The following is a 144,179-nucleotide window of genomic DNA, read 5'->3' as shown; positions in this document are numbered from 1 at the left end:
TGTGGGTGCTGTTTTCCACTGAAAGTTTGAAATAGTCATAATTCTGGATCTACTAATAGGCATTTTGTTATTTTAGTGTCAAATAATTTATTAAATTTTACTCTATTTTTATAAATTGGTGTGGGATTTTTCTTGTGTTGTATTTTCACTTTATTACTGTATAAATGCTGCATGAATACTTTGCACATTGCCTCTAAGTTAAACATGACTGCTTTGTAGAAAAGCTACCAGATGGTTAAGCACAAGTTAATTTAGTGACTTTTTGTTCACCATGATAAGGAATTTGGCTGTTGCTTGAGTAGGGTTTCACCCCCTTTAACCAACAACCCAGTTTCTCACATTCCCTCTTCCAGCTTCTTGATAAGATTGAAAGAACGACTCTAAGAAACTGGGACAGTGCTGGGGATCCTGCCCCACTGCTCTGAGTAGCTTTTCAGTGGCTTCAGGGATGCACTGATGTGCGCCCTGACAAGCACATTTTAGCAGATATGCTGTGCTTCCTGAGGCCTGCTAAATATTTCTGTTAAATAAAATGGATTGTGCCTGTGTGAGAGGCTCTGCAGCTGGATCATGCTTCAGCTTCCTACTACTCCTCCTGTCATCAGGAGCCTGGAGAGGTGGCCGAGAGGGCTGAACTACATACTGGCAGTGTTCATATTATTTATGAACACTGCATAATTGAAAACAAGAGACAGGGAAGCTATCCGTTCCCAATAGCCCCTGATAAGGAGTCGCTGATGCACTATGGCCTTAGCTAGGCAGCATACGATAATATTCTCAGAGCAAAATATATATATCCTTGCTGATGAAGTGGTGAGGAAAGAACTATGCCTCTTGGGTAATTAAAAAACAAATTGCTAAACTGCTTGCCAGGCTTTTGCAAACCATCTCGCCAAGATATGCTTTATCTCTTTTCGGTGCTGGGGTAGCTGAGTGCTTCATAAATCGTTACTCACTCATCACTGACTAAGTGAATGCAGTTTCTAAAACACTCAGGACCATTAAGTCTCCTCTTTACTCTTCATGCATACCATACTTGTGCCTGTCCACAGCGCGTTCACCTGTGGAAGTCCCAGGAAGCCTCTGCTGTTTGTTGTAGCTGCTATGCAGTCAGGCTCCACGTTGGAAATGCCACAACCTAACTCCTTCCTCTGGGGCTGAGGACAGGAGCATGGCACAGCATCTGGGCAGGCTGTGCTTTATAATTGGTGTATGTGGACCCATGGCAGGATAGGGGAAAGCGATCAGAGTTAATCATCAGAAGCAGAGGAGCAATTATTACTGTAAGAAGAAATCCAACGGCCTAAAGAGGGTGAAGGACACTATGTCCATCTTTATGTATGAGAGCCTTGCCAGTAAAGGTGGACCTGCCTTAGAATTTGAAGTTGGAACCCTGGGAGGAGAGGTTCAGTGCTATAATGAACATGCGCCGGAGGGCAACCTGACACCGATGAACACCATAGACCCCATTCCTGTCATGTTCACATTGATATTATGAATGCTTATGCGAACCAAATGCAGCAAGCATATGGAAACGTATGCCAACAAAGCACAGAAAATATGTGCTTCTAAGATGTATTCCTGTTGTAAAACCTGCAGAAATGTGTGCTTGAACAATCAACTATAATGTGCAATGTGAATGTGGGAATCAGTGCAGAAATATCCGTCCCTGCCCTTGCATGGGTCCCAGTATGTAGATCAATGTGACTTTGTCTCAGGAAAATCACCAAAGCCTGTAGAATCCTCATTTGTGGGTTGCAACATTCCTCGCTGGTGTTCCCAAAATACTCCTAGAGAAGCTGAGTGGGAATTCAGTATTAAAGCCAAGTTTAGCAGCATGTACATTTTGCAATTAACATGAACACCAAGCAGAAGTACTAGGACTAGATTACCTCTGGATTGGAGGTATTGTAATGAATGTATCCTGCACCCATAGGTTCAGATAAACTTGCTGGGGCAACCTCCTGTTTTCTTTCAAATCCTTACAACAAAAAACAGGAAACACCTCCACATACAATATCCTTCAGGTAGTGGGCGCCAGAAATCATGCCTCCAATATCATATGGCTCAGAACTGCTCAAAGGGAAAGAGATAGTGACCTTTAACACCTTACAATAGAGCCTCTTCAAACAACTCTTTGTGATTTCACAGCACGTCTTGCAAGCGCAAATCAGGCTCAAGTTCAGCCTGCACCACCAGCGCCCAGTAAGGAATGGGGCCTTAATTAAGTTTGAGACTGAGGTCAGCCGAAGTAAACTCGCTCTCCCATCAGTGCAGGTTTGAAATAGAAAAGCAGGCCCACAAAAATTTGTCACTATTCCCCTTTATACAGCAGTCATTGAACGCGCTGGAACTAGAGGAAGCTTGGCACACCCCCATTCAATATTCTGTCTTTGAACGATCACCAATAGAGCAGCCAAGTTCCTACCACATATCAGGGATAAGGTTTTACTGGCGAGCAAACAGCTGCGTGGGCACTCATGCCATCACACGCTGTCAGGGTCCCCTAACTATACCTGTCCTTTCACTTCTCTGAGGCTAGGAAACGCAACCTGATGCTTATCCTCCTTGGCGTTTTTCCACCCAAGGACCTCGTGCCTGCCTGGAAGCAGACTTAGCCCACCAATCATTGCCCTCCTTGCAGGTACACCAACGAAACACTGCTTCATCTACTATGCATGTGTCCGGCCATGTTACATCACAGGCAAAAAACGTACATCCATCTTTATTTTCATTGCGAGTCAGGTCATATCGTCCAGCTATAATAGCCTTACTAAGAAGGGACCTGGTGCAATTATCATGCAAGGCTGTGAAGCACCTTAATATTGCCTCTAAGAAGGTGGTAGAGCATAGTACCCGATCCATAGTACCCGATCCGACATGTTCACCTAACTTGATGTGCCATCAGAGGGCACCAACCAAACTTTGAGATGGCATTGCCAAATTTCCAGATTGGATGGTGCCATCACATGAATGCATCATCACTATGTACTTCATTCCCCTGGCCTGGTTTCTAAATCCGGGTTTTAAGCCTTTATTGCGGAAGAACTGAGGTCCTCCTTTTTTAATCAATGTTAGCCTATATATGTGAATTGATCTCATTATCTAGTATGGTATTCACATGTCCCATGGAGTTGCTCTGATCTGCCCCCTGCATTTAATTCCTCATACACGTTATTTTGTTTTTTGTTGATTATGTGTATTGAAAAGATTTGAATGAATCTATTGATAAATAATTACTGCTCTTATTACAAATGCTACATTATCCCCAATCTGGCTTGTGACAAAAGTTACTGGTCACATCGAGGTTACAGTTAACATTGGAACACCCGGCATTCTGGATTTTTCATCAGTGCTCCTCTCCTCCTTAAAGAAAGTAAAAAGTCCGGGGGGAAATCCATATGGAAAACGTGGACAATGGCACAGAAACACAGACTTTTGCATAGCATTGCCCTTAAGCTTTAGCAAGAAGTAATTGCTCTGCCCTGGAATTGCCTATGTCTGTGTTATGGGAATCCGGGGTGAATCCTAACACCTTAGTTGCCCGTGGCTGCTGCATTACACTAAAAGTGACGCCTGTTAGGGCAGGCGTCACACAGAAAGGTAGCAATGACGAATGTAAGTCCACCAGCCATGCACCACCGTCCACCACAGAACCTAGGAGAATGTCATGTGATTTTGAGCTCACCTAATTCAGCGCCTATGCTGAGGAACTTCTTACTTGGATATCCGATTCTTGTTGCTGAAGCCTTCACCTTAGGTGCCCCTGCAATTTCTACCACTATTACTCCTCCATAACCACATGTGTTGTTGTGCCATCCATTTTATGACAAGACCGGAGGCTCCTATTATGTAAGTGGACCTATGACGTCCAATAGTTTGTCCTGACAGGACGACCATAATAAAGCAAGAAGAGAACACATAATACTCGCCTCCGTGTCTTTAATAAAATTAAGACTTTCCGTCATGAACTAGGAAAATCTACACTATTGGACGTCATAGGTCCACTTACATAATAGGAGCCTCCGTGTCTTTAATAAAATTAAGACTTTCCGTCATGTACTAGGAAAATCTACATTTCCAGCACCACTGCTTCAGCTGACACCCACCGTCAGCACTCTTGATTCTGATTTTGTGACCTGCGCCTCCACCACAAGTGCCACTGCCACAATCACTGTTACTTCTGACTGCTGCCACAACGTCTTCTCTGCCTCAGGAACCCCGATTTCTACAGACCATGCTGTTGATGCAGCTGGTATGACCCTGTCAGAAACGAGCAAGGTATTGTAGAACGCGGAGCCCTAAAGATTAGGAAAAAATTATCTTCTACCATTTCCACAAGATTGTATGAAAGCAAGTCACCTGCAGATGGAAGCCAGGAGTACCCAAAGGTGAGAGCAGGCATGAGAATCTCCGATGCTCGACCACTAACACCCGAAGAGTAGTAACAGATAACTTTTGGTTGGGCAGAGCCCGCAAGGTTATTGATTAGAATAAACATTGATTTTTAAGACTATGCATTTTGTAAAGTAAAAATATTGATTGCACTGCATCCTTCATTTTTAAAACATAAAATGGAACGCTAATCTTAAGTGATGAAGCCCTCATTAGGGAACACTTGATTTATGCAAAGACAGATGGGAAGCAAAATGCATGAAGTGTGGAAATTAAATAACATCAATTCATCAGTCATTTGCTAAATTAATTATGGCAGCATGCAGGCACAGATAAAAACGTGAGCAGTGTAGATCAGAGGTAGATATTTTCATTCCCGAAAATCGTTTGCATTTCTCTGGTAACTTAGACTCACCTTAACAATAACTAAAATTGCAGAACACTGTGCCAACGTTTATGTTTTTTCCAGCTGAAAATGTTGCATCCCTTTAGTTTTTTTGAAACAAACATTCATTGGGAAAGTTAAATCAATAGAACATATTTCCTTACACTCAAATGACAACATTTCAATACAAAGATCAAAATAAGTTGACTTGCACCAATAACACGTTTGAAGAACACTGCCTTGTTTCAAGTTGTTACAAGTTGCAAGTAATTGAGCTACTCAATTTCTGGTGGCCAGCCTGGGAAAATTACACCTTTGTAGGAGTGATGAACATCAGTAAAAGTAAAAACACTGAAAAGAGTAAGCAAATAAAATAATGTCAAACCACATTTCTCTTCTCCTGACCGGGCTCCACCAGCGCTAGTGAAGAAGGACAGTAACCTCTCCATAATTTTTATAATAACCTTCTCTTCACAGTATATGACACACAAAGAATGCTTCTTCCATTTTCGCTAGCTATGTGAGTTACTACATCTATTACAGCTTCATCACAACAATGACTTAATGTTTACGGTTGTGATATTCGGGATGGAATATAAAAATACATGCAAACAATGGAGAGAGAGAGGACACTAGAGAGGTGTTTCCGCAACCTCCCTATACATATTACTCTTTTCTGATACCACTTTTCACCACAGCCTCTTCTAGTTTTTACCATCCATAAGATAGGATTCAATTGCAATAAAACAAAAATGTGTGTCCGTCCGTTAATACAATTTAACCTCACCAACCCATCTCACATTAAAAAAACCCTGCTCAAAGTAAGAGCTCTGGATAAGCCCCTCTAGCATCATTCGGTGCTGAAGAAAGAGCACCCATATGACAAAGCATACCACCAAGTGTGAGGGAGGAGTTTGCGTCTGTTTTTCCCAAAAATGCATGAGAGTTAAATATGAAGTTCTTTCCGTAAGGAATAGTGTTTGTTTACTCTAAAAGACATCTAGGCAGGGGCAAAGAGTAAGGTTTTTAAGCTCTGTATGATAACAGCTTAGGAAAGGCTACTTCTCAAACCAAGAGGAAGAGCATTCCACAACTTTGAGGCAAGGTAAACAAATGATCTACCTCCTCTTCTTGCCTTGTGAATGTGGGGGAGTTGGAAGATTTTAAGTTTACTGGATCTCAACGATCTTTCTTGGATGCAAGGCTTAAAACAGCACCTGAGCTACAGTGGGCCATTGTAGGAGTAAGCCCTGAAGACAAAGATGAGTGCTTTAAACTGGATCCATTTATTCACTAGAAACCAGTGAAGATGACGTAAATGTCCTGACACTGCTGCCAGGAGAGAATCTTAAGAAGTAGCCTGGTAGCAGCGTTCTGAATGATTTGAAGATGCCGAATAAGAAAGGCAGGCAGCCACAGATACAACCAGTTGAAGTATTCCAGCCTGGAGGTAATCAAGACATAAACTATCGCCTTATGAAACTCCACAGGGATGAGATGCAACATCCTTCTTAGGGACCTAAGAATGAAGAAGCAGGTGGCGATAATGCCTTGATGTCAGGCTCAAAGGTAAGGTCGAAGTCAAATTTACCCCAAGATTACTTACCACAGGTGAATGGAAGGGGGGGAACCCATTTCCGAATGCCACCAAAAGTTAGGTTTGGGGAAGGTCTTAATGCCAAAAAAACAAGCTTAGACTTATCATAGTTAAGCTTTAGACAGTTTGTATCCATTCAGGGAACAGCTGATTTGAGACAGAGGCCATTATGAACATGTCGGTCTGGGCCGCCATGCCGGCGTGGCAGTAATTACCGTCACCGGCATGGCGGTCCAGACCGCCACATAATATATGTGGCAGAACCGCCACTTTTGTAACTCCACCACTGCCAGGCTTCCGCCACCAGGCAGCATGGCGGTGGCGGAGTTACATATCCGACAGGGCAGCCCTGCAAGCAGCGCTGCCCGCCAGATAATATGTCAGGTTCTACCAGCCTTTCCCTGGAGGTTCACCCCGCCAGGGAAAGGCTGGTGGAATGGGTGTCTCGGGGTCCCCCTGGGCACCCCTGCACTGCTCATGCACTTGGGATGGGCATTGCAGGGGCCTGCATGCACAGCCTCATTACGCATTTCACTGCCTGATTTACGGGCAGTAAAATGCGCGATGGGTGCTGCTGCACCCGCCGCACTACTACATTGCCGCCGGCTCCATTTGGAGTCAGCATCTATGTTCAGGCCCTGTATTCAGCTGGGCTGGCGGGTGAAAACACTGTTTCCGCCCGCTGGCCCAGCTGAATGTTCCTTATGTGGCCGGTGGGGGGTTCTGCCGCTGGCAGTCTTTTGTTGACCGTCAGCACCAACCTCTGTGTGTTTTCCCGCCGAGTTCATAATGAGGGCCAGAGTTTGGAGGAGCCCAACATAGTAAGCACTTTTGTATCATCCGGTAGGATACAACTCCCCAAGACTCAACTGGGATAGATAGATAGATAGATAGATAGATAGATAGATAGATAGATAGATAGATAGATAGATAGATAGATAGATAGATAGATAGATAGATAGATAGATAGATAGATAGGGACTAAGAGGCACTCCACACTCTTAACAGATTTGAAGCAGAGGTGAAAGGTGGAAAAGAATACCTGAAGTGCATTAATTGATGAAGGATTTCAAACATTGCAGGGCTCGGTCTCTAATCCCGATCCCTTCAAGTCTCTCAAACAAAATAGTGTGGGAGACTGTATTGAATGCAGAGGAAAGATCAAGAAGCATTACCATAACTGGAGTGCTTGAATCTAAATTTTCTTTAATATATTTTGTGACTTCAAGCAGGGCAGTCTCCATTCTGCAGCCCGCACGATTGGAAGACTAGAAGCAAAAGATTAAACTCAAGAAAATGTGATATCTGCCTGTTTACAATTGTCTGTAAGTAAGCAATGTGAGTGGCAGTGAAATTGGTCAGAGGCTTAGGGTCAGCCAATGGCTTCTTAAGTAAGGGGAGCAGCAGAACTTTTTTCCTGCTGAGAGGAACCAGCGCCATGTCTAGGGAGTCATTTAGTAATTCGGATTCACCACAGGGGCAGCAAGTTTTAAGATGGCAGGGGGGAAGGATCTGGGGTGAGCCAGACTTGCAACTTGTGAGTATAGCTGCGGATTCCTCTAAGGTTTTGGGGACAGATCTGGAAAAGTGACTGACCAGAATAGGAGTTGAACTCATCTCCTTGAGAAATGGGACTCTGAGCTGGAAATTGATCATAGATGGTTTGAATTCTTGTATAAAAGAAGTCAGAGAGGCCCTCATATAACTCAATAGGAGAGTGGGTGTTTCTTATTGCACTGGGAGGTAGAAAAGAGTTGACAGTTTTAAACAATTCTAGGGGTTTATTTGCTGAGTATAAGATAGACAATTTAATAAAGAATTGTTTTGGCCCAACTGAACAGCGATATGGTATTTCTTCAGAGTGGCCTGGTAAATTTCTTTTGCACCCTTATCATACTTAGATCTCCATTGCCTTTCTAGCTTAAAACATGGTGAGTCCTGCTCTAAGTTCCCTGGCTCAAGGCAGAAAATAGACTGAAGTGACTCAAAACATTGGGAGTCTTTTTTATGCCAATGTTTAGACGATGTCTTAGACATTCCTTGCGTGCCACTTAGAACTGAGGTGACTACATTAAAAGAGACCAGAACGTTGTCAGACCAAATACGTTTCAGAAAAGGTTTTACCATGACTGTCGATGGAATTGCTAAGATAAGGTTCAGTGTATGACCTGCTATGTGAGTAGGCACCTTAGTTGCTCAAGGTTGAATTCTTCCAATGAGGCACACATTCCTGTGCTGGTTTATTGTTAAAGTCTTCCATATGAAGGTTAAAGTCACCCAATACCAGATAGTTGGTAAAGGGGATAGTTGACCTAGTGAATCAATAAGAAGCTGTAAGGAAGCAGCTGAAGCATCAGAAGGATCATGCGAAAGTAGGGGCTAGAATAAGGAGAACCCCTCAATATTATTAATGTTAGCTAATTCTTATACAGAGCAAGAGTATGCAGATCAGCGCATAATAGCCTCACCATCACCATTTTTATTAGCTCTATCAAAATGCTTTATATAGAAGTCAGGAAGAATTGCCAGAGCAATATTGGTGGCTGAACTGCTTTTTAGGAGGTTTTGGAAAGAAATATCAAGAATCCAGTGGTTCTCAGTTAACAAATTGAAGATGTCAAGTGCAGGTCTCGGTAAAGAGCAGCAATTTAAAAGGGAGGCTGGAAAGGAGACTTCTGGTGTGGGTGAAGCAGAATCATCAGGCACAATTGAGTGACAAAAATCCATAATCCTAGTCTCGTAAGGAGCTACTTAGTTTAGTAGCTTCAGAGGAGAAACTGCACCCAGGGCAATTAAACCCCACTTCTGGGTAATCAGGGGTAAACTCACAGCAAGCAAAATCACAGGAAGAATACTTAAAGCTAACAATTCAGCCCTTGAGTAAGTTTGATGGGGTGAATTACAGCAGGGTTTACCGGCAGCATGACTTGTGCTGACCAGGGTCTGAGCACAGACGGATGCAGAAGGGGTTGCCATTGGCCCATCTTCGGCATGCCAGTGGTATACCCATTGGGCATGTCCCCTGTGCATCTGCAGCCCTAGCTCAGCAGCAACTCAAAAGGATTGCGGAAGTAGAGTGAGATTGATGTGCACAGTGCCCAAAAAGCATAGCACAAGTCTCAATGTGCAAGTAACTAGCAAGCCATTTTACTGACAATGCACTATTCTCTCCCCAACTGTGCAAATACTGCAAATGTGTTCAATCAAACAAGGCATTGGATTTTGTGTTGAAGCAATGTCCCCAAATACCGCCAGCAGTAAAACAGTGCAATTTCTTTTTTTTTTATTAAACACAGAATGAAGTGCAATTTTTTTTTTTTTTTAATAGAATGATTTTTTTTTTTTTTTTTTTTTTAAAGAATACAGGTGAACTAACCACTGCACATCCGCTGCATCCGTCGTCCTATTTATTGATGTCATGATGGACATTTTGCAGGTGACGTGGTTCTTGTCCTCATATAATGATTGTGGGGCAGATTAGGTGTTTGGCGGACGGAAACACCCATTACTGTTCAGTATGGCAGAATGTAGTATGGTCAACATCTTTCAAGCCCTTGTTTAGGACAACGGTTGTTAGGTTGCTTTCAAATACTCCGAAGTCGATGACATTTCTGTCCTTGTTGCCAAGCAGAGTTCTTTAGTAGGAAATAATTATACTTATTGAATAATCACCATTCCCATCTCTAAACAATGCCACAGGTTTTCTGGGTTGCAGTTAATAATGTCATGTTTTTGAGCAGAGAGGTTTTCAGCCGAAATAGTTGCTGATTTATACCCCATTTCCCCGGAGTAAAATCTGCTACTGCCACGAGATGTACCTTTACAACATTGAAATAAATCAATCAAATTAATATCACAGTTTCAGTGGTTAAAGGTGTGTGGTTAAAGCATGAATAGTGTTTAAAATCATTAAGTACCATCCACACGTGAAGGCAGAATACACACGCATTTTCAATGCAACGGGGCTCGCATTTGCTCGAGTTGGAGCTATTTGCGTTGTAAACTCCTAACCTAACTTTTCTTGCTACACAAATTAAAATAAAAAAAAAACACAGCGCAATCGCGGTATGTAAAATGCAGCACGATCGTGCTGAAACTGAAAACAAAAAAATGGAGCGCGATCGTGTTATGTAAACCGCAGAGCGATCGTGCTGCGGGGAAAATTAACAGATAAAGTAGTCCAGAAACCAGGCTCAAAACATCGAGCCTCGTATGTTTCTAGTAGTTTACCGGTGCTGTGTAGGCGGGCTAAACACCGGAAAAGGCATGACATAAGCATGCCTTTCAGAAATGAAAGCAAGAAGATTTTAAAGAGCAAGCCCAGGAGCCAATGAAAGAGACTGACGTGACCTGGGCGTGGTTTGAAGCCCAAAGAAGTATTACTTTATGGAGGAGCGGTTTGCGCTCGCCCATAAAAATGAACAAGGGCCTTATTCACTAAGGTCAACGTAAACTTTTTTTGGGTACGCGTACACTTTTTTTCTACTCACAACTCTGAAAGTAGTCTTATGTGTAGTAGCTTTATGACTGCTGCAGATACAATCCTTTTATGTGCAAGTTCTCTGCAATCATAAAGATACTACACATAAAACAAAACTCGTAGTTTGTGAATAGCAAAAAAATTGCAAACTTACACCAAAAGTGTAAGCTTACCTAAGTGAATAAGGCCTTCAGAGTGATATTGTATTTAAATAACTTCTGTGGTGATGTCATGCTAATATCCTACAACAAAAGGGCTAGCATAACCTAATTGTACTTTGAGGACACCTAGTAAAATGTATAGTAAGTGAACTGTATCTTGACATAGAGTTATGACCACTTCTGCGCAAAAATAGATAACAGATGGCTGTTTCCTTGGCGTGGATAAAAAAAAGGGAAGTCACAATTATAATTGCCCTAAAGTATTCCTAGGAGAAATCATTCAGCGAACTTGTACTAACTCTTTCTACCTCATTTCAAGCAACCACATAACACGGTTTCAGGGTAACAGTTTTACTTGTTATAGTCAGTCTTTATCACAATATGTTTGGGATATCAACGAGGTCTCAAATTGAGAGAAAGAAAAGGAAAACACTGGAGATTTCACTGCTCATTCTGATTCAATAGGTGATTAAGGATTCACTGAGAAAGTTGGTTTGCTATGAAAAAGTACTGCATTTCTTGAAAGTGCAAAATTGTATGATGCCGTCACTAGAATTCTTCAGTAATTGCTTTGGTGTACTATGGGAGTCAGTTTGGAACAAGGCGTTGCAATTTACTAGAGATGAAGCAGAAAATGAAGGTTTTGATTTATTAACGCTTAAACGTAGTGCTGAAATAATCATGTGTGACTTTAACCGAACTAATAAAGATTGTACGGGGACAAAATGTGCCCTCAGAGTAGTTTGCCAACATTTATAAGCGTGCTTTATATAACGTGGTGTATTAGAATTGCACTAATCCGACATAATCGTAAACGTGTGCTATGATCTGCTCGTTTGAAATGCTTTAGCTTAGCATTACTTTAGTGCAGGCTTCAGCCTAGTGGCCTGGTCTCACGGTTTAGATGCTCGTATTTTTCCAATGTGCTATTAAACGTGTATTTTTGCTTGAAGCTGTACTTTTCCACAGAAACCGTTCACATGCTTATCTTAAAGTTTCGTGCCAGCCTGGCATATTTTCTCTTTACTCCAAGGTCGATTTGCAGGTGCGGACAATGGAGGCTCTGAAAGTGAGCTAATTGGTAGACAATGTTGCAACTTGCGTACCCATCTCCAAGGATAATGTATGCTTAAGTAAAAGCTTGAGAACTGTCGTTTTTGATTGGACAATTTGAAGCTAACGTATGAACCCTCCAATGGAAGACCCTACTGGATTCGAACTGTTGTCTATAAAACCCAGGTGCACGAGAAGAAGGTAGCCATTGCTGCTATTATAGGCCATTACCCGGACACTACGCCCATTGTGTTACTTCGTAGCTATTATGGCCCACTTTGCTGCGACGCCATTTTGAGAGACTTTGATGCTTTCTCTAATCGAGAGAAAGAGACTTTAAATGATTCTGGCCCTAGAGACTTTAACTTTGATTTGATCCTTTGCATGAAGTAGTAGTTTTACCTTGCCGCCGTGAGGCAATTGCCCCGTCCACCCCTGCCCCTTTGCCCCGTCCCATGCTGATCGAAACGGTACCCATGCTGACCGAAGAAACGGTACCTGTGAGACGAAGACTTCCTTGATTGCTGATCGTAATTGGTAAATATGAAAAGAAATTGTAAAATTGCATTGTGTTTCCTTTAGGTAACCAACTGCTGATTTTGATAAGAGCCCTAGTTAGGAGTTTTTCTAAATTAATGATGTTAAATTGTTTTTGCATGAAGTCCCACATGCCGATGCTAATTTGAGGTTAGACGAGGATTCCATCTGTCGCACGATGCAATTTGAGATCTTGTTATGCTGACTAAATGTATTCGATTAGCTCATTACAGATTATCGTATTAGTGATTTGCATTGCTATTATTGAATGCCTTGTGATTCAAATGCTTCATAGATTGCACCTGTTTCGCCGCTATGGACAGCTATTAATGTTCATTTACGTTTATCATTTGGTGTTGAGACACATTTATATTGTGCTAGCTTTGTTAATATAGGGAAATAAAATTCACTAACTTTGAATAAACTGGTGTGGTAATTCCTGACTGAAAGGTCAGGGTTCGCCGAAATGTATTCTGGATTAATTGTTAAGTGTTATGTTGATCAGGGTATTGCTTATGTTCGTTATTGATTATTGATTTGATGAAATTGATCGATATAAGAGTACAGAGAGTTCCCACTTAGTCAAAAGATTCATCGGCCTAAAGAGCGTCCGAACACAGGTAAATTATTACTACGGACCGCTCTATCAGTAGATGGTAGCAGAGGATGGTTTCGTCTTTTGGGACCCTGTACTCTTAGAGTACATGGTGTTGAATTAACGGTTACGCATTTTGAGACCCCACTCGAGAAGTTGAATTAGATTTTTTTGGTAAAATAGATTGACAGAATGATGATGGGCTAGGTCCACCGCGACTTTCCCGGGATCTCGGAGCTTGCGAATGGAGAGAATGGAGGTGTGGGTTCAGCGTTGGCGGTACTAGTGATGGTATGAGTGAAGTTAGGGTTTTGCGCTTGCACAGCTTATTGCCGCAGGGTGTGTGTGAAAAGGTTGCGAGGATTTTTTTCTTTTTAGAGGATAGCGGAGGTGCGACTCCGAGTGTAGAAGTAGTGAAGTCGTCGAACTTCATAGAGATAGCGGAGGTGCGGCTCCGAGTGTGAGAGTAGGGAAGTCGTCGAACTTCATGTGCATGTGGCGCTTTGTGCATAAAAAGGTCCACGTGGTTGTTGTTGTTGAGACGGGCCCTGCGAGGTCAAGAGACTCCGGAGTATGTTGATCCATGTTGTGGTCTGGGCGGTTTAGTAGGTTGATCGGGCGTGGTCAACAAGTCGGTACGTGTGTTAGGGAGTGAAAGGAACTTCGACTTCGGGCTTTGACAAGATTCTAAGTGCACTAGAACAGATCATTGACAAGTTGAGAGTAGGTCTGCGGGTCAGATTTGCTTGCGAACGTGGGGACCGAGAAAGACGGAATAGCGGCCGAGGCTAGTGAAAGGTCCCTAAGGTCCTGAAGCGACTGTGTTACCCTTCCTGTAGTAAACCGACAGATCTGTTTTATTTTTGGTAGCTCGCGATACATGCAAGAAGTTGATACGAGAGGAGCTGAGTGAAGGAAGACTAGCCGCAAGGCTTTGTCAGCCGCAGTGTGTGTGAGTGTGACGTCACTAGGAGCCGCGCTGGGATAGGTTGGTTGCAGGGAAGGGTCGCGCACGGATTGGACGCAGTCCGTGGGGCTCGATTGGAAGGGGAAAGGCAAGCGAAGAGTATTCCAGGAATTAAAGTCACCTATTGATTACAAACTTTGTGAAATAAAAGACGAGAAAATGAAATTCTTTAAAGCATTTAGGAGCGCGATGAAGGGGGAGTCTTACATTAAAGCGAGCGTAGGAGAGGAGACGCCACCCGAGGGTACACCAGCTTACATTGTAATGGAAGAGAAGGGGGTAGCTCCGTGTCTTTGGCTAAAGCAATGGCACAAACTGACAGAGAAACATGGGAGCGTAGCGTTCCCGATCCATGGGACATTCAATATAAGGATTCTAGAGAATTTGAGGTTCACAATGTACGATATGAAGGTACCTCCAAGGCCAGCACAGTTCGAGGCTTTAGCGATTTGGGAACTAATGGCCAGACAGCAACAGCAGAAGAAGTTTGAGACTAGGATGAGAAAGGTAGAAAAGACACTAGCGGATGCTAGGTGGGATAATGCACAGAAGGTGTGGAGGTCAGATGTATTGCAGGGGATAAAATTGTTCCCCGCAATTACTAAGGAAGAAGAGGAGACAGGTAAGAAAGCTACCTGTAAGACAGACAGGAAGTGTTCCAAGGATAGAGAGGACGAGGAAAAGTTGAGAAGAGAAGAGGAGTTAGAGGATGAGGAGTTAATAATGCAATTGCTGAACGACCGTCCACCACCTTATGCAGAGAATGGACAAGGTCCAAGTACTAGTTCTGCCCCTCCGGCACCGGTACAGAATAGTGAAACCCAGAGTTCAGGAGCAGCATCGGGATCTAAGGACCCGAGTTTACTGCTCACCCCGCAGATACCGCAGGTGAGGAGAATATATCCAGATGTGCCCATGTTGAAACCAGCAGAAAATTATCAGCCGCAGATGCCAGGGTACTACAGCAGTGGCAACAGTGCAGGAATGATTCTAGATCAAACCATAAGGGAAGTACAGAATGGTCTCAACCAGACGTTGGAACAAGCTGAATCAACTCAGTTTTTGATGCCTCAGAAGCAGATGCAGGGGGGAAACGCACATGCTCAAATGACGGGGAGTCAGATGGGCATTCCGGCAATGATGACCCATGGTGTGGGAATGAACATGCCTCAGAACATGGAAAATGGACAAAACCCAGATGCGATATCACTACCCATTACTGTAGGTCCACCGGTACCTTTGTATAGTCAGCCTAACTTAGGTATGAGCGGTCAGGGATCAATGCTGCAGAATGGGACCGAAAGGAGGTGCATAGAAAACACTCCAGGGATAACTCCGATAGCGGCTCAGCCAACTGGACCCGGATCCTTGATGGAGTTTAGTCCCATGTGTGCTCAGTCAACACTGGTGAGGTAGAGCCCCCCACTGATAATACCTCTGACATCGAACACTGAAAAGTTGCCGCAACCATCAATGGCAGTCGATGTGAATGCTATGCTGATGGGGGTGAATGCGCAACAGCTGACACAGTGGTTCAACAGTTTAAATTCCACACAAAGTTCAGCCAGTGGGAAAGGAGAAGACTATATGAATAGGGTCAGGTTGAACATGGAAGCACAAGAATTGGTGGAAGGGACTATGGGTGTGAATAGGTTAGAGTCCTACACGGAAGAAGAGCTGAGATACCTATGTCCAAAGATTACGAAAGAAGTGAACAAGGTACATAAAAGCTTGCAGGAGGTAGCTGACAAAAACGGGGTTGACATAGATAAGATGAAACACTTGAGCAGAAGCTACAGGTTGGATTTTGGGACCACAGATTTTGAACACATGAGGTCAGCAGGCATGAAGGCGCACCTTAGAGAATTGCTGCAGAGTGCAAAAGTGTGGAGGTGTCTAGACAAGTGGGAAAGCAGGTGGGTAAAGAGAAAGGAAAAGAGGAGGGACAGTGCTACAGAGCATAATGAGAAAAGACCACAAAGCAGCGAGACAGTAACCATGTTGCCAATGAGGGAGACAGCAGGGGGAAAATTAATACATGTACCATGGCACAGAAGCGACATTCAGTCTTTTACGGACGATTTTCCCAAACTGAGAGAAAAGCCGATCGAATGGTATCAACAGACTGATAGGTTTGTGAAGCTTGCGAAATGCCTTTGGGAAGACCTGAACACTCTCTTTGAGATTGTGGTTCCAGCAGATTTGTGGGAGGATTGCAAAAGAGCTGTAGGTTGGCCGACAAGTGAACCAGAGAGAGACAGGGAGACGGGTGCACCATCACCTATGGTGATGAGCTTGTACTATAAGGTGATCGAGCATTTGAAGACGAAGGTACCCGCGAAAAATGTGGATTGGCAGAAGATTGATCGAACTGCCCAAGAGGCTAAAGAATCGATTCATAGTTACTATGAGAGGTTGTTGAAAGCGTTCAAGAACTACAGTGGCACGGAAACAATAGAGGCGAAGGACATGCTTCATTTTGTGTTCAGATTTGTGGAAGGGCTGAGACCGGAGATAAGTCAGATGATAAAGTCGCATTTGATTTGTTGGCAGTCGAAACCGATTGATGAGGTGTTGAATTATGCGAAATACTGTAGCGACGAAATTGAAGTGAAACAGAAAAGGTTGAAAGAGAAGGTGATGATGATGCAACTTAAAGCAGCTCAGATAGGTCTGCAAGGTTTGCAAGGGATGCAAGGGTTCCAACAGCAGGTATCGCAACCGCAGCCGCAGTTGCAGGGAAACATGGCGTTTCAGTCACAGGCCAGAGGCAGAGGCAGAGGAGGTTTTGTGAATAATGGTCCGGATTTGAACACTGTTGTGACGGGTGTGCAGGCAATGAAGAAGGTGATGCCGTGTCACGTGTGCGGAATTGTAGGTCATTGGAAACGCGAGTGCCCGATGGTGGTGCAGGAAGGTGCAGGTGCAGGTGTTGGTCAGCAAAACAATGATGTCAATGCATTTCAGACAATGAGGGGACCGAAAATGAGAGGTCCAAGCCCAAATTTTCAGACCGTAAATCAATTGCAGGGATTGCAACCTATGCAGCCGCAGCAGATGCAGATGCCCCGTATGCAGATGACGCAAATGCAGCCACTGCAACAGCAGTTACCTATGGTACCTAATCAGCAAATGCAAATACCCTTGGCACCAATGAGTCAGCAGCAAGTGATGGTTCCTCCACAGGTCTCGGGTCAGGTAATGAGTACAAATGGCACCGTACAACAGTTCCCATTACACAGTGAGAGTGGAATAAACAATGTTTGGGAGAGTGAAAGTTCAGAAGAAGAAGGAGATTGTGTGCTTGCAGCATCCTTGGAAGTTGATCAAAAGGGTCCGTACGTAGAGGGAAGAGTAATGGGTCATCGTGTTTCATTCTTGGTTGACACAGGAGCAACACGTTCAACTGTTAAGAGCAGTGAAGTACCAAATTTGCCACTCTCAGGGAGGACAGTTCAAGTGGTGGGAGTAGCAAATAGGCACCTGACGAACCCAATAACAGATCCGGTACCAGTCAGCATCGGTAACTATCAAGGGGTACATCAGTTTGTGGTATGTGACTCAAGCCCGATAGCACTGTTAGGGAGAGACCTATTGTGCAAATTGGGTTGTTCGATCATGTTTTCGAACGAAGGAATAACAATCCAGACGAACAGTGATGGGGAAGAAGAGGACAGTGTAGAGGGGGATGAGATGGAAACTGTAGATGAAGAGTATCCTCTGATTTGTCTTTTCCCGATGATAACTGAAGAAGATATTCCAGCTGAATTACGGGAAACAGTCGGAAAGGAAGTGTGTGACATGACAGGGAAAGAGGTGGGATTGATGAAAGGAGTGGAACCAGTGAAAGTGACTGTAAAGCCCAATGCAATCTTTCCCCAGACCCCACAATACCACATGCCACAAGATACCCTCATGAAAGTTGCCCAACTTATTGACGAATTTGTAAAACAGGAAGTACTGAAAGAGGTGTTAAGCAGTCCATGTAATTCACCAATAATGGGACTAATAAAGCCAAGTGGAAAGGTCCGACTCGTGCAGGACTTGAGGAAAATAAATGACATCATAGTCAAATGTTGCCCAGTAGTACCGAATCCAGCTGTGATAATGTTTCAAATTCCTTGCGATGCCGAGTGGTTCTCAGTCATCGATTTGTCACAAGCATTCTTTTCTGTGCCTCTTCATGAGGACAGCCAATTCCTATTTTGTTTCAAATTCCTAGACAGAGTGTACAGCTGGTGTCGAATTCCTCAAGGGTTTTCTGAGTCACCGTCAATCTTCAATCAGATTCTAAAGAAAGATTTGGAAGAATTAGAATTGCCATTCGAGTCAACCCTAGTACAGTACATTGACGACTTACTGGTTGCATCAAAGACAGAAAGTGGCTGCACAGCCGATACCATTGCTCTGTTAAACCATTTGGGAAGGAATGGACATAAGGTGTCTCCTTCCAAATTGCAGTTCTGTCAGAAGAAAGTGAAATACTTGGGTCACCAAATAGAGAAAGGGTCATGGAAAATAATGAAGGAAAGAATAACAAGCGTACTTCAAATGAGTCCACCAAAGACAAGGAGGGAGGTGAGGAAGTTTTTGGGAATGGTGGGCTACTGTCGCCAGTGGATTCCCAACTTCTCGACTCTAGCGAAGCCTCTACTGAAACTGACCCAGAAGGATGCTTTGGATCAAATTGAGCTGAAAGGAGATGAGATGGATGCTTTTGTTGAATTGAAAGAGTGCATGTGCAGGGCTCCAGCTTTAGGTATGCCTGACTACACAAAGCCTTTCACATTGTTTTGTCATGAACGTGATGCATGTTCCTTGTCTGTCTTGACCCAAGCCCATGGTGGCGTGAACAGACCAGTAGCGTATTTTTCAGCTACTTTGGATCCGGTCGCAGCAGCACTCCCAGGGTGTTTGCGCGCCGTAGCAGCAGTTGGTATCAGCCTCACTCAGAGTGAAGGAATAGTGATGGGACACCCAGTAACAGTCATGGTCCCTCACTCAGTTGAAATACTTTTGACCCGCTCCCGAACGCAGCACATGACCGGAGCAAGACTCACAAGGTATGAAACAATAATTCTGGGCTCACCGAATGTGCAGCTGAAAAGGTGCACTACTTTGAATCCAGCAACCTTGCTTCCTGGAGAAAATGCTGAAATTGAGAATGCTGAAGACGTCGAGCATGACTGCCTTCAGGTGACTGAATTTTGCACAAAACCCCGACCGGACATTAAGGATACTAAGCTTGATGAAAATGACCAAATTCTTTTTGTTGATGGTTCATGTCTAAGAGACGGGATGGGGATTTTGAAAGCAGGATACGCTGTATGTACTGTAACAGGTGTCTTGGAAGCGGGATGGCTTCAAGGAGTCTATTCTGCACAAGTAGCAGAACTTGTAGCCCTTACCAGAGCATGTCAACTGTCTGCATTGATGAAAGTCACCATTTACACTGATAGTCAATATGGGTTTGGGATTGTGCATGACTTTGGACAACTATGGTCACAGAGAGGTTTTCTGACTTCTTCAGGATCCCCAGTGAAGAACGGGGAAAGGATAAGGGAATTGTTACACGCCATTCAAGTGCCAGCTGAAGTTGCAGTGGTAAAGTGCAGTGCTCATACGAAAGGACAGGACTATGTTTCTCTGGGAAATGCATATGCGGATCAAGTCGCAAGATTTTGTGCCTTGAACTGTATATTACTCAGGGATGAATGGAATTCGATAAGTGAACCAGAACTCGAACCAGCTGAAGCATTTGCCTTAAAGGTTGTAGATACAATAGATGAACTAAAAGCATTGCAGAATAACGTCAGGGAGGATGAGAGAGATTCCTGGATTAAATCACAATGTATAAAGAGACAAGACGAGTTATGGGTTTCACATGAGGGAAAATTCGTTTTGCCAAACAGTCTCTTATCACAGCTTGCGCGGTTCTATCATGGGCAAGCTCACCTAGGGAGAGATGCCATGATAAGATTGTTCAAAACTGATTGGTTTAACCCCAGATTTCGTCAAGCTGCAGAAGCAGTTTGCCATCGATGTGTCACTTGCCAGCAGATGAACCCAGGAAAGGGAACAGTTGTGAACGCGAGCCACATTGGTAGGGCAAGCGGGCCTTTTAGCCGAATGCAGATGGACTTCATTGAGATGCCCGTGCATGGAGGTCTGAAATATGTGTTGGTGATTGTGTGCATTTTTAGTCACTGGATTGAGGCATACCCCACACGTAGAAATGACAGCCTTACAGTTGCAAAGCTATTGCTGAGAGAGTTAATACCACGTTTCGGATTCCCGATCTCTTTAGAATCAGATAGGGGAAGTCACTTCAATAACGAGGTGATAAAGTTACTCTGCGAAGCGCTGAACATTGAGCAAAAACTGCATTGTAGCTATCGCCCTGAAGCATCAGGATTGGTGGAGCAGATGAATGGTACACTGAAATCAAGAATGGCGAAAATATGTGCATCGACAAATTTGAAATGGCCTGACGCATTGCCCTTAGTGCTAATGTCAATGAGAAACACCCCTGATAGAAAGACTGGATTGTCTCCGCACGAAATTCTCATGGGCAGGGCTATGAGACTTCCTGCAGTTCCTGCAAACGCGCTTTTGAATATTACAGATGATATGGTGTTAGACTACTGCACGGGTCTGGCTGACGTGGTTCGCTCTTTCTCTCACCAGGTGGAAGCGACCACCTTGCCACCGATCCAAGGTCCAGGACACGCACTGAAAGCAGGTGACTGGGTCGTGGTAAAGAAGCACGTGAGAAAGTCGTGTCTGGAACCCCGTTGGAAAGGCCCTTTCCAAGTGATCCTGACGACAACTACCGCTGTGAAGTGTGCGGGGGTTCCCAACTGGATTCACGCCAGTCACACAAAGAAGGTGTTATGTCCCACAGATGAGGAAGTTGAAGCACTAAAACTGCCAGTGCCTGACAAAACAGTGCTGAGTGCTGAGACAGAGCAAAACCGAACTGAAAGCGGACAGGCAGAAGCAGGAGAGAGAGAGATATTATTGGAGGACGAAGAGACCGACTCGCTTGGGGAAGACCAAGGAGAAAGTTCAGACAGCGACGAAGAAGCTGAAGGTGACAAAGAACCTGAAGCAGCTGAGAGTGATAAAGAGCCTGACGAAAGTAACGGTGACGAAGGGCTCGAGGAAGGTGAAAAAGCAGGAGAGTCTGATCAGAGGAGGGCTTTCCCAGAAGCAGACAATAGAGAAAGAGAAAAGGAGAACGTGATTGATTCCCCAGAAGGAGGGGACAAGGCAGAACAGAACGAAAAGGTTCAAGCCTCCACAGAAAAGGTCGCAGGTCCATCAAATGGACACGGTGCGAAGAGAAGACTAAGTATATCACCAGTAAAACAAAGGACTGGAGAAGGTTTGGACGACGGAGAAAGGCCAAAAGTGAAAGAGAAAAGAAAGGAAGTGTCTGTTGTGGTACCAACCTCGAGTGAAGAAAAAGACTTGACAAAAGAGGAAAGTACCAGTGAGGCAGAATTGAAAAGAGAAGCAAAATTGAAAACGAAAAGGATACCAAACAGGAGATATTCCGGTCCTGAATGGGCATATGTAGTCAATGATGATTGGACTGACGAGTTTGTATCTCTAAGCATCGAGAACGAAGAAGAGGAAGAGATACCAATAGAAAAGAAAAGTTTTATGGACAGTGTTGATTGAAAGGGTAATAAATGATATTGCTTGCTACAATTTAATATGAAACAAAGACCAGCTGAGACATTGCTAAACCGGATGAGACTTGCTGAACTGATAAAGACTGAGTTATTGCCGAATTGAGACAAATGCTGCTAACCGATAAGTGACTGGCCTTTTGAAGAAGACGGTGTGAACATTGTGCTCGCTCAGCTTTGTAACTGAATTGCTAAATAGTTTCTTTTACAGGTGCTTCCAGCTCTCTGATTCTATACAGATCATGACGCAAAACAATAGAAAGAAATATTGTAAATATGTGTGTATAGGCTTGATAATTGCATGTGTACTAATAATAATGGCAATTGTACTCGGAATGCATGGTAAGGGTGAGAATGAGAGGATTGATGCTTCTACTTTTGCTCCTGTTACTGTCACTGAACTAACCGCATTAAAAAGACTAGAATTAGATGAGAGGCTCTTGCATGATAAGAAAGAGCTTTCGTATAACGTTTTCTATCGCTTGCTAACAGAATATGTTGAGACTATGGATGCAAAAGATTGTTATGTGTGTACACAGATACCGACATCAGTGAAGGAAGGGGTGACATATCACCACATGCCTCTTACATACGGGATTACATGTAGTATAGTAATGTCTAGATTTTATGGTCAAACTAACATACAGTATTTTTACTCAAATTATGATGTTACTTTTGCATATGTTCCTATAATAGCACAGCTAAGCCAGATTGCTAAAGATTGGGATGCTAAAATAATAAGAGAATTTTTCGAGCCAATGCAACCTTTTGAAACGGCTCACGCTCATAGGGAAAATCTTACCTGCTCACTCTCTGCAGTAGAAATAAGCTTTTTAGATCGCACAGATGATAGAAGGGCACAAATGAAGGCGAAATTAGAAAAGGAGCTACATAAGAGGACTTCAGTAGATAATTATGATTTTGCTGCAATAAAAACACAAGGGAAAATAGCTTTAGATGCTTGGCATGTAGGGAAATTTTGTATATATCGAGGTGAATCTTATTATGACAACATTTTTGTAGGAGCGAGTGAGTGTAAACATACGTTTATTTTTAAGGCCAAATGGACATTCATGATGAACGGACTTGACCCTGTCATTCCAGGTGTATATTACATTTGTGGGTATAATGCCTATTATCGTCTTCCAAAGGGATGGTGGGGGAGATGTTATTTGGGTATAGTGTTCCCAAAGGTTTATCAACTGGATGACCTATCGATGATTCAAAAGACATCTGGATCCCATCGTATCCAGAAAAGAGAGACCGCAGCTGCTGTGGTAGGAGATATATTTGGAGCCATGATTCCTTCATTGGGAGTTGTGTTGAATTCCATCAAAATAAGAAAGTTGTCTACTATAGTGGATAACATGCTGACGAAGTTTTCAGGTGCTATAATCCTGATAGATGCTGAACTTGCAGCGGAAAGAGCTATGACTCTTCAAAATAGGCTTGCTTTAGACATTCTTTTAGCAAAGGATGGTGGCGTTTGCAAAATGCTTGGTGCGCGCCACTGTTGTACTTATATTCCAGACAATAGTGTGAAAATTAAAACAATGCTTGCTAATCTAACAAAAGAAAGTGTAGATTTGAAGGAATTGAAAGAACCAGGAGTGTGGGAGAAGGTTGGAAAAGGACTTGCTTCAGTGGGACATTGGATTGGGGGAATTTGGAATGGAATATTGCTGAAAATAATAGAGGGGATATTAATAGTAATAATTTGCATATTTGGAATTTGGGGAATAAAAAGGGGAATAATAATGATTATGGAAAGAATTAAAAGAAGAAAGGAAGAGAAAATTATGAAAAGAATGGCAGAAGAATACAAAGCGAAAACTAGGGGAATTAAAAGGAAAAGGGAACTGACAGAATTTTAATGGAATAAAATTTGTGGGCATGGTTTGGTGTGATGACTAGTAGTCATCAGAGGAGGGATTGATGAAGCAGAAAATGAAGGTTTTGATTTATTAACGCTTAAACGTAGTGCTGAAATAATCATGTGTGACTTTAACCGAACTAATAAAGATTGTACAGGGACAAAATGTGCCCTCAGAGTAGTTTGCCAACATTTATAAGCGTGCTTTATATAACGTGGTGTATTAGAATTGCACTAATCCGACATAATCGTAAACGTGTGCTATGATCTGCTCGTTTGAAATGCTTTAGCTTAGCATTACTTTAGTGCAGGCTTCGGCCTAGTGGCCTGGTCTCACGGTTTAGATGCTCGTATTTTTCCAATGTGCTATTAAACGTGTATTTTTGCTTGAAGCTGTACTTTTCCACAGAAACCGTTCACATGCTTATCTTAAAGTTTCGTGCCAGCCTGGCATATTTTCTCTTTACTCCAAGGTCGATTTGCAGGTGCGGACATTGGAGGCTCTGAAAGTGAGCTAATTGGTAGACAATGTTGCAACTTGCGTACCCATCTCCAAGGATAATGTATGCTTAAGTAAAAGCTTGAGAACTGTCGTTTTTGATTGGACAATTTGAAGCTAACCTATGAACCCTCCAATGGAAGACCCTACTGGATTCGAACTGTTGTCTATAAAACCCAGGTGCACGAGAAGAAGGTAGCCATTGCTGCTATTATAGGCCATTACCCGGACACTACGCCCATTGTGTTACTTCGTAGCTATTATGGCCCACTTTGCTGCGACGCCATTTTGAGAGACTTTGATGCTTTCTCTAATCGAGAGAAAGAGACTTTAAATGATTCTGGCCCTAGAGACTTTAACTTTGATTTGATCCTTTGCATGAAGTAGTAGTTTTACCTTGCCGCCGTGAGGCAATTGCCCCGTCCACCCCTGCCCCTTTGCCCCGTCCCATGCTGATCAAAACGGTACCCATGCTGACCGAAGAAACGGTACCTGTGAGACGAAGACTTCCTTGATTGCTGATCGTAATTGGTAAATATGAAAAGAAATTGTAAAATTGCATTGTGTTTCCTTTAGGTAACCAACTGCTGATTTTGATAAGAGCCCTAGTTAGGAGTTTTTCTAAATTAATGATGTTAAATTGTTTTTGCATGAAGTCCCACATGCCGATGCTAATTTGAGGTTAGACGAGGATTCAATCTGTCGCACGATGCAATTTGAGATCTTGTTATGCTGACTAAATGTATGCGATTAGCTCATTACAGATTATCGTATTAGTGATTTGCATTGCTATTATCGAATGCCTTGTGATTCAAATGCTTCATAGATTGCACCTGTTTCGCCGCTATGGACAGCTATTAATGTTCATTTACGTTTATCATTTGGTGTTGAGACACATTTATATTGTGCTAGCTTTGTTAATATAGGGAAATAAAATTCACTAACTTTGAATAAACTGGTGTGGTTATTCCTGACTGAAAGGTCAGGGTTCGCCGAAATGTATTCTGGATTAATTGTTAAGTGTTATGTTGATCAGGGTATTGCTTATGTTCGTTATTGATTATTGATTTGATGAAATTGATCGATATAAGAGTACAGAGAGTTCCCACTTAGTCAAAAGATTCATCGGCCTAAAGAGCGTCCGAACACAGGTAAATTATTACTACGGACCGCTCTATCACTAGCAGAATTTTAATACTTAATTCAACGTCCTAAGGAAAGGTAAGTGGAAAGAGGAAGGCTTGCCTCATGAAAGGGGTTAGCAACATGTGGCTCCAGGAGCAGATCAGGCATGGACACTGGAAATAGAAGAAATACCTTGTAGTCAGGATAGGATAGACTGAGAGATGGAAAAAAGAGAAAGCAGAGGTAAAAAGGAAGGAAGGCCTAAAGAAAGAGGGGGAGGGGAAGTTGGAAGTGGATGAAAGGCAGACCCAGGAAAAGCAAGGAAACCAACGAGGGTCCAGACAAGTGGTCAGAGGAGTGGTGATTTCCTCTAGACTGGCCAAAGCAGAAGGGTCTGCCACAGTCCTGTATGATTGTGGCCAACCCAAGTGAGTGACTGTTGAGGAGGAGAAAGGAGACAGGGTAGGGAAGGGGGGTGAGGATACAAGAGACTAAGCAATTCCTCCACCTGATGGAGCACAAAAGGTCTCCCTCACTTAACCAGGAGATTGAAATTCAACATATAAAATATTGTGCCTGTAGTGGGCACTGTCACCCATGGGGGTATCTGGATGCTGGGGTGCAATATCACAGTTGAAAAGCTAGGTCTTGAGTTTCTTTATTTAGTCCATAAGGGAAGATACTGTTTGTAGGTGGAGGAGCAGGTTATTCTAGGTTTTGGTAGTGATGTAGGAAAAGGAACAACCATCCCTGCAGCTGCAACAGATGTGGGTTTTGTGTATGACGGCTAGGGAAGTGGAGTGCAGGTGTCTGGAGGATTGATGGGAGTTCAGCCAGTGGTTGATGTAAGCGGCCCTTGATCATGTGAGGCTGTGAAGGCGTGTGTGAGGATCTTGAACTGGCATCTTTTCGGGATGAGGAGCCAGTGGAGGTTTCTGAGGTGGGGGTGATGTGGGTGATGTGAGTTTGTTTGGGAAGGCCTAGGATGAGTCTGGCTGCAATGTTCTGTATGATCTTGAGTCTCTTGAGGAGTTGGGTGGAGATGCTGGAGTAGAGTACATTGCTGTAGTCGAGGAACTGGTAGATGACAGTCTTTCTGGTATTGACTGGAATCTATCTGAAGATTCTGCAAAGCATGCGGAGGGTGTGGAAGCAGGAGGAGGCAACTCTGTTGACTTGTTGCTTCAATGTATGTTTGCTGTTGAGGATGATGCTGAAGTTGCATGTGTGGTCTGTTGGAGCGGGTGTGGGTGAGAGCTGGAATGGCCACCAGCTGTCGTCTCAAATGGATGTGTTTCTCCTGAAAATCAGTAATTCTGTCTTGTTAGAGTTGAGTTTGAGGCAGTTAGCTTTCATCCAGTTGGAGACACTGGTCATGGCATCACAGACATTTGTTCTGGTGTTGGTGGGGGGGCTTCGGTGAGCAAGAAGATGGGTTGCGTGTCATCTGGATAGGATATGATGTTGAAACTGTGGGATCTGATGATGTCCACGAGGGGGGTCATGTAAGTGTTTAACAGGGTGGAGCTGAGGGAAGATCCTTTGTGTACACTGTAGATGATGTTTTTGAGTTTGGAGGTAAAGGGAGGTAGTCAGATGCTCTGCGTATGTCCTGTAAGGAAGGAGGCACTTGAGAGTATTCCCCCTGAATGCCGATGTTACAGTCTGCTGATGAGATGAATGAAAAAAAAATATATATTTTTTTAAATTACACAGTCATACTTATTTGATACCATTTGTTTTCCTTCGGGGACACTGTCTGGACGTCTGGAGGAAATAGTCAACATTTATTCCATGGGAGGAACAAAGAAAACGAAAGTGCATCTGTGAAGGTCAAACTTTTCTATTTTCCCCTAACACTATGCATCTGGACTAAACCTAAGTCAATAAAACTAAAAAAGCATGAGAACCACTGTAATGTCTGCCACTTCATCACAATCTTCCACAATGATGTGCAGACAAAAAATTGAATAAAAAATATCCTAATACCAAAATACTGTGTCAAGAATATTGGGATGTTGAAAATATTGTGGACAGTACTATCAAGGGTAAGAATATAATTGTAAGTGTTGTTTTTATTATCATTGTAAAAAAAAAGCAACAGAAAAGATATTGGCCCTCATTACAACCCTGGCAGATGGTGTTAAAGCGGCGTTAATAGCAACAACAGGCTGGAGGTAAAAAAAAAGGCATCACGACCACGGCGGAAACCACCATCACAGACAGCCACTTTAACACTCCGACCACAACGGCGGTAGCAACAAACACCGCTGTGGTCACCGCCAACAGACAGGCAGAAGACAATGCACCGCCCACACTATTATGACACACCAATCCACCAGCTTTTCTGAGGCAGTACCAATGCCATCAAAAGCACTGCAGAAACAGTATTTGGAAAGGAAACCACTCACCACTCGGCACTCAACGAAGAACCAGGACGCCATGGAGCCTGAGTTGCAGGTCCTGCCGATGCTGGTGTATCTGCTCATTTACCAGGAACATCAAAGACGGTGGCGGTGACGACCACGGTGAGTACTGTACCTAGTACACAGGGGAGGGGGGAGGAAAAAGAGAGTGACACACACACGCAACACACAACACCCCCACCCTCACCCACAACACCATACACACAAACAGATCCAACAACATCACAGATACACCCCGTAACCCTCAGGATTAACGCAAGGACAAAAGGAATTGAGTGAAATCAGTGATATTTTAGAAATAGGCAGATATACGTAACAAATAGAAAAACAGCATATACAAATATTTACAATATGTACAGAAGGCCGTACATTGTCCTTTGCAAATGTCCGTGGCCCACTGGGCCAAAGATCATGGCCCAAGCCCACACTTGACTCCTACCTCAATACAGAGTGAACACTTCAGGGGCTTCAGGACGAAAACACACAGGCACCTCAGGGGGACATGGAAGGGGGTGCACCTCAGCCGGAAGATGGTACAATGAAACTGTTCCTCGAGGGGGCTCCATGCCCACCGCTAGGTCCTGGGGAGTGCAAAAGCCACAGTCTCTCAAGTGGGTGGGTTTCCCACTGCTTGGTCCTGGGGAGTGCAAAGCTACAGGCTCGCTAGTGGGTGGTTTGCCCACTGCTTGATCCTGCGGAGTGCAAGGCCACAGTCTCTCTAGTGGGTGGTTTGCCCACTTCTTGGTCCTGGGGATTGCAAGGCCACAGTCTCTCAAGTCTCTCAAGTAGGTGGATTGCCCACTGCTTGTTCCTGGGGATTACAAGGCCAAAGCTTCTCTACTGGGTGGTTTGCCCACTGCTTGTTCCTGGGGAGTGCGAGGCCACAGTCTCTCTAGTGGGTGGTTTGCCCACTGCTTGTTCCTGGGGAGTGCAAGGCTACAGTCTCTCAAGTCTCTCAAGTGGGTGGGTTGCCCACTGCTTGTTCCTGGGGAGTGCAAGGTCACAGTCTCTCTAGTGGTTGGTTTGCCCACTGCTTGTTCCTGGGGAGTGCAAAGCCACAGTCTCTCTAGTGGGTGGTTTGCCCACTGCTTGTCCTGGGGAGTGCAAGGCCACAGTTTCTCTAGTGGGTGGTTTGCCCACTGCTTGTTCCTGGGGAGTGCAAAGCCACAGTCTCACAAGTGGATGCCTTCTCCACTGGTTCTGGAGGGGGCTCTGTGTCCAGAGTGCTACATTCTGCCAAGGATAGGGTGAGTGGATGCTCTTCTCCACTGGTTTTGGAGGGGGCTTGGTGCTCAGTGATGCAGTACTTAGGGTGTGCCAGTACACATTCCCTCACCTGGGTGTCTGAGGCACAAGATTAGCAGGGAACATGTAGCATGATAGTACATGGAGGCAGGGCTAGACTCCATCCTGCGGCGCCTGGTGGCAGTGCCAGAGATGGTGGGGGTGGTACCAGTGGTGGTGGTTGGCTCCAGCTCATCTCCTGCAGCCTCAGGCGGCCACCCACTGGGGCTGCTGGTGCTGGTAGTGGTGTTACTGTCAGCAGTGCAGGTGGTGGTGCTTGTGGCGGTGCTTGCAGCTGTGCTTGCGGCGGGGATGCTGGAGGTGCTGGCTGTGGTGCAGGTGCTGGTACTGCCAGTGGTAGAGGGAGGCTCCAGCCCTTCTGCTGCAGCCTCAGACGGCTGCCCACTGGGGATGCTGCTGCTGACAGAAGTGGTGGCAGCGGCGGTGCAGGTGGCGGTGTTTGCGGCGGGGCTGGTGGTGGTGCTGCACATGGTGCAGGTGGCGGGGCTAGCACTTCTGCTGGTGGGCACCAGGGTTTCACCTGCATCCTGCGTCAACTGAAGTGCCTTGCCATCGATTTTCCTCCCCTTCCTCATTTTGGCAGATGCTGTTGTGTACTTGGCTCTGTCAGCTGGAGGATTGGAGGAGGCCTTGCTGGGTGGGTTGTGCTCCTTGACCTTGCTGCATGCTGGCCCCTTCTTCACCTTGGCAGGTGGCGGAATGATCTGATCCTTTGCAGGGGTTGGTGGTACACTGGTTTCCTGACGGGTACCCCCTTTGAGGCTCTGGGAGTTGCAGGTTCCACATTGGATGGCGACTTGGTGGTCGAGGTGCTGAGCTGGGTTCTGGACACCCTGGCCCAAGGTGAAGGACAGTGGGGGGGAGTGGGGGAGGGAACAGGTCAATGTTTGCCAGGAAATGTGTTTTTAACACACTGGGGCGGGAAGATGGAGAGGGGTTGGGAGTGGAGGAAGAGGGAGTGGTTGTAGGAGGTGTCTTTCTGCTGAGTTTGGGTGAGTGTGCATGAGCTGGATGCTGTTGTGAGGTAGATGGCTGTTGGGTGGGTGGGTGCTTGCGTTCGTGTACTTTGGGAGGAGGGGTCACAGACACACTGGGAGAGGACACAGGGGACGTGTGCATGGTTGTGGGGGTGGTGACTGCCAGTGAGGGGTGTGTTGTGATGGGAGTGCTGGTGATGGAGGTAGTGGATGAGGATGTAGTGCATGCAGGTGTGAGTGGAGACGAAACTGGGAGGGAGGTGGACAAAGAGGAGGGGGGACACAGTGGAGGCAGTGGATGTTGGTGTGTCTGCATGGGTATGGTGTTTGTGTGAGTGCCTGTGAGATGAATGACGGTGCTTATGTTTGCCTGAGCCACCTTTGTGTGGTGATTTGGGTGAATGCTGGTCTGAAGGTGTGCCTGGGATAGGCTGGAGTTGAGGGTATTGGGTCTAGGTAGAGGAAGTTGGAGGGGGAGGCTAGACACAGGGACAATGGCTGCCATCAGTGCTGAGGCCAGAGCCTGAAATTCTATCTGTTGTGGCCATCACGCCAGAGTGAATGTCCTCCAGGTATGCATTTGTTTGATGCAAATGCCTCTCGACACCCTGGATGGTATTCAGAATGGTTGACTGCCCAACAGTGAGGGATCTCAGGAGGTCAATAGCCTCCTCACTGAGGGCAGCAGGGCTGACTGGGGCAGGGCCTGAGGGGCCTGGGGCGAAGTAGATGCACACCCTCCTGGGTGAGGGGCACGGGAAACACACTGAGGGGCTGCTGGAAGGGCGGTGCTGGAAGGGAGGGTAGCAGGTGTACCTGTTGTTGGGGTGGGCACAGAGGTGTCCGCCACCGCCAGGGAGCTTCCATCGGAGAAGGAGTCGCTGTCTGTGGTCTCCCCTTCTGTCCCCGTCTTGGTGCTCCCCTCGCCATCCGTCCCACTGGTGCCCTCACCCTTGGTGGATTCGGCCTCCAGGCCCATGTGGGACGCAGCTCCCTCCTTCGCCGGTGCCTCTGCTTCTCCCCCAGAAGATGCTAATGCACACAAGGACAGGGTGACTAAACAAAACGTGAGGGGAGAGACAGTGGAGAGACTTGATCAATGCCAGCAACAACACTACCGATGGCGTACAAAACACACAGGGAGCAGTACTATGCACTAGGCCATGCAGTACCAGTTACTAAGACAGTCACCAGCCCATGGGGTTCAATTCCTATTGCCATTAGCTGTACACCTGAAACCCATAGGACCCTGCCCAGGAGTAGATGGAGTAGGAGGCTGGCCTGGCTTATAGTGGGTACCTAATGGTACTTACACCTTGTGTCAGGTCCAGTTATCCCTTATTAGTAGATTAGTAGTGCTATAGCAGCTTAGGCAGATAGAGGTAGCTATATCAAAGCAGCTTAGGCTGAACTAGGAGACATGCAAAGGTCCTACTATACCACTCATATCATATAGCACTATAAAAGAAACACAATACTCAGAGTTACTAAAAATAAAGTTACTTTATTTTAGTGACAATATGCCAAAAGTATCTCAGAGGATATACTATGTTAGGAGGTAAGTAAAATACACAACATGTACACACAAAGCAAACTCAGGTAAGTAAACAGTTAGAAAAATAGTGCAAACACCGTAGAACACAATAGAATACAATAGGACACAATAGGCCTAGGGGCAACACAAACCATACACTCCAAAAGTGGAATACGAACCACGAATGGACCCCAGGCCTAGTGTAGTGTGTAGAGGGTCGCTGGGAGTGTAAGAAAACACTAAGGGTGTCCAAGATACCCCACCCCAAGACCCTGAAAAGTAGGAGCAAAGTTACCCTACTACCCCAGAAATACAGTAAAGTCGAGATAGGGGATTCTGCAAAGACAACAACTGACTGTAAAGCACTAAAGACGGATTCCTGGACCTGAGGACCTGTAAAGTAAGGGGACCAAGTCCAAGAGTCACGCAAGTGTCTAGGGGGTCAGGAGCCCACTAAACCCCAGATGAAGGTGCAAAAGGGCTGCTCCGGGTGGAAGAAGCTGAAGATTCTGCAACAACGGAAGGTGCCAGGAACCTCTCCTTTGGTCAGAAGATGTCCCACGGTGTGCTGGAGGAAGCAGAGTTGTTTCCACGCAGAAAGACCACAAACAAGCCTTGCTACCTGCAAGAGTCACAGATAAAGATAATGGGTGCTGCCAGGGCCCAGGAAGGACCAGGATGTCGCCCCTTGGAGGAGGAGACAGAGGGGGCGCTCAGCAATAGAGAGAGTCCACGCAGAAGCAGGCAGCACCCGCAGAAGCATTTGAACAGGCGTTCAAGAAATCTGGGCATAGCGGTCCTCTCAGCACAACAAAAGAGGGTCCCACGAAATTGGTGGTCAACTCAGCGAATTGAGCAATGCAGGACGGAGTGCTGGGGACCTGGGCTAGGCTGTGCACAAAGGAATCCTTGCAAGAGTGCACAGAAGCCCTAGCAGCTGCAGATCATGAAAAATGCAGGAATACTGTCTGGTGTGGGGAGGTGTAGGAGGCAGGCCTGGCTTATAGTGGGTACCTTGTGGTACTTACACCTTGTACCAGGGCCAGTTATCCCTTATTAGTAGACTAGAGGTGTTCCATCAGCTTAGGCTGATAGAGGTAGCTATAGCAGAGCAGCTTAGGCTGAACTAGGAGACATGCAAAGCTCCTACTATACCACTTATATCACTCAGCACTATATCAGAAGAAAACACAATACTCAGAGTTAGTAAAAATAAAAGTACTTTATTTTAGTGACAATATGCCAAAAGTATCTCAGAGGATATACTCCCTTAGGAGGTAAGTAATATACACAACAAATACACACACAAACCAAATCAGGTAAGTAAACAGTTAGAAAAGTAGTGCAAACATTGTCAAACACAATGGAATGCAATAGGAGACAATAGGCATAGGGGTAACACAAAACATATACTCCAAAAGTGGAATGCGAACCACAAATGGACCCCAGGCCTAGTGTAGTGTGTAGAAGGTCGCTGGGAGTGTAAGAAAACACTAAGGGTGTCCAAGATACCCCACCCCAGGACCCTGAAAAGTAGGAGTAATGTTACCCTACTACCCCAGAAAGACAGTAAAGTCGAGCTAGGGGATTCTGTAAGGACAACAACTGACTGCAAAGCACTGAAGATGGATTCCTGGACCTGAGGACCTGTAAAGGAAGGCGACCAAGTCCAAGAGTCACGCAAGTGTCCGGGGTGAGCAGGAGCCCACTAAACCCCGGATGAAGGTGCAAAAGGGCTGTCTCCGGGTGGAAGAAGCCGAAGATTTTGCAACAACGGAAGGTGCCAGGAACCTCTCCTTTGGTCAGAACATGTCCCACAACCTGCTGGAGGATGCAGAGTTATTTCCACGCAGAAAGACAGCAAACAAGCCTTGCTAGCTGCAAGAGTCGCAGTTGAGGATTTTGGGTGCTGCCAGGGCCCAGGAAGGACCAGGAGGTCGCCCCTTGGAGGAGGAGACAGAGGGGGCACTCAGCAACACAGAGAGCCCATGCAGAAGCAGGCAACATCTGCAGAAACACCTGAACAGGCACTTAGAAAATCTGAGGACGGCGGTCGACTCAGAGCAACAAAGGAGGGTCCCACGAAGTCAGAGTCCAACTCAGCAAATTGGGCAATGCAGGACGGAGTGCTGGGGACCTGGGCTAGGCTGTGCACAAAGGAAGTTTGGCAAAAGTGCACAAAAGCCCAAGCAGCTGCAGTTCACGCAGTGGCGTGGGGAGGCAAGGACTTACCTCTACCAACTTTGGACAGAAGAGCCACTGGACTGTCGAAGACACTTGGACCTAGCTCCTGTGTTCCAGGTACCAAACTCATCAGGATGAGAGGGGACCCAGAGGACCGGTGATGCAGAAGTTTGGTGCCTGCATTGGCAGGGGGAAGATTCCGTCGACCCACACGAGATTTCTTCTTGGCTTCCAGAAGCAGGGTGAAGGCAGACAGCCCTCAGAGCATGCACCACCAGGAAACAGTTGAGAAAGCCGGCAGGATGAGGCGCTACAATGTTGCTGGTAGTCTTCTTGCTACTTTGTTGTGGTTATGCAGGTGTCCTGGAGCAGTCAGCGGTCGATCCTTGGCAGAAGTCGAAGAGGGAAGTGCAGAGGAACTCTGGGGAGCTCTTGCATTCGTTATCTGATGAGATACCCACAGGAGAGACAAAAGGAGGTGGCAAAAGAAATGCTGCAGCCCATAGGGATCTCCTGGAACCCCAATACCCTGGGTACCTAGGTACCATATACAAGGGAATTATAAGGGTGTTCCAGTGTGCCAATCAGAATTGGTAAAATTAGTCACTAGCCTGCAGTGACAATTTTAAAAGCAGAGAGAGCATAAACACTGACGTTCTGGTTAGCAAAGCCTCAGTGATACAGTTAGGCACCACACAGGGAACACATATAGGCCACAAACTTATGAGCACTGGGGTCCTGGCTAGCAGGATCCCAGTGACACATATCAAACATACTGACAACATAGGGTCTTCACTATGAGCACTGAACCCTGGCTAGCAGGATCCCAGTGAGACAGTAAAAACACCCTGACATATACTCACAAACAGTCCAAAAGTGGGGGTAACAAGGCTAGAAAGAGGCTACCTTCCTACAGGAGGTAAGGACGTACCTCCACCAAATTTGTACAGAAGGACTACTGGAGAGACCCTTTCCAAAGGAAGAGGGTGTAACACCCTCTCTCAGAGGAAATCCTTTGTTCTGCCTTCCTGGGACTGGGCTGCCCAGATCCCAGGAGGGCAGAAACCTGTCTGACGGTTGGCAGCAGCAACAGCTGCAGAGAAAACCCCAGAGAGCTAGTTTGGCAGTACCCGGGGTCCATGCTGGAGCCCCGGAGATGCATGGGATTGGCACCCCAATACCAGATTTGGCTTGGGGGGACAATTCCATAATCTTAGACATGTTACATGGCCATGTTCGGAGTTACCATTGTGAAGATACACATAGGTATTGTGTAATGGTGTCTCCGCACTCACAAAGTCCGGGGAAATTGCCCTGAACAATGTGGGGGCACCTTGGCTAGTACCAGGGTGCCCTCACACTTAGTAACTTTGCACCTAACCTTCACTAAGTGAGGGTTAGACATATAGGTGACTTATAAGTTACTAAAGTGCAGTGTAAAATGGCTGTGAAATAACATGGACGTTATTTCACTCAGGCTGCAGTGGCAGTCCTGTGTAAGAATTGTCTGAGCTCCCTATGGGTGGCAGAAGAAATGCTGCAGCCCATAGGGATCTCCTGGAACCCCAATACCCTGGATATGTAGATACCATATACTAGGGAATTATAAGGGTGTTCCAGTGTGCAAATCAGAATTGGTGAAAATAGTCACTAGCCTGCAGTGATAATTTTAAAAGCAGAGAGAGCATAAACACTGAGGTTCTGGTTAGCAGAGCCTCAGTGATGCAGGCAAAAACAGACACACAAGTAAAAATGGGGGTAACATGCCAGGCAAGATGGTACTTTCCTACAGATGGCTGCCAACACTATTGGGTTAGGAGTGATTCTGAGCCTGCCCAACAAGAGACCTATCCTGTCATGTTCGCCCTGGCCTTTGGGCACCCACAGCCCACATCCCCCACCCTGGTTCCTCCTAACGCACGCAAAGTCAGGGTTCAGATTATGTACTCATCCCCTCGTGGCTGCTGTGAGGCCTTCAAGCACTCATCCAACTCCGGATAGGCCACCGCCAGGATGCAGAACATCAGGGGGGGCATGGTGCGACGGGCACCCCTTCCTCGTTGGGAGGCCAGCCCCAGCTGGGCCTCCACCGTGTTCTTTGCCCAGCGGCGCAGGTCCTCCCACCTCTTGTGGAAGGGTGCTCTGCCTGTCAAAGACCCCCCAGGGTCCACACCTCCTTGGCGATGGTACTGTTGGAAAATGGGTTATTGGTAAGGGCAGGTAGGTACCTACACTTAGCAATAGGCCACTAACCTCCACTAAGGTCCAGTTAGGTCTCAGTAAATTAAACCCAGCTCAACCCTTGGTAGCTTGGCAACGAGTGTCAAGGCTTAACTTAGGAGACAGAGTGTAAAGCATTCAAATATCACAAAACAGTAATTAAATAAAACACAGGAAACAGTTTAAAAATCCAAAACCAATTTATAAAAATAGATTATATTTTTATCTTTAAAATGACACCAAAACAAATAAAATCGGATAAGAGGAACCGGAGATATGAATTTTTTTAAGATTTTATTTTTTTTTGCGCCTAGAAACAAAAAGCGCCAATCGGGTCTTCTGGTTGCGCCTCGACCGGGGCAAAGTCAAAGTTTAAGGCTGACCGCGATGGAGCCCTGCTCAGCTACAGGCCGTGGGAGGCCTCGGTTAAAAGTTTACCTTTACACTTAGTCTTTTTTTTCGAAGATTTTCTTCAGCGGGACGAACCTGCCAGTCCAATCCGACCTCCTGGAGGTGAAAATCCTTCGACCGGGGTGAACCTGGATCTTGATCCGACGTCCATGGAGCCCTCCTCGGATACGCTGGCTGGGAGGTCCCGGTCAACTTTTTACCTTCGGACTTAGTCTCTTTTTCTGAGATTTTTCTTTACCGGGACGAACCAGCAAATCAGGCCAGGTCGCGGTTGAGGCAAGCCGGCTAGAGTTGCCGCGGCGGGTCGGTCCCTCTATGGAGCTTTTTTACAAAAGTTGTCCAAACTTCTCCAAACTTCTGGGGCCTCTCCCAGATGTCCTTTAAAGGTTCTTTTGGGGTCCACAGCTCACCCCAAGGGTCCAGAAGTTCTAAGATGGTCCTTGGGGGGTGCGGACTACAACTCCCAGAATGCACCTGGCGCAAACTCCTTTTTGGCCACTGGACAGTGGTCAGCTGGTCGCTTTCTTCAGGAGTTGGTGCAGGGGACTCTGGATAGCAATTTTTCACCTGTAGCAAACAGGGAGTCCCTCCTTGAACCAGTTGAAGCCAGGCAAAGTCCTTCTTGTGGTGAAGCCCAAGTGTGCAGCTGGTGCAGTCCTTCTGAGTGCAGGTTCCAGGTGCAGGCCAGGGGTCCAGCAGGGCAGTCCTTCTTCTTCTGTTGTTCTTCCTTGTTGGATGTGGTAGGGAACTGAGGTGTGGGTGCAGGTCTGCCAGTTTTATCCTTGCTCCTGGGTGAAAAGCAGGGGGGTCCTAGTTCTCCAATCAGGTGCAGGGTCCTTCCCCCTGTGATGACCACTTCCTGGGAAGTGTGGCAAAAATCAATCCCAGGAGACAACATTCTCTAAAAATCCATCATGGCTGAATCTGATTTTTGGAGGTTACATCTGGCTGAGCCCATCCACTGGTGTGGCTAAAAATCATAAACACACCCCTCTCCTGCCCTCTCCTAATCTAATCAAGGGGGCACCTAGTTGTCTGGGGTTGCAGGATGTGGGGGTGTTGCTGGTTGCTCCAAATGTCCTTCTCTGCCTTTGAAGACCAGTTTGGCAGCCCTCCCCCTTCCTGCCTCACCATCTGCTGAGGGGAGATTCCTTCCCACAGGCACATTCCTTTGTGTGAAGCCAGGCCACTTCACACCTCATCAAGGCATCTAGGCCAAGCTGCTAAAGGTTGGCCAATCAGAGCACAGCGGCAAAGAAAATGCAGGGCTGAAATTGGCAACTTTTTAGGTAAAGTTTAAAACTCTTTACCTGAACAAGTTATATTAAACCCAACAACTGGAAGTTGTGGGATTTATTACAACAATTAGTTTGATACCAAATTCTTGGTATGCATCATTTAAGGAGACTTTAAAAATTAAAATAAAGTCCCCCCATTCTAGCCTATGAAGGCCATTTACTACAATGAGGGAAAAACGACTTTGGCTGTTTTTACCTCACCAGGGCTTATAAAACTATTTTTATAAAGTCCCTGCTTATAGTTACATGGCACCCAGCCCTAGGGGCACATAGGGCACACCTTAGGGGTGACTTATATGTAAAAATAAGGTAGTTTAAGACTTTGGAACTACTTTTAATTCCAAAGTCGAATTTGCATATAACTTTAATTTAAAAGCAGCCAGCAAGGCAGGCCTGCCTTTAAAATGACACTGGGCACCTCAGCAGTGCACCTATGGGTGCACCACCTGTGCTGTGGTCCCTAAACCTTCATGCCCTACCATATACTAGGGACTTATAGGTAGGTTAACTTAGCCAATTATAATTAGCCTAATTTGCATATCCATTTTACACAGAGCACAGGCCCTGGGACTGGTTAGCAGTACCCAGGGCACCATCAGAGTCAGGAAAACACCAGCAAAAAGTGGAAAATGGGGGCAAAAAGTTAGGGGGCCTCTGCAATCAGCCCTGTTTTCTCACACACGCCAAATACCCTTTTTCTGGGGGGCGCTGACCTACATGGACAAGACAGCAGAAAAGGGAATTAGTCACCCGTCTGGACCGTCCTACACATTGCCCACCAGATCCCTCCCATCCCCTGATGCAGATACATTAACCACCTTGCATGCTGCACTCTGGCCAGGACCCCTCTCCCCCCCCCACATGTGGCTTACACACACAGCACTCCATACATTCATGGCCCACGCATCATGCTCACAGTGTACTCACCTGTTTGTCTGGAGGACCGTAGAGTAACGTGTACTGGGGTAGGACCCCATCCACCACTTTCTCCAATTCCTCCAAAGTGAAGGCAGAGGCCCTTTCCCCAGACACATGAGACATTGTTGTTTCCAGACACAGGTAACAGCAGCACTTGCGGTGGAGGTCCTCTCCTGTTGAAGGCCAGGTACCAAGTGAGTGAATAGATAGAAAATGGCAGTGATGTCCGCGGCGGTGCGTACCTGTCACCGCCGGCGTACATCGCCATTGGCTCCAGGAACCCATAGGGCCCAATGATAACCAATGCAAAGTTGCGCGGCAGTCATCGACCACCTACCGTGACGGCGCACAACGCCAGCGCAATTACCTCATTTCCACTTGTCCCTTCTCACAGGTCAGGCAGCCGCCATTTCAGGAGGGCACACGGCATGGCACCTAACTGCGTCACAGCAGACATTGACACATCCACGGACTCTCGAGTTCACATAATGTTTCTGTAAAGTAAACAAATCATCATTAGTGTTAAATAAATGTGAATATGACCCTCTGCTCACCCTTCTCTTACATAGGCTTCAACCACTAATGCAGAATATGAGATGGCAGCATCCTCCGGTGTACAGACCCCTAGTGGACCTAGCGACAATGGAGGACAGACTCATACAGACTTGATCGTGCCACAATCCAAGAACTGTGTGCCCAATTGGAGCCAGACCTGATGTCTGCTAGCCTCCAACCCACAGGTATCCCCCCTCTAGTGCAGATCCTGTCAGTGCTCCATTTCCTGGCAAATGGTTCCTTCCAAACAACAGTGGCCATGGCATCAGGGATGTCACAGCCAATGTTCTCCAACATGTTGACTAGAGTGTTGTCTGTCCTGCTGAAACATACGCACAGCCACATCGTGTTCCCCCAGGTGGAGGATTTGGCCACAGTGAAGGCTGAATTTTATGCCCTGGGACATATCCCCAACATCATTGGTGCCATTGACGGGACACATGTGGCATTTGCCCCCCACCCCCTCCTGAGGACTGAACAAGTTTACAGGAATAGAAAAAGCTATCACTCAATGAATGTGCAGATGGTGTGTTTGGCGGACCAGTCCATCTGCCATGTGAATGCCAAATATCCTGGCTCTGTGCATGATGCCTATATCTTGAGGAATAGCAGCATTCCATATGTGATGGGCCAACTCCAGAGGCACCGTGTGTGGCTAATAGGTGAGCCAAAGATCCCCACACAGTATGAGTAGGTATTTGTGTATGGGGTTGTCCCTAATGGTTAGTGTGGATCTAACAGTTGTCTCTCGATGTTTTCAGGTGACTCTGGTTACCCCAACCTCTCATGGCTACTGACTCCAGTAAGGAATGCCAGGTCAAGGGCAGAGGAACGTTACAATGAGGCACATGGGCGTACAAGGAGGATTATAGAAAGAACATTCGGCCTCCTGATGGTGTCTCCATCTGACAGGTTACTACTCACCCAAGAAGGTGTGCCAGATCATCGTTGCATGTTGCACAACCTGGCCTTAAGACGCCAGGTGCCTTTTCTGCAGGAGGATGTGCCTAGAGATGGTCCTGTGGCAGTGGTGGAGCCTGTGGACAGTGTGTAAGAGGAGGTAGGGGAAGAAGGTGTTGACAACAGAACCAATGTTATTCAGCAGTACTTCCAGTAACACTCAGGTAAGACACTAACTTCACTTAACCTTTCACTTATCTGTTGGACATTGCACAAGGCAGCCTGTTTCCCTATGTCTATGGCCACTGACTGTACCCTTTGGCATCACCATTTTCAGGTCTCTGTGCCCCACTCTGGCTCCTGCTATGTGTGCTGCTGCCCACCAGTAGTCATCCTAATGTATTATTCACTCTACGTTTGAGTTGCAATGCTTTGATTATGTTGTACTAATACATATTTGACAGACTCAAGATTGGCATTTGTTCCAAGGGTGTTTATTTAAGTGCTCATAAGTAGAGGAGTGGTGCAAGGGGCTGGGATAATGGCGGATGAAAGTCCAGGGTAGAGTCCAGTCTCTTAGTATCACAGGTGCATTGTTCAATGGGCATAGGAAGGGGAGTAATGGCAGTTCAAGGTGGACAGGATGACAGAGTGGGACAGAAGGGTGACAATAAGGAGAGTCCTATCTCCTGGAGGGGGTCTTGGCAATGTTCTCTGGCTTCTGCCTGGATCGCAGGGACCGTTTGCGGGGTGGTTCTCCTTCTGCAGGGGGTGGGGTGCTGATGGCCTGTTGGTCCTGTGGTGGTGCCTCCAGTCCACTAGCACCGGCGGAGATGGAAGGCTGTTCCTCAGTGTGGTTAGTGTCAGGGGCCCGTTGTTGTGCCACTGCCTCCCTCATGGTGTTGGCCATGTCAACCAGCCCTCCTGCAATGGTGACCAGGATGGTGTATATTTTTGTTAGGTCATCCCTGATCCCCAGGTACAATCCCCCCTGCAGCCGCTGGGTCTCCTGCAGCTTGGCCAGTATCTGGCCCATGGTCTCCTGGGAATGCTGGTATGCTCCCAGGATGTTGGAGAGTGCCTCGTGGAGAGTGGGTTCCCAGGGCCTGTCCTCCTCCTGTCACACAGCAGTCCTTCCAGCTTCCCTGTTGTCCTGTGTCTCTGTTCCCTGAACCGTGTGCCTACTGCCACTGACCCCAGATCCCTGATCGACCTGTGTTTGTAGGGTTGCCTGGGGACCCTGTAGCAGTGGACACACTGCTGACTGACTTGTCCTGGGGACAGTGGCATGGGCCCGCTGGGTGGGTGCTGTGGTGGTGTTTCCTGAGGGGGGAGGCTCTGTGGTGGGTTGGGACTGTGGCAGGGGAACTGACTGTCCAGAGGTCCCTGATGGGCCAGGTTGGTCATTGTGATCCAGGCTTGCAGAGCTCCAGTCGTCACTGTGTGCTTCTTCTGCGGGGGACTGGATGTAGCTGGCACCTCCTCTCTGGTGACGTTGAGTAGGGGTCCTGTGGGGATGCAAATGCAGTGTTATTGTATCTGCGTGGGCCATATTGTGCATGGGTGTGTTTCTCTCTATGATTGTGATTTCCCTGTCAGCTTGGCCTTATGTGAGTGGTGATTTACAGGGCATGCTGTGGTGATGGTTGTCCATTCATTGGTGTTGCATGCAGGGCTTGGTATTGGGATGGGTGGGGTGTGATGGTGGGGTATATGTGAGGTGATGGAGTGATGGGAGTGTGGGTAAGGATGGGGTATGTGATGGCTTGCAGGTAGGGTGGGGGATATAATAGTAAAGATTTAACTTACCAGAGTCCAGCCCTCCTGCTACTCCTGCGAGGCCCTCAGGATGCATGATCACCAAGACTTGCTCCTCCAATGTTGTTAGTTGTGGGGGAGGAGGTGGGGGTCCACCGCCAGTCCTCTGTATGGCTACCTGGTGTCTTGCAACCACGGAACACGCCTTTCCCGTAGGTCGTTCCACCTCCTCCTGATGTCATCCTTTGTTCTTGGGGGCTGTCCCACGGCATTGACTGTGTCCACGATCCTCTCCATTGCTCCATCTTCCTTGCAATGGATGTCTGCTGCATCTGTGATCCAAAAAGCTGTGGCCCTACCCGGATGATTTCCTCCACCATTACCCTTAGCTCCTCCTCAGAAAACCTGGGGTGTCTTTGGGGTGTTATTGCTGTGGTGCGAGTGATATGTGTGAGGATGTGTGGGGTGATGTGTGGGGTGACGTGTTGTGGTGTATGCTATGATGTGTGTGAATGGTGTATGGGTGATGGTGTTCTGTGCCTCTGATAGAGTGGGTGTTCCTGCCTTGTCTGTCTCTGTCTGCTATCTTTTTTTTCGTTGAAAGGGTTGTGGGTAATGTGGGTCTGTGTTTTATAGTGGTGTGAATGTGTGGGTGTGGTGTGTGTATATGTGTCAGGTGTGTGTATTTTGATTTGTCCAGTGTGGTGTAGTTTTGTAAAAGTGTGTGTATTTTGAGCACGGCGGTGTGTACTGCCAATGGTTTACTGCGGTTGAATGTCCGCGGCGGTGATTCGTGGGTCATGATACTGTTTGTGTATTCCTGTTTGCGTAACGGTGTGAGTTTGGATATCGCCAGTTTATCACTGACCTTTGTTGTGGCGGACTTGTGAGTGTGTCTGTATAGAGGCAGATTTCTCAGTGTGGGTCATAATACCCATAGCGGAATACCGCCGCGGTCACAGTATGTTGGCGGCCTTCAGCACAGCGGTAGGCGGCATCTACCGCCAAGGTTGTAATCTGGGCCATTGTATAAAAACAATGTCCCTTATTGGTGTGTTGGAGGGGCTGGCGGGATGGCCGCGGCTATTGCGCCATGGTCATAATAGCTGGCAGAAAACTGCCAGCCTGTTGGAGGTGTTACCGCCAGCTTACCACCGGCCACCAGGGTCGTAATGAGGCCCATTGTTTTTAGGTGTTTCTTTATATGTATTTGATTGTACTTTATTTTATTTTAGTTGTTTTTAATTGTTCAGATTATTGTGTTTTTTATTATAGCTTTATTATGTAAACTGTGATTTTTTTATTTTTTTTATTAATGTGTATAATGAATCTTCAAGTTACAGAGGAGCCAAGATGGCGACCGAGTCGGACGCTTGAGCAAGGGGCTCCGACTCGGGCCTGGCTGACAGATCCTGGTGGGCACCCCCGGGCAGGGCGCATCAACGAGGACGGGATGCGCCAGTCCCTGGAGCGGCCCTAGATCCGATGAGCAGACAAATCGGCGCCGGAGCATTGTTGGAGCCACGTCGACTCGGTCGCGGGAATCCAGTGACACAAAGGAAGCGCCCGGTGAAGCGGCGCTCAAGATCATCTGCGAGACCAGGGGAGGAGGGGGCTGAGGCGGCTGGAAGTGTCGGAACCCCGGGACATTGGCGATACGGAGGGGACCAGGCACTGGTCCGGCCCTCTCAGGCCCTTGGCTGCCGGGGGCAGCACTCCGCTCCCCCCCCTCTCCCACCCTCCCTATCAAGCAACAGACGGAGCCGGAGCTCCACGCCTCAGCACGGGCCGATCCTGCTGTGAGCAGGATCGGCGAAATCAAACGGAAGAGAGGGGACTTCCTCCCCCCCCCCTCTTTGGGCGGCGTCCGCGACAGAGCCCCCGCCGCCGAAGCGTGGCCCTTCACTGGCGCGGACTTCCTCGGCCTCCTCCTGCCGGCCGCCGCATACCGCTCCCCCTCCCTACCTACAGAACGAAGCGTGGAGTTGAAACTGGCTATGGCGTTGTGGGCCGGCCCACAGCGCTCGGTCTGGAGACTGCGGGCTGGCGAGAGGGAGCCGCCCCGGTACCAGAAGAACACGGCATAAGGAGCGCTCACCTGCGATCAGGGTGAAGCGCGATACGCCTGCCACAGGAGGGCGGCTTTCTCCCTTTCCGCCCCCCCCTATACGCGGGGATTGTGAGAGACGGCACCCGACCCCAGCGGGGAGCGGCTTGGGGTGCTCAGCACGGGGACGGACCTCTCTTCACCTTTCCCCTCCCACGCAGGGGTGCCCCCGGAGACTTGTCCTTGACTTGGGAGTAGACGGAGGCTGTCCCACGCAGACAGTGCGGACCCCCTGGATTTCCCCCTCCCACCGGGGGACATTGCGAGGGGCATCCAACAAGGGGCGAGGAGCTCACACACTCAACATCTTGTGCCCCGCCAGACCCGCAGGCCTGGGGCGTCTCCGAGAGTGTAGGCTGATTTTTCCCCCCCACTCCCCCCTCCATAACTGCCGCAGGAGTCACAGCGACATCCCACATCACTCTTTGGGCCTGCCTCGCACAGTCAACGAAGAAGCCCCCCAAAAAGACGCTGCATTCTGGTAGAAGCATAGTCGCACTCGAAAACACACTGCCACTGAAACTCATATCTAATCAGCGCCCCCCCCCCATCCCCGGTCGTGTGTGACATCCGTAAGGGGAAGAAATGGCTGGGAAATCTAGGACGTTAAAGAACCAGGAGCGAAATACGCCGGGCCTGGCGCACACTGAACAACCGCAAAATACAACCCTGCAATCACTCGAAAACACACTCCAAACGCATTCGGTGCAATTCGAAAAAGTACTACAGGCTATCATGGACACTAAGAGGGTCATTCTGACCCTGCGGCCACCGACCACGGGAGCACCGCCAACAGGCTGGCGGTGCTCCAATGAGCATTCTGACCGCGGCGGTTCAGCCGCGGTCAGAAGCGGAAAGTCAGCGGTCTCCCGCTGACTTTCCGCTGCTCTTTGGAATCCTCCATGGCTGCGGAGCGCGCTCCGCAGCCATGAGGATTCTGACCCCCCCTACCGCCATCCAGTTCATGGCGGGAAAGCCGCCATGAACAGGATGGCTGTAGGGGGGGTCGCGGGGCCCCTGGGGGCCCCTGCCGTGCCCATGCCAATGGCATGGGCACGGCAGGGGCCCCCGTAAGAGGGCCCCGAAAAGTATTTCGGTGTCTGCCTGGCAGACACTGAAATACGCGACGGGTGCTACTGCACCCGTCGCACCTTCCCACTCCGCCGGCTCGATTACGAGCCGGCATCCTCGTGGGAAGGTCGTTTTCCCCTGGGCTGGCGGGCGGTTTTACTGGAACCGCCCGCCAGCCCAGGGGAAAACTCGTAATACCCGCCGCGGTCTTTTGACCGCGGCGCGGTAATTTGGAGGGCGGGATCCTGGCGGGCGGCCTCCGCCGCCCGCCAGGGTCATAATGAGGCCCTAAATCTTCATTAGAATATAAGATAGACGCAGTAACGCAAGACTTAAATTTACTTAGAGTGGACCACCGGAAATTGTCAGAGAGGGTGAAAACAACGGAGGATACCGTAACAGCGACAGGTCCAACAGTAACAGACAATCAGAAATAAATACAACAATTGGACGCAGAGGTAAAGATCCTTTGGAGATGAGCCGAAGAAGCAGAAAGCAGATCCAGACGTAACAACATTCGCCAAGTGGGGATACCGGAATTCCCCCCTGAACAAAACTCGGAACTAACAGCAGAGCAATGGCTAATCAAAGAGGTACTCAATGGCTCCCCCTCTAAGTTCTTCTCGGTAGAACGAGCAAATAGAATCCCGGGCAGACCTCCACTCCCGGGTCAGCCTCCTAGATCTCTAATAGTGAGACTCCTGAACTACCGGGATCGCGACCTGCTACTACAACGTTTCCACAATAAAGGTCCATTTCAATTCGAGGACGCAGTGATCCACGCATACCCGGACTTCACTCAAGAAGTACAGAACAGGCGGAACTCTTTCGTGAAAGTCAAACAACGACTCCGGGAGCATAACATTAAGTACGCTCTCCTTTTCCCAGCTAAACTGAGGGTGAGCTTAGAGGACCGCACGCATATGTTCGCTTCTCCAGAAGATGCGTGGACATGGATGCATGCCAAAGGCATCGCGCAATCAAACGAGGGTGCACCTGAAGAGGAGGAATGGACCACCCCCGCAACAAGGAAACGCAGCAAGAGACGCCCAAGGGGCCAGCCCACTGAGAAACAGGCGGCAGAAGAAAGAGCGAAGGAAAATACTAAAAGAAACTCCGATACTCATGCAAAACCCCTTTGAGACACTCAGGACGACCCCTCCATCTGTATCAGACTCGGAATCGACCAACTCAATCTCAACAATCACGGAAGCATTCAGGGGCCCAGATGTCACTCCAAGAAGAGCGGATGAACTGTGAATTGGACAATGCAGTAAAAGCGAGACTGTCAGAAACCGGACAGGGCATTAGGAGTCCAGAATCCCAAAGCGGCTGAAGCAAGAATCGCAATACAAGCCGCACTGGCTCCAAAAAGTATCTTTTTAAACTGTTCACCAGTGATCATAGTGGTTTAAGCGCAATAGGCAACAATAGGGGGGACGGGGGACAGATAAACGTGAGGACCCTTCCAGGGGTGCCCACGCCAATGCACGTGCACATTCACAGACCAGGTCTGAGAAAGGGTGTGTGCTCCGTACAGGTGACACACCCGACCCGAATGAATGCCCCCCCCCCACGAGTATCCGAACGGATACTGACCCCACCAAGCAACAAAGATGGGGTTCTTTTCTTACTCTTTTTCTTTTTTTCTTTAAGTTTGAGCGGTAGCAATCAGTTAGAGGGAATAGTAAACAGGACGGGTGGGATAGCGGGAGTTAAAGGGGTTAGACGAGGTCAACACTGCCAGCAGGGTACACTAACGCGCTCGCCAGCTCTAGATAAAGACCTAGTAAAATGCACAGACAGCTGGAAGAATGTCTTCACCGAGCAAGAGAGCGCAAGTGCATGCACGCCTCAAGCGCCTAAAGGCCCACATAGCTATCCTACAAGAAACACACTTAATGGAAGATGAATTACAAGAGATTCAGACTAAATGGGGCGGGCAGGTCACAGGCACAACACACTCAGAGTATGCCAGGGGGGTGTTGATTTGGATAGCAAGAGGCGTCCCGTTTGCCCGAACCTCACACAAGATCGATACAGGGGGCAGGTATGTAATAGTGGAAGGTCACCTAGATGGAAGACAATTAGCGCTCATAGGGATATACGCACCCAACAATGCATAGGCAAGATTTTTGGAGTCGCTCACCCCGGCATTATTAGACAACCCAGCAGCGTCCACCATATGGGGGGGTGACTTTAATTGTCTTCCTAACGTAGAGTTGGACAGATCAGCTCCTCCTAAAACAGCAGTAATATTCAGAAGCACCAAGAACCCACTACAGAAATGGGCGGACGACATGAGTCTCCATGATCTTTGGCGAATGCAACACCCCAGACAGAGAGAATACTCATTTTATTCAGTGCCACACAAAGTGCACACAAGAATAGATATACTCTGGGGCACTACTGACATATGCGCGCTGACGAAGGTGTCAGAATATTTAGCCACGACACTGTCGGACCACTCCCCGCTCAAAATAACCCTGGGTTGGGGCGGGACTCGGCAGGTAATTTCCGCATGGCGGCTGCAACCAGAAGCGCTCCAAGACCAGGCCTACGCAGAGGGACTAGGCACAGCACTAAAGCAATACTGGGAAGTCAGTTCGGACTCCGCAAACACAAGAGCAGCAGAATGGGAGGCACACAAGGCGGTGGTAAGAGGGTTCTGCATGACATCCACTTGGGGTGTCAGGCGCGCCCTACATTCGGAGATCAGCAAATTGGAGAAGGAACTGAGAACACTCGAAGTGGCGATAGCCGGTAATGAAGCACCATACGCCGCACTAAAAGAAACACGCATAAAATACAAAAAAGCGGACTCCCGCCTCCGCAAGCATGATTATAAGTATCATCTAATGTGTCAACAATCTGAGGGGGACAGGTCGGGCAGACTGTTGGCTTGGCTCCTAAAGAGAGCTCAGCAACAGACTCCAATAGGGACTATAAAACTAGACAATAATGAGTGGGTCTCCACGCAGGCAGATATAAATAGGGTGTTCAGGGATTACTACACAAACGTATACACTAAACGCACGGATTTTACACCTGGACAGCTCGCAACTTTCCTATCTGGCGCTCATTTAAAACAATCATCTCAGGAACACACCGAAGAACTAGAAGCCCCACTGAATGCAGCAGAACTAGAAGCCGCATTAACACAAATGCCAAGAAACAAGGCACCTGGTATGGATGGCCTTCAACTGGAATACTGTGCGAAATATTCGGTCCTCCTGAAGTCTCATTTATTAAAAGTATACGAAGAGGCCTGGAGACACAAGGTACTGCCCCCCACACAGAGAGAAGCAGTGATAGTGGTCCTGCCCAAGCAGGGACGGGACCCCACAGATGTCAAATCATACAGACCACTATCACTATTAAACACCGACTGTAAAATTCTGGGCAAAATATTGGCCAACAGGCTGGCCCCTGTCATTCACACACTGATACACGAAGATCAAAATGGCTTCATTCCCAAATGCAATACATTCCTAAACACTCGCCGACTACTGGGAGTGATGGGAAGCACCCCCCCAGGGGCATATGACAAAATGGTACTATCATTGGACAAAAAAGGCTTTTGATACGTTGGGGTGGGATTTCCTATTCGATACCATGCGGGAAATGGGAATCGGCCCAAAATGTATACAATGGGTGCAGACACTGTACTCCGGGCCACAAGCACGGGTTAGAACAGGTGGAACGGTATCCGAAAGTTTCCCGATTGCAAGAGGCACTAGGCAGGGATGCCCAATATCCCCCCTGCTATTTGCTATCGCCGTGGAACCTCTGGCCACCCGCCTGAGATCGATGGAGGAGGAATGGGGCATACTAAGGAACAGGACGAAGCACATAATATCTCTGTACGCAGACGATGCCTTAATATATCTCCGTAATGGTAGTGAGACAATACCATCAGTAATGTCACTCCTGGCCGGGTTCGGCACAATGTCCGGACTGGTAGTAAACTGGGAAAAATCGTGCGTATTTCCCCTTGCCGCACGGACACTGTCAAACCGAGCTACAACCCTGTCCGGGCGCTTGAGATGGTGATTCGACTCATTTAAATACCTGGGGGTCCAAATATACCAAAAACCGGAGGACCTCAGAGACGGTAACCTGGGGAGAGCACTTGCCTCCATTAAGGGATCACTTCGCTTCTGGGGCAAGCTGCAATTGTCACCAATGCGCAGAGTCGCAATAGCAAATATGCTGATACTCTCCCGGCTCCTATATTATTTCTCTGCGGTGCCACTCCTAGTCCCCAAGAGCTTTTTCCGTGAACTAAACGGTGCACTGCTGCAACTCATCTGGTCAGGAGGCAGAGCGCGCGTCGCCCTCACCACACTACAGCGCCCAGTTGCCGAGGGCGGCATGGGAGCCCCAAACTTCGAGCACTATTATGCCGCTGCCCAGCTCCAGTGGGTACTAGACTGGATACATAGACCCACACTAGTGGAGTCGGTAGGGGCATTAGCCAACCTGAGAGGCACGCCATTGGTCGCATGGATGGCAGCCGGAGCCCCGAAGGGAATAGCCGGCAAACCACAATTGCAGGTGGCGCATGCATGCTGGAAGAGGTATATTCAGGGTGGCCGCCGCACGCTTCCCTACTCCCCCCTAGTGCAGCTAGGGGCCCTCCCGGGCTGGGCTGGGGGGGACAGAGGATGGTCCTTGGCGGTGTGGGCAGAGGCGGGCATCGAGAAGGTTGGCGACTGCTTCGAAGAAGGGAAATTAATGACCTTCGAAGAAATATGTGACCTCACAGCAGTAAACCCAGGGCAATTTATGACATATCATGCCTTATGCCACAACATAAAGAAGATGTGGGGGTCGGGAGAACAGGAACCCACGACCTCCACAGCAGTACACCATATGTTGCAATACGACGGCCAACTACAAATAGTGTCAAACCTGTACAAAGCATTGAATAAAGAATCGGTACCCGTCTTGGGGAAGGCACTAACTAAGTGGAATGAGGTGCTCCCACTCCCGATCACACAGGAGGAATGGCCTCGCGTCCTACTACACACCAAGGGAGTATCGAGAAACCCTAGGTTTAGATATACGCAACTAAATTATCTACACCAAACGTACCTCTCTCCAGGATTAAAGGTATGTTCCCCATCTCGGACCCAGCCTGCCCAAGGTGCCGAGCCCCGCTGGCACATTTCTACCACATGGTATGGGACTGCCCCCTAGTGCGTGTAAAGTGGAGCGCAATAGGGGAGAAGGTATCTGAATTGACGGGCCTGGCACTCACAGTAGAACCTAAATCCTGTTTACTAGGCCTGAGAAATAGAGATAAAAAACACAAACACCTACATAAGTTTATTGACCTAGCTTTCGTAATGTACAAAAGATCAATAGCAATGAACTGGAAGTCGGCCTCCGCCCCGGACCTGACGTCCTGGCACAACACGACATTAAGATGGGCCAGCGCAGAGTTGATGGTGCTAAGGAACACAAAAATGGGGCCCCGGCAGACGGGCAGTGTGGCGTGGGAGATCCAGATAGATAGACTAGACACCAAAAGCGACGAGAAACCGCCTTGAACTAATACACGCGAACAACTGCAAATAGTAGCCAGCCCCGTCGGCCTGCTACCCTGCCCAACTAGGGACTCTTTAAATGTGAATCATTGGAATGATTGGCACCCCCCCTGCGCCTGAACGTCTGCCAAGGGTGATCCACAACGATCGCCCACAGAGGAGCTGTGTTCCCACATCGAAACGCAAGACATATACCCCACACCCAATACGCACACCCCCTCCGCTCTAGATCTTCTCCCACGCAGCGCATAAGCACCAGTTCCACAAGAGTATATACCTGATGTAGTGAAAAAGTGTCCATATTTACATCTTGGCGAGCGACTGTTCAGGAACCATTTCTGTACTCCTTATTGAATGTGCGATAATGACCTCAGTTAAGTTGTCAAAGTTAAAGTGTTAAACCGTGTATCAGCAACGTTATTGATTTAATATACCTGTATAATGTGACTAGTAAATGCTGGAAACAGAATTAAAACAAAAATGTAATACAAATATTTAAAAAATAAAAATAAAAAATAAAAAATGAATCTTCAAGTTACTCTGGTATAGTTTTGGGATGTTGGGTTTTTAGAGGATAAGGTTGGTGACATTTGTAAAATGTGTACATTTAAATGAATTTAATATTATGTGTAATTTTTATGAGTATGCAAATTCATCACTTAGCATTTTGAAAATGAATGTCCTTACTTTTAAAATAAGCTAATAATTAAAAATAATGTAGTTTTTTAAAATTTAAATGTAATGATAAATAAATAAAAAAACTGAAAGAAATTGTATATTTAATGTAAATGTTTCAATAATGTTTACTGCATTAAAAATATTTGGAAAATTTTAATTGTACAATGTAAATATTTATGTAAACATTATGTAATCATTCAATTCATCAATCGGTATTTGCATAGTGTGGCACTTTCACCCATAGTGGGAGGGTGAAGTTTGAAGATGGAGTGGTAGGTCGTTCCAGGTTTTGGCAGCAAAGGAGGAGAAGAAGCAACCCCTGCTGTTGTTTCAATGGATGCGGGGAGGGTGCACGGGCTAGTGAGGCAGAGCACAGGTGTTTTGTGGGTAGGTGGAAGTTCAGTAGATGATTGATATAGGTCGGTCCTTGATCATGCAGAGCTTTTTAGGCATGTGTGAGGATCTTGAACTGGCAGTTTCTGGATGGGGAGCCGGTAAAGGTTTCTGAGGTGGGGGTCTTATAGTCTGAAGTCTTTTGAAAAGCTGGGTAGAGATGTCATTTAAAGAGCTTTGCCATAGTTGAGGTGGCTAATGACAAGGGCCTGAGTGACGGTCTTTCTGGAGTTAACCGGGATCCATCTGAAGATTCTGTGGAGCATGTGAACGGTGTGGAAGCAGGAGGAGGCGACTGAGTAGATTTTCCATTTTATGGTCAGTTCACTGTCTAGAATGATGCCTAGTTTGCATTCATGGACTTCGGGTGTTTGTCTGAGTTCTGCTGGCCACCAGCTGTGGTCCAACATGGAGTTGTTTTTTTCTGAAGATCAGAACTTCTGTCTGGTCAGAGTTGAGATTAAGGTAGTTGCCTCTCATCCAGTTGGCTACGTTGTCATGGCGCTGAGGAAGTTGATTCTGGTGGGGGAGGGGTCTTCGGTGAGCGAGAGGATGAGTTGAGTGTCATTTGTGTAAGAAATGTTGCTGAAGCCATTGGATCTGATGATGTCTGTGAAGGGGGACATATAGGTAATGAACAAAGTGGGAGTAAGGAGTGATCCTTTGGGTATGCTGCATACCATGTCCTTGGGTTTGGAGGTGAAGGGAGGAAGCTGGATGCTCTATGTGCATCCTGTGAGGAAGGAGGCAAAGCACTTCAGGGTATTTTGCTGAATGCCAATGTTGTAGAGTCTGTTGATGAGGGTGTGGTGGGAAAGGGCGTTGAAAGCAGCAGAGAGATTGAGGAGGATCAGGGCCACCATCTCCCCATGGTCAAGGAAGGTTATGATGTCGTTTGTGGCAGTGATCAGGGAGGTCTCAGTGCAGTGCTATGGTTGGCACAGAATCATAATTGGGAGGCAGCAAGTAGGTAATTTTGTTCTAGGTGTTTGATAAGCTGTTTGTTGATGACCTTCTCAAGTACTTTGGCTGGGTTGGGAAGCAGTGAGAGCGGTCGGATATTTTTGAGTTTGCTGGGGCCGGCGGAGGTTTTCTTAAAGAGGGGTCTGACCTGTACATGTTTCCAGCTGTCCAGGAATGCTGCTATGGTGTTGGAGATGTTGATGTTGCTGGTGATTATTTATTTTAATTTATTTTAATACCTAAAATTGATAATTATATTTTAAATGAAAATTTTAAAAATAATGGTTAATATGTAAATGTGGAACAATCAATATACTCAATGTGTGTTATATATATTTATGTTTATATCTATTATATTTTCCAAAACATGGTTTGTATTGGAGTAGGTATAGTAAATATGACTCCTTTAGTGTTCAATACCTTCTCTAAAATGGTTTACTTCGGAGTGGTAATAGTAAATGTGACCCCTTTAGTGTCCAACACGTTCCCCAAATGGCTTAGATTAGAGTAGGAATAGTAAATGTGATTCCTTTAGTATCCGACACCTTGCCCAATATAGGTAGGTTGGACTTGGAATTGGTAATGTGATCCCTTTAGTCTTTTATGCCTTCCCCAAAATGGTATAGATTGGAGTGGAAATAGTAAATAGGACCCCTTTAGTGCACAACACATTTCACAAAATGGTTTAGATTGGAGTGGGGATAGTACATGTGAACCCTTTAATGTCCAACACTTTACCCAAATGATTTAGATTGAAGTGGGAATAGTAAATGTGACCTTTTGATCTTTTGGTGTCCATCACTTTCCCCAAAATGGTTTTGATTGGAGTTGGAATAGTAAATGTAACTCTTTTTGTGTCCAATATGTCTGTTAAAATGGTTTGTATGCAGTAGGAATAGTTAATTTAATTTAAGTAATTTACTAAGATTTTTAGAAAAATAATTCGTATAGGGGTTGGTTCTGCATTTGTAATATATCAAACCTATATTTCCTTACTATAATAAAAGTATATAAAAGAGTTTGTATTTTTTATTTTTATTCATAGTTATTTAGGTGGTCATTACAACCCTGGCGGTCGGTGGTAAAGGCCAGCGGTAAAAAAAATTGAATCACGACCGTGGTGGAAACTGCCAACATAGACAGCCACTTTAACACTCTGACCACCACGGCGGTACAAACAAACACCGCAGCAGTAACGCCAACAGACAGGCGGAACACAATGTACCGCCCACAGTATTACAACAGGACAATCCGCCACCTTTTCACCACGAACAAAAACACAGCGGAAACAGGACTTGGAAGGGAAAACGCTCACCTCCACATACCTCATGAGGAACCAGGACGCCATGGAACCGGAACTCCAGATTCTCCCTGCCTTTGTCTTCCTGCTCCTCTACCAGGAGCACGAACGCCGGCGGCGAGGAACATGGTGAGTACTGCACCTACGACACAGGGGAGGGGGGAGGGAAAAAAGAGTGACACACACACGCAACACCCCACCCACACCCCCACCCTCACCCACTACAACACACACACCAATACATATTGATACATTACATTTACACCTCTCAACCCCCCCGGCAGAATGCAAAGAAAAAAGTAAATGATTTGAATGTTTGTAATCTATTGAAATCCAGTACTCAAAAATATATATACACTATAAACAAATATATACACCAATATTACAAGTCCAGGTATTGCACCATTAAAGTCCGTAGACCACTGGGCCCAAAATGCATTGGCGAGGCCAATACTCAATACCCGATCAAAACAGAGAGAGCACTGCAGGGGCATCAGATAGAAATACAACAGGCACCTCAGGGGGAAGGTAAGGGGGGCACCTCAGCCGGATGAGTGCACGACGCCAGATCCACGAGGTGGCTCCATGCCCATTGCTGTATCCTGGGGAGTGCAAAGCCACAGTCTCACAAGTCTCTCCAGTGGGTGGGTTGCTCACTGCTTTATCCTGGGGAGTGGAAAGCCACAGTCTCTCAAGTCTTTTCAGTGGGTGGGTTGCCCACTGCTTTATCCTGGGGAGTGCAAAGCCACAGTCTCACAAGTCTTTCCAGTGGTGGGTTGCCTACTGCTTTATCCTGGGGAGTGCAAAGCCACAGTCTCACAAGTCTCTCCAGTGGGTGGGATGCCCACTGCTTTATCCTGGGGATTGCAAAGCCACAGTCTCACAAGTCTCTCAAGTGGGTGGGTTGCCCACTGCTTTATCCTGGGGAGTGCAAAGCCACAGTCTCTCAAGTGGATAACAGTCTACACTGGTTCTGGAGGGGGCTTTGTGCCCAGAGTGCTTCATCCTGCCAAGGACTGAGGTAGTGGATGTCTTTTTCCACTGGTTCTGGAGGGGGCTTTGTGCCCAGAGTGCTTCATCCTGCCAAGGACTGAGGTAGTGGATGCCTTTCTCCACTGGTTCTGGAGGGGGCTTTGTGCCCAGAGTGCTTCATCCTGCCAAGGACAGATGTAGTGGATGCCTTTCTCCACTGGTTCTGGAGGGGGCTTTGTGCCCAGAGTGCTTCATCCTGCCAAGGACAGAGGTAGTGGATGCCTTTCTCCAATGGTTCTGGAGGGGGCTTTGTGCCCAGAGTGCTACAACCTGATTGTGGCAGACTCAGTAGCGTCGGAGCTTTCTGCGCTCATTGGCCTGCGGTGCTGGTGGTGGCGGTGTCCTGTGAAGTGGTGCTGGTGGCGGTGACAGCGGCAGTGTCCTGTGAAGTGATGCTGGTGGCGGCGGTGTCCTGTGAAGCGGTGCTGGTGGCGGTGGTGTCCTTGGCAGCGGTGCTGGTGGCAGCGGTGTCCTTGGCAGTGGTGCTGGTGGCGGCGGTGTCCTTGGCAGCGGTGCTGGTGGCGGTGGTGTCCTTGGCAGCGGTGCTGATGGCAGCGGTGTCCTGTGAAGCGGTGCTGTCCTGTGAAGCGGTGCTGGTGGCGGCGGTGTCCTGTGAAGCGGTGCTGGTGGCAGCGGTGTCCTTGGCAGCGGTGCTGGTGGCGGTCTTGTCCGCCGTGCAGGTTTGCAGCACCTTGCCTTTCTTTCTGTGCCCCTTCCCAACCTTAGATGGTGGGGCAGCTGTCTTCCCACTCCCAACTGTACTCGTGGGAGAGCCTTTGGTGCCAGATGTGTAGCCTTTCTCCTGGCGGACAGGGCCCACTTTTTATGCTTCTGAGGTGGGGGACTGTCCGTGGTCTGGCTCCTTGGCACACTGGCTGCCCTGCTGCTTGGCACACTCCAGAAGCTGGTTACTGCTGGCACCACTGTTCCCGGTGATGTGGTGGCTGAGGTGCTGGGTTAAGACCTGGAAAGGCAAGCCATAGGGCACTGAAGGGGTGGGGGAGGTGAGGGGAAGAGGTCAAGGTTGGACAGGAAAAGTTTTTTGGACACACTGGGACAGGTAGATGGAGGGGGTTTGGGAGTGGAGGAAGAGTTAGTGGTTGTAGGAGGTGTACGTTTGCTGACTTTGGGTGAAGGTGCGTGGGCTGGAGGCTGTTGTGAGGTGGATGGCTGTTGGGTGGGTGTGTGCCTGCGTTTGTGCAGTTTGGAAGGTGGGCTCACAGACACACTGGGATTGGACACAGGGGATGTGTGAATGGTAGTGGGGGTGGTGAGTGCACATGAGCGGGGTGTGGTGATGGGTGTGCTGGTGATGGACGTATTGGCTGAAGATGTAGTGCATGCAGGTGTGAGTGGAGACGAGACAGGGAGGGAGGAGGGAGACGAGGAGGAGGGGGACACAGTGGAGGCAGTGGATGTTGGAATGTGTGCATGGGTATGATGCTTGTGTGAGTGCCTGTGGGATGTGTGGTGCTTATGTTTGCCAGAGCTTCCCTTGTGTGTTGAGATGTGTGCATGCTGGTCTGATGGTGCGCTTGGGATAGGCTGAGGTACAGGGGATTGGGGCTGGGTGGAGGAAGTTGGAGGGGGAGGCTGGACACAGAGACAATGGCAGCCATCAGTGCTGAGGCCAGAGTCTGAAAAGCTCGCTGTTGGGCTGCCTGACCAGAATGAATGCCCTCCAGGTCTGCATTTGTCTGTTGCAACTGCCTCTCTACACCCTGGATGGCATTCAAAATGGTAGATTGCCCAACAGTGAGGGATCTGAGGAGGTCAATGGCCTCCTCACTGAGGGCAGCAGGGCTGACAGGGGCAGGGGCAGGGGCTGAGGTGCCTGGGGCGAAGGAGATGCCCACCCTCCTGGGTGAGCGGCCACGGGGCACACACTGAGGGGCTGCTGGGAGGGCGGTGCTGGTAGGGAGGGTGGCGGCTGTACCTGTAGATGTGGGGGGCACAGAGGGGCTCACCACCGCAAGGGAGCTCCCATCAGAGGAGGAGTCCGTGTCACTGGTCTCAGCTCCCGTCCCCGCCGTGGAGCTCCCCTCACCCTCCATCCCACTAGTGACTTCAGACTCCGTTGTCTCGCCCTCAAGGGCCATGTGGGATGCGGCTCCCTCCTGCTCTGGTGGCACAGCTCCTCGGCCTGATGATGCTAATGCACACAAGAACAGGGAGACCACAAAAAGGGGGGGGACAGAAGAAAGACATGTTCAGTTCATGCAATATCGCTACCGTCAGCGGACACTACAGACACAGAAGCCCCCTGCACTACGCCGTGCACTTTGAGTACCCTAATTAATCACAGGGACATGGGTTACAAGGCCTATGCCCGATTGTTGCACACATAGAAGTCACAGGAGCCTGAGTAGGTGTAGTTGCCTCTGAACACAGGTGGGGGGGTGGCACATGGCCTACCTTACGAAGGGACCTTGCCAACTAAACTCGCCCTGGCCTAGGGGAACCCACAGACCACCTCCCCACCCAGACACCTCCAATGCGTGCTGAATCAGCTGAATGAGAGTGTACTCACCCCCTTGTGGCTGCTGCGATGCCCTCAAGCGCCCATCCAACTCCGGATACGCCACCGCCAGGAACTAGAACATCAGGGGGGTCATGGTGCGACGGGCACCCTCCCCACGTTGGGAGGCCATCCCCAGCTGGGCCTCCGCCATCTTCTTGCTCCAGCGGCGAAAGTCCTCCCATCTTTTCTGGCACTGGGTGCTCTGTCTGTGGTGGACCCCCAGGGTGATGGCACGCCAAATATCCTTCTTCTGGTGGGCACTGACCCACAGGAATAGTGCAGGGGAAAAGGAGAAGATATAACCGTCTGCACCGTCACAGTCATTGGCCTGCATCCCTACCCTTGCAATGACGCACATCCACTCACAGTTGTTTCATGCACGTCTCATTCTCCCCCCCATCTTACATCCACTCCACTCCACACAGGCATTGCCCATACATCATGCTCACAGTGTACTTACCTGTTTGTCTGGAGGACCGTAGAGTAGTGTGTACTGGGGTAGGACCCCATCCACTAGTTTCTCAAACCCCTCCGTGCTGAAGGCAGGGGCCCTTTCCCCAGACACATGAGCCATTGTCTCTTCCAGACTGAGGTCACAGCTGCACTTGCAGTGTAGATCCTCTCCTGTCGAAGAACAGGTATCAAGTGACTGAACAGAGAGAAAATGGCGGTCACGTCCGCGGCGGTGCATACCGTCACCGCCGGTGTACATCGTCATTGGCTCCTGGGACCCATAGGGTCCAATGTTAACAAATGCAGGATTGCGCCGTGGTCTTCGACCGCCTACCGCGACGGTGTACAACACCAGCACAGTTACCTCATATCCCCTTGTCCCACATTACAGGTCAGGCAGCCGCCATTTCAGGGGGCCACATGGCATTAATTTTAAATGTGTCACACAAATCTAGGCCTTGCATACACACTAAGACAGGCACATAGCGGATTTAAATATTTTTGGAATAAAGTTGTGTTTTCGTACCTCAGTGTTGGCTGACTCTCTGCTCGCTGTTCTCCTCCATAGAGCACGTCTGCTGGGGCAGGTGATAAGATGGTGGCATCCTCTGGTGTACAGACTGCTGGTGGACCTGTCGACAATGGAAGACCGACATGTAATTGTCACCTACAGACTGGACCGTGCCACAATCCAGGATCTTTGTGCCCAGTTGGAGCCAGACCTGATGTCATCTATCCGCCATCCCACAGGGATACCCCCTCTAGTGCAGGTCCTGTCAGTACTCCATTTCATGGCAAGTGGGTCTTTTCAAACAACAGTGGCCATAGCATCAGGGATGTCCCAGCCTATGTTCTCCAACGTGTTGTCCAGACTGTTGTCTGCCCTGCTGAAACACATGCGCAGCTATATCGTGTTCCCTCAGGTGGAGGATTTGCCTACAGTGAAAGGTGACTTCTATGCCCTGGGACATATCCCCAACATCATTGGTGCCATTGATGGGACACATGTGGCCTTGGTCCCCCTGCGCAGGAGTGAACAGGTGTACAGAAACCGTTACCATTCGATGAATGTGCTGATGGTGTATTTGGCCGATCAGTACATCTCCCATGTGAATGCCAAGTTTCCTGGCTCAGTGCATGACGCTTACATTCTGAGGAATAGCAGCATCCCTTATGTGATGGGGCAACTCCAGAGGCACTGTGTGTGGCTATTAGGTGAGGACATGGACCCTATACAGTGTGACTAGGTGCCTGGGTCTGGGGATAGCCCTAAGAGTTAGTGTGTGTCTAACATATTTCCCTTGACATTTGCAGGTGACTCTGGTTACCCCAACCTGTCATGGCTACTGACCCCAGTGTGGAATCCCAGGACAAGGGCAGAGGAATGCTACAATGAGGCCCCTGGGCAAACTCGGAGGGTTATAGAGAGGACCTTCGGCCTCCTGAAGGCCAGGTTCAGGTGCTTCCATCTGACAGGTGGTTCCCTATTCTACTCACCAGGTGTGCCAGATCATCATGGCCTGCTGTATGCTTCAAAACTTGGCTTTGCGACAGGTGCCTTTTCTGCAGGAAGATGGTCCAGATGGAGGTCTTGTGGCAGCTGTGGAGCCTGTGGACAGTGAAGACGAGGAAGCAGAAGAAGAGGATATCAACACAGAAACACTGTGATTCATCAATACTTCCAGTGAGACACAGGTAAGAAGACATCACTGCCTGCTACATCTGATACCCTTGTTCTACCTCTCATCTGTCTGTCACTTTCACCCAGTGTATGGACCCTGAGTTGTTACTTTCCCTTTCAATTTCAAAGATGTGAGTCCCACTGTGTGACTTCTGCTTTGTTTCCTCATGGACTAGAGCTGTGTGACATAGGTATGTTGACAATACAATGGATATAGCAGTTTTCCACAGTTATTGAAAATACACATTTTCGTAAGCACAGACTGACTCCAGATAATTTTGTGATTTAAGGGTGTTTATTTAAGTGCTAAATAGTGGAGGGGGTTGTAAAATGGTCAGGGGTGATGGTGGAGGAATGTTCATGGCAGAGTCCAGTCTATTAGTCTCACAGGTGCATTGTCCAAAGGGGCATAGGAAGTGGAGCTGGGGCAGTTTAAGGATGGACAGGGTGACAACGTGGGACAGAAGGATGACAATCAGGGTGGTCTCATTTTTTAGCGGGGGTCTTGGCATTGTTCTCTGTCTTTGTGCTGGATCTCAGGGACCGCTTGCGGGGTGGTTCTCCACTGCAGGGGATGGGGTGCTAGTGTCATGGTCCTGTGGCGGTGCCTCCTGTCCACTGGCGCCGGCGGAGGTGGTGGGCAGTTCATCATTCAGGCTAGTGTCAGGGGCCCCTTGTTGTGCCACAGTGTCCCTCCTGGTGTTGACGAGGTCCTTCAGCACACCTACAATGGTGACCAGGGTGATATTGATGGATTTGAGTTCCTCCCTGAACCTCAAATACTGTTCCTCCTGCAGCCGCTGGGTCTCCTGAAACTTGGCCAGTACTGTTGCCATTGTCTCCTGGGAATGGTGGTAGGCTCCCATGATGTTGAAGAGGGCCTCGTGGAGAGTGGGTTCCCTGGGCCTCTCCTCCCCCTGTCGCACAGCAGCCCTCCCAGTTCCCCTGTATTCTTGGGCATCTGTCACCTGAACCGTGTGCCTACAGCCACTGCCCCCAGGTCCCTGGTGTTGTTGGGGTGGTAGGTCAGCCTGGGTTCCCTGTAGTGGTGGACACACTGCTGCTTGACGTGTCCTGGGGACAGAGGTATGGAACTGCTGGGTGGGTGCTGTGCTGGTGTTTCCAGAGGGGGGAGGCTCTGTTGTGGCTTGTGCCAGTGTGAGGGGAACCGACTGTCCCGAGGTCCCAGATGGGCTGGGCTGGTCATCTAGATCCAGTTGGACAGAGCTGCTGTCATTACTCTGGGCCTCTTCTGAGGGTGGAGTGGACATGTCTGGAACCTCCTGTCCGCTGACATTGGGTAGGGGTCCTGCAGGGGTGTAAAGGCATGATTATTGCAGCTGTGTGTGCCATGGTGTGCAATGGATGGGTGACCCTGTACCCCAGTGCTTGCATTCTTGTGTAGGACCTTGTGTGCTAAATGTTTAGGATTGTGTGTGGATTTGTGCAATGGCCATGCATTGGTGATGGGTGTCCATGCTTTGTTGTCGCATGCAGGGCTTGGTGTTGGGATGTGTTGTTTGTGATAGTGGAACATGTGTGAGGAGTTGGAGTGATGGGGGTGAGGGCGAGGGTGGGGGTATGTGATAGCATGCAGCTAGAGTGGGGGATGAAGTATTTAAAGATTTGCCTTACCAGAGTCCATTCCTCCAGCTACTCCTGCGAGGCCCTCAGGATGCAGTATAGCCAAGACCTGCTTCTCCCATGTTGTTAGTTGTGGGGGAGGAGGAGAGGGTCTGCCGCCAGTCCTCTGAACTGCAATCTGGTGTCTTGAGACCACAGAACGTACCTTCCCCCCGTAGGTAGTTCCACCTCTTCCTGAAGTCATCCTGTGTTCTTGGGTGCTGTCCCACTGCGTAGACCCTGTCCACGATTCTGCGCCATAGCTCCATCTTCCTACCTATTGTGGTGTGCTGCACCTGTGATCCGAATAGCTGTGGCTGTACCCGGATGATTTCCTCCACCATGACCCTGAGCTCCTCCTCAGAAAACCTGGGGTGTCTTTGCGGTACCATGGGGTGGTGTGGGTGATGTGTAGGGTGGTGTGTGTTATGATGTGTGGGGTGATGTTTAGGGGTGTGTGGTGTTTTGTGCGTGGATGTTGTGTGAGTGATGGTGTTGAGTGCCTGTGGATGCTAGTTTGTAGATGGTGGTGTCTCTCTCTGGCCTTCAGTCGCAATTCTGGTCGTAAGGGTTTGTGGGTGATGTGGGTGTGTGTTTTATATTGTATTGGGTGTGTGGGCGTGGTGTGTGTATGTGTATCAGGTGTGTGTATTTCGAATTGTCCAGTGTGGTAGTGTTTTGTAAAAGTGTGTATATTTTGAGCGCAGCGGTGTGTACCACCAATGAAATACCACGGTTGAAGGTCCGCCGCGTGGATTCGTGGGTCGTGATAGTGTGGGCGTATTCTTGTTGGCGTGACGGTGGAGGTTTTGCTATCGCCAGTTTATCACTGACCTTTGGTGTGGCGGACTTGTGTGGGTGTCTGGATTTTGGCGGATTCCGGGCTGTGGGTCGTAATAGCTGTGGCTGTACCGCCAATGTTGTAATGAGCCCCTTAATGTATATGTTCACATTTTTTATATATATAATTGTATTCATAACAAAACATTTTCACATTGATATATTAATAATACTTGAATACATGTTTGGTGTTAAACATCAATACAGTTATTTAAAGTATATTTTTACACATATTTTACATATTTTAAGGGTCATTATGACCCCGGCGGTGAGTGGAAATGTGGTGGTAGTACCTCCGACAGGCTGGCGGTACATTCCGCCACATTATGAGAATGGTGGGTTGGCTGCAGCCAACCTGCCAATTGTCCAGTAATTCCGACATGGCGGTATCAGCCGGCAGGCCAGATATGTCTGTCTCCAGCCTAGCGGCTGGCATAGTACCACCGGCGGCATTATGAGCCTGCCTACCACCATGGTTTTTGTGCTGTTCGCAATGACACAAAAATCATGGTGGTAGGCCCTACTGATGACACGGAATTCCTTCCCTGTCACCGTTAGGCAGCTCCCCCACTCCCCAACACTTACCAGATGGCCCCCACCCCCTTACCTCCAAACTCCCCCACCCCCTACGATCCTCCCACTCCTCCCACCCCCTCTGATCCTCACACACCCCCCGCTCTCCCCATCCACGCACACACCCACGGACATGCACCACGCATACACCCAATCACTCACACTGGTATACACGCATTCATACATGCATAATTCCAGACATGCTCGTACACATTCTTACACACAATCACACTGACATGCAGAAACCCACTCACTTCACCATTCTTACAAGCATTCACTCACACGTATACAACCACGCAAACAACACAACACCCCAGACACATTCACACACACACTCACACATTCATGCACACAACCAGAGACAAACACACACACAACACCCTCCACCACCCTTCCCCTCCCCTATCGGAAGCCTGACTTATCTTTGTGGAGGAGGTCTTCTGGCAGGGAACTGGAACTAATTCCAGCAGCGCCCCGCCAGCAGAACAGTACCAGGACGTATCACAGGTCATGATACGGCTGGCGGGGTTCTACTGGCGTGGCGCTGAGGGTGATAGCAGCACCAGCTTACCGCCATCTGCCAGTATGATCACTGCTGGATTTACACCCTTCTTGTGGCGGAAGTCCGGCAGTGATCGTAATATGGTGGACAGATGGTAGCCGCGGTGACGGTATGTTGGCGGCCATCACCGCGGTGGTAGGTGGTTTTTACCGCCATTGTTATAATGAGGGCCTTTGTTTTGTATATATTGTTAGCCCTTTCAGCCTTAGGGTGGTCTCACCTGAAAACTTTTGCCTCATCTCCTCCTTTTTTGCTGCACTTACTTTTGTTGGTCTTAGGAGTACTTGTGCCCCTTCCCCTAAAACATGATTACTTTGGCTTATACCCAATTGGCATATCTAATTTACTTGTAAGACCTTTGTACAGTGGTATACCGTATACCCAGGACCTGTAAATTAAATGTTACTAGTAAGCCTCCAACACTCACTGTGCCACCAACTTATGTAGCTCACTGAAACATATCCCAGGTCTGCCACTGCAGCCTCAATACAGTTTTAACCTGCCATGTCAACTTAGCATTTAAACACCCCACCCAAGCCTTAATCACTCCTTTTATCATACATGTCACCTCTAAGGTAGGCACCAACCAGCTCATAGGTCATTGGGCAGTATGATTGAACAGTTGGTCATTTACTTTTAGGTTTTTCATTTCCTAATAGTGGAATACTCCTAAATTTGTTTTTCATTACTGTGAGGCCTATCCCTCCCACAGGATAACATGTGGGATTCCTTGTTAAATTTAATAGGCTGTGATTTCCAATTGGGAGCTGGACAATATGTCATGTTTTCTGTCTTTGGAATTATTGTGTACTTTATAAATTGCCTCTGCGTTAAGCCTGACTGTTGTTTTTCCGCTAATCTATCCAGGGTTAAGCATAGGTTAATTGGGTGACTTTTTGTGGTTCACCCCACAAGGGATTGGGCTATTGCTTGACCAGAAATTAACAATAGGGGTAACAGTCAGAGACTCCCTTCTTGAAGCAGTAGAAGACAGGCAAAGTCCTTTTAACGTGAAGCCCAAGATTGCAGCTGGTGCAGTTCTTCAGAGTGCAGTGTCCAGGTGCAGGCCAGGGGTCCAGCAGGGGAGTCCTTCTCCTTCTTTGTCTTGTTCCTTGTAGGGATATGAGGTGTGGGTGTATCTCTTCCATTTATCCTTGCTCCTGGGGTAGAAAGCAGGGGGGCCTGACTGTCCAATCACAAGCAGGCCCCTTCCCCCTTTGATGACCACTTCCTGGCAAAAATCAATCCCAGGGAGCAACATTCTCCAAAAATCCAACGTAGCTGAAACTGATTTTTAGATGTTGGATCTGGCTGAGCCCACCCACTGGTGTGGCTAAATATTCTAAACACACCCCTCTCACGCCCTCTCCTAATCTAATCAAGAGGGCACCTAATTATCTGGAGTTGCAGGAAATGGGGGAGGTCCTGAGCTGCTCCAAATGTCCTTACCTGCCTTTGAAGACCAGTTTTGGCTGCTCACCGACCATCCTGATTCACCATCTGCTGCGGCAGATCTCCTCCCCCTGCACATCCTTTGTGTTTAGCCCAGGCCACTTCACACCTCATCAAGGCAACTTGGCCAGGCTGTCAGAGGCTAGCCAATCAAAGAAGGGCACTACAGAGCTTACGTTGGCAACTTTCAGATAGAGTTTTAAAACTCTTTACCTGAACTAGTTATATTAAATCCACCAATGGCAAATTGTGGGATTTATTATAACAATTAATCTGATATCAAACACAAGGTATCTGTCTCTCATGGGGACTTTGCTAATCAAAATAAAGTCTCCCCATTTCAACCTCTGGAGGCCATTCACTACAGTGAGTGAAAATTAATTTAGCTATTTTACCTCAGCAGGGCTTATAAAACCATTTTGTAAGGTCCCTGCTAATTATTACATGGCACCCAACCCTAGGAAAACATAGGGCACACCTTAGGGGTGACATATGTAAAAATAAGGTAGTTTAAGACTTTGGAAGTACTTTTAAGTCCAAAGTCGAATTTGCTTATAACTTTAGTTTAAAAGCAGCCAGCAAGACAGGCCTGCCTTTAAAATGACACTGGGCACCTCATCAGTGCACCTATGGGTGCACTACCTATGCTGGGGTCCCTAAACCTACATGCCCTACCATATATTGGGGACTTATAGGTAGGTTGATGCTGTCAATTATAATTAGAATAATTTGCATATTCACTTTAAACAGAACACTTGCCCTGGGACCTGTAAGCAGTACCCAGGGCACAGCCAAGAGTCAGTAACCACCAATATCTGTCCAAAATGTTTGGGGGTTACCATGCAAAAAGGAAGACTTTCCTACAGTCTTGTTTCAGGTTGCTTTTGTATATTCAATCTTCTTATATCAAAATTGCATGAACACACAAAGAAGAGCTGCCTTTAAGTGACGGAAAAAAGTGCTCATGCAGTGCAATTAGTGAAGTCAAGTGACTTAACGAATAATGATAGAAACAGAATGATCTCTCAAGAATTTGTTATGGCAAATACAGTTCTATAAACACCAAGCCCACATTCTACAGAAAGTCTCCAAAGATCCGACTGTGCAAGTTTATCTTTTATGCTTATTGCCTGACTTGAAATTTAGTACAGACAGGATATGTAAATCATGAAAATTCTGACCCTTATTTGTCATGTTATATAGAAACACCAGTGCTTGTCTTCATCAGGATTAAAATATAATGCAGCCTGTGTAATGGAATAAAATATTCCATTAGACTGCATGTGTGGATGTAGCATATGTTTCCATCTGAAAGATTTCACATTGGTCATGACTCACCTGGAGTCAAACAGAAATGTATGGGTTCTGGTAATCTCCTGGATCTAGTGCGCACAATCAAGGAGGTAGTTAGGGTAAGTTCTCTTTGATGGGTAACTCCTACGTGGAAAGATGCATCAGTCAATGACTCTATTGAGTGAAAATTGGGTCATTTATCACCAGTAAATATTGGATCTACTCAGCTCCCAAAGTTGTTTTAATGCTAATGTGGTTAACCCCTTCGCTACCAGGCCTTTTCCACCTCAGGTGGCAGGCCTTTTTTTGGCTATTTGGGGCAGGGCAAGCCTAGGCCCTCATACGTTTTTGTCCACATAACCTACCCATGCCAAATTTCCGTCCTTTTTTTCCAACATCCGATGGATTCTAGAGGTACCCAGACTTTGTGGGTTCTCCTGAAGGAGGCCAAGAAATTTGCCAAAATACAGTGAAAATTTCATTTTTTTCAAAATAATTTGAAAAAAGGGCTGCAGAAGAAGGCTTGTGCTTTTTTCGCTGAAAATGGCATCAACAAAGGGTTTGCGGTACTAAAATCACCAGCTTCCCAGCTTTCAGGAACAGGCAGACTTGAATCAAAAACCCAATTTTTCAACACAATTTTAGCATTTCACTGGGATATACCCCATTTTTACGATTTTTTGTGCTTCAGCCTCCTTCCAGTCAGTGACAGAAATGGGTGTGAAACCAATACTGGATCCCAGATACCTAAACATTTATGAAAAGTTGAAAAATTCTGAATTTGGCAATGGGTAATTTGTGTAGATCCTACAATGGTTTCCTACAGAAAATAACAATTGAAATAAAAAATAAAATAAAATTGAGGTGAGAACAACAGCCATTTTTCTCTACGTTTTACTCTGTAACTTTTTCCTGCGATGTCAGATTTTTTAAAGCAATATACCATTACGTCTGCTGTACTCTTCTGGTTGTGGGGATATTTAGGGCTTGTAGTTTCATCAAGAACCCTAGGTCCCCATATCCAATAAATGAGCTGCACCTTGCAGTGGGTTTTCATTCTATACTGTGTATACAGCAATTCATTTGCTGAAATATAAAGAGTGAAAAATAGGTATCAAGAAAACCTTTGTATTTCCAAAATGGGAACAAGATAAAATGTTGAGGAGCAGTGGTTATTTGCACATCTCTGAATTCCGGGGTGCCCATACTAGCACGTGAATTACAGGGCATTTCTCAAATAGACATCTTTTTACACACTCTCTTATATTTGGAAGGAAAAAATGTAGAGAAAGACAAGGGGCAATAACACTTGTTTTGCTATTCTATGTTCCCCCAAGTCTCCTGATAAAAATGATACCTCACTTGTGTGGGTAGGCCTAGTGCCTGCAACAGGAAATGCCCCAAAACACAACCTGCACACATCACATTTTCACAAAGAAAACAGAGGTGTTTTTTGCAAAGTGCCTACCTGTGGATTTTGGACTCTAGCTCAGCCTAAGGGAAACCTACCAAACCTGTGCATTTTGTAAAATTAGAGACCAAGTGGAATCCAAGATGGGGTGACTTGTGGGGCTCTCACCAGGTTCTGTTACCCAGAATCCTTTGCAAACCTCTAACTTTGGCTAAAAAACACTTTTTCCTCACATTTCGGTGACAGAAAGTTCGGGAATCTGAGAGGAGCCACAAATTTCCTTCCACCCAGCATTCCCCCAAGTATCCCGATAACAATGATACCTCACTTATGTGGGTAGGCCTAGTGCCCGCATCAGGAAATGCACCAAAACACAACGTGGACACATCACATTTTTTCACAGAAAACAGAGGTGTTTTCTGCAAAGTGCCTACCTGTGGATTTAGGCCTCTAGCTCAGCCGGAACCTATGGAAACCTACCACACCTGTGCATTTTTTAAACTAGAGACCTAGGGGAATCCAAGATGGGGTGACTTGTGGGGCTCTCACCAGGTTCTGTTACGCAGAATCCTTTGCAAACCTCTAACTTTGGCTAAAAAAACACCTTTTCCTCATATTTCAGTGACAGAAAGTTATGGTAATCTGAGAGAAGCCACAAATTTCCTACCACCTAGCGTTACCCCAAGTCTTCCGATAAAAATTATACCTCACTTCTGTTGGTAGACCTAGTGCCCGCAACAGTAAATGCCCCAAAACACAATGTGGACACATCACATTTTTCCAGAGAAAACAGAGGTGTTTTTTGCAAAGTGACTCTAGCTCAGCCGGCACCTAGGGAAACCTACAAAACCTGTGCATTGTTTAAAACTAGAGACCTAGGGGAATCAATGAAGGGTTGACTTGTGGGGCTCTCACCAGGTTCTGTTACCCAGAATCCTTTGCAAACCTCTAAATTTGGCTAAAAAAACACTTTTTTCTCACATTTTGGTGACAGAATGTTCAGGAATCTGAGAGGAGACGCAAATTTCCTTCCTACATAGAAAAGTCAGGAAAATATGTTTTTTTAAGCAAATTTTGAGGTTTGCAATGGAGTATGGGTAAAGAAATGTTGGGGGATCCACGCAAGCCACACCTCCCTGGACTCCTTGGGGTCTCTAGTTTTAACAAATTTCAGGGATTGGTAGGTTTCTGTAGATGAAGGCCTCAACCAGGACCAAAAACATAGGTGTCCCCTCCCCACCAAACAGAGGTAGTTTTGTAATATATCATTTTGATGTGTCCACGTATGTCTGTGATGTGCCAAACACTAAAATTGTGAAAAGAAACACACTTAGTGTATGTGAAAAAGACCCCTCACCCACCAACCAAGTTGGTGGGAGGCTTCATCATCGGGGTCCCACCTGAGACACCTAGCGTGTCACAAGTGTGCTGCAACGCCTGATTATAGCGGAGCAGGTTTTGTCATTTTTACCACACATACTGGTTGGATTTGGCACGAGGGTGAGTGATCGTTCAGTAGATAAAATTTTATTAACAAGAGATTTCACAAATGTGAAATGCACTGTTAATAACTGAAAGGCCAACAAACTGAACCAATGACTCACTGAAAAGTGGTGATCTTTCAATCTAGCCACAATCATCCACCACTGCTACTCTAAGAACTCTTGCCTGTTCCACCACAATAAGGCTCTTTATCACTGACTCCTGAAATGTAACAAATGTTATCCTTGACTCAGGTGAACAATCCTTGAACACAATAAAAGCATTAAAAGTTGCCAAATGAAATAAATGTAGGGCCAACTTTTTATACCACACGTAAGACTTACAAATGAGCAGTGTAAGGTTCCAACCTCTGATCTACTCTATCAACACCACCCATGTGCCTATTGTAGTCCAAAATGAATGCAGGTTTGTGCACTTCGGCTACCTGACTCCCAACAGTCACGGGGAAGTATTCTCATCATGGATGGTAGATAGCATGTACACATCCCTCCTGTCTGAAAATTTCAGAGCTAGCAGCTCATTATTCCGCAGGGCACTGCACTGTCCCCTCTTAAGTTTTTTCAGACAAGCTCCCTTGGGTAGCCTTTCCGGTTAGAACGGTTTGTGCCACAAGCAAGAGTGTCCACTCTAAACAACTCTTTGAACAACTGCACTCCAGTGTAGAAATTATCTACGTACAAATGGTGACCTTTGTTAAACAGTCGTCTACCAAGTTCCCACACAATTTTCTCGCTGACTCCAAAAGTGGGAGGACAACCGGGGGGTCAATACTGGAATCCCTACAAGGTAGACACGGAAACTATACACATATCCTGTACTACTTTCAGACAGAATATACAATTTAATTCCATATCTTGCCCTCTTGCTAGGAATGTACTGCCTAAAAACCAAACGACCCTTGAAGAGGACCAAAGATTTGTCCACAGCTATTTCTTTGCCTGATACATAGACCTCTGAAAACCGTTCTACAAAATGATCAAGGACAGGCCTAATCTTAAAAAGACGGTCAAAATCAGGGTGATCTTGTGGCAAAGCTAATGCATTGTCAACAAAATGCAGCATCCTAAGAAGAAGCAAATACCAATTACGACTCATGGTTGCAGAAAACATAGCTGTTGCCATCAAGGGACTAGTAGACCAATAAGAAGCCAGTGACGTCTTCCTTATCAACCCCACCTAAAGAGTCAAGCCCCAAAACCTTTTCATCTCGTCCAAATTTGTGAGAATCCACTGGGTAGTTCTAGAGTGTGGCCTAAGTCTAGCAGCGTTGTCCCTCAAATACTGCTCCGCATACAAATTAGTCTGCTCAATAACCTCTTCCAAAAACAAATCATCCACAAATAACTCAAAGAAATTGGCAGGCAAAAAGTTTTCTGTATTGACTCAACATCCCGGGAGACAATTAAAGGCAGGCAACTCTGGCTGCTCCATGTTTGGGGCAACCCAGAGTTCAGGTCTTCTAACGGGAAACTTTTCAGCCCCAGGTTGCTGCACTAATGGCACATCAGTGTCCTCCTCTAAAACAGGCCCTTCATTTGCACTGAGTGTGGCTTCCTCATCAGAAGATTCCTCTCCAACAGAAACGTCACTGCCAGAATCTCTCACTTCCTCCTCTGCCTCAGATGCAGAGTCAGTCTCATAATCATGGTCTGAAGATGACTCAAAAAGCATGCCAACAACCTGCTGAGCGGTCACTCCGTGGCTAGCCATGAGCCTTTCTAACAACAAATGGATTGCAACAACAACCAGCGCTAAAATAAGTAATTAAAAAAGTGTAGCTTTATCACTAAGAGTTATGTACTAAAAAACTACACCACTCACTTGCCTGAAAAAGCTACTCACCAGCAACTACTCTGCACAGAAAAGAAAAAAGCAAATTAGACATATGATAACACAAATATCATTGTGCTCAAATCTAGGAACAATTTCACACACAATCCTGCATTTAGTACAGCACCTACACCTCATGCATGTCAACAATACTCCTTTGGGGGCAGAAATGGCCAACAGCTCTGTACCCTGTTTGGGGGGGGGGGTGACCCTTGCCAAGGGGGCAAAAGGGGGCACCCCCAGCAAAAAGAATTAAGGGGAACAAAAAATAAAAATCCCTCATGTCTTGGTGGCTTATTTCCCCTTGGGGGCAGATAGGCCTACAAAAAATAGCCCGATCTGCCCCCAAGGGGAGCAGAAATGGCTATCAGTAATGTGCCCCCTTTGGGAGCGACGCTTGCCAAAGGGGCTGCCCCCTCACACAAAACACACACACACAAGATCCCTGGTGCCTAAGTGGATTCTGTCCCCCCTGGGGGTAGATGGGCCTAAAAAAAATAGGCCAATCTGCTCACAAGGGGGGGGGGCAAAAATGGCCAGCAGCTCTGTGCCCCCTTCAGGGGGTGACCCTTGTCAAAGGGGGCGCCCCAGCACACAAAAAAATAAAGAGAACCAAAAAAAGAATCTCTGACATCTTGGTGCCTTCTGGCCCCCTTGGGGACAGATGGGCCCAAAGAAATAGGCCGATCTGCCTCCAAGGTGGTCAGAAATGGCCACCAGTAAGTTGCCCCTTTGGGGGGGCGACCCTTGCCAGAGGTGGCGCCTCCCCCACACAAAAAACACACACAGGATCCCTGGTGCATAAGTGGATTCTGCCAACATTGGGGGCAAATGGCCGGAAAAGAAATTGCCCGATCTGCCCCCAAGGGGGGTAGAAATGGCCAACAGCTCTATTCCCACTTTAGGGGGCGACCCTTGCTAAAGGGGGAACCCCCAGCACAAAACAAAAAAAGGGGAACAAAAAAAATTCCATGGCGTATTTGTGGTTTCTGCCCACCTTTGGGGCAGATGGTATAGGAAAGAACCATCTTACCTTCCATGTTACCCCCATTTTTTACTTGTATGTATGTTTGTTTTTGCCTGTGTCACTGGGATCCTGCTAGCCAGGACCCCAGTGCTCATACGTTGTGCCCTGTATGTGTTCCCTGTGTGGTGCCTAACTGTATCACTGAGGCTCTGCTAACCAGAACCTCAGTGTTTATGCTCTCTCTGCTTTTTAAATTGTCACTGCAGGCTAGTGACTAGTTTTACCAATTCTGATTGGCACACTGGAACACCCTTATAATTCCCTAGTATATGGTACCTAGGTAACCAGGGTATTGGGGTTCCAGGAGATCCCTATGGGCTGCAGCATTTCTTTTGCCACCCTTAGGGAGCTCAGACAATTTTTACACAGGACTGCCACTGCAGCCTGAGTGAAATAACGTCCATGTTATTTCACAGCCATTTTACACTGCACTTAAGTAACTTATAAGTCACCTATATATCTAACCCTCGCTTGGTGAAGGTTAGGTGCAAAGTTACTAAGTGTGAGGGCACCCTGGCACTAGCCAAGGTGCCCTCACAGTCTTCAGGGCAATTTCCCCAGACTTTGTGAGTGCGGGGACACCATTACACGTGTGAACTACATATAGGTCAATACCTATGTGTAGTTTCACAATGGTAACTCCGAACATGGCCATGTAAAATGTCTAAGATAATGGAATTGTCCCCCCAATCCAAATCTGGTATTGGGGTGCCAATCCCATGCATCCCCGGGGCTCCAGCATGGACCCTGAGTACTGCCAAACTAGCTCTCTGGGGTTTTCTCTGCAGCTACCGCTGCTGCCAACCCTCAGACAGGTTTCTGCTCCCCTGTGACCTGGGCAGCCCAGTCCCAGGAATGCAGAACAAAGGATTTCCTCTGAGAGAGGATGTTACACCCTCTCCCTTTGGAAATAGGTGTTAAGGGCCTGAGAGGAGTAGCCTCCCCTGGCCTCTGAAAATGCTTTGAAGGGCACAGATGGTGCCCTCCTTGCATAAACCAGTCTACACCAGTTCAGAGATCCCCCAGCCCCTGCTCTAGCGCAAAACTGGACAAAGGAAACGGGAGTGACCACTCCCCTGTCCATCACCACCCTAGGGGTGGTGCCCAGAGCTCCTCCAGAGTGTCCCAGACCTCTGCCATCTTGAATGCAGAGGTGCGAGGGCACAATGGAGTCCTCTGAGTATCCAGTGCCAGCAGGTGACGTCAGAGACCCCTCCTGATAGGCTCTTAACTGGTTAGGTAGCCAATCCTCCTCTGAGGGCTATTTAGGGTCTCTCCTGTGGGTTTTTCTTCAGATAACGAATGCAAGAGCTCACCAGAGTTCCTCTGCACTTCTCTCTTCGACTTCTGCTAAGAATCGACCGCTGACTGCTCCAGGATGCCTGCAAAACTGCAACAAAGTAGCAAGAAGACTACCAGCAACAATGTAGCACCTAATCCTGCCGGCTTTCTTGACTATTTCCTGGTGGTGCATACTCTTAGGGCTGTCTGCCTTCACCCTTCACTGGAAGCCAAGAAGAAATCTCCCGTGGGTCGACGGAAACTTCCCCCTGCCAACGCAGGCACCAAACCTCTGCATCACCTGTCCTCCGGGTCCCCTCTCATCTTGATGAGCATGGTCCCTGGAACACAGGAGCTGGACCCAAGTGACCCCGATAGTCCAGTGGTCCTTCTGTCCAAATTTGGTGGCGGTAAGTCCTTGCCTCCCCATTCCAGACAGTAATCCTGTGCACTGCGTGATCTGCAGCTGCTAGGGCTTCTAAGCACTTTTGCAAGACTTCCTTCGTGCACAGCACAGCCCAGATCCCTAGCACTCCATCCTGCATTGCCCAACTCGCTGAGTTGACCTCTGACTTCGTGGGACCCTCTTTTGTTGTGCTGCGACAACTGCCGTGCTCAGATTTCTTGAAAACCTGTTCAGGTACTTCTGCCAGTGCTGCCTGCTTCTGCATGGGCTCTCTCTGTTGCTGAGTGCCCCCTCTGTCTCTTCCTCCAAGGGGCGACCTCCTGGTCCTTCCTGGGCCCTGGCAGCACCCAAAACCTTCAGCCATGACTCTTGCAGCTAGCAAGGCTTGTTTGCGGTCTTTCTGCATGGAAACAACTCTGCATCCTCCAGAACGCTGTGGGACATCTTTTGACCAAAGGAGAAGTTCCTGGCACCTTCTGTTGTTGCAGAATCTTTGGCTTCTTCCACCCGGAGGCAGCCCTTTTGCCCCTTCATCTGGGGTTTAGTGGGCTCCTGCCCCCCCGGACACTTGCGTGACTCTTGGACTTGGTCCCCTTCCTTTGCAGGTCCTCAGGTCCAGGAGACCATTTTCAGTGCTTTTCAGTCAGTTGTTGTACTTGCAGAATCCCCTATCTCGACTTTACTGTCTTTCTGGGGTAGTAGGGTCAGTTTACTCCTACGTTTCAGGGTCTTGGGGTGGGGTATCTTGGACACCTTTAGTGTTTTCTTACACTCCCAGAGACCTCTACACACTATTCTAGGCCTGGGGTCCATTTGTGGTTAGCATTTCACTTTTGGAGCAAATGGTTTGTGCTGCCCCTAGGCCTATTTTCTCCTATTGCATTCTATTGTGTTTTCCAGTGTTTGCACTACTTTTCTAAGTGTTTTACTTACCTGATTTTGGTTTGTGTGTATATTTTTGTGTATTTTACATACCTCCTAAGGGAGTATATCCTCTGAGATATTTTTGGCATATTGTCACTAAAATAAAGTACCTTTATTTTTAGTAACTCTGAGTATTGAGTTTCTTATGATATAGTGCTATATGATATAAGTGGTATAGTAGGAGCTTTGCATGTCTCCTAGTTTAGCCTAAGCTGCTCTACTATAGCTACCTCTATCAGCCTAAGCTGCTAGAACACTACTAATCTACTAATAAGGGATAACTGGACCTGGCACAAAGTGTAAGTACCATCAGGTACCCACTATAAGCCAGGCCAGCCTCCTACAGATGGGCTTAAAAAAAAGAGGCTCATCTGCAGAAATGGCCAATACTAATTTTCCCCCCTTTGGGGGGCGACCTTTGCCCACGGGGTACCCCCAAACACACAAAACACACACACATACCACACAATCCCTGGCGCCTAGTGGGTTTTGACCCGCCGGGAGAAGGATCGGCCAAAAACATGGCTGATCGAGCCCTGGAGGGGGCCAAAACATATAAAAAATTATTGCCCCTGGGGTAGCGACCCTTGTCTAAGGTGTGGCTGCCCAAAAAGATAAGGAAAATATAATCACTAGTGGTTTTAAACCCCCCCTCCCGGGCCGATCGGCCGAAAAAAACAGCTGTTCTGCACCCGGGGGGCCGAAACAGAATTTGAAATAGCCCCCAGGGGTGCTACCCTTGCCCAAGGGGTCGCTCCCGAAATAAATGTAAAAGAAATTCCCTGGTGCCTAGTGGGGATTTCTGCTCCACGATCTCAGGCCCCACCCGTGATCGTGGAGCAGGAATTAACTGAAAACAGGCACAGGGGGAAAGTTAAAGCTCTTTCTTTTTCCCGTGTCTGTTTTCCACCCCCAACCTCCCCCCAGGAGAAGGACTTACCGTAAACATATCCTCTCTCCACTCGAGCTGGAAGCAAATGGCTTCCAGCGCATCCTCTGTAGCTTCTGATGACATTGGCGCGCTGTGAGCGCGCTGACGTCATCAGAAATGCCGAGGGGGATGGTCAGAGGTGGAAGGGGAAGCGATTACCCTTCCATCCTCGACTGGGGGGTTTGGGTGGGAGGCCCCATGGGCCTGGTGCAGAACCAGCTCGTCCACAGCAGGGGAAGGGTTAATAGTTCGTAGTTAGTGCTACTTTGTTTGTTAGGTAGTAGGGCCTATATGAATGGTTTATTTGTGTTTTGATATTCACCAAGTATGATGTACATTTCATTGAATGGTTTGGGACACCTTTTGAAGGCCCCATCCATCATCCATGTTTAACAATGGCTTAGTTATGGTAAGTTATCTGTTATAAAACATTGTAGGATCTGTTTATCATTGTTTTGGTTGCCATGTAAGAGGAAGGGTTCCTCATTATGCGTGGTCGATATGTGTTCAGGTATTCGGATATTTTGGGGCAGTAGGGTTATTGCTGGTGGCTTTTTTAGTTTGTGCAAACATGTGTTTTTATGTGGGAATAGCTTAAAGTTGACCTGTGATATGTTCAGGGACTTAAGGCAGTATATCTTTTAGGATTTTAGTTGTGGGCTCTTGGGAGCTAGTGTTTGCTTCTCTTTTATCTTAAAATACATTTCTTCCTTCTGTTTTTGTCGCATCTGAGGGGAGGTTCTGTTCCCTCACAATAGGTATAACATCATATTTTGTAGTGGCCCTCCAATAGCAAGCATCAGAGTAATACTTTGTATATTTCCAGTTGACAGTTTTCATCATTGTACTTTCTCGGTTGTAAGTGTAGCCCACATTAGAGAATAATTGCTTCCCTTTCTGTGATGTGATGTATCTTGCTCTTTCTGTCAGTATCTCTAGAAAGAGTGTACTAATGTAAATTATTATCATTTTAAAATGTATAATATGTTTGCTTTTCAAATACAAAACTATGTAACACTTTTTCTGTTTTTATACTTACATGTGTGTTCTTGCTAGAAGTTGTACACTTTCTTTGCAGGTTTTTCTGCAGAATGTCTTGTAATGTGGAGCAGGTGGTCTCTTTTCTGTTGCTGCAAAAAGTGCATTTTTGTCTCTTTAAATTTTTTGTTGTTGGTAGGTAGTTCGGGCTGAGTTATTTAGGATTAATTTTTAACTGTTTCAGGGTGAGCCACTTTTTAGTAATAATTGTAATTTTATATTGGTTAAATGTTTGTAGTTATTACAAATAATTTTGTAATTGATTTTGTGATGTATTTAATTTATTTTAATTTGGGTAATTGATCATTATTTTAATAAGATTGTGGTGGTCATTACAACATTAGCGGTAAATGTCGCTTACCGCCGTGCAGAAGACCGCCAACACACCGCCGCAGCAGCGGAAATCCGCCACAGCTATTATGACCCACAGCTCGGAATCCGCCAAAATTCAGACACCCACACAAGTCCGCCACACCAAAGGTCAGTGATAAACCGACGAAAACAAAACCTCCACCGTCACGCCAACAGAAATAAGCACCCACTATCATGACACATGAATCCACGTGGCGGTCTTTCAACCACGGTATTCCATTGGCGGTACACACCAACGCTCTCATAATACACACACTCTTACAATACACTGTCACATTGGACAATTTAAAATACACCCACCTGATACACATACACACACCACTCCCACACACCCATTACAATATAAAACACACACCCACATCACCCACAAACCCCTATGACCACAATTACTGAGAGAAGGCCAGAGAGAGACACTACAAACAACTGCCAAGCATCCACAGGCACACAATACCATCACCCACATAACTTCCACGCACTTCACACAACACACCACTAAATACCACCCCACTTATCACTATACACACCACCCCACACATCACCCACACCACCCCATGGCACGGCAAAGACACCCCAGGTTCTCTGAGGAGAAGCTCATGGTGGAGGAAATCGTCCGGGTAGAGCCACAGCTATTCGGATCACAGGTGCAGCACACCTCCATAGCTAGGAAGATGGAGCCATGGCGCAGAATAGTGGACAGGGTTAACGCAGTGGGACAGCACCCAAGAAATAGGAATGACATCAGGAAGAGGTGGAACGACCTACGGGGGAAGGTGCGTTCCGTGGTCTCAAGACACCACCTTGCAGTTCAGCTGACTGGCGGCGGACTCCCACCTCCTCCCCCACTACTAACAACATGGGAGGAGCAATCTTGGCGATTCTGCATCCTGACGGTCTCGCAGGAGTAGATGGAGGAATGGACTCTGGTAAGTCAAATCTTAACTATTACATACCCCACCCTACCTGCATGCCATCACATACCCCCACCCTCACCCCATCACTCCAACTCCTCACAAATGTCACAACATCACAAACCACACATCCTAACACCAAGCCCTGCATGCATCAACAAAGCATGGACACCCATCACCAAAGCATGGCCACTGCACATACACCCCCCTAAACCACAATCACACAAGGTCCCACACAGGAATGCAAGCACTGGGGTACACGGTCACCTACCTATTGCACACCATGGCACACACAGATGTAATAAACATCCTTTTATACCCCTGCAGGACTCCTACCCAACGTCACCGGACAGGAGGGTCCACACATGTCCACACCACCAACAAAAGAGGCCCACAGTGATGACAGCAGCTCTGTCCAAATGGATCTAGATGACCAGCCAGGCCCATCGGGGACCTCGGGACAGTCAGTTCCCCTGACACAGTCACAGGCCACTACAGAGCTTCCCCCCTCTGGAAACACCAGCACAGCACCCACCCAGCGGGCCCATACCTCTGTCCCCAGGACACGTCAATCAGCAGTGTGTCCACCACTACAGGGAACCCAGGCTAACCCACCACCCCAACAACAACAGGGACTTGGGGGCAGTGGTAGTGGGCACACGGTCCAGGGGACAGAGGCCGAGGAACACAGGGGAACTGGGAGGGCTGCTGTGTGACAGGGGGAGGACAGGCCAAGGGAACCCACTCTCCACGAGGCCCTCTCCTACATCATGGGAGCCTACCACCACTCCCAGGTTTCGATGGCAACGGTACTGGCCAAGTTTCAGGAGACCCAGCGCCTGCAGGAGTAACAGTATTTGGGCTTCAGGGAGGAACTCAGATCCATCAATTCCACCCTGGGCACCATTGTAGGGGTGCTGAAGGAAGTACTCAACACCAGGAGGGACACTGTGGCACAACAAGGGGCCCCTGACACTAGCCTGGACGATGAACTGCCCACCACCTCCGCAGGCGCTAGTGGACAGGAGGCACCGCCACAGGACCACCACACCAGCACCCCACCCCCTGCAGAGGGAGAACCACCCCACAAATGGTCCCTGAGATCCAGGACAAAGACAGAGAACGATGCCAAGACCCCCGCCAAGAAATGAGACCACCCTGAACGACATCCTTCTGTCCCACTTTGTGTGTATTTTGAGCGCAGCGGTGTGTACCGCCAATGGTTTACCGCGACTGAAAGACCGACGCAGTGATTCGTGGATCCTGATACTGTGGGCGTATTTCTATTGGCATAACGGTGTGGGTTTTAGTATGCCAGTTTATCACTGACCTTTGGTCTGGCGGACTTGTGTGGGTGTCTGTACAGTGGCGGATTTTTCTGTGTGGGTCATAACACCCGTAGCGGTATACCGCCGCGGTCACGGTATGTTGGCGGCCGTCAGCATGGCGGTAGGTGGCATTTTCCGCCAATGTTGTAATGAGGGCCTTAATGTTGCTGTTACTAGCTTTAACTGAGCGTTTTCTTCACATGTAACTCCTATATTGCAAGCATCCCCTTTCATGGCAATAACCATCAAAAATTTAAAGTGGGACTATGCCGTTCCAACAAAGGGCTGTGTGTACACACACACACACACACACACCAAACTTGAACATTAGTCAGAACCACTAAATCTCAAGGTCCCACCCCTACAAGTCAAACTCTTTACACTACAGGGTTTAGGATTCTGACATTTGACTAAACCTTTGGACTGTTATGGCTGACTATTGGACTGTTGAAATCAATGAGCAAATAGGCATAATAGGGTGGATGACCTTTTCAGTTCAACCAACCCCAGCTCAAGCACAGCAACTAAACTAAATCCATCACATCCATAGGCCACCATTCACATGCTAGAGAAAGCCTTAAAAAGAAAGACATCAAAATGGTGGGAAGCAACATCACAGAAGAAGAAAGACAATTAAGCAAATAGGATCCCTACTAACCCTTATCTTTTCCCTATTTGAAATAACAGATGCAATCAAAATCAAAAAATGGGAAACCCTCCTAGAGGAGGAATCTAAGAGCATGATTCAGAAACTCATATAAATAGCTGAAGAAGAATGTGCTAAATCTAAAAACAAGGTTGATGATGTGACAAGCAAACTAGAAGCAGAAAACTTAGGGAATATTGCCTCAAAGAATTTTAAAATACCTAACAATGTAATCTGTGAATATGTGGAAGATATCATCAAAAGGAAATCCAGGATGTTTCAGTGTAACCAACTTGGCTACCAGATGAGACATGTCTACCCTTTTGCTAAAAAGAAATGTTAACCTACATCACCCCAAATACGACCAAACCACACACTAGCATAGCAATTAAATCCCCAGGTAGTGAGGTTAAAGCAAGCACATTCGACATGAGTGATTTGTTTGAGAGGAAGACTTAAGACACCGCCATTAACCAATGAACGCCAAACCCTCAAGATTCCAGAATACCTAAAAAAAACACTCTGTTTATCACCACACTGTCTGACATCATCAGGAACTGCAACTCAATCAAAGACGTGGGAACGAGAAAAAGAAAAGAATAAAACAACCAACTAATTGTGAATTTAGTAGATATAAATTTGACACTACACCAGACAAAGATCATGAACAAAGGTTTGAAATTATGTCCAACAGCTATTAGAAAACAGTGGGCACATGCATTGACCATTGAAAATTCAGCCGAAAACTTAAATTGAAGTCCCTTTTCTTTAAAAAACCTTTACAACTGGGACACCACATACCAATGTACAAAAACGTGCTATGACCATACACAAAGTGGAATACATCCATTTACTAACCAGTATGGATACTTTAACTGGCACATCTCTAAGCCAAACATCAGAAAATCTATGCTTGGGTACCACATATACAACAAGCAGCAACCTGAAGGGCAAATCTATCTTCATCCCACAGCTACCAGCAGAAAGCTCAATCAATGTGTTTTATATGGCAACTGTATCAGTTCTGGAAAAAGAGTTTACCAAATATTTAAATAAACAGAGACGCTTACAATGGAACACTAATATGAAGGCACAAGTACACCAAACCCTAAAACAAAACCTAGAAATTGTTATTGAAGAGGATAAAAATTAAAGAAGATAAAGTTAGCAATGTGATGATCCAACACATTGATGAGTACATTAAGGAAGCTAAAACAACTATGTGATACGTCCAGCTATTAAACTCTAAAACAACCCCACCAAATAAATAAATTGGAAACTGAAGAGAGCATTGGACAAATAATACAATAAAGGACTCAATATTGGCTCCCTTCTATCTATTGCCAAAAATTCACAAGAAAGGTTTTTCACAACCAGGACAACAGATCACTGCAGGAATTGAATCCATATGTTCACGTCTGGTGGAATATATTGAAAGCAGAAAACAACTTTGCATGAAATCTTTGTACTCATATATTCAGGACACAGGTTATCCCTACAGAAATCTGTAACCTATACTGCCATAATGATTATATTTTGGTTAACTTCGATGTAACAAGTTTATACACCTCTTTACAACATGAGCGTTGCATATAAGTAGTAACAAAAGCCCAATACAATTAATTAGTTTACTATCTGGATTCTTAGAACATGCTACTAGACATACTACACTTCTGCCTCACCCATAATGTCTTCAGGTTCAACCAGGAGTATCTCCAAACACAGGGAACTGCAATGGGGGCAAACTTTGCTCTTCTGTATGCCTGTATTTTTGTACTGAGGTTGAAAAGTTCTGGCTCTGGGACAACAAAATTCAAGAATTTACACCCCATATTATTCATTGGAGAAGATATATGTACATTATTCTGTGTATTGTTATTATTATTATTATTATTATTATGATTGTTATCATGATTATTTAAGTTTTGTAATGTGCACAGCTACCTGAAGGGGTTTTCCAGCACAGGCAGGTGCAAGTAAGGTGAACAAGTCAGATAATTTGTGGCAGTGTCTTCAGACTTTTACGGAGGGTCAGTAATGAATTACAATTTGTTAATGCTTCCGGAAGAGAATTGCAAAGTTTGGGGCCTATGTAAGAAAAAGAGCATCCTTTCATATGAGTGAGATTCTTGGTACTGTAAACAGGGTTTGATGTGAGGGTCTTAAAGAGCATATGGTTTGATGGGGTCTCACTAATTTCTGAATGTAGCATGTCCCTATGCCCTATTTGGCCTCAAATATGTAACAAAGTGCCTTAAACTCAATGCATTTAGTCATCCTGAGCCAATATAATTCCTGTAACAAATGAGACAGAGGCTGCTTTGGGTAACTGAAAGAGCACCCTGGCAGCAGCATTTTGGACTATCTGTAAGCGATGAGTCGTTGTCTTATTGGCACCCAAATAGAGCACATTACGGTAATCCAGTCTAGATATAATCAGAGCTTGGATAACAGTCCTTTGGGCAACAGGGGGAATTAGCCAGATGATCTTTTTTTTAAACCATCTAAGAACTGTAAGACAATTAACAATTACTTTGGTCACATGCCGTTTTATTGAAAGATGCATCCAGCATCCAGCCCATGCACCTGCACCCAAACACAGCAGACAGACACCTCCTACAACAACTCCCTCTTCCTCCACTCCCAAACCTTCACCCTCATCCCGCCCCAGTGTCCCTAAGAAGCTTTTCCTCTCCGCCGTTGACCTCTTCCCTACCCCCGTCCTTCAGGTTGGGCCAGGGTGATCAGAACCCAGTCGAGCACCTCAGCCACCCAGTCCATGACAACAGTAGTGCCAGCAGCTATTGCAGGTGTGAGACACTCCAGGTAACCGGCCATCAGCACTGACAGTGTGATTGCACCAGGTGCCAAGGGGAAAGGTAAGGAGGCACCACCAGCTGCCAAGGGGAAAAGCAAGGAGGCACCACCAGCTGCCAAGGGGGAAGGCAAGGAGGCTCCACCAGCTGCCAAGGGCAAGGGCAAGGAGACACCACCAGCTGCCAAGGGGAAAAGCAAGGAGGCACCACCAGCTGCCAAGGGCAAGGGGCCTGCAGGCAGGAAGGACAGGAGGCCTGGTGCTGGGACTGATTCTGAGCCCCCAACTCCAACCATGGTGGTTCAGCCATCTGAGGCTGCAGGGGAAGGGCTCGAGCCTCCCCCCACCACTGGCATTTCTGTCACTAGCACTGCCACCAGCACTGCCACTGGCACCACTGCCAGCACCACTGCCAGCAGCAGCCTGAGTGGGCAGCCGTCCGAGGCTGAAGGGGATGGGCTGGGGCCTCCCCCACCACTGGCATTACCGCCACCAGCACCACCACCAGCACCACTGCCAGCAGCAGCAGCCCCAGTGGGCAGCAGTCCGAGGCTGCAGGGGATGGGCTGGAGACTCCCACCACCACTGCCAGCACCGCCACCAGCACCACTGCCAGCAGCAGCAGCCCCAGTGGGCAGCCGTCCGAGGCTGCAGGGGAAGGGCTGGAGTCTCCCACCACCACTGCCAGCACCGACACCAGCACCACTGCCAGCACCGCCACCAGCACCACTGCCAGCAGCAGCAGCCCCAGTGGGCAGCCGTCCGAGGCTGCAGGGGAAGGGCTGGAGCCTCCCATCACCACTTCCAGCACCGACACCAGTACCACTGCCAGCACTGCCACTAGCACCACTGCCAGGAGCAGCACCCCCAGTGGGCAGCCATCCGAGGCTGTAGGGGAAGGGCAGGAGCCTCCGCCCACCACTGCGAGCACCGACACCAGCACTGCCACCACTGAGCGTCCATCACCGTCGGCAGGCAGTGTGTAGTCCTGCCTCCAAGGACTGTGGTGCGTCCTGGATCCTGCAAATCCTGTGGGTGTGACACCCAGGTGAGAGACTGTGACCTTGCACTGCCCAAGTGCTGCATCACAGGGCACCAGGCCCCCTCCAGAACCAGTGGAATAAGCCATCCACTCACCCCATCCTTGCCAGGATGAAGCACACTGGGCACCAGGCCCCCTCCAGAGCCAGTGTAAGAAGCCATCCACTCACCCCATTCCTGCCAGGATGAAGCACACTGTGCACCAGGTCCCCTCCAGAACCAATGCAAGACGCCATCCACTCACCCCATCCTTGCCAGGATGAAGCAAACTGGGCACAAGGCCCCCTCCAGAATCAGTGGAGAAGCTATCCACTTGAGAGACTGTGGCCTTGCACTCCCCAGGACTAAGCAGTGGGCAAACCACCCACTTGAGAGACTGTGGCCTTGCACTCCCCAGGGCCAAGCACTGGGCAAACCACCCACTTGAGAGACTATGGCCTTGCACTCCCCAGCACCAAGAAGTGGGCAAACCACCCACTTGAGAGACTGTGGCCTTGCACTCCCCAGGACATCGCACAGGAAATGTAGCCCCCTCCAGAATCAGTGGAGAAGCTATCCACTTGAGAGACTGTAGCCTTGCACTCCCCAGGACTAAGCAGTGAGCAAACCACCCACTTGAAAGACTATGGCCTTGCACTCCCCAGCACCAAGCAGTCGGCAAACCACCCACTTGAGAGACTGTGGCCTTGCACTCCCCAGGACATTGCACAGGACATGTAGCCCCCTCCAGGACCAGTGGTGTTGTACCATCTTCCGGCTGAGGTGCCCCTCCATTCCCCATCCCCCTGAGGTGCCTGTGTATTTGCGACCTGATGCCCCTGCGGTGTTCTCTCTGTGTTGTTGCAGGAGTCAAGTGGGGCCTTGGCCTACGTGATGTGACCCTGTGGCCTACGAACATTGTGGACTGGGCAGTGTCCCTCCATTTGTATATATGTATGTACTGTTTTGATTTTGGAGCACGATTTTCTACAGTTTTATCTTATTACACTCACCTTAATCAATTCCTTTTGTCCTTGCATCATTCTTGAGGGGTACGGGGTGAATATGTAATGTTACTGCATCTGGTTATGTGTATGGTGTTAGGGGTGGGGGTGTTGCGTGTGTGTGTGTCACTCTCGTTTTCCTCCCCCTCCCCTGTGTGCTAGATGGCAGTATTCACTGTTGTCGTCTTCGCCGGCGTTGGTGTTCATAGTGAAGAAGGAGATAAACGAGCATGGGGAACACCTGCAACTCGGGCTCCATGACGGCGTGGTTCTTCCTTGTGTCTCCAGGGGGTGAGCCCTTTGCCTTCTGTGTACTGTTTCCGCTGTGCTTTTGATGTTGTTGGTACCACCCCGGAAAAGGTGGCGGATAGGCCTGTCATAATAGAGTGGGCAGTACATTGTCTTTCGCCTGGCTGTTGGCAGTTACCGCCGGGATGCTTGTTGCTACTGCAGCAGCGGTCGGTGTGTTAAAGTGGCTGTCTGTCTGAGTGGTTTCCATCGTGGTCATAATTCAATTTTTGTTACCGTCAGCCTGTTGGCAGTATTACCGCTGTTTTATCACCAACCGCCAGGGTTGTAATGAGGGCCTAAATGTCTAGGTGGTGCTCGGTTGAGGGCCGAAGTCTGTGCATATCAGTGCTCTCTTTAGTAGAAGCATGGTTGGCCCTCAAATGTGGGAAAGCAGGATCGGCACCACAATTGCTAAAGACAGTGCAAGCAAAATTGCAATAGCTGCAGGTCAAGAAAATCACCTACGGGACAAAGACCTGACAGCCTATCTTGTGGACAGGTCCCAGTGATTTAAGAAAATCTGTTGTATATGATCTTACCTCTGGCTGCAACAGACCAGGGTTCCTAGCCCCCGGCATCTGCATGGCCAACAAAAAAGGCTCAAAACATACTCAGGACTCGTTAAAACTAATGAATGGAACATCAGAATTATCTATGATTTCTCAAAAACAGGAAAAAAAATTCTAGGCCTGACTACTGACTATTTACATCAGAAACAACGGAATCCACACTACAATGTATGGAAAAACTACTGCAGACGACTGTGTTACAGGCCAATAGTTGCTATACAGCAGTCATCATTCAGAATATCACAAAGGTAGAGCTACTATAAACAAGACAAATCTGCTTTCTAGATAATACATTTAAAGAAAAAAAATACAAACGAATCAACATTTTGGAGGGGAAGAAATACAAGAGATCAACACTCAACAAACTTGCAGACAAAAACTGAGATAATACCTCTGAGAAATTAGGCTGATTAAACCACATAAAGTCAATAAATTAACCTGTGTTGAACGCGCTGGTAGCTTGGGATAAACCAGTCAGGTTTAACTCAGAGGCAATGTGTAAAGTATTTATGCAGTGCTTAAAAAGTAATAAAGTGAAAAATCCCACACCAATTTAAAAAATAGGGTAAAATGTAACAAATTATTTGACACCTAAATGACAGATATCCAATACGTAGAACAAGAGATATGCATTTTCAAAGATTTAGGTAAATGGAGTCCAAAAGTGCCACTCAGGGTTTTCTATCGTTGGAGACTTGAAGTTCAGGCAGACCAGGATGGAGCATGTGCCGGATACAGGGGTAAGGTAAGTCCCACTGAACATGTTACATTCTGGTCTGAACAGTCCGGCTCACTGTAGATGAGGCACAAGGAGAGCATCACAGACAGTCGTCACTGTAGTGCAAAGAACAAGCCTGAATTGCAGATCGTAGTCGCTGTAGCTCAAAGATCCCATTGGGTGCCCCGACAGGCGTAGCTGGTGCTTCCCGTTGATGGTCACCAAAGTGTCTCCATGCTTCAGCACAAATTGCAGATCTCATGTTGGGGTCATCACTGTCAGCCACCGGAGTGGAAAGAGTTGGGTCAGAGGGAGCTTCTCAGGGTGGTCATCGTGTGCGATAAGATCTCAGCACAAATGTGCCTGTTCACGGTCACAAACAGCTGAAATTTCAGGATTTCTGCATTTTCTTTGAGGAGTGCACTTTGATGCAAATCAGTGGTCCAGGACCTGGGGAGGCATCCCGTGGGAATCCTGGGCTCACTCCAGCTGAGGCCAGCAGGGCTCAGGCAGATTGAGTTGCAGGTCCAGCCAGATCCAGTTGCAGGGAGGACTCTAGAGCTTCTTGTATCACTGTAACTCAAAACAGGAACTCAGCCAGCTGACCCTTAGAGTCATTCTGCCTGGAATAAAGGGAGGATGTCCATTATTCCTTCTTAAAGAGACGGGCAGGCCTCAGGCAAAAGTGTAGTCTCTGGCAGCAGGGCAGTTCTTGTTCTGTAATATCCACAGGTCCTAGAGTGTACTGAAGAGTAGGTCTAAGGGTTCTCTTTGTATACCTGATTCCAGTTTTGAAGTAGAAGAAGCTTCTGGGGTTCCCCTACCTACAGATGACTCTGAAATTTTAAGCATCCCTGCCCAGACTCCACAGGGTCTGGAGTCACATAAGGCTAGTATGAAGTTCTTCATGTGTGTGCTGAGGCAGCTCCTTTGAAAAGTAAGTGGGGCTGTGCACAGATGCACATCTCTGATCATGCTCACACATATTCCCCATTTGTGTTACTCTCTGGAAGGAATACACAAAAGCCAACTGCCCACTACACCTAGTCATGTGACCTATGACACAGACTACAGGCACCAAATGGTTAGGTCAAGACAATGATAACGTTCTAAAACTAGCATTTTCAGTGTTGTGTTTTAATATCTGACTTTACCATTAAAGAGAATATTACATTATAATGCCTTAGGCACTAAACATGAAATTTCTATCTGTTCCCAAACAAAAATTAACATTTATTGAATGTGACATGGTAACCCAGTGTCATCATATATGAGAGGTAGGCCTCACAGTAGTGAAAAATTAATTTGTGAGTTTTTCATCACCAGGATATAAAAAGTACACGTCCAACTTTTTAAATGCAATGCACCATGCCCTATGGGCTGTTTGGGCCTACCATAGGGGTGACATATGTATTAAAAAGAGAAATGTTTGGTTGGCAAAAAGTTTATTTTGTCAAGTTGAATTGACAGTTTAAAATTGCATACAGGCTGCAGTTCCAGGCCACAGACATGTTTGAAAGTGGGTACACAATAAGTGCTGCAGGACCACTAGTAGCATTTAATTTATCGGTCCTGGGTACTTGGTATACCAGTTTAGTAGGGACTTATAAGTAAATTACAAATGCCGATTAATGTAAGTAAATCTTACCATGTTTTAGGGAGTAAGCACAAACCCTTTAGCATTGCTCAGCAGTAGTAAAGTGCACAGAGTACTACGGCCAACAAAAACAAATTCAGCAAAACAGGATGGGAGTAGGCAAAAAGACTGGGGGAAGACCACCCAAAGGCTGACAGGTCTAACAAGTATGATGCACATACTGGTCACTATGGCACATGGACAGAAAGATTGGGATAGGGTGTCCCTACTCCCCAGCATCATTTTATATAGCAAACAACCTGGCACTGCCACCTTATACTAGACAAGAGTGTCATATCAAGCTTACCAAAGGCAGGAATAACACTTGCAGGACACTTATTTAAAGATTGTAAATTCCTGCCTCTAGAGTAAATTGGATGAGACAGACATATCACTGTCCTAGACCTATTTGCTTACTATAGGTTCAGAAATGCAGCTGCACACTTATGACCCACATTTCCGGATGAGCTACCGGGGTTTGAAATTTAACTAGACTACACACATTTAACACAGATAGGTTCCCAAGTGTGGATCGTAATGTGCTACAAAGGTGGCAATGGCACCTGGGTGAGGACCTGAATATTGGTACTGTTGGAGTGCAAATATTATTAGTAAAAATTGTGTCGCTTAAATATAATATGAAATTACTTGTTTTAAGGTCTAATTGAAATTGTGTATTAATAAATAACATTGTGTAGATGACATGGTGGATACCGTAATCAATATGTATAAACATGAGAAAATAATGTCTAATGAAAATGTATTGTGTTTAATATTAATCAAATGTACTGAAAAATGAATATTAATATTACCTAAAAGGATCAACTTTTTTAAAATTATGAAATGTATTTTTCATGTATTGCATTTGTTTTAAAACACCTCAAGTTTTAGTAGTTTCGGAAGGCAGTGTTTTAAAAGTGTTAACTCTGCAAAATGATGTTTTCCTAAGCATCCTGTGTGACTTGCTTACAGTGGAAAAGGTACGCTGTTCTGTTGTAACATTTGTCTGTCTTCCTGGGATGAGATAATGTGTACCAGGGACAATAGTCTTCAGTGCTCATGTATAAACTGCAACAAGTTTATTCTACTGCAGAAACTGGTGACTAGGAGTAGAGAAAATGAGCAAATCGTGAGTGGAGAAAACGAGAAAAGATGCTTCTGAAATGTGGATCATAAGTTATCGGTTGAACACTAAAACACCCCATTTTCAGACCAATAGAAACTTAGCTAGTTGCTTTCTATGGTTTTCATATAGCAAAGTTTAGATGATATAAGTTCAGTTCCTTGCAGTTTTCAGCTGTCTACAGATTATTTCTTTCTAAGCTACAGAGAAAATGTGTTCCTGTATCTTAGCTCTTTGCCTAAGATTTTGTCAGTTCAGAAACATTAGGGCTAAACTTTACATAACTGTTTCCCCATTCAGAAAATTGAAGCTGTACAATGCGTACGAGTTGCTCAACTGATGTAAGGATTTGAATACCTTGTTAGAATTTGTGGTTCCAGCTGATTTGTGGGTTGAATGCAAAAGTAGTGTTGCTTGGTCAACAAGAGAGCCTCCACAAGATCCAGTTACAGGTGCACTGTCTCCTGATGTAATGAAATATTATTGCAAAGTGATTAAATTTTTGAAAACAAGAATTTCTCCTTAAAGATTGGCAGAGAATCTATAGGACAGCATAGTTAACAAAAGAGTCAGTACATGCGTATTATTATGAGAGATTGATGCAAGCATTTAAACATTACAGTGGGACAGAAACAATTGAGCCCTAAGACATGATTAATTTTTGTTCAGATTTGTTGAAGGGTTGAGATCTGAAATTAGCTAGATGCTTAAGAGTCATTTTATTTGCTGTCAAGCAAAACCGGTTGATGAAGCATTGCAGTTTGCTAAGTATTGTAGTGACAAGATTGAAATGAAGCAGAAGAAATTGAAGGCAATGGTGATGCAGATTAAAGCGGCACAAACAGGAACGAAGGCAATTTTCCACTAGGGAAACATGCTGGTATTTCATAATCAGGGACACACAAGAGGTAGAGGTCATTGTGGAAATGGAAATGGAAACTGTGGCGTGGATTTGAATACTATTGATAATCCAGGTGACACTTGCGGGGCCTCAGACATTGAAAATGGGAGTGTCCAATGATGGTGCCAGAAGGTGTTGCTAAGCTGATGAATGAAAAAAAAATATTTTCTAAATTTGAGAGGTCCAAGAATAAGGGGTCCTAATTTAAATATTAAGAATATGGATAATCAGCTGCAGATTCCTCATCAATCAATTCAACAGATAGAAGTGCCACGTTTTCAGGTGCCACAGTCACAACAAATGCAACCCCAAATGCAAATGATACCTAAGCAACAAATGCAAAAACCTCAGATGGCACAGCAGCAGGTGATGTTTCCTCAGCAGAACACAGGTTAAAGGTTAAATCAAAGTAATGAGATCGTACAACAGTTTACACTTCACAGTTGATTAATCGAATGATGAATTGATGAGTGAGAGTTCGGATGAAGAATGTGTGTTAGCAGCTTCATTAAAACTCTAAAAGTTTGGGATTTTTCTGGGAAAGACATTGGTCTAATTAAAGGAGTTAATCCAGATAAAGTCACAGTCAAACCTAATGCAGTTTTTCCACAAACCACACAGTATCATATGGCACCAGATGCAATTGAAGGAGTTACTCCGTTAATTGCAGATTTTATGAAGCAGGGAGTTCTGAAAAAAGTGCTGAGCAGCCAATGTAATTCACCTATTATGGGTTTCCGAAAGAGGGAAATTTACAATTGTTCAAGATTTGAGGGAAATTAATGACATAGTAGTTAAATGTTGTCCAGTGCTACCTAATCCAGCAGTGATTTCTTTTCAGATCCCATTATATGCAAAATGATTTACGGTGGTGGACTTGTCACAAGCATTTTTCTCTGTTCCTCTTCATGAGGATAGCCAGTTAATTTTCTGTTTTAAATTCTGCAAACATGTGTATTCTTGGTGTAGGATCCCACAAGGCTTTTCATAGTCTCCATCAATATTTAATCAGGTGTTGAAAAATAATTTGGAATCATTGGAAATGCCTTTCCAATCAGCATAAATTCAGTAGATTCATGATCTTTTGGTTGCCTCAAAGACGAAGGAAGCATGCGAGCAAGATGCTATTACCTTATTGAATCATTTGGGTGAGAATGGACATAAAGGTGGTCATTCCAAGTTTGGCGGGCGGCGGTTGCCGCCCGCCAAACTTATGCCGCCACTTGGCCACTCCCTATTCAGACTTTCCTGCTGGGCCGGAGGGCGCCCGCCAAGGGAGCGCCCGCCGGCCCAGCGGGAAAGGCCCTGCAACACAGAAGCCGGCTCCGAATGGAGCCGGCGGTGTTGCAGGGGTGCGACGGGTGCAGTTGCACCTGTCGCGATTTTCACTGTCTGCTATGCAGACAGTGAAAATCATGCTGGGGCCCTGTTAGGGGGCCCCACAACACCCGTTCCCGCCATCCTGTTCCTGGCGGTAAAAACCACCAGAAACAGGCTGGTGGGAAGGGGGTCGGAATCCCAAGCAGCGCCGCCATGGAGGTTCAGCCCAGCCAGGGGAAATCCGGCGGGAAACCGCCGGATCCCCTTTTCTGACCGCGGCTTTACCGCCACGGTCAGAATGGGCAGGAAAGCACCGCCAGCCTGTTGGCGGTGCTTTCCGTCTTTCACGGCCCTGGCGGGTTTTACCGCCAGGGTCGGAATGACCCCCAAAGTGTCCCCAGCAAAACTACAGCACTGTCAAAAAGAAGTAAAATATTTAGGTCACCAAATAGAAAAAGGTGCAAGGAAAGTGTCTAGAGAAAGAGTTACAGTTATTTTGCAAATGAATCTTCCAATTACACAAAGAGATGTGAGGATGTTTTTGGTAATGTTGAGCTACCGTCGCCAATGGATTCCCAATTTTTCTGTTAGTTCAAAACCATTGCAGAGACTGACCCACAAAGATATTTCTGATCCAGTGCCCTTTGATGAAGCTTGTATGAAAGCTTTTACTGAGGAAGCAGGGCTTGTGCAGAGCACTAACTTTGGGAATTCCTGATTAAACAAAATATATGTTGTTGTTTTTTCATGAACGAGATTGCTGTGCCCTTTCTGTCCTTGTACAGGTACATGGTGGTGTAAATCTCCCAGTACCATATTTCTCTTCTACTTTGGACCCAGTCTCAGCAGCTTTAACTGGCTGTTTTCAGACTGTGGCTGCAGCTGTATTGATCCTCACTCAATGTGAGAGCATTATGATGGGACATCCTTTAGCTGTTCTTGTCCCACATTCTGTTGAGGTTTTCCTTGCCCAAACAAAGACTAATATTTAACAAACACAAGGCTCACGAGGCATGAACTGCTGATTTTAGGCTTTCCTAATGTGTCCTTTAAGAGGTGTACTTTGCTTGACCCAGCAACCTCGCTCCCAGTAGACAATGCTGAAACTGAAAAACTGAAAGAAGAAGAACATGACTGTTTGGAAGTTACTGAACTGTGCAAGAAACCCAGACCTGATAGTCAGGATACTCCTTTAAGGAAAATGATCAAAGTATTTTTGTTGATGGTTCCTGTATAAGAGATAGGCGGTCATTCCTACCTTGGCGGGCGGCGGTCGCCGCCCGCCTGGCGGGAACCGCCAGAAGACCGTACCGCGGTCAAAAGACCGCAGCGGTCATTCTGACTTTCCCGCTGGGCTGGCGGGTGACCACCAAAAGGCCGCCCGCCCAGCGGGAAAGCACCAGCAACGAGGAAGCCGGTTCCGAATGGAGCCGGCGGAGTTGCTGGTGTGCGACGGGTGCAGTTGCACCCGTCGCGATTTTCAGTGTATGCCAAGCAGACACTGAAAATCTCAATGGGGCCCTGTTAGGGGGCCCCTGCAGTGCCCATGCCAGTGACATGGGCACTGCAGGGGCCCCCAGGGGCCCTACGACACCCGTTCCCGCCATCCTGTTCCTGGCGGATTTTACCACCAGGACCAGGATGGCGGGAAGGGGGTCGGAATCCCCATGGCAGCGCTGCTTGCAGCGCCGCCGTGGAGGATTCACAGGGGCAGCGGGAAGCCGGCCCTTTTCTGACCGCGGCTTTACCGCCGCGGTCAGAATAGCCCCAGAAGCACCGCCAGCCTGTTGGCGGTGCTTCCTCCGTCCCCTACCCTGGCGGTCTCGGACCGCCAGGGTAGGAATGACCCCCATAATGTGGAAATATTGAAATCTGGATATGCTGTGGGCACAATTTCTCATATACTTGAAGCTTCATGGCTTCAAATAGTATTTTCTGCACAAGTGCCTGAATTAGGGGCTCTTATTAGAGCATACTGTACAGTTTAAAGTTACAATTTTCACAGATAGTCAATATGGATTTGGTGTAGTGCATGACTTTGGGTAGTTGTTGTCACAGATAGGTTTCATGACCTCTTCTAGCTCACCAATTAGAAATTGTGATAGAATTCATGATTTTTTACAAGCCCTACAATCACCTGAGAAGATTGCTGTAGTTGGACTCAATGCACACCTAAAATCAAATGAATTTGTTTCAATGGGATATGCTTATGAGGATTGCAAGGTTTTCTGTTTTGAATTACATCTCTTTTAATGAGGAATGGAAAGAACTAAATGTTAATGAAGTGAATCCAAGTTACACATTAACTGTAATTGCCTGTGTGTGGGGGTTTCAGATACCTGTTGTTGCTTGTCTGTATTTTTAGTCTCTAGATTGTAGACCACATATAGAAATGATAGCTTCACAGTAGCAAAGCTTTTACTTAGAGATTTGATACCTTGTTTCGGGTTTCCAGCCTCTTTAGAAACAGATAGAGGAAGTCACTTCAATAGCAAAGGGATAAAATTACTATGTTCAGCCTTAAACATTGAGCAGAAGCTGCATTGCAGCTATCGCCCTGAAGTTTATGGATTAGTGGAACAAATGAATGGTACTCTGAAGTGACGACTTGCAAAAATGTGTGCATCCGCAAATCTGAAGTGGCCAGATGCATTGCCTTTGGTTCTGATGAGCATGAGAAGCACGCCTGACAGAAAGACGAGACTCTATCCCCATGAAATTCTTCTGGGCAGAGGAATGAGATTGCCCACTGTTCCTGAAAATACTCTAGTGAATATAACAGATGACTTGGTGCTGGATTACTGCAACAGCCTAGCTGATGTGGTTTGCTCTTCCTCTCAGCAGATGGAAGCTACAGCTGTGCCGCCATCCCAAGACCAGTGTTACAGTCTGCAAGCTGGTGATTGGGTGGTCCTCAAGAAGCATGTGCAAAAAACCTCTTCTGGAACCTACGTAGAAGGGGCCATTCCAAGTTGTACTCATAACGACGACTGTTGTAAAGTGTGCTGAGATCCCAAACTGGATTCACACCAGCCACACTCTAAAAGTGACATATCCTTTGGATAGAGGCTCTTAAAGTTGCTCAAGCATCAGTAGACATAACAGAAGAGTCAAGTCAGAGGAGGACTCTCCCAGAAGCAGACGATTTGGAAGATCAGTTGAAACAAATCACGTTTCCTGAATCAGAAGGATCTGAGTTGAATCAAAGTCATGCAGATTTGGCTCCTCCTGAATTAGCTAGTATTGCAGGTACATCAAGTCAAAGTAAAATTCCTGCTACTCAAGAAGAGTTGTAAGTCCGGTTTTGCAAACTGCACTGTCAAAGAAAGTTGTGGAAGGAGACAAGTGACCCAAACTACAGACAAGTGAAAAGGTTCCAGATGTGCTGTCAACTATAAATGAAGAGCCAGATACAACAACAAGAGCAGATGAAGATCTGAGTGAAGGAGAAATAAGTGCAAATTGGAGATCAAAAAGGAAAAGAGTTGCAAGTCAAAGATACTCCGGTCCTGAATGGACGTATTTCACAACAGATGAGTGGCAACGTGAATTTTTGTCCTTTTGTTTTGATCATGAAATTCCATCTCAATATTTTGGAACTTGAAATTGCCTTTGAACTGAGATTTGAAATTACATTGCCAACTGAATAAGAGAGATATTACATGTTACAAGTTATAATTATTGAACAATAAAATATGATCTACTGAAAGAGACTTTTCAAACCTGGTTTTTGACAAGCTGCTAAATCGATTTTTGACAAAGTTCAGGAGAAAAGTCTGAAAGCTGCCATAAATAACTGCAAAGAAGACTGAAGAATATTTTTGTTTTAGATTTTTGGCTGCACAGTTAAATATTTGTCTTTTTCTTTTGCTTTTGGGTTCTTTACAAGCCAGGGATAACAATCACAATTGCATTAAAAACAATAGATGTTGCAAGTGTATGCGTGTTGGATTAGCAAATATATGTGTGATAGTAAGTTTCTTGTTGATTGTGAGTATGAGTGTTTCTAGCAAGGCTACTTATACACCTTCTTCAGAGGCTACTACACTTTCAAAAAGTTAGATAAGTTTAACATGGATGAGAAATATTTACACTTAGACAACTCACAAGGAGATCTTCCTTCTAATGTTTTCTATTGCTTGGTTGAATAAATACATTGAGACGATGAATGTGAGAGAATGTTATGTCTGTTCGCAGATTCCTTTATCAGTGCAGGAAGGAATTACTTCCAATAGCTTGCCACTAACAAATGGGATTAGTTGCAGTCTTTCACTAACAAAGCTTTATAACCAAGAGTACATGCAATATTTCTATTCTAATTTTGGTGTAGGGTTTTCTTTTGTTCTTACTAACCAACATTTGAGTAAAGTTGCTAAAGAAAGAATATTGACATTGTGGGAAGTTTCTTTGAGCCTACACTAACAGTTGGTACTACTTATGCTCACCACAACAACTTTACATGCTTGCTTTTGCCAGTAGAAAAATCGTTTTTTGATCAAACTTATAACAGGAGAAAAGAATTGAAAGAGAAAATAGAGAAAGAGTTAGTGAAGAGGACATTTAGAAATGACTATGCATATAGTGAGACTAAAACACAAGTAAAGCTTTCTTGCTTTAGAGTTCCAGCATGTATTAAAGCTTTGTATTTAGAGACCTCAATTCAGAACTGATACTAAGTGCCTGATTATGAGTGTGGTGGTCTATAGACTGTCACACACACAGTGGCGGTCTGGACTGCTGCCAATGCAGTGGTCGATCCGTCACATTAAAACCCTGGCAATCTCAGATCCTGGTAGTCTGTGGGTTGCTGAAGTCCTAATCTGCCAGGGCAGCACTTACGACCCCCTTCCCCGCCAGCAGTTTCATGGTGGAAGCACAGCCATGAAAAGGCTGGTAGAGAACAGGTGCATGGGGGCCCAGGGGGGCTCCTGCACTGGCCATTCACTTGGCCTGTGAAGTGCAGGGGCCACCCTGGTCAGCCCCGTCGCAATGTTCACTATCTGCTTTTTCACCCTGCCCGCTACAGCATTGCCACCAACTCAGTTACGAAGGCAGCGGCCACCCTGTTGGGAGTTTGGTGGACGGGCTTTTCCATCCGCCAAACTCAAAACAGGGCCCTAAGTTTGTGGGAACGAATGAGGGAGGACAGGCATTTCTTTTTAAGAATACATGGGACTTTATGTTAAATACAAAAGATCCTACGAGTCCTAGAGTATATAGCTCTGGAAAGTGTGCTTATTATTGTTTTCCAAGAGGATGGTATGGTACTTGTTATTTGGGAGTGGCCTTTCCGAAGATTTAACAGATTGATAATATAGATGACACACATGACATGAATGAATTGCAAAGACCAAGATCAAAAAACTTCTTCTGAAATAATTGAGGATATATTTAAAGCAATTATTCCTTCTGTAGGAGTTCTTCTGAATGCAATAAAAATTAGAAAAGTATCTACTATTATGGAGAACATACTGATAGATTTTTCTGGAGCCATCATTTTAATGGAGATGAAATTGGCATATTTAATTTACCTCTGAGTCTCTAGTATATGGTACAAAAGTGAACCCAGGGCCTGTAAGTTGAATGTCACATGTCAACTGCTGTATCCATTGTGCCATCTGCTACAGTGATAGTGTAAACATGACTGTAGGTCTACCATGTGTTCTTGGCCTAGCTGTTGCATTACGAAAATGATAAATTCAATCCGTCAAAATAACCCTTTTCAACAGGCCTAATGTTCATTGTCACACATGTTGTTACAGTGAAAAAGCCCTAAAAGCTATTTTCACTGTAACAATGCTGGCTGGGTTAGATTAATTACTTTAATCATCTTAATTTGGGTTTGTAAGAAGCTTGAAATATAACTCAAGACTCTTTTTAATAACTATTTCAAATCAAATATAATGATAAAATGTAATTTGTAATAACTATTAAGGAAAGGGCACTTTTAGAAATTTACCTTTTACCCGTCCGAAGCCTCTGGACACTCCTTTGTATTTGTTCTCCCAATTACGCCAGCCGGTAATTAGCTTTTGAATAGATGTAAATCGATCCCAATATGTTGATCTAAATGGGCAAAATAATCTTATGAAGCTGACAGTATATGCAGGATGGGGCTATTAGAATGTCAAATTCTGCTTGATAGATCTGCTTGGGTTTTTCATATGATATTTGGGCACACTTCAAAGAGGCCTCCCCTTACGCAGGCAAATATTAGGAGACACTTGGGGTTTATCCACCCAACCAGGCAGGCTTGAATCACCTTTTCACACTACTGTGTCAAAGCCTGTTTGATAGGTTTGCTGGGTTTACATATCAGACATACTTCAAAGGATAGAAACAGGATGGCAAAATAATTCCTGTGTATCAGTTTTGGATTTTTGTTGCTTGGCATTTTGGCTTTATTACTGTTTTGATACTGCATACATACTTTACACACTACCCTAAATTAAGCCTGTTCACTCTGTGCCATGGCTACCAGGGGAATGAACTCAGTTTTATTTAAAGACTTGGATGGTTTCCCTGACAATGGTTGTGATCATTCCTTCATGGGCTCCCAGATTATATTCTGATTTGTTACAATGAACATTAAAAAGCACTATATTTTCATAAGTGAAGAAAACTTGTAGGTAACATGCATTAAACATGCACAATATCCTTTGCAGATATAACATTAAAGACTCACATGCTGTCAGCCAAATACTCTCAGATTTAAGCATGACTTGTGTGGGTTTCTCAACCTGAGGCTTGTGATGTGTATTTGCATTTACTTTTAAAATGCTTTGCACATGCTGAACGCCCTACTTTTTATCTTATCAGACTTCTGTCTCTGAGCTTGTTGGTGGTACTGTGGCTGCTTCAAACTGGATTTTGGTGTTAGATGTGGGCAGAGTTTAAGATTACCACAATACACTCCCCATACACCCCCCCCAGCCATCAGAGCCCAAGTTTAGTGTAGCTGAAGACATTCACAATCTTGAAAATGCTCAGAGTGTGTAGGGTTAGCCTCAGAAAGTTTTACCCCATTGGATAGATGTCCTCAGGGACCATTACCATCCACTCAATGATACCAGGCATAAATGTGACATCTCCAGGCATCCACTTCGGAACATCTCTGGACCTGTGAAAGATCACAAGAGGAATGAACCTGCTGTCTGAGACCAGAGAAGAACCTTGAAGACTGGTCCCATTCTCCTTTTTGTACCCACGACAAAGAAGTGGAATCCAAGGGTCATACGGCTTACCCTCTGTTCAGGCTATTGGGACATAACAGGTTACATGAGGCTTTACCTGCAACTACTAAGCTTATTAATGTGAACTGGACCTCAACTATGCCTGAAACTACATGAACTTCTGAGTGTCTCCTCTGAGGTTCTAGGGGGCATAAGAAGTGCACTCCTATGGTGGATTGGAACTTAAAGGACTAAAGATATAGGCTACATATTTGGCCATTGTGAACCTGAATAATGTATCCAACCTGTGCTCCATCACAGTCAGCATCAAACTGAGTCTGGGTCCTGGTCTACTGTGAACATTGACAATCATTGGCACTTTGAGCTTCTTAATGCTAATCATAATTAAATATTTAAAAATTCATATCTTTGTGGTTTCCCTTATTGCACTTGTGTCCTTTTGGTGTCATTTTGTTCAATTAAATGTACTCTATTTTTCTAATTCATTTTGGGATTTTTATTATTTTGCATTTCATTGTATTACTCTTTTTGTAATTCATAAATACTTTACAAATTGGCCCAGGTTAAGAGTGTGTGCTTTGTAACAAAGCTACTAGGTGTTTGAGCAAATAAGTCTTAATTCACACTAAATAAACCCCTCTACAGTGGCAATCTACCCTTGTTGATGCTCTTATACACATGCACTTAGGCAAGAAGGTACACCAACCTAGATTAAGAAAGAATCCCAGAAGGAAAAACTCATTAACTTAGGAAACCACTAACTGTGTGCATGCTGTGCCGTGTACTACACACTACTTCATGTAGACAAGTAAAATAATATCTCAAGATTTTCGAATTTGACAAACCATCCAATAACACACAAAATAAACTCATAAATATGAATAGTATAGCAACACAGTAATCAGTCCACCAATAGAACCCACAATCAACATAGCATATCCAAAGCTCACAGAAAGCATAGCACTCAAACGTTTAAACTCACACTTCAGCATACTTCACAAATGCACACACCATACATGAATCAATTCACCCTGTCCATACTTACACATCAAATCATTCAGGAACACACTACACGTTCAGATTCCTTGGGAAACTTCAGCCTCAGGGATCACCAGTGGGGTCAGGAAATCCATTATTATCTCAGAATGGGCATTAGGGACCTAAATATCCTTTGGGGACCCCTTACAAAGAGGAGTTGCACCTTACTATGCAATTGTCCTCTGCTACCACTTAGTAGAGCCAAAAGCTGTACCGCAATATTTAATGAAAACCAAAATTCTGAAACCCCAAAATGTACCTGTTACAGTACTTTCACTAGAGATAATAGCATAAAACAACATTCTCTTTGACATACGTTTGGCAGACTATCAAAATATGTAAAGTTATACAGAGTAATTAAAATCAGAAATCATTCTAAGTCTCAAATCAGCAGCAAAATCAGAACGGGACAAATATTATCCCTAGTGAAAGAAGAAAGTCTCCTGGTTCTCCCCCAATAGAAGGGATCCTAATATAGAATTATTCCATAACAAATTAGTTAAAACTGCTGATTCATTGTAGCATGATCACTAGTAACAACTCTTAGAAATCAGAAATACAAACGTCATTACCTTAATACATTAGAAGCATCCCTTTTTCAGAAAACACTTAACTTCTTCTGTGCTGCAGCCATCCTAAGATACTCAAACAAAATATTAAACATTCTGAATATCTGTCCATACAAATGAATAGGACTTGTCTACCTGGCAGAACGTCAGAGAAAGACCTTGGATCTTTCAACATATCAGGGTCACTAGAAGATTCATTGACATCCTTGTATTAATAACAGTAGGAAAATCACTTCATCAGCTGTCACTTTTTCTGCACAGCTAATAAGGAGAGGAGAGAAGATGCACAGGAGTACATAATGAGATGGGTGAATACAGGACAGAGTTAATGACAGAAACAGCATCCATTGTATCCAAGATAGAATTTTCACATAAAGGATGGCACAACTAAATTACATTAATTCGCACACCTCTATACCTCATATTAAACTTATTTCTACTGTAATCACATTAATTCATCATTTGCGTACTGGGTCCGACACTGTAGGAAGCTGGCCTGGTGTGTGGTGGGTACCTAAGGTACTTACACCTTATACCAGGTATTCCCTATTAGTGTAGTGTAGGCAGCGTCTCGAAGCCAGGCTCTCTAAGTAGCTGTGGATGAGCAGCCAAGGCATATCTAGCAGACATGCAAAGCTCATGCAATAACCCTGGAGTCACAGAGCACTTACACACATGACAGAAAGCACTCAGTGTTACAAAAATAAAGGTACTTTATTTAAGTGACATACTTACCAAAAAGTACTAGAGATGCAACCCTCCAATAGGAGGTAAGTAACACACTAGATATATACACTAGTAATCAGAAATAGACATAGAAAGCAAACGAAAATAGTCCAAATAGCAATAGAAAATAGTGACCCTAGGGGGAGCCCAAACTATAGACTAAAAGAATGGAATGTGAATGAAGGACCCCCACCTAGGTAAGTGGAATGGGTAGAAGGGAACTGGGGAAACTAGGAAACCCCCAAAGGTAATTACCACAGTGCCCCCCAGCGACCAGGAACAAAAGGAGTAAGTTACTGGATTTTCCCCAAACCACCCAAAAGGAAGAAAAAGAAATAAATGCAACACCCAGACAAAACTGCAAGAAACCAGCAGTGGATTCCTGAAGAGAAAGACCTGTGTAAGAAGTGGGCCAAGTCGAGAAGTCACAGAAGAGTCCAGTGGGGGCAGGAGCCACTACCCATCTAACTGTGGTTGCAGGAGTTGGACGACAGTAGTACGAAGACGGTCAGGAATGCAGCCTTGGAGCAGGTGAAGAGTTGCTGGAGGATGCAGTCGATGTCCCATGCCAGATGGATAATTGCAGTTGGCCAGTGGCGTGGAAAAGCCACCAACAAGCCTTGGAAAAAATAGAAGATGTGGTGAAGCAAAAGTGGAGCTACCAGGGACCAGCAAATTCCAGGAGACTCAACCCATGGGCGGAGTCCTAGGGGGAACCCTCAGCAAAGCAGAGAGTCCACAGAAGAAAATGCACCCCCCACAGGAGACCCACTGGACGAGTAACCAGGAGTCACAGAGGAGACCATGCAGCACAACTGGAGAAGGGTCCCACGCCACAGGAGAAGCACGCAGAGGGCTGTGCATTGCAGGAAGAAGTGCTGCAGGCTGGGGCTACATAGAGCCTGAAGATCCTTTGGAGGAGATGCCAACAACCCTTGGTAGCTGCAAGAGACGCACTGCACAGGGGTACTGTCCTACATGGGAAGGCAAGGGCTTATCTCCACCAAAGTTGGATATCTGGTAAAGAGGACAAAGAGGACTACTCTGGACCACCAACTGTGATGCACAATCCACGCAGCTCACGATGAGAGGAGACCCACGCAGCTGGTCGTCATTGCAGTTGGTGCCTGCAGATGCAGGGGACTGCCTCCTTCACTCCAAGGGAGATTCCTTCTTCCTTCTCATGCAGACTGAAGACTTGCCACCCTCAGAGGATGCACAGCCAGGGAAATGTTGCAGAAGCTGGAAGGAGCTTTGGAAACAATGTTGCAAGCAGAGTCTTCTTCATGGAGGCAGATTGTCGGTTCCTGGAGGGTCGAGTCGCGGTTCCAGTGGCTAGAAGTCAAAGTATAGGTTGCAGAGGAGTCTTGCTGGGACCTTGCAAGCTGAATCTGAGGACCCACCAAAGAGAGAGACCCTAAATAGCCCTGAAGGGGGGATTGGTCACCTAGACAGGTTACCACCTATCAGGAGGGCACCCTGAAGTCACCTGCCTAACCTGGCCACTCAGATGCTCTCAGAGGTCCCTGCTCACCTATCAAGATAGCAGAACCCAGAGACCCTCTGGAGGAGCTCTGGGTACCTACCCGGGTGTGGTGATGGACAGGGGAGTGGTCACTCCCCTTTCCATTGTCTAGTCTCGTACCAGAGCAGGGACTGGGGGTCCCTGAACCGGTGTAGACTGGCAACAGTATTGGGGTATGATACCAAACATGCCTAAGTTCGAAGTTACCATTATGTAGCTGGACATAGGTAGTGACCTATGTCCAGTACACATATAAAATGGTATCCCTGCACTCATGAAGTCCGGGAAAATGGAACTGAAGTTAGTGGGGGCACCTCTGCTAGTGCAGGGGTGCCCTCACACACAGGTACTTGCACCCTGCCCTCTGGGCAGTGACCTGGTTCAGTGACCTATAGTGAAAACATGCACTGGCAGGCCTGCAGATGCACTTTCATGGGCTCCCCATGGGTGGCATAATACATGCTGCAGCCCATGTGGATCCCTTGGTACCGCAAAGCGCTGGGTACCTGGGTACCATATACTTGGGACTTACATTGGGGCCCCAGTATGCCAATTTTAAAGGGAGAGAGAGCATAATCACTGGGGTCCTGCTTAGCAGGATCCCAGTGAACATAGTCAAACACAGTGACAACAGGTGGCAATGGGGGTTAAGCATGCCAAGAAAGAGTGTACTTTCCTACAGACATAACATTATTATTCGTTATTATGTATTACACGAAAATATAGATTTGAAAAATGCTTCCAGAGTTTTATAATCACTAGAACTCATGAATAACTTTATTAATCAGGGAATTATTCAGTTGGCATCTTTCTCTCCTTCTTTCTGGAATTCTCCTCTGCCATTTTAGCTAGTTGTAGACACAATCCTTGATATACTCAGTTTCATACCCCTCAGATCTTCTCCTATTTAGATTTTGCTGTTCCCACACTTTTAAATCATACATCCGGAACATTTTAGAAAAATAAATAGAATAATTACAAAAATCATTGTAATTATTACAAGAGTTACAATTACTCTTAATCTACTTCAACCCAAATTATCTAACCATTCAATAATCTTTCTATATCATGCAAGATAAAATTAATATTAATAATATAATAATAAATAATCCCACTATTATCCAGCATGTGCGTACAGCACCTCTTGGCATTTATCATCTTACAAACTCCCCCTTTCTTTTGCCAGGAGACTATCCAATGCTAAGTGACTCTCCTTCCCCATTGCCTTAAGAGCCATCTTCGCCACATTCACCTGTTTCAATGATCCTGCGGTATCTACTCCAAGCTTATCCACTAAACTAGATAGAAGTTTAATTTTCACATCATTTACTGCCACACCTATAGAAGGAATTATAGCACCTAATATATCTAAACCTACCTGTCAAAATCTATGTTTCATTCTTTTCTGGCCATTTTAGCCATTTATTTTCCTAATATGATAAACTCTAGGAAAAACTAAAACACGATTACAAGACCCAACCTACTTATACAGCAGATTTAAATAGGCAGTATTCCCACAAACATAATACATTTCTCTCAGGATGGCTCTCCATTTAATAAATATTTTTAATCACTTTATAATTTTTTACAGTCAACTTCTCTCATGTATATTTTGCCTTAGCACCTTTCAAAGGACTATGTTGTACCATGCATAATTCATCCTTTCGTTCCTGCCCCATCCTCAACCCAGGAATCTAATTTGACAATCTAAATTCTTCCTTTACCTGTTCCATTATAGATTTTCCCTCTTTCCAAACTCTCACAATCTTTTCTCCTCTCTCATTATATTCTCTGTTAAAATTATGTTCTTCACATCTCAAAACACATACACATACGCATACATACACAACATAATCCTGTTTAGTAATTTTAGTTCCATGCTTGTTTTTTGTGAATACGCTCAACAATTTATAATATTAAATAAATATGTTATCTTCCTTTAAAGTTAAAGACATATTGAAATCTGTTAGATAAGGAGAAAGAAATTCCTCATAAATAAATATATTACATGATATTGCGTATGTATTCATGTATTTATTTAGTATAAACATTATCTTGAAATCCACTAACTAGGTTTTCATTATTGTGAGAAATTGGGTTATTGGAGGGGAGAGAGTGTGAAGCCCGCTCAGGCAACAACCGAAATCCCTGTCAGGGTGAACACAAAAGTTGCTAAATTAAGCTGTGCTTAACCCTCTAGCAGCTTGGCACAAAACTATCAGGCTGAACTTAAAAGCAGAATTTAACATATTTATGCAGCACAAAACAGTAACAACATAAAACCAAAACACAAGGAAAATTCTAAACAAATTTGAAAAACAGAGTATATTTTAATAAACAAAATGAGACCAAAATGACCAAATACAATTAGTACATAGGCAACAGGCATATGAACAGAATGCATGCAAGAGAGGCCACACAGCACACAGGAAAATTACCGCCAGTCCCCCACCAATCTAGGCTTCTTGGCTTACACACTGGCTTACAAATATGCTTTTGGAATGCAAGAGGCATGAGCAGTATAATCAATGAAGTAGAAGTGATTACATACTGGCAAAGATTTAATGTAATCATGCTCCAGCAAACATGGAGTACAGACTCAATTCTCTTGATTGGGTACTTGGAGATCTGTTCAGCACGAACCAAAACAAATAAAAAAAGCAGACCAGAGGGCAGCCTTTACATCATCTCATTTATTTTCATCACCTCAGACTTGGATGTTGCCACAAAGGAAATCAACTTTCACGAACCACGAATCATGGCTGTACTACACAACTGGGAGAGTGACCTCAAGGCTTCCCTTATATTAATAAATATTTTCATTCTTCCACACGCTCACTCCAAACAGGACCTCATACCTAAGCTGAAATCTCTAATAACAGATCTAAGTCTGACTCACTGTGGGGTTCACGTGATCCTATTCGGTGACTTCAACTCAAACTGATTGATAACCTTCCAAGGACAGAAGACTACACTGCTGCAAGACAATCTCCGGTGCATTCCCCATCAAGTGATCCCCACTGCCAAGAGATGTGATGGTTCTGCTGGAAAACGTCTAAGCGTGCGTCTTTACGCTGGCCTTAGAACAATAAATGGAAGAACAAGTGAGGATCAGCTGCCAGCAACAACATACACCTCCTCGCACTCATGCTCAATTATAGACTACACCTTTAATAGTCTCCCACTGTTTGGATACCTTGAGTACTGTAGGATCAACGCTCACCCAGAAAGAAGTCATAACCCACAAATTTGACAAGCAACTAAAAAGTAACTGCCTGCTGTGAACCAAAAGCCTTGAATTTGGCTCTATAACACCAATCACTAACCACAAGAGATTGAAATGGAAAAAGAGTCCCGGCAAAGGTTTTTGCAGAGCATTACCGACAATTCATGGAAAATCTGGCATCAAGAGGTCTGAGGCCAAGCACCAAGTAGAAACTAGTAGCAAAAAACATGAAGAGTTTCCCTCCCAGTCACAAAGAGCGTCAAGCTTGTACTGTTGTGTACAGTTGTTACAATAGCCACTTTCACGGTCTTGTTTTACTTCTCTCTAAATGTTTTTGCCTAGGCCAGCACTCTGTTCTCAAACAAGACATTCTTGCTCACTCTGTGCTTCTTCCAAGGCTGCAGTAAGATAGGTTGCCGGTGAACATGGTATAATGGTTTGTCTCTGACATTCATATAAAACACATTTCCTTACGTAGGGTCATTTTCTCAGAACATCAGCTGTTAATATAAAATCACTTCCCTTTCCCTTACACGTTAGAGGGAGACTCCAGCCAGAGAACCGCGACTGTATGCTGATTGCCAAATGCTTCGCTATAGCTGTTTTTGCAGACTTCAGGCCTTTGCTCAAGTAGGGGGGATAATGTCTTCCCAGGGGAACCTGAAGGGCAGAATTAGAGCTTAACACGCCGTGCTCTATTATAGCCAAGGTAGGAATTAGTCTTTTGACTCTAGTGACAATATGGTAGCATTATTTCTATGTTTTACTCTCCTTGTCACAATTTTAATCTTGTCATGCTGTATCGTCCTGCTTATTGCAGTCCACGCTTTTCTATCTAAAATGCAGTCACTTCATTAAAGCATTATTGAAATATATACTGCCTCTGTTTGTCATTGTGTATATGAGACTAATATAACTGAGAGAAACGGACGAGACCTGAGTGACCACGGCTTCCCTGAGAAACCAGTTATGTCATGCGCTCGGCTGCCCAATCCTCCCTGCCTTTGGGTAGAGATGAGGCACTGTTAGTTAGCCGGAGCAAAACACAGATTGGAGTGACGGGTGTCACCTGTAGTGGGTCAGACTCAGTCTCCCACACCACAGGCTATTCTGCCACTCAAAATCCAGTAGTCTCATTAGAATAATGAGAGTCTACGTGACAGTACTAGAAAAGAAAATTACTGTAGGCTGCCAACTCATGTACTCAAACTGTTCAGAACCCTTAGAAGCAACCAAACTGATCTTGAGCTGCAGAAAAGAATTGCAGCCACCGGGAAGCTTCACAAAAATAAAATATGGGCACTCAATGCTGTGCCATGACAATTTTTGTGCGACCCTCCTCTTTGCAAGCAAATCTAGAAACGTGAAAACATTTTGGGAGATTGTGAACAGTTGCCGACAAGTCCTTCCAGTGGCAAACTCCTCAAACATCACCTCACACCAATGGGAGGATTATATCACCATGGCTCAAACCATGTATGCAGTTGTTTTTAAAAATTCCCACATCTGTGTGGATTACTGACATGTAACCTCTGCAGAAATGTCCCATCCAACCACACAAGTTGCTGAGTATTTAGCAGCCAGATCAGCTGGGGTTGAGAAAAGTGCCCATCAAATCAGGTTCCTGATGTTGTCACCCGGGCCGATGTGAAGGTGTCCAAAGAACAAATGACCTGCTGCAACAACTGTTCAAAGAAATGTTGGAACAGTGTCTCTTTAATTAGCCCATTATTCAGTCATCAACCACTGCATTACCACAGAACAAATTTCTGATTCTTGGTCAGGGGTGCTAATTCAATCCGTGTACAAGGACAGAACCCCTCAGAACATAGAAACACTAAGCCAGGCTGCTACTAGGGGATTTGGAGACATGAGCGTAGAAAGATAACATCATCCCCCCCACCAAGCAGTGTTTAGAAAAGGGCTGGGAACCACAACAAATCTTCTTGCATTGTCATCACTAGTGGATAAAACAATCAAAAATAAAATCCTCGTTATACTCTTGTGTTTTGGACTTCAAAGCAGCATTTGACTCAGTTTCATGCAAGCTATTATGGCGGAAGCTTGCGGGAAGGAAAATTCTGCCCCACCTGCTAAAAAGTATTGTGAACCAGAACTCAAACACCTGGCTTCAAGGGAAACTGGGTGGTGGCACATTCCTGCCACAAGAAATACATACAACAACAGGGCTTAAACAAGCCTTTGTCCTTGCTCTTCTTTTTTTTTAAATGTTTCCTCTTGGTTCTCTCCATAGACCCGTGGGGGAATTGATGCCCATGCCCCCAAATTGTGAGATAAACCAGTATGCTGTCTCCTTTATGAAGATGATACCCTTCTACTCTCCAGGACCAGAGGCGGCTCCAGCAGCTTTTGGACTCAATCCACTCCTACACAATTCAAAATGGGCTCACTATCAACCTTCCATAAAGAAGGATTATGATCGTAGGAAGAAACAAAAACAACTAGGCTGGTGGCATCTAAATGTTCTGGCCATCAGCACTCTGTGGACTAAAAGTGTCTGGGTGATATCATGGACAACTGTGGATCTTTTCAACCACATAAAAAGGCCATATTAGCTATGCTGTTACATGCTTTCCTTAAGCTATTTAAAAAGCTCCACTGCCCATCCCTTAAACCTCTAATGAAGGTGATGTGTGGCAAGCTAGTGCGCACCCTAGCTTTAGGCTCAGATGTCATGTACAGAGGTGGTTCCCTCCTGCTGGAGAAACTAGTTATGAGCGCCTACAAAAAAGTCTTGCGTCTACAAAAACACGCCTCTCCTGTGCAAACCCAGCTTGAATTTGGCCTGTATTGTCAAGTACTTGAAAGAAAAGCCGCCTTCCTGAAAATCTGTTTTAAACTCAGCTCAGCGGGTACTGACACATTAGAGAACCAACTATGAATGGAAATCTCCAAAACAGCTAGCTACTTCAAGGCCTGGAACTATCTGGACCAATCAGTTAAGAAACTACAGGTCGAGGTCTATGGGCAACTCCCAACTCCCTTGCTAATATCAAAAGGTTAATTGCCAAAGTAGTACACCAGATATCTTGGCTAGCTGACATACAAAAAACAGGTTCAAGCTTGCACACCTGGTCGGTTCTAGGAAGCTACATCAAACTTGCATCAGGCAAAAACATATGTATGTCAAGGCATATAGCAAAACAACTTATTAGACACAGGCTTGGGGGCCACTGACCTTGTGCTGTCTACCTGGCCAAAAGAAAGAAAGTCTGAATAACCTTTGCAAGCTCTTCCTTTCCAGCACAGAAACACATGTGCACATCACCTACATCCCTGAAAGAAAGACAGGGTATTTTAAAATCACAGTTTCTGATATTAGGTATCAACTCCTGCAGACTTGCTGTAATTGCCTGTCTCGTAGCTGAACACCCATGCTGTAATTTGTGCAGATGTTTGTGAGAACACTAAATAGTCTCAGCTCACCTTGACTAATGCATCTATCAGGAGCTTGTGCATGGCTGAACTTTATGGACTGGGCTATTTAGTGAGGCCGATGAACTGTGCCTGTGATTTGCAAGGAATTAGTCATAATAAACCTTTATGCTTCTCCAGAGATTCAAATAATACTCCAGTGAATCCCCGAGGCCCCCAGACCACTTACATGTTCATTTTGTATTAATTTGTATTAAACTGAGATAAGAAGTGACTTGTGAGGACTCAAAACAACACTTTACACAATTACTTCATGCACTTTGGGGGCCCACCTACCTATTTAGTGAGGTGTATGTCAGGATGTGTACACTCCGACTTGCATGCTTTGATATTAATATCATAAATATGTATGTTTTTAACATGTATGATATGTATGCATTTCTTACGCTTGCCTTGTTCCAATGTTTTTAGTATGCAGAATCAAAGAACTGTGTAATGGTTTTTATTAATCATACAAATAAAGATCTGATTATGATGATATGCAATTTCAAAGTTTTAGCGAAGCATTGTGTTCCGAAAAGCAGAAAGAGCCACTCGCAGTCATCTAGTCATGCTAGATCAGGGGGAAGTCACAATTTCAGGCATACCATGATGAGGAGTGAGCTGGATACGGGGACCACGTTAGTCTTGCTGAAAAAATTACCTTCTCAAAGTCCAGTGCGAAGACGAGGAGGCGAGGAGCAGTGATAGTGGAAGGGATCCTTGTTACTGTAGCATGAAGAGCAGGCCTGGCGTCATGGACTGTCGTCACTGTAGCATGAAGATCTGGTCAGGCATGCAGATGGTTGTTGCTGGAGCTTCATGGGCTGTTGTTGGTATAATGCGAAGTGCAGGTTTAGCATTGTCGGTCTTTTCTGGTGGGGGCTGTAGCGTGAAGAGTCAGGTCCACGGTATTGGCGTTTGCAGTTAGCAGGGATGGGAGCCTCTTGACACAAACAGACTCATTTGTGGTCACAAAGTGACCACATCTTCAGAATTTCTCCTGTTCTTGAGGAAGAGAGCACTCTGATGCCAGCCAAGGGTCTAAGACAGGGAAGGCACCTGTTGGGCCTCAGAGTGTCATATTAACAGAGGTCAGCAGTGCTCAGACAGGTTCAGTTGCAAATCCAGGCAGCTTCAGCAGGTCAGCTGGGCAGTTGCAGGGAAGCCTCTGGAGGTTGTTGTGTCCCTGTAGCTGAGAACAGGAGGTCAGCCAACTGATCCTTGGAGTCATTCAGGTAGCCTAGGATTAAGGGAGCAGGTCCAGTCTTCCTTGTCAGGGAGCAGGGCAGTTCTCTGGAGAACAAGGCAGGCCTAAAGCAGCAGAGCAATCCTCTGGTTGCAGCAGGGTAGTCCTCTGGGGAACAAAGCATGCCTGAAGCAGCAGCGCAATTCTCTGGAGAGCAAGGCAGTCCTTCATCTGTAATGTCCACAGAACAGGAGTAAGGAGGTCTCCAGGAGGTTCAATATTTATACCTGGTGCTAGCCTTTGGAGTGTACACTACTCCCCCATATTGGACTGGTTCTTGAAAGTTCTACCCTTCCCATGCCAAGGCTCCAGGAAGTCTGGGGTGATAAAAGGCTAGTGTCAGATTCCTTTCTGTGTGTCTGTTGAAGTGTAAGAAGGACAGGAAATAGTTCCGCTCTCAGCCATCCTCGGTCAATGACCCATTCTGACAACATTTGGTCTCATTATGTCTCACTGCCTGGAGAAACATACAAAATCTAACAGCTAAGCCATTCATAGCCATGTGACCCATGTAACTGACAGCAGGCACCAGATGGTTAGGACAAGAAAATGACAACTTTCTAAAAGTTACTTTTTCAGAATTGTGACTTAAAATCCTAGTTTACCATTAATGCAGATTTTAAATTACAATTCATTTGAGTTCAAACTTGGTATTCCCCGTCTGCTTCCAATAAAAGGTTAGCCCTTTTTAAATGTAATGAGGTAACTCAATGTTGACCAATTGGAGAGACAGGCCTCACAGTAGTGGAAAACTAATTTAGGTTTTTTTTCACTTCCAGGATACATAAAATCTCAAACCACATGTCCTAATCTTTAAATATAATGCAACCTGCATTATGAGCCTCTAGGGCCTACCTTAGGAGTGACTTAGATGTATTAAAAAAGAAGGTCTACACCTGGATATTCTTTTTGCTTCTCGTGTGCGGGGCCCTGGTGGGCGGGACATTATTAAACTTCATCTCGCCAGCCCCTCTTTAGTTAAGGGGATTTTGCAGATGGAAGCTCATAACTTTTCAAGAACAGACTCTGATATATTTTTTAGAGAAAGTTTGCCTGTTACGGGTCACAAGATTACGTCCTCTCGTCCACCTAGAGTCAACCCAATTCTTCGAAATTCTCCTGTTTCAACTGTCCTCCCAGGCTCGTTGCCTTTTCCCGGCGATGGGGCTGCTTTGGTCTGCAACATTAAAGGTACTTTCATACGAGACCCCGTCACCCCAGGGGACACATCAGATGTGGATTGACTACGCCATCCTAATTTTTGCAAACATAACGTTCCATATGTCCGGGTAGCGCCACTTCCGAGTTCTTCATTTGGTTTGGGTGCCAATACTACAAGGGCTTCATCTTGCATTACCAATGGGACTTCCAATTCAGTTCCCGATGTTGACTCTTGTACGCCAGTTTGCAGCACTATATCAAGGAAATTACTGTCTTGGAATGTGGCTGGCATCAAGAGCAAATTATCTGATCCGGACTGGGGGGCTTATGTTGAATCTTTTTCCATATGTATGTTTCATGAAACTTGGTCTACGGATTGTGTGTATAGGCAAGGCTATTGTTGTTTTACTAAAAAGGCGATCCAGCCCTCTAGGGGAAGGGCGATTGGGGGGTCTATGTACTTGGGTCAGGCTGACTGAGGTGGGCATGGTAAAGGAAATTGCTGTCGACTCTTGCGACATTCTTGCAATAGCAATATGGCCTATATCAGGTACTCCGGTGTTATGCATTAATATTTATAACAGACCAGGCCCTTCTAACCATCAGTCTGATACTATCCATCTGTTGCACAATCTTTTATCTGATCTTTATTTTAAATACTGTGTTATTATTTCAGGTGATTTTAACGCCCAAATTGAATTCGACTCAGCTTTTGCCGAGTCTATCCAGGCTGAAGATGAAGTATGGAATCTCCCCCGCTTTTAACCCAACCAGTGTTATGTACTCCTCCCCTTAGGGTGTTGCAGATAATAGACCTTGTAGTAACATACGGCCTTCGTTTTGGAAATGGTCGATTTTCAAATGACAATCTTGTCAGACCTACCTTTTTCAAAGGCCACTATAGTAGTACTCTGGATTACGTTATTTTTGATCTGGGAGTCTGGCATTTTATAATCAATGTAGAGGTGGGTTCTCGGTGCACTAGTGATCATGCTCCTTTACAAATTGAATATAATGCAACTCTTTTTAGAGGGCTCACTCCACCTCATGTTTCGGATGTTCCCAATGACTGGCTGGAATTATCCAGCAATAGGCGCGTGGTGAGATGGTCTTCGTTTTCAAAATCCAATCTGCTTAATGATAAGCTCCGCGCCTTAGTTTCCTGCCACCAGCTCTTTGATGACCTTACTGTCCTATCTCCCTCAGAAGTTATGTCCTCCCATGTGGCTCTTTTTGCGGATCTTAAGGAGCTTTTTACTAAACCTCCTTCAACCCAAAACAATTATTTTTTGCCTTACTGTAAGTGGTTTGATAAGGAGTGTCGGGAGGCCAAGAGCCTTTTGTCCAAAGCTTTAAAGCTAAAGAGCCGGCACGCCATTATACATGCGAGAAGAAACTATGCTTCTACCTGCAAGTCATCTAAACTTAAATATGAGGAACATTTATGGGAGTGTCTTGCGGAGGCGGCTTGTGCTCGTGATCCCAAACTTTTCTGGACCTTGGTCTCACGTAGAGACCCCGCCCTTTCATCTTTTCCTGAATGGCACATTGATGCAGAAACTTGGCTCTCCCACTTTCGGGTACTCTATGGGTCCTGCCCCGATTTGAACAACACTCCTACTGATTCTCTATTGTGTCTCCCTCTTGTGTCGCCCTTTACCCTAAAGGAAACAGAGCTGGCAATTTGTGCCCAAAGAACAGGGAAGGCTCCTGGCTCAGACGGTGTTCCATCGGACTTGTATAAATCAGACTTATCCGTTTGGAGCAGGTACATCAATAGGTTATCGAACATTGCTTTGACAACTCAATCTTACCCAGACTCGTGGAAGGTGGCTATTATCGTCCCCATTTACAAAAAAGGAGATAAGAGTTCCCCTGGGAACTATAGACCGATTAGTCTATTAGACAACTTGCAAAAAATATTCTCCTTCCAGTTGTTATCCAGATTAAAATACTGGATAACAAAAAATCAGGTTTTAAGTCATCTCCAGGCTGGATTTCGGGACAAGGTTAGTACCATCGATCAGGTCTTCCGATTTACTACCATCAAGTGGAAGATCGTAGATGCAGACAAAGGCCATTTATTTGTGGCCTTTGTTGATTTGAAATCTGCGTTTGACCTTGTCCCGCGTGTTAAGCTTTGGGAGGTCTTGAGCAATATTGAAGTTCCGGTTTCTATGATTAATATCATCAAAGATCTTTATTCTGATAACTATGCCAGCGTTCGCTGGGGTTCGGCTGGCGACCTGACCCCAGCTTTTCCTACAGCACGAGGTGTGAGGCAGGGGTGCGTTCTTGCGCCTACCCTATTTTTGTTGTTTATTAATGCATGTATCCCTTACCTTTTAGATTGCTATGGCGATGCCCCGATTTTGGGTGGGCAGAAGTTCCCCTGTCTTCTGTTCGCAGATGACACTCTGTTACTCTCACAAACTGCCATGGGCCTCTCCAGATTGCTTTCCTGATTTTTGGTGTTTTGCAAGGACCATGGGTTGGAAATCAACTCAGCAAAAACTAAATATATGGTCTTTGGGGACAATAGGTGCAAAATGAAGAGGCTGGTATACCTAGATGGCGCTCCCTGGAAAGAGTGGGCACTTTCGACTATTTAGGTATCAAATTGGAAGACTCACGCATTTGGGATGCACACCGCAATCGTTATTGTGCCTGAAGCAAAGGGCGGGTGGCATCGTAAGATTTGCTTCTAGATCTCCCAAATTTGCAATGTCTCCCGCCCTTGAAATATACAAATCTCAAGCTCGGGGGGGGCCCTATATGGTGCTGAACTTTGGGGCCATTGTAACCTGGTGGATTTGGCAAGGCGGAAAATCAATTTTTGAAACTGTCGTTAAAAGTTCCCTCCAGTACTCCATCTCTGCCCATCCATATGGATTTAAATCTTTTTTCTATCTCGCAGATTGCTGCCTTAAGGCCCTTGCTATATTGGATCCGGCTTTGGTCAACAGACGCCCTTTCTCCATTTCGCTGTGGGCTTCTCAAACTGGTGGGCAGTAACACTATCAGCAAAACGAAATGTTGTGCCTATGTCAAAGAGTCCTTAATCCATCTAGGTCTAGGGTCCTATTGGTTAGACCCATTTTCCATTCCTAAAAATGCTGTGCAGTTACTGAAGGATGCTTTTTGGCATAACGTTCAGATTGTGCAATTTACTAAGATTGACCCGCTGTCTATGTCCGATAGTTATTTGTCAATCAAATGCCATTACGAATTTGAGCCTTTCATGGATATAGCACTATCCCCATTTGAGCGAGCTCTTTTTGTTAGATTCAGAATATGGTCCCTCCCTCTGTGCTCCTTAACGTACAAATGGCTTTGTCCCTCCAATAGATCCAAGTTTTGTCCGATGGGTTGTCAACGTGAAGAGTCCATTTCACATGTTCTCTTTCATTGCCATGCATATCACAAACAAATAGCTCTTTGGATCATTCCGCTTTGCAAATCTATAGGCGCCAGGTCCTATCTTCATGTTGAGAGAATTTTAAAATCTGATCCATCTGTCCAGGTAGTTTTACCAGTGGGAAAATTTCTCGAATCAATCTGGTGCCTTAGATTAGCAATTCTAAAGAATAAGACTGGGTAGCTAATTTTTAGACTTATGTATGCATATTTATTGACTGTTGATGTCTGATTTTAGTACTAACTTTTTAGTATAAAGACATTGTCTTACTGTATTATCGAACATCTATGGGCGCAGGGAATAGGGCCCTTGTTGAGTGATACATTCCATTTTTAGGAGATATATATTTTGATTACTCTGTTTGCTTTTTAACTTCCTTTTATCTTCTTAAATTCTTTAATGTGCTTATATTTTTAGTGTTTTACCAATCTTAAAAATAAAAAATACAAATTTGTTATGCTTGTACTGTACTTTTAAGGTATGTTTTTATTTACCGAAATAAAGTTAAATGATGATGATGAAACAAAAATTCCAAATAATTTTATATTTGATTCTTTCCTCAAACGTTCACTTCAATCTTCAGATTTTAAGGCTTTTGTCTTGTTCTACAACTGTTTCTTGTCTAACTTTGTCCATTCATCTCAAAAGACTCTTTGGGCCAGATGTACGAAGCCTTTTGCATGTCGCAAACTGCGAAAAACGCAGTTTGCGGCAATGAAAAGGCCGAACGCGATGCTCATCCTCAAATTGCGAGTCGGTACCGACTCGCAATTTGGGGATGCGACTCGCAAATAGGAAGGGGTGTTCCCTTCCTATTTGCGACCGCATCGCCATGCTGAGTTGCTTTGTGACCGCGAATGCGGTCGCAAACCAACTCGCAGTTACCACCAGTGTCACACTGGTGGTAACTCATTCGCAAAAGGGAAGGGGTCCCCATGGGACCCCCTTCCCCTTTGTGAATGACGAAAAAAACGAAACCAAATGGTTTCGTAATTTTTTTCATTTTGCAACTCGTTTTCCTTTAAGGAAAACGGGCTGCAAAATGAAAAAAAAAAATGCTTTATTGAAAAAGCAGTCACAGACATGGAGGTCTGCTGACTACAGCAGGCCACCATCCCTGTGAGTGCAGGGACTCGCTATGGGGTCGCAAACTGCGACCCACCTCATGAATATTGATGAGGTGGGTCTTTGCGACCCCATAGCGAGTCGCAGAAGGTGACTGAGACACCTTTCTGCATCCCATTTTGCGAGTTGCAAATTGTGAGTCAGTAAGACTCGCAATTTGCAAGTCGCAAAATTTTAGTTTACTACATCTGGTCATTTGTTATTTTAAGGTGATTCTTCTGTCTCTTTTCCACTCTCGTATTCATCTTCGGATGTGTACTTATATTGATTCACCAAATTGTAACTCTGTAGCTCTGATTCATTTTCTGACATTGTAGCTAGATATACCCATTCAGGTGAAGCATATTTTCTATTTGGAACTCTTCTCCTTGCTGACCTTTTAGCAACACTTGATTCACTTCCACTAGTTTCAGAGTCTTATTGTTTCAAAAGTTTTCTTAATTCACAATGTTTTCTTTACACGTTCTTTTTCTCTCAGTACCTCCTTCAGCTTGTCTTTGTTCACCAACATTCTTTGTCATGGTTTCTTCACTCACTGAAGAATTTTAACTTGTAAATGTTCTTGAGCTCTGATCAGCGTTGCCTGCGGAATTTACTGCAAACTGTTTTTTCCAATGTGGTTCGGGTAACTCTGATATTCAACTGCAAATTCTCATTGATTGAATCAGAGACTACTTCTTCTGGTTGGCACTCATATTTTTGGCTCTTACACAGTGACAACTCTTCACTCTGACCTTTGCTTTGAAACTGGACTTTTGCTTTTTCAGATTCTTCATCAGAGCTTTTACTGACCTGAAACTTTACAAGTTTATGTTCAATGTTCTCTTCACCAGTTTCATAATAACCCCTTCAATCCACACTCTAAATGTGAGTTTGGTCTTGAACTTCACCTTTTGCTTGTGATTCTGTGACTGATTCAGTAGTTGTTTCTACTGTTGATATTGGATTAATTAGCCCCTTCGCTGCCAAGACTTTTCCCCCTCAGGTGCTGAGCCTTTTTTTGGCTATTTGGGATAGTTCATGCTTAGGCACTTATAACGTTTTGTCCACATAAGCTACCCACACCAAATTTGCATCCAATTTTTCCTAAGGATTCTAGAGGTATCCAGAGTTTGTGGGTTCCCTTGGAGGAGACCAAGAAATTAGCCAAAATATAGCTAAAATTTCATTTTTTTCAAAAAAATTGGGAAAATGTGCTGCAGAAGAAAGAATGTGTTTTCTTTCCTGAAAATGGCAACAACAATGAGTTTGCGGTGCTAAAATCACCATCTACCCAGCTTTCAGGAACAGGCAGACTTGAAAAAGAAAACCACATTTTTCAATACAATTTTGGCATTTTACTGGGACATATCCCATTTTTACTATTTTTTGTGCTTTCAGCCTTCCTCCAGTTAGTGACAGAAATGAGTGTGAAACAAATGCTGGATCCCGGACAGCTAAACATTTCTGAAAAGTAGACAACATTCTGAATTCATCAAGGGGTCATTGGTTTAGATTCCTCAAGGTTTTACTACAGAAAGTAACAGCTAAAATAAACAAATATTGAAATTTAAGTAAAAAAGAGGCATTTATGTCCACGTTTTCTTATATAACTTTTTACAGCTATGGCAGATTTTTTAAAGCAATATACTGTTATGTCTGCTGGATCCATCTGGTGATGGGGATATATAGTGTTTGTAGGTTCATCAAGAACCCTAGGCACCCAGAGCCAATAAACGAACTGCACTTTGGAATGGGTTTTTATTGTATACAGAGTATACAGCAATTCATTTGGTGAACTATAAAGAGTGAAAAATAGGTATCAAGAAAACCTTTGTACTTCCAAAATGAGCACAAGATAAGGTGCTGAGAAGCAGTGGTTATTTCCACATCTCTGAATTCTGCAGTCCCCCTACTAGCATGTGAATTACAGGGCATTTCTCAAATAGGCGTCTTTTTTACACACTGTCTTACTTTTGGACGGAAAAAAATGTAGAGAAGGACAAGGGGCAACAACACTTGTTCTTCTATTCTGTGAGTTCCACCATGTCTCACAATAAAATGCCTAATGCCTGCAACAGGAAACGCAACATGGACACATCACATTTTTACATTGAAATCTGATGTGTTTTTTGGAAAGTGCCTAGCTGTGGATTTTGGTCTCTAGCTCAGCCAGCACCTAGGGAAACCTACGAAACCTGTGCATTTTTTAAAACTGGACACCTAGGGGAATTTAGGATGGGGGTGACTTGTGGGGCTCTCACCAGGTCCTGTTACCCAGAATCCTTTGCAAACCTCAAAATTAGGCCAAAAAAAACAGCTTTCCTCACATTGCGGTGATAGAAAGTTTTGGAATCTGAGAGGAGCCACAAACTTCCTTCCACCCAGCATTTCTCCAAGCTTACCAATAAAAATGGTACCTCACTTGTGTGGTTAGGCCTAGTACCTGCGACAGGAAATGCCCCAAAACACAACATGGACACATCACATTTTCCCAAAGAAATCTGACCTGTTTTTTGTAAAGTGCCTATCTCTGGATTTTGGTCTCTAGCTCAGCCAGCACTTAGGAAATCCTACCAAACCTGTGTGTTTTTTTAAAGCTAGACACATACTACCGGAACCCAGGATGGGGTAACTTGTGGCACTCTCACCAGGTCCTGTTACCCAGAATCCTTTCCAATCCTCAAAAGTAGGCAAAAAAACACTTTTTCCTAAAATTTCGATGATAGAAAGTTCTGAAATCTGAGAGGAACTCCAAATTTCCTTTCACCCAGCATTCCCACAGGTTTCCCAATAGAAATGGTACCTCACTTGTGTGGGTAGGCCTAGTACCCGCAATAGGAAATGCCCAAAAACACAACATGGACACATCACATTTTCCCAAAGAAATCTGACCTGTTTTTAGCAAAGTGGTTAGCTTTGGATTTTGGCCTCTAGCTCATCCGGCACCTATGAAAACCTAGCAAACTTGGACATTTCTGAAAAGTAGACACCTAGGGGAATCCAGGATGGGCTAACTTGTGGGGCTCTCACCAGGTTCTGCTACCCAAAATCCTTTGCAAACTTCAAACTTTGGCAAAAAGAACTTTTCCCTCACACTCCGGTGATGCAAAGATCTGGAATCTGAGAGGAGCACTTCCTTCCACCCAGCATTTCACCAAGTGTTTTGCTAAAAATGGTACCTCACTTGTATGGGTAGGCCTAGTGCCCGTGGCAGGAAATGCCCCAAAACACAATGTGGACCTGTCACATTTTCCCAAAGAAAACTGATCAGTTTTTTGCAAAGTGCCTAGCTATGGATTTTGGCGTCTAGCTCAACCAGCACTTGGGGAAACTTAGCAACCCTATACATTTTTATAATCTACACACCTAGGGAAATTCAGAATGGGGTAACTTGTAGGGCTCTCACCAAGTTCAGTTACCCAAAATCTTTTGCAAACCTCAAAATATGGCAAAAAACACTTTTCCTCACATTTTGGTGATAGAAAGTTCTGGAATCTGAGAGCACCCACAAATTTCCTTCCACCCACCATTCCCCTGAGTCTCCCGATAAAAATGGCACCTCACTTGTGTTGGTAGGCCTAGTGTCCACGACAGAAAATGCCCCAAAACACAACATTGACACATACATTTTTTACAATAAAAAGTGACATGTTTTTTGGAAAGTCCCTAGCTGTGGATTATGGTCTCTAGCTCAGCCGGCGCCTAGAAAAACCTACAAAACCTGTGCATTTTTTAAAACTAGACACCTAGGGAAATCCAGGAGGGGGTAACTTGTGGCGCTTTCAACAGGTTCTTTTACCCAGAATCCTTTGCAAACCTCAAAATTTGGCAAGAAAATACACTTTTTCCTCACATTTCGGTGATAGAAAGTTATGGAATCTGAGAGGAGCCACAAATTTCCTTCCACCCAGCCCCCAGGTGTCTCCCGATAGAAAATGATACCTCACTTGTGTGGGTAGATCTAGTGTTAGTGACAGGAAATGCCCCCAAAACACAACATGGACGCATTAAATTTTTCTTATGAAAACTGACCTGTTTTTTGCAAAGTGCCTAGCTGTGGATTTTGGCCTCTATGTCATCCGGCACCTAGGAAAACCTACCAAACCTATGCTTTTTTTAGGGGAATCCAGGATGGGGGTGACTTGTGGGGCTCTCACCAGGTCCTGTTACCCAGAATCCTTTGCAAACCCCAAAATTAGGCAAAAAAAAACCCACTTTTTCCTAACATTTCAGCACTGCAAAGTTCTGGAATCTGAGTGGAGCCACAGACTTTCTTCTACCCAGCATTCTCCCACATCTCCCAATAAAAATGGTACCCCACTTGTGTGGGTAGGCCTAGTGCTCACGACAGGAAGTGCCCCAAAACACCATGTGGACACATCAAAATTATCAATTACAAAACTACCTGTTTTTGCAGGGGGGGCACCTGCATTTTTGGTCCTAGGCTGATCAACCATTTAGGGAAACCTACCAAACCCAGACTTTTTTTTAAACTAGACACCCGAGGGAGTCCAGGGAGGTGTGACTTGCGTGGATCAGACCCCCCCAGTGTTTTCTTACCCAGAAACCTCAAATTTAACTAAAAAAAAACATTCTCCACACATTTCTCTGTGGGATCACTACACCGGCACAAATTTCCTACCACCCAACTTTCCCCTCAGTCTCCTGATAAAAATGATACCTCACTTATGTGGGTGGGCCAAGTGGCTGTGACAGGGAAGAGCTAAAACATGTTGAAACTGAGGATGAACCAAAGCGGGTCCAAAAGGGCAGTTTAGAATAAAACGTTCCAAGGCTGACAAGTTGGGCAGAATTTTTATCGTTATGGATGCAACAATGCTGGGTGGTAGGAATTGTGTGGAGGCCGGCAGATTCCGAAAGGTTCCATCACAAAAATGTGTGATTTTAAGCAAAGTTGGAGATTTGCAGGGCATTGTGGGTAAGAAAATGGTGCGGGGTACATGTGAAGCACACCACCCTGGACTCACTGAGATGTTTAGTTTTCAGATGTGTCTAGGTCTCCAAGATTTTTCTAGATGCAGAGTCCAAAAGTCCAAAAAGTGCAGCCCTCACCATTCCAAGTGGGGCAATTGTGAGAGTTAGCCAAGCTCTCATGGCCCAAATGTAAAATCAAAACCCAAAATAATCAAATGTCCTCTTTCTTGCCATTGGAATAAGATCTTTTAGTGTGCAGGGGGAGAGCTGTTACCCCCTTCAGTTGGTGTGGGGGCATAACCATTCCCATAGTGGTTGGTAGCCACCACCCCACTATTTTTTTTAATTCAGTGGCATCTAGTGAGCTTTCTGCTCGCACCTAGGGAGTGGATCGGGGGTAATTGCCCATCTGCCCACCAGTGGGCAGAACAACTTTGTCCCCATTTATTTGGGGTGGGGGTATGTCCATAACCCCACCCCCTTTAAAAAAAAAAAAAATCTTCCCTGGTGTCTGGTGGGCTTTCTGCCCCCCCTTGGGGGCAGATGGGTGTAATAAAGTGAGTCCACACCAGATGAAGATATGTGGTAGGAGGTATTTATTACAGCCTCAACCAACAGCCAGCATATCAACTGTCATGCAGAGAACCCTGCATGACAGAACCTCAGAACAAGCTGGTTCCATGCCCAGTGTTCTGGCATGGAGCCATGTTACATCATTATAATGGGCCTTGCAAAAATAGGAAGATCTGCCCCCAAGGGGCCGATCTGAGTTGCAAGTTTTAATTGCCAAGAATGAATCGCGCACACTGATGCCGATTCGACCATCAAGGTTCAAATGTCAAAACATGATCGCACACACTGCCAATCTGAACTACAAGAGTTAAATGCCAAGGATGAATCGTGCACACTGCTGCTGATTCAGCCATCAAGGTTTAAATGCCAGGATACGATCGCGCACAGTGCCGATCCGAGCTGTAAGAGTTATAGGCCAAAAATGAATTGTGCACTCTGCTGCCGATTCGACCGTCGAGGTTTAAATGCCAAAATACGATCACGCACACTGCCGATCTGAACTGTAAGAGTTACAAGCCAAGAATGAATCGTGCACTCTGCTGCCGATTGAACTATCAAGGATTAAATGCCAAAATGCAATCACGCACACTGCCGATCCAAACTGTAAGAGTTACAGGCCAAGAATTAATCATGCACTCTGTTGCCGATTCAACCATCAAGATTTAAATGCCAAGATAAGATTGCGCACACTGCCGATCCTAATGGTAAGAGTTACATGCCAAGAATGAATCGTGCACACTGCTGCTGATTCAACCATCAAGGTTTAAATGCCAAGATACGATCGTGCACACTGCCGATCCGAACTGCAAGAGTTAAATGCCAAGAAAACCATTGCACACGTAATTTAACCCAAAGGCCCAAAACTCAAGTATTTCTGAAAACGTAGTCGGGGGCCTAACCCAACCTCCGCCTTACCACCCTGCTTAAAGATCACCAAGGAAATGAAGACAGGGCCTGGAAATCCTAGGTAGGCCTCCGGAACAGGAGCTCAGGAAAATGCTGCTGCTCTGCACCGGGACCTCTGAATAGTGAGCACGTGGAACTGGGTTGGCTCCCTTAAATAATAGAGCCAGGCCCCGCCCATGTGCCACACCCAGCCAGGCTGCAGGAGAGGTTTCTAGACAGGCTTAGAATAGGGACCACACCCTAACCACAACCTGTAACCCTGCAGCAAAGTCTTGAAAATGAGCAGTACATTGCAAACAGCATTAATGACGTTTCAATATGAATCTCTGCAATGAAAAAGGTTAACATACTGCATTAACATGAATTATTACATTATATACGGATTGGCTTTTTGCATTACGTCGCCCCTATAGCAAGCACTGTCCTGATGTTGACAGCTATATGTTTAAATTGTGGCTTCTCGTGGTCTGTGTAATTTGTTTGGTGCCGAAAGGATTGTAGGTTGTGTGGGGGGGTATTATATAGTGCTGTGAGTAGGTGTGCGTGGTGTGTGGATGTGTGTCCGGTGTGGGGTATTCGAACTGTCCAATGTGGTGTTGTGTTCTGACAGGAGTGTGTTCTGAGCGCAGCAGTTCGGACCACCAATGGTTTTCCGCCATGGAAGGACTGCTGTGCTGATTTGTGGGTCCTAATCTGGTGGGTGGAAAATTGTCTGAGTGCCGGTGCAGGTGGTGCAACCGCCTCTTTCCCGCCCTCCTATGTCCTTGCAGTGATGGATTCATGGATGTTTTTGGGCGGAATACTTTGTGGACTCTTAATCAGGCAGGTGGAATACCGCCAACACTGGTGATCTTTTGGCAGCTGCCACCACTGCAGTCTTGCCCGTAGACCGCCAAAGTTGTAATGAGGGCCATAGTGTCCATGTCAGGTTGAGGCTCACCTGCATTCTGTACCTGGAATTGTATTTACAACTCTTGTCAACTGTTTGCATTTTTTACCAGAGATTGAATGTTTTTATGACTTTAATGCACCCACAGAAATGTATAAATTTTTCTTCATTTCAATGTGCTATGAAAGAGACCTCAGACCTCCATTCTGTAACTGCTCTCCAAGCTGTAATGTTTAATTAAACAAACCGCTTCCTGTTTTGCCAGATGCCTCTCATCTTTATTTTTTTAAGGTAAATCCTCATTAGATCAACAATAATACTTCTTCAGCTGCTCTCAATGTTTTTGTATGTGCAATATGGATTCACTGAGGTACTCGAGCACACTTCACCGCAGTACTGGTCATTAGGATCACTTGATGAGGTCCACACAAACTCTCTTCTAGCCAGTTTTTCCTGACATGCTTACGGGCCACTATCCACTCACCGGGATTCAAACTTGATAGGTGATGTCATTTTGCTGCCACATTCACCTGATGAGAAACAGGTTTCACCACATCAGTCAGACTTTTGCAGTAATCTAGCACAATCTAAACTAATGCAGTGGAAGGAATGTAAGCAAGTTTCATATGTCTTCCATGATCGCCTCATGGAGGGTTAAGCCAGTCTTTCTGTCCCAAGTACTTTTCATGCTCATCAAAATAAGAGAACGAGTGTCAGGCCTTTTCAAACCAGTTTAAGCACACACTTTAGCTATTTAGATCTTAAGAGTGCCATTAGCTTTCTCCACCACACCTAAAGATTGAGGACAATAACTACAATGGAACTATAGATTTATTTAGAATGCTGGGCAAATTATTTGCAAAACTTCATTTTTAAAATGAGTACCATGATCTATCTCAACAGAAGTTGGTATTCCAAATCTGGGTATGAATTCCCTTAACAAATGTTTGGCAACTATAAGGCTATCTGATCTCAGGATGTGGTAGCTCTTGTCTCATTTAGAAAAGAAGCAAATAATGGCAAAGATGTATTCTAAGCAATTGTATGCTGGCATCTCTACAAAGTCTGCTTTGAGTCTTGTAAATGGGTCATCTGCTTAGCAGATATGAGTCATCACTGTTAATGTCATCTTTCCCTCTTTGTTTCTATGACATGCCAGACACCACAGACCTATATCTTCAGCTACATTTCTGAATCCTGTATTTTCCAATAATTTTCTAAACTCACGTATCATGCTGCCTCTACCTACATGTGACTGACCTGCAAATATTTACCCATTTGATACAATATTGCATTTGGAAGAATGCACTTATTTTCAGCATTAACAAACACACCCAGATATTCTTCTTGCAGCCCGATTTCTCTTTTTTGTTTTTCTTAACATGTAGGACTTTATCCTAAAGAGCTCTCGGATTCAAAGAAAACACCTTCTTAAGAGACATATTCTCTGCTGCAAGGATGACTTGCTCACAACCAGTCAGCCTACTGTTTGTTATAAGCTGAGTTCTCATTTGTGTCAACAAACTCAAAAGTATGAGCCATCAACATACCTTCATTTTGCTCAATGGCCACAGAAAGAGCTGAAAACAATATTAAACATCCTAGAAGACTTACAACTACTGGATCCAATCTTGCTGACAAATACGCCACTAGCCTCATCAACTCACCATGCCTCTGTATAAGGATTGACAGTGCACACCACCTATTTCATTACCAAACAAAAACAAAGTTAGATTATAGTCAGGCATTCCAAGTGCTTGTACACAGATTTTTTATTAACTCTTTAAATGCTTCAAAACAATTTTTTCAAATGGTACTGGACCTTGCAAGTCACTGTGAGTCTGCTTTACTAAAGGCTTAGCAATCAAAAATAATGTTTGACATCCACTGAGGACAATAGCAAACAATTGCAGGAAACATCCAAACCTCCCTCTGTGTGATTGGTGGTCTAATTTTCAAAACTGCAGAAACACTTTCTTTTGAGACTTTCCTCACACTCTTTTCAATATTGTGTCCAAGATAGAGTACTTCCCTTTTACAGTATTGCATTTTTGTTAGTGAGACCTTATGTCCACGGTCAGCTAAATGATTTAATAGGGTAATAGTATCATGCTTACAGAAACAGGACCTGATTCTAATGTAGCTACCGCCGCTGAATGACCGCACCGCGGTCAAAAGACCGCGGCGGCCATTTAGACATTTCCTCTGGGCCGGCGGGCGCTCTCCAAAAGAGCGCCCGCGGGCCCAGAGGAAATGCCCCTGCAACGAGGACGCCGGCTCAGAATTGAGCCGGCGGAGTTGCAGGGGTGCGACGGGTGCAGTTTGCACCCGTCGCGTATTTCAGTGTCTGCTTAGCAGACACTGAAATACTTTGCGGGGCCCTCTTACGGGGGCCCCGCGGCACCCCCTACCGCCATCCTGTTCCTGGCGGGCGAACCGCCAGGAACAGGATGGCGGTAGGGGGTGTCAGAATCCCCCATGGCGGCGCAGCAAGCTGCGCCGCCATGGGGGATTCAAAGGGCAGCGGTAAACCGGTGGGAGACCGCCGGTTTGCCTCTTCTGACTGCGGCCGAAGAGCCGCGGTCAGAATGCCCTGCGGGGCACCGCCGGCCTGTCGGCGGTGCTCCCGCCGACCCTGGCCCCGGCGGTCTTAGACCGCCGGGGTCAGAATGACCCCCACAGTCTTTTTTCATTTTAGATGTGACCAACAATTCACCTATATATTGCACTAATGCTGAGATGCAAGGCAAACTCATTTTATCTAGATCATTTTCAGGAATTGACTAAAGATTTCATGGGTTTCTGTATAACCTTGTAGAATCCTACACCATTCCACAACTTTATTTTGTAATTGAAATGGAAAGAGGAAATAGCTTTCCTAGTGCAGAGAATTTGAGAAGAATGCCTATTTATCATTCTGCATAGGAATGGATCTGTGACAAAATTACTACTGAATTTAATACAACAGGAAAACATGGGAAGGCAATTCTGTTTATGTTTCGCAGGTACAGAACAACTCTCCATTTTCCGTTTCTTTTTCTCCATTACTGGAGAATTACAAGGACTAACTTACAATGATTTCCTGCTCAATTATTTTTTCAATCACCGGCTTCATTTCTTTTTCTGCTTCTTTCAAATTTCTATACCATTTAGTTGTAGGGGAAATTGCATCTGGTCTCACTTTTATTTTAACTGGTTCAGCACTTCTAATCAATCTAAACTCTTTTCCAAAGAAATTCCAAACCTCATCTTTGTCAATGTGTCTTAAATTCAGAGGAAGGTCTCCTTTTGTTAATGCCAAGAATATCTGAACTCTAGTCTCTTGTAAATTTAGTTTAATCACTGAATCCCCATCTTGTGCTCTATTCAGCCACCATCCTTGCGCAATAAACCACTCAATTTTCTTCTTGCAAAGAAAGTCTCTGCCCAACGGATTCACAGGAATTCAAATCACACAAAATGAACTGGTATTTATTTTCCATTTGAGGCGATTTTAAATGGGACACAAGCTGTAACCTGATAAAAATGTGTTTATTACTAATCCCTACAACCTAGACTTCTCTTCCTAAGAACGGTAGGTTTGGAAAATCGACAGAACAAAACTGTAGAATTGGGACTGCTCCAAGTAAGCAATCCTCCTTCTTCCTCAAGCACCGTTGTTGTGAATAACTCCCTGCTGAATCATCATTCAGAATTAATGGATTCTGTTAGTACTCTGTACTGTATGGTATTTTATTTCTCATATGTTGCTGCATCAATTGTGCTGATGGCATCAACATTCAAAATGATTTCTGATTCTGTTCACCCTCGGAATCATATTTTTCTGCATTTGAGAAACAGCTTCAAACTGAATTATATTTGTATTTTGGAAACACTCACATTTCTAGTGCCCAATTTTTCAACAGAAATGAACAGCGGTGTTTCTTTTCATTATAATAACATTTTCATTTATCCCATCATTATTCATCATATCTATTCCACCACCTTACATTTGCATTGATCCATTTCTTATTTGTGCACTTTGCAAGTGACTCTCCTCATTCACTCCATTCATTCTAGGCTGAACATAATTCATATTTGAACCAAATGGGTATCTGGATCCTCTCCTAAACTGCTTTGTCTGAGCAATCATCAGATTCTCTTTGATCTTTTTCTGCTTTGCATCAAGGTAATCCCTACTGTATGTCACCAGCTTCAAGAATTCATAAATGCTTTTTGCCTGCCAGCATGGTTCTCTCTCTTGTATATGATTACTAAGCTGTGGTCTTAAACTCACAACAGAACTAGAAACAAAAATACTGACACCACCTTTGTCTGGATCGTCAACTCTGCTGTGCTTCTTGGAAATTTGCATGATCCTCTCAGAAAACGCATCAACTGACTCCTGCAGTTTCTTCAAGGTTCTCAAACATTTTACCCAATGTGCATCCTTTTTAGGCACTCTCTCCTTCAAATGCTCAAATGCCTGTTTATATTTATTAGCAACCATTGCATAATACTCTGCCCACAAATCACTAGAAAATACAGTCTTGATTAAAGAATATAAATCAGTCCACAAGACCTGTGATATTTGCCAACCCATTTACTTCCTTGTACTACTTTTCTGGTTCTCCTCACAATTTCCGAAAAGCTGACAGGAAAGCATACAGATCAGCCATTGTCCATGGTACATATGTTCCTCCTTGCCTTCACTCAAAGGAAATTCTAAAGCTGTTCCTGTCCCAGCTTCTGAATTACTTGCTTTGCCCCTTGCATTATCTTCAACCCCCTTGACTTTCTTTTTACTCCCCATTTCTTTCTTCCATCTTTCCTTGTATTTCTTTTCGTCTCAAACTAGTAATAGCTGCAAAAGTGATTAAGCTCATTTCTTTACTTTCATCATGAGTCAAATACATTTCATAATTTCACTTCACATTTTTCTTTTTACTAATTTCCAATTCACATTTGTCAGCCAACTCCGCTAGTTTATCATGTGTTTCATTCGCACATCTTGCTGCCTCTTTAATCAAGTATCTAATTTCATCAGCCTTATATGTCAACAGCCTCTTTACATCAATTTTTCACTGTACCATTCGCCAAATAAAAATTTCAAAATGCCAAAGCTAATAGATTTTGGTGGCTCTTCAACCACTTCTGTTTAACATTTAGCTCGACTTGAACCTGACTGAAAGGCTGGTTATCCCTACTGGCACCAAGCAATGCTGTCATTTCCATCTTAGTTGGTGCACTCAACACCACATCTGCAGGCTTTTGCACAGTAGTGCCATCAGCTTCTGCTCCCATGTCAGGTCTAGTACTAGAACCAGAACTATTTGTTCCTGCTACTCTTGATGTATATGAGGGAAGGCTGGAATTCAAAATATCACTAAGGAAATGATCCTCCTCATAAGACTTCTTGCCCTGCTTCTGTCCTTCAATTGTCTTGTTTTAATCATTTGGCTATTTAACTGTAGCAGGATAACCTCTTACCCCTTGTATCATATTCTCCCTCTAGCATTTTTCCACTTACTCTCCAACCGTTGACTAAATGATTCCTTCGCCTGCTTTGAGATTTTCTTCACTCCATCTCTGTAGCCATTCCACCCCATTATTTAGTGCCTTGAACTGTGTAGGTCTGGGCATCAGCTTCATGTCATTCATGGTTTGACTGAGAAATATAGTTTTCTAATGTTAAAGGTACCCTCTAACGGAATCTGTAATGCTTTATATGATGTGGTATATTCATGTCATTTGGAAATCCAGGCACAAGTATAGAACCCCAAATCTGTAATCCTTTCATACACCAGTGTTCCCTCAGCTGGTATTTTCTGAATCTCTGCAGACACAACAGAAATCTTAGCTTTCTTAATGCATCCCTCATTATATTCACTCAAATGGATCACAATAAACAAAGTAGCAAACAACAACCAATCTCAGTGCAGCTCTGTGAGAGGTCAACCTATCACCGTGTGACTGTTGTCAACCAACAAAAGACAGCTTTGGGGTGAAGTCTCCATAGTCTCAGAGTGGCTCCCTGGTGGACTAACCAATCACAGAGTGACTGCTCCATGAATAAGGAAAACAATTGCAAAACGTTTTAAAATCAATTTGCACTTAATAAACCCTTGTCTGCTTAACATAAATAGAAGGAAATTAAAAAAAATAAGTCAAATCAGTCAAATCCCACAATCAAGAGCAAAACAACAATGGGAAAAACAAATTCACAGTACTATTTAATTTCAGAATTCACACTAAATAAACCCCCATCAAGCGGCAATCTACTCTTGTTGATGCTCTTGCAATTGTGGATTATGGAGCAAAGGTACACCAACACAGGTTAGGACAAAATTCTACAAAGAAAAACTCAATAATTTAGGAAGCCCTTAACTGTGTGCATGCTGTGCCTTGCACTGCACACAACTTTATGAAGACAAGTAAAATCACAAAAGCTCAAGATTTTGGATTTTGAGGAATCCAATACCAAAATAAACCAATAATAAAATTAATTCATAAATATGAATAGTGTATCAACAAAATAGTAATCAGTTCACCAATTGAACCCAAAATCAACATCGCATATCAAAACACCTCACAAAAAGCATAGCAATCCATCTCTTATACTCATACTTCAGCATATTTCACAATTGCACACAACATACATCAATTCAACCTCTTCATACTTACTCTTCAAATCTTTCAGAAACACACTAAACACACTACAAGTCAGATTCCTTGGGAGACACCACCCTCACGGACCATCAGTGGGGTTTCAGAAAATCCACTATTCTCTCAGAATGTGCATTAGGGATCAAAATACTCTTTGGGGATTCCTTACAAAGGAGAGAGAGGCGCTCTTTACTAAGCAACTGTCCCCTGCTACCACTTTGTGAGAACAAGAGCCGTACCTCAATATTCAACGATATCCCAAATTCAGACACCCCAAAATGTCCCTGTTATGGTTCTCCCACTAGAACAAATTGCATAAAACATCACCCTCCTTGACATCAGTTTAGAACAGCATCAAAATAAGCAACTGGGACAACTGAATTGCAGATCAGAGGAAAAATGTAAAGGTTTTAATACACGACCTCACAAATCAAGCAGAACCGAATAAATGTCACGGAGGCTCAAATGCAAAGTTATGGAGAGTAATTAAAATCAGAAACCATTCTATATCTGAAATCAGCAGCAAAATCAGAAAAGGGTTGGACAGTATCCCTAGTAGTACAGGAAAGTCTCCCCCTCAAAATAAAGTGTTCTCATAGACAATTCCTGCATAACATTTCATAATCAGATTTGCAGAACTTTCAGCTTTTATTTTATACAAACTAACTTTCTGAAATGTGGCACTTTTTTGCAATTACTGCCAAAGTGATGGGTAAAAATATGTAGTTTTGAAGGACAAACATGTTAGAAAGAGACTAATGAAAGAACAGTTTGGTTGTTTTTGTATCTGATGTCTCTTATGTTTAATGTGTGTGTGTGTGTATGTGCATGTGTGTGTGTGCGCGCACCAGCATGCTTACCTATTGGTGAAAGGCCATTGTCACAGCACTCATTGAACATTATCCTGTAATGAAATTCCTAAAAGTACTGATCCCTTCTTGCCCTTTGATCCTTTCCATTCCAACTACAGAGCATCCAAAACCTAACTCCAGATTCACTTTGTCCAGACTCTAAGGGCCTCATTATGACCCTGGCGGGCGGCGGAGGCCGCCCGCCAGGATCCCACCCTCCAAATTACCGCGCCGCGGTCAAAAGACCGCGGCGGGTATTACGAGTTTTCCCCTGGGCTGGCGGGCGGTTCCAGTTAAACCGCCCGCCAGCCCAGGGGAAAACGACCTTCCCACGAGGATGCCGGCTCGTAATCGAGCCGGCGGAGTGGGAAGGTGCGACGGGTGCTACTGCACCCGTCGCGTATTTCACTGTCTGCAAGGCAGACAGTGAAATACATTTTGGGGCCCTCTTACGGGGGCCCCTGCCGTGCCCATGCCATTGGCATGGGCACGGCAGGGGCCCCCAGGGGCCCCGCGACCCCCCCTACCGCTATCCTGTTCATGGCGGCTTTCCCGCCATGAACTGGATGGCGGTAGGGGGGGTCAGAATCCTCATGGCTGCGGAGCGCGCTCCGCAGCCATGGAGGATTCCAATGAGCAGCGGAAAGTCAGCGGGAGACCGCTGACTTTCCGCTTCTGACCGCGGCTGAACCGCCGCGGTCAGAATGCTCATTGGAGCACCGCCAGCCTGTTGGCGGTGCTCCCGTGGTCGGTGGCCCTGGTGGCCACCGGCCGCCAGGGTCAGAATGACCCTCTAACTCCTCTAATTTCCAGCAAATGTCACAAAATTAACTGAGCAAAGTTTCTAAATATGACATATCATTGCCACTGTCAAATACAAAAAATACTTTAAGCTGTGCGTTCTGCATGAAACCAACGCCTGTGCTTGGGCTTCAAAGACGTTCACTGTACTGTAAATTTCAGATTTCCAGCACAGGTGACCCACCAGATTGTTGGGTAAAAAATCAAAATCGCCCTCAGTTTTGCTGGAACTTTTTTCTAGGAAGGAATTTGGATGGGTTTCTATTCTAGTGCCTATGCGCCATCATGGACAATTCGGCAAGGATAGTTTTGACTCACATATCACTTATTTGAGCTTACTTTTGTCAGATCTGCTGTCACTTAGTACCTGCTCAGCAGTACCCCAGAGCACCATTCATTAAATTCCAGTGGTGATCTTCATCTGTTACTGTCTGTATTGAAGCACAACATTGAGACCATAAACCTGAGGGACCTGAGTCACTACATGCCCTCACTGCCCACCTGCAACGCACCACAAAGTGACCAATATAAAATCTGTGCACAAAGGTGAAAGTGAGCAGCACTGGTAGCCCACTTAACTCTCATAGCTTCACAGCTCCTTTCCTCACTGGAAAAAAACAAAGTGGGCAGACATTCTCTTAGCTGCCCGTAGCCCAGAAACAGCACAACCCAGGGTCACGACCGAACTCCGCTGGAATGGAGATACACTGAAGGACAAGGTTGCTGTAAAGAATTCCCACAAAAACTTAATGCCCTAGTAGCTTCAGTTCATGCAGTACACAGGAATACTGTCTGGCTAGGGGAGGCAAGGACTTACCTCAGCCAAATTTGGACAGATGGGCTGTCGGTGTCACTTGGATCCAGCTCCTGTGTTCCAGGGACCACGCTTGTCACGATAAGAGGGGACCCAGAGGACCGGTGAAGCAGAAGTTTGGTGCCTCCGTTAGCAGGGGGAAGATTCTGTCGACCCACGGGAGATTTCTTCTTGGCTTCCAGTGCAGAGTTAAGGTAGACAGCCCGAAGAGCATGCACCACCAGGAAACAGTTGAGAAAGCCGGCAGGTTTGGGCGCTACAATGTCGCTGGTAGTCTTCTTGCTACTTTGTTGCAGTTTTGCAGGCGTCCTGGAGCAGTCAGTGGTCGATCCTTCACAGAAGTCGACGAAGGGAGATGCAGAGGAACTCTAGTGAGCTCTTGTATTCGTTATCTGAAGAGAAGCTCACAGGAGAGATCCTAAATAGCCCTCAGAGGAGGATTGGCCACTTAGTCAGGTAAGCACCTATCAGGAGGGGTCTCTGATGTCAGCTGCTGACACTGGCCACTCAGAGGCCTCCATTGTGCCCTTACACCTCTGCATTCAAGATGGTAGAGGTCTGGGACAAACTGGAGGGGCTCCGGGCCGTGGTGATGGACAGGGGAGTGGTCACTCCACTTTCCCTTGTCCAGTTTTGCCCCAGAGCAGGGGCTGGGGGATCCCTGCACCGGCGTAGACTGGCTTATGCAAGGAGGGCACCATCTGTGCCCTTCAAAGCATTTCCAGAGGCTGGGGGAGACTACTCCTCCCCAGCCCTGAACACCTATTTCCAAAGGGAGAGGGTGTAACACCCTCTCAGAGGAAATCCTTTGTTCTGCCTTCCTGGGACTGGGCTGCCCAGACCCCAGGAGGGCAGAAGCCTGTCTGTGGGTTGGCAGCAGTGGTAGCTGCAGAAAAAACACCAGAGAGCTGGTTTGGCAGTACCCGGGGTCCATGCTGGAGCACCGGGGATGCATGGGATTGGCACCCCAATACCAGATTTAGCATGGGGGGACAATTCCATGATCTTAGACATGTTACATGGCTATATTCAGAGTTACCATTGTAAAGCTACATATAGGTATTGAGGGGCTCCGGGCACCACCCCTGGGGTGGTGATGGACAGGGGAGTGGTCACTCCACTTTCCTTTGTCCAGTTTTGCCCCAGAGCAGGGGCTGGGGGATCCCTGAACCGGTGTAGACTGGCTTATGCAGAGATGGGCACCATCTGTGCCCATCAAAGCATTTCCAGAGGCTGGGGGAGGCTACTCCTCCCCAGCCCTTCACACCTATTTCCAAAGGGAGAGGGTGTAACACCCTCTCTCAGAGGAAATCCTTTCTTCTGCATTCCTGGGCCGGGCCTGCCCAGACCCCAGGAGGGCAGAATCATGTCTGAGGGGTTGGCAGCAGCAGCAGCTGCAGTGGAAACCCCGGAAAGGCAGTTTGGCAGTACCCGGGTTCTGTGCTAGCGACCCGGGTGATCATGGAATTGTCCCCCCAATACCAAAATGGCATTGGGGTGACAATTCCATGATCTTAGACATGTTACATGGCCATGTTCGGAGTTACCATTGTGACGCTATACATAGGTAGTGACCTATGTATAGTGCACGCGTGTAATGGTGTCCCCGCACTCACAAAGTCTGGGGAAATTGCCCTGACTTATGTGGGGCCACCTTGGCTAGTGCCAGGGTGCCCTCACACTTAGTAACTTTGCACCTAACCTTCACTAAGTGAGGGTTAGACATATAGGTGACTTATAAGTTACTTAAGTGCAGTGTAAAATGGCTGTGAAATAATGTGGACATTATTTCATTTAGGCTGCAGTGGCAGTCCTGTGTAATATTGGTCTGAGCTCCCTATGGGTGGCAAAAGAAATGCGGCAGCCCATAGGGATCTCCTGGAACCCCAATACCCTGGGTACCTAGGTACCATATACTAGGGAATTATAAGGATGTTTCAATGTGCCAAGCAGAATTGGTAAAAATGGTCACTAGCCTGCAGTGACAATTTTAAAGACAGAGAGAGCATAAGCACTGAGGTTCTGATTAGCTGAACCACAATGACACAGTTAGGCACCACACAGGGAACACATTCAGGCCACAACTATGAGCACTGGGGTCCTGGCTAGCAGGATCCCAGTGAGACAGGCAAAAACAAACTGACACACAAGTAAAAAAAGGGTGTAACATGCCAGGCAAGATGGTACTTTCCTACATAAGTAGGCACAAGGGGCTCTTAAATATGCCCCATCATATATAATCACGTCAGGCAACTTGTTCTATATTCTGATTATAGCTACTGTGAAGGCTCTTTCCTCTCAACTCCTTTTTACCGAAAACTGGTTACATTTACTTTCTTCTAACCAGCAGATATCAGTGAACTGCTGGGGACGTACCAGGTAAGGGAGGACCCAAGGTATTTTTGGCCCAGATGATAGAGACCCTTGAACACCAAGCATAAGACCTCAAAAGCTAACACTGGATCATAAAGCTGGATCATAGCCTTCATTTTTATAAAAGTGTTTTTAAATTGACTGCAAATACTCGGACATACCCAAGTTACACTGTGCTGATTTTGCAAAAAACACTGAATTTTGCTATAGTACAAACGTTAAAAGCTATGTAAGATTTGCACCTTTTCTTTTCACACTGGTGGGTCATTTGTGAAAAGGTACCTGTATGACAGTAATGGCACTTGTGCTGCTCTGAATCTGAACAGGGCACCATTAAAGGTGGTGCCTGTGCTGCCCGGAAAATATACACTGTAACCAATTGTGTGGTAGATACATAAAATAAGTCTCCATGAAGGGACCTGAGTCCGGTTGTACAAAAAAGCACACATCGCTTACTTTTGGCAAACCTCTACCAGTTTCTGAATGTTGTGAACCGGAAGAGCTCATCTGTGAATAGGCGCCTGATGGAAAGTGCATGAGCAGGGTGAAGTCAGTGCATCATGCATGCATAGATCATGTCTGTCAAAAAACACTAACTAGAATTTAGATTTTTGGAAGAGCTGGATTTTCATCTCCGCTGCTCCATTCAACAGAGCTGAAAGACTAGTTGAAATGTGTGCTCCTTCTTGTATTTTGTTTTTCTCTTTGGTTGTTTTGTGTTTGTGGCTGCAACTAATACATTTCCATTACAAGGATAAGTGGTTTCATTACATATTTTTATATCCCCTAGGTAACTTCATAACTTTGAAAAGGGTAAGGAATTTTGTGTGTTCACTTACTGATTTAGTGCCTCATTATGAGTTTAGCATTTGGACCACCAGACCGCCATGTTGGCGGTCCCAAAAAGGCCATCATAATATGAGTTACACGGGCAGGACTGCCGACGATCAAACAAAAAAGGCAGAGTAACCACCAGCACCGACAGCACAGCAACCAACCAATGCCCCAGTCACAAGCCCAAAGTTACAATGGCGGTCACCCATGATGGTCAGCCAATGGCGTTCTGAACCACAGCAGTCCACGGTCACCAAGGTAATACACAACTGCACATTGGATGGATTTGCAAACAACGCAGCTGACACATCTTGCCACACTGGACAAATCTACAAAGGGCACTATAAAACACATCCCGTCACACACCACAATCCACTGCATTTACAATGCCAAACACTGAAGCCAGAGCAAATTCTTTACCATACAGCACAGATACTAGGTACCACTTTTTTCTCACCATCTCTTTTCACACCCAGCACACACTTTTGTCCCGCCACACCCTGTTGCACTACCCTCTTTAGTAATCACTTTCACCATTTTGTTTTTTACCATGGTACATTTAAAAAATCCTTGTTTTACAGATAAAGAGTTAAGAGTCATGATGGATGTAATCATAAGAGAAGAGCCCCAGTTGTTTGGAGCACAGGTCCAGCACACTCCTCTCAGTGGGAAAATGGGAATGTGGGACAGGATAGTCAACAGAGTGAATGCTGTAGGCACCACCCTGTGCACAAGGGAGGACATTAGGAAGAGGTGGAACAACCTTAGGAGCTGGATCCATTTCCTAGATTCCAGGCACCAGCTGCAGGCCAAAAAGACTGGCGGTTATACTCCCACTCCACTCTTACAACTCTATCATAGGGAGGAGTAGGTCTTGGCCTTCCTGCATATTGAGGGCTTGACAGGAATACCTGGAGGAGGGGAGTCTGGTAAGTGAGAACCAAAAAATATGTCACCAAAATACTATGTGATACAAGCTCATTGCTCACCTTTTGCCACCTTCACTGTCACTCCACTCACCAGCCCAGTGTCCACCTGTCCAAAGAGCTCTGTCTGGTATCTCACAATTGAAGTAGACTCACCTGGGGGAGCAACATCTGTGTATAGTGTGTATATCACAGGGACTGACATAACTACAACTCCCAGCAAGCAATGTTACTGTTAACCAAACCACCAGCTCAGTGTTTCCTTCTCCAAATACCCTTGTATGTTAACTCCCAATTGTAGTGTACTCACCTGGGAGGATAACATATGAATAGTGTGTGTAGTACAGGGACTGACATGACTGCTAAGGCCAGCAGGCACTGCTACTGTTACTCCACTCAGCCAGCCCTGTGTCCTCTTCTCCAAATACCATTGTTTGTGAACTCCCAATTAAAGTGTGCCAATTTGGGAGGACATTTATATAGTTTGTATAGTACAGGGACTGACATGACTACAACTCTCAGCAGGCACTGTTATTGTTAATTAAACCACCAGCACAGGATTCACTTGCCCAAATACCATTGTTTGGGAACTCCCATTTGAAGTGTACTCACCTGGGAGGATAACATATGACTAGTGTGTGTACTAGAGTGAGTGACCTGTCTGCAACTCCCAGCAGGCCCTGTTTCTGTAACTCCAAACACCAGACCAGTGTCTTAACTCTCAATTGAAGTGTACTCACCTGGGAGGAAACCATTTGTATAGTGTGTGAAATACAGGAAGTAACATGACTGCAACTCCCAGACGGGCCTGTTCCTGTAAGTCCAATCACCAGCCCAATGTCCACTTGCGCCAAAGCATTTATTAGTGAACTCTCAAATGTAGTTTACTAACCTGGGAGTATACCACTTGTCAACTATTGGGAAGTAGAGGGAGTGACATGACTGCAAAGCCCAATAGGCCCTGTTTTGCTAACTCCAATCACCAGCCCAGTATCCACTTGCCCCAGTGCATCTGCTAGTGAACTCTCAAATTAAGTTTAGTCACTTGGAAGTATACCATTTGTCAACTGTTGGGAAGTATAAGAAGTGACATGACTGCAAATCCCAATAGGCTCTGTTTTTCTAATTCCAAACACCAGCCCAGTGTCCACTTGCTCCAACGCATATGTTAGTGAACTCTCAAATGAGGTTAACTCACCTGGAAGTTTACCTGTTGCCAAGTGTTGGGATGTAGAGGGAATGACTGACCTGAACGCAACTCTCATGAGGCACTGTTCAAGTGACTCTAAATAGCAGAACAGCGGTCACTTGTCCTAAAACCCTTGCCTGCTAACTATTAGTAGAAGTTTACTCACCTGGGAGGGACCAATATACAAATTATGCTCAACTTAGATATGTGTTAAGGCACCTAGATCCATCTTGAACTGCTATCACAAGAAGTAACTATTGAGGACTTGAAGGGCAGCTAAACTACTATGCAACAAAAATGATCCTAAAGGACTAAATATACATCACCAGATTGGTATTGGCAGCAGACACATTCACTATGCACTGACCACATGATGACTCCAATCACATATACAACAAAGTCCTGGGCCTGTCTGCACAACAATCAACTAGGCCTCAAAGCCAAAGCCACATCCTGCCCAGCCACTGTTTCGCCCCCACTGGAGGCACGGTGTAATCTCTGCCCATCCTCCAAGTGATAATGATCTGTACAATGCAGCAGCTGCTTGACTTAAATGGAATTGGCATGCTTCACAAATGTCAGGTCAATACAACCAAAAGCATGGGTAACTGTCACAATAGGATAACCTGCAAATCAACTGTGTACATGGGCTTTGCAAAATGTCACTGTAAACCTTTGGAGGCAGATGTCACAATACAACCAGTAACCTTGTATATTTCACATCAGCAGGTCAAGCTGCCACTGGGCACACAGCCCAGAGAAGTGACTGCCACTACCCCCATGGCTCTGGCCCTCAGTGAAGAAGACACCACTGGAAGTCTGGATGTGGAGGACGGTTCAGGCCCATCTAGACAATCTGGTCAGACCCCAACTGTGAGTCTCACTGTGGCCACATCAACACCTCCCAGGCCGGTTGCCTCAACATCACAGGCAGCCATTCACCCCCCAACCTGTGTCCATAGGACAGTGGCAACCATCATGTGCCCCCAGTCCAGGATCCAGAGTCGCAGGACAACACATTGGCCAATGATGGTCCTGGAACCAGCAGGGGGCACCCTGTGGCAGTGACACAGGCCCACTGGGCTGGGTTCGTGGGAGTGATGTTGTTGGCCAGTGGAGTGAAGACAATGGGGATGCTCCTGGCCAGGACACCATGAGCCATGTCATGGGGGTCCTAAGGAGTGATGAGCCTGGTAGTTGCAGAACTCCAGGAGATCAAGCAGCTGCAGAGGGAGGTACACAGGGATATGATTTAACAGTGGGAGGGCCAAAATACCAACATGGTCTCCGTAACAGGGGAGTTGAGGTACATTAACAGAACCCTGATCAGGGATCATCAAAAACAATATACCCCTTCCTTTGGCACAGCAACACCTGGTAGTCCATCAGTGCCAGCTCTGGAAGGGAGGCCCTGTCAGGGGATAAACCTGCCACAGACACCCCTGCCTCTGTAGCAGCAGATCACCCCCACAGAAGCGGGGACCACAAGCAATGACTCCAGGAGATACAGATGGTAAGACAACCACCCATGCCAGCAAGTGACCTCTTGCTAAATAATTCCTTTATGGGCCACCTATTCACTCTGTTGAATGTTCTTCAACCTCCTTCCATTTCCTATGGGAGGAATACACTGGACTTTGGACTGACAAATGTGTGGCATCTACTCCAATGATTTCATCCACCATGACTTAACCCTTCACTGTTCTTTTCACCCATGCATCAATTCATTTTTAAAGCACAATCTTCCAATAAATTCACCTATCACTAAGTCATTGTCTTCTTGCTTTTGTTCCACATTTTGCTATGCAGAGATGTAAGACCATGTTGTTGAGACGGGGCCACTCACCTGAAAAGAAGGATGTTGGCAGGGGCAATGATATTCCCCCGACCTCCTGGAACGCCTCTCGGCACTTCCTGGTGGGCACAAAAACCCTGGTAGGTGTCCCAAAAGGAAAGGGGGAGTGGAAGAGAAAGAGATAAAACACTGTCACGTCTTGCCGGTCTAGCCAGGAACCCTGTATCTTCAGGGGGCAGGTAGTTGTTGACACAGTGATAGTAGAGTTAGTGCACTCAACTTCATTGAAACTGAATCTCTCTTTCTGATATGGGCACGGGAGCAGTAGGAGAACACCGGAATGCTCCAGCACTTTTCTTGGATAATATTAACTGTTGCCACAATTACTAACACTGCATTACCAAAAACCCAAACTGAGTGCCATAACAATAAGTACTGCGACACTAGGGCTGGCTTCACAGAGATTCACTGTTGCACACTACAATTAGAACTGTGGTTGCACTTATCATGCACAAGAAAGACAAACAAGGGCATTAATTATATCACATATAACTTTCCTGCATGCATAGGGTTAAACTAAAAGGAACAAAAACAATCCAAGAAATACAAACGTCCACTCTGGGTTTAAACAGTTAGGGTGGCACAGTTTGGTTTGGTTTCACTGTGTGTGTGAAAAACCCTTCAAAAGCAAATTCCTCAAACTTGAAATACAGACATGAATGACACAATTCAAATCCAAGAGTTATGCTATTAGAAAGAAAAGTCACGTAAATGCTCTTTTAAAATTGCACTGTCACTTTTTGTAGTACTTCAGCTCAAGCATATTTCCTGAAGCACACTTAGGCAAGCAACTGCAATAATAATGTAGAATGTTCAGAAATACATTTGTCTCTTCAAGATAAGCCCTCTGCTAAAATACGAGGTCTGAAATACACCAGCTGTTCTAGGAAAGCACGGCGCTCAAAGAACAAGCTCCTTGGAGAATACTAGTCACTTAGCTGCAGTCTTTTACGGAGTGCTGGAGGAATGCCTTGTGTCAGCTGGTACAGGAACGAAGAAAAGAATTGCCTCAAAAGTCCTGAATACGAAGATGACAGCAGGGGCTGAACTGCCAAATCAGATGCTGAGATCAGGAAGCAAAACAATGCCGGGCAGGGAGGTGTGCTTCACTCTGTTATTTATAGCCAATCAGGAAAGCAATTGAGTTTCCACATGTGCATGAATCACCACACCCAATTAAAAGCACATGTCTACATCACACCCAATTAGAAGCACATGTTTACACCTGCTCACATTAGCAAACAAGCATTGGTAAAACAAGCATTAAAAAAAACAATTGTGTAACACAGCACATTATGTTTACTTAGAAACATGAAGGTTTAACCAAGAACAGAGATATAATTTAACCCTAATCCCTGGGGATGCTGACAGATAATGCAGGAGGCACCATGGGGATTCCTGACACATGTGAAGTAAATGAGGAAGGCACAAGATACTAATGCAAGGAGGTATATGTTACAGGTACAGTGTCCTGCTAAGGATTACTACCAACACACACAAACACATTGATACAAGTGTCTGGTCACACCAAACATTTTATTTCACTGTACAGCACATAGGCTATTCATATGTCTAGACTGTCCCAGCCAAGAATGGCTGACTCATATTGCGTCAAGGTAGATATACCAAGGTACAGCTCCCCTTGACCACAGAAGAAAGGGCCTTATCAGACATTGTCCTGTAGAACAAGCAAAAAGAAAAGTGAAGTGTGTCACCTACTTGAGCCTTATCGCATAAAAAACCAAAGTAATCCAATATCACATAAACCAAGGTACAGAGGGCAGTGCAACAGTCTATCAAAAGACAATGACCATGCATCTAGTGGTATGACACAAACCTATGTTAGTGCTGTGGCACAAACACTGTGACCTGAAATGATGAAACACATCTACAGCTACAGACAAGTCATACCATAAGAGTCTTTAGCCTATATAAAGGGTGAATGCCTTGCTTGCACTTCATGACAACATATTTCATAGCCACTTGATCACACACATGATGCAGTCAGCCCAACATAGCAACATAAAGAAGTACAATGCGCACTTCAGACCTTCCACACAAACACTGTTCAAGCTGCCTTGGTACGGGCCACATACACCCCAAACATGTGACCTACATTACCTGGAACAATCAATTCCACTTCCTATGTCATAATTAGCATCACATACCTGCCAATGTCATAACTCTGAAATGCCCACATGAGGAAGTCATGGTGAAGGTGCCTGGACAAAGAGAAAACAAGGAGTATAGGCTTGAAAAAATTCCTATTACACAATTCACATGGAACATATCTGGAAAGGAATGTACATTGCAATGAGTTTGACACAAACGATGTAGCTACCTTAAGGTGGGGATATGTTAAAGGCTAATCCTTCAAGCATCCTTTGGCTCAATATTGCAGAGCATTCACTCTCCATTTTTTGCTAAAACACTCTACTCAATACATTCTGACAACTACAGTCCTTTGTACAGTCAGTCATTAGGTCACATGACATACTTACCCTACCCTCATGTAAGTAGCTATTGAAGAGATCTTCCCGCAAGTCAGCTCCTTCCTCTTCACTGTCATCCTCACTTGGCATTTCTGAAGGCCCACCCAGTGTCACTGCAGGCTTCCTCTCCCGTGGAATGTACAGGATATTTCTGTGCAGGGCAATTTGTAGAGCATGCAGCATGCCACAGTGATATGACACACTTTACTGAGTGAGTGGGGGAGGGGGTCCACCAGTGCAGTCCAGACACCTAAATCCGACCTTCAGGAGCCCAAAGCCCACTCCACTATGTGCCATGTTCTTCTTTGGGCCTCATTGAAGTGGACTTCCCCTGGAGTAGCTGGATTCCTTAGTGGCATCAACAACCAAGGACGGTCTGGATATGCAGAATCTCCTGTTAAGGAATGCTACTCATGTACAACAATGAGTCCTTCTTATCAGATTGTGGCACCAGACATTGCATACACACAAACAAGACAGATGTGACTTACCAACCAGCCAGGCCCTCTCTGGGTATAGCTGTGACATCAGCTGGGGGATAGTGCTGTTCTGCATTATGAAGGCATCATGGACTCTAACCTGGATAACGGGCAGAGCCCTGTGAAATGTGTAGGTCCACAAAACATACAACGTGGACGTTGATGGAATGGAAGTTCTTTCTGTTGTGGTATATTGTTTATTGACATGCAGTGGAACCGAGCCAACGTGTGTGCCATCAATAGCCCCCACCACATGTGGGAGGCATGCAAAACCATAAAACTCAGCCTTCAAAATAACTAAATACTCACTTTGGGGACAATGGATGTAGCTGTCAATGTGCTGAGAGGACATTCTTCAACACCAGACTGGACATAGGTTATGAAAAACCACCAGATAGGGCCACTGTATGTTGGAAGGAGCCTGTAGCTAGAAAGTGCAATACTGCCATAACTGACTCTAACTGGCGAAATAAGTCCACTATTGTTTGCTGATTCAGGTGGTATAGGAGTATGACGTGGCGTTCTTCCATGGTCTGTAGGGCTGGCAGTGGATGGTTGAAGGTGGCTGACACACCCGCCCTCTCTCTGGGTACCTATATATAACAAGAAATTAGTTCTGACATTAGTCATTGTGTCCTCAGATGGATATATTATGCATGTCAATGAGAACATGTGACAACACGTTTTTGAAGGGAAGGGCATGGCAAACAGTACACATCACAACTGTTAATGACACAAAGGTCGCGTGTGACCCACCCCCATTTTTTGCCACACGTGTGTGCACATCATTTATCTGGACCTGGCTCAAAGATGTGCATCACAAATGCCCCGCGAAATGTGACTGGATTTCCCGACCACAAAAATGACATTTGATGGGGATGGACAGTCAGTCTCCCACTGTAATATGCCATCTGTGCCCTGCAATATGTTGTAATAGTGTTTCATTAGTAGGACCTACATGACAAGACAGGATCAGCATGTTTGTGAGTTCAAAACAACATTTGCAAAGGTGTGATGCAGTTTTCTGAAGCCCAAAACCGCATTTCTGGCCACTAAAATGGTGGTTGCCTGACCTACTCTAGTGGACATTAGGAAACGCCTGTGACTGCCGGCAGAAGTCGTCATGGCAGTAGGCGGTTGCAACCATAGCAGACAGAGCTATAGGCTAACATTGTTGCCAGTGGCAGTCACGGGCCAATGGCTGTTACTGCCTGTGGTGACAACTGTGTACATGGCAGATGTGAAAGCCATGTCCTGCAGATTCCCTCACTTGACTCCTGACACTGCTGCCAGCAAGACCTCCACTACCAAGCTGCTGTGTACCACCTCTGGGAGCAATCATGCCATGTCCAGCAGGTGAAAGGGCTCCAGTCTTCTCTACAGAGGAGCTGGAGAGGCTAGTGACTGAAGTCCTTCCCCTGTATGAACAGCTCTATAGTGCACCACAGGAGCAGGTAAGTAACTCATGAGCACATTTTTCTTTGTACTTCACCATCCTTTCCCTCCTCACAGGCTAGATTGTGCCCATGTGTGCCAGATTGACTACTCATGTGCCTGTAGGTGCGGTCTGTGTGGCATCAATGGGATGTACAATGTGCAGGTATTGGTGGCAAGTGCCATATGTTGAGTTTATTTACATTCTGGTGCATGTGTGTTTTTTGTGCTCCTAGATCCACCTTGTGTTGGATGCACATAACTAAGTGAGGTGACAGTACAGCCATCTATTGACATCTCTTTCCTCATCAATGTTGTATATATGAGACAACATGTATGTGCATGACAGCATGAGCTGAGTATGCATCTTGTATGAGTCAGTTGAAAGTAATGTGAACAATGTGTACGGTGCCACAGAGATGTTCTTACACGTCTGCCCTTGCTAACCTGTTGTTTGGAAGGAATATCATGAATCACTCTGCCCTTCAGGTTGCCCCACACACCACATGCCAAATTGCTGTTGGCTACATGATGTACTTCCATGCATGGAAATGATGGAAATGGAGTGTCATGCAGGTTCAGTCTGCTTA

This window comes from Pleurodeles waltl, chromosome 1_2 (assembly GCF_031143425.1).
Source record: "Pleurodeles waltl isolate 20211129_DDA chromosome 1_2, aPleWal1.hap1.20221129, whole genome shotgun sequence".
NCBI classification, from domain to species: Eukaryota; Metazoa; Chordata; class Amphibia; order Caudata; family Salamandridae; genus Pleurodeles; species Pleurodeles waltl.
This window is presented reverse-complemented; position numbering follows the sequence as displayed.